This window comes from Tasmannia lanceolata, unplaced genomic scaffold (assembly GCF_043159265.1).
Source record: "Tasmannia lanceolata isolate RefF3 unplaced genomic scaffold, GAP_Taslan_0.1 ptg000008l, whole genome shotgun sequence".
NCBI classification, from domain to species: Eukaryota; Viridiplantae; Streptophyta; class Magnoliopsida; order Canellales; family Winteraceae; genus Tasmannia; species Tasmannia lanceolata.
Genome location: NW_027518685.1, coordinates 11,046,804 through 11,190,982, shown reverse-complemented (window position 1 = coordinate 11,190,982; position 144,179 = coordinate 11,046,804). Strand labels below are relative to the sequence as shown.

Here is a 144,179-nt window from a genome sequence, read left to right as displayed (position 1 = left end):
TGCTATAGTGGAGGCGCCACACTGTATTACAATGGAGTAGCATCCAACTTTAGAATTTACTCAACACTTGAAACAGCCTTCAAAGTAAGGTTTAGGCAGGGTTTTCTTTCCTATTTGTTGCTTCGATTTGAATCGGATTCACCCAATCTGCACCGCACATGTGGCTTTTCTTGATTGGCTGTACATGCTTTTGTTTTCATCTGAAAAAACCACAGGTTCGTACTGGTGATTAGCCACATTGTATTACAATAAGGTCAGGCATCTGATCAAAAGCAAGGGCTTAAAATTATGTTAATTTTGAGTCAAATAATCAGTTTTGGAGTCACAATTGGTTCTCAAAATCCAAAACAAAGGGGGCCTTAAAGTCGTGATTTAGAGTGTTTGGGGGGCTGTATGTTACTTACACGTTTACGGCCCATTTGAGAGGAATGTTCAAAAGGAGAGTTAGATCTTCTTTGATTTTGATTACTTCCATTTTTGTGGTATAGAGGAATGATAGATGCAAGGGCTCTCTTTATGCAAGGGCCACATCATTTTAAAAGTCTGTTGAGAAATTGAATTCAGTTGCACTGAATGATGTGGATCTATTCAAGGGCCCTTCTTTAGCCCTTGCATAGAGAGGGTCCTTGTATCTATCATTATTATTATATTTCTTTGGCACGGATTCATCAACATCTTAGAAGATCAAAAAATATATATCTTTGACAACATATTCACAAAATCTAAAAAAGAAAAAAGCAAAAATCTTTGCTCATCCTCGTATTTATGCAATTCGTTGATCTAGTAAATGGTCACTAATTCAACTGAGGCGGCTGTTCTTTCCTGAAGAAGTAAGCCGGGAAATGGCTTTCTACAAAATTACCTAGCAAATCCCTATTTTTCAGGTGAATCAAAAATAATCTTGGATGATCCCCATATCGTCCTTTACAAAGTTGTTTGTGTGAAGGGGAAATGGATGTGGTCAATGAGGATGACAAATTTGAGATTTATTTCATTGAATATTTCTATGGGTTGGTTTGGTAGAACACCTCCCAAACTACTTTAGGAATTCTATTGTGCATGCAATGAAGTAGGTAGATCTTCCTCTTACTCATTTGATTTCATCATCTTCCATCATCTCATGAACTTCAAGTAACCTTTATTTATTACCCTATGTCCAATTTTAATTATATTCATCTTACAAGCAGAGAGAGAGTAGGCAAGATTTATTCTCATAATACTACAAGAAATATAAGAAATAATATATAGAGGAATATGTTGGTGCGATTAAGTGGTTATAACGCCTCCCCCCAAACATTTAAACGAATGGGAGGCGTTATAACCACTTAAGCACACCAAAAAAATGGTGTGCTTAACCAACACTTTTCTCATATATATATATATATATATATATATATATATATATATATATATATATATATAGGTATTAGTGAGAGACTAAATCTATTGCCATAAAGCTAAAATCTGTCACTATAATTAATTAGCGACACAAAAACTTATGTCTAAAAAAAAGGTGTCGTTAAAGATTTTTGCAAAGGAAATTCAAAGAAATAGCGACAGAAAAATTCGGTCACTAAAATGTATTTAATTATAAAATAAATTTTTTTGAAAAAAAGAAATCAATTTAGTTTTAAGCGAAGGAAAAAAGAAATAGTAATTTTTTTCAGAGAAAGATTAAATTTTAGTTATTTTAATGTGGTTGCTTCATTGGAGAATGTTTCTATTGGAGATTTTATACGAGAAAAGACCATCCTCAATTGAGATTTTAACATAAAAAAGATTAATAGTGTGTTATTTATACAAAAATGATTAATAGTTTTTGCAGTTTACTTGTGCATTTATTATTATTATTTTATTTTATTGGCGACCAAATAATATGGAAGCTTATAGCAAAATTGTTTATTTAACAAAATACTTAATTACACATAAACGAGTTCTTGGGAAAGCAGACTACAGTTTATTTTATCCTTTTATAGACTTGATATCCTTTGTTCACGTTGTCCTTAATTCTTGGATAAATTATTACTACAGCGGAATTGGTGAAATCCGCTTCCGAATTCTTATCCCGATATCAAACCTTATGAAAGGAGCTGACCCACTCACATTTAGACCCAACCCCATTATTAGAAGCTACATTTTGGGTCCCACATTTGCCAAGTGAACTGATCCATTTATCTGACTAGGGACCACAAGTCCAGCAAGTTGCCATTGAGATCGCCTTAATCGGATGATCCTAGCCCCTTGATACAGCAATCCTTATTTAGGGTTCCACCAACAAAAGCTAAACCATTGATTTTCGAGATCGTAAAATGCATGTTTTTGCTTATAAAATCCAGAATTTTATAATCCTGGATTATAAAATCCATGTATTCAAACGTCCCCTGAGGCGTTAAGTTAATAATTAATTTGGAGGCAGGGGTGCCCAAATCCTAATCCAAATGATTAGGGGCATGGAGTTAAGAGAGTAGCTTAACTAATAGATAGGATGAGATGATCTTCATGCATTGATTTTATTAGTTATAATATATCAAGGGAAGACGTTGATATGTGCTCCTCTAAATTTATTTAAGATGGTATGGTTGAACAACTTGATCTGCATAGGTCATCAACCATCAATTGATTCTTCTCCTGGATTGACTTTATAATGAGGCTACTGATGTCGGCACTACCGTATTTTAATAATTTCACAAAGACAGCTTGTCTTTTCTATGTCAAAGGTTATTAATTGAAGTTCCCAAAAAGCTTTTTTTTATTTTTATGGGCAAGATGGGGTTAGGCGGACCTGACCAGATATATAGATAGAGAAAAACCAGATTACAGAGGGGGCCTAAAGCGGCGCCAAGAAAGAAAAGATACATCAAATAATATAATCCTTAGCTCTGTCTCTAGTGCTGAATGCGATTCTGGCTCCCCAGGACATAGTGCAAGGAACTCTAGGAGTCCAGAAATTCGAACCCCGTGCTCTGTTTGGTTGCGGGGTTTTTTTTGTTCCTGGGAGTTATGTGGGAGAGTAAGTTAAATTTTGGTCCCATCCCATGTTTGGTTGCCTTTTAGCACTAGGTTTTTTTTAATCCCACTCTCGTAATGATTACTTGTGGGGTGAATTTTTTAATCCCACTTTTGTAATTATTGCCTTTTCATCCCATCCCAAGATAACCCCAGGAACAAAAATAAACTCAGGAACCAAAAATAAGCCTGAGAAGAATTTTTTTCTACCCAACAGTTCAAGCAACCAAACAAAGGTTTTTTTTTTCCCACCATATCTCCCAGGGTATTTTTTTCTACCACATAACCAAACATGGGATTTTTATTTTACCAGGATACTTCTAGGACCTTTTTTTTCCCACCTATCTCCCAGGGTATTTTTTTCTCCCACATGACTCCCAGGAACAAAAAAAACCCGGCAACCATACAGAGCATGATATATCTTTTTTCAATCCAGAAGTCAGAAGCCAATTAAAACAGAAAAGACAAATTGAGTTTGTGCAATTATTAAAACATGGAAGCGCCAACATCAGTAGCATATAATTAAGATTATATAATGAAACTCAACAAAATAGAAAAAAAGGTTAAGTGAACTAGGTTTTCAAAATAAAACGTAGAAAGGCCCCATTCTGATAGCTTATAGCTTGCACGAGCATAAACAAAGCTACCCATGCATATTCTTCGTCCCTCATAACTACTTTGATACATAATTTAAAACTCGTGGATGGAGATGTTGGAAGCATAAACAAAGCTTCGTATCTGTATTGTTGATCCCTCGTATGTCATAACTACCTTCATACAAAATTTTAAACTCGTGTACGGAGATGTTGGAAGCATAAACAAAGCTTCGTATCTGTATTGTTGTCCCTTGTTTTCAAACACTAATTCTTTTTTTTTTTCCAACCATACACTCAATCAATCTAACATATCCTAAGGTATAACGTATGTGTTTCTAGCTATAATATATACTAACTATGTTTCTTTCCGTAGTCATTCACTTTCTTCTAAGAAAAAGCTTTATTGGAAAAGGTTTTCTCTAGAAATTCAGTTTTTCACCTCATGCATATCATGGATTCATGAGGCCAATCATTTCAAACCCCATGTTTTGATATGTTTTGCTGGGGTGAGGAACACCATTTCATACCCAAGAATAGCATGGGTGGGGGGGCTACCATTTTACATTTGATCTGATGGGCCCACCATCTCCACCCAAACCCATGGATACAGTGGAGCTCTCTATTTTCTACCTCATGCTATGGTGGGCTGGGGCCCAACATTTTATAAGGATGCCTAGCATGGGTGGGGCTCACCATTTTACACCTCATGTTTTGATGTAGTTGCCCCACCATCTCCTCCCAAACCCCTGCATAGGGTAGAGCCCACCATTTTACATCTCATATTTTTATGGGGTGGGGTGCCACAATGATGCATGGAAGTTTTGAAACTATGGTTTAAAAACTCGAAAACAGGCCAAGTTGAGTCAACCCGAACCTATGACAGCTGCCTCGATGAACTTGGATAAATCTTGCCATTAATGTACAGATATTTAATTGACATATTTATATATTATTTACATTTTAAAGCACAGAATGCCACAAAGGGTGCATGTTATAGACTTACAGTGGTAGTGTTACTGAGGTTATGAATTTTGAAACTAATGTTTTTTTTTCCTCAGTTTTCACGCACAACAAGTTGTGGGTTTCTGATAAAACATCACCAAAATGTAAGTAAATGGGGGAAACAGTTGGATAGAATGTCGGGAAAAAAAAAATAGCGACTTTGAAAAACCTTCTTTAATTATATATAACATGACGGAAACACTACCCGTCGCGATAAATATTTAAAAAAATCATTAAATGGTTTTTTTTTCGATATCTATAGCGATGATCAATCTTTAACCATCGCCCTAAAGACAAACTTAGCGACGGTCCAAGCTGACACCGTTTTACCTTGGCTGCATTATTTTCAAAGTCCGTGTTTTACCCTACAAAATCAATCAAAACTCCCCTGACTCTTGCGAGTTATGAGTGAGTACTCAGCCGCGACAACTGAGTCCCCAATCGTATTGTCCCCAATTGTATTGTTCTGGGTCAACTAGGATTTGCCTTGGCCACGTCTCGACCTGCATTTGCATTTTGAATCACTATTTTAAACTATGGAGTGAAGAGTCTCTATAACTTCAACCACCGATTGACCTCACGCCCCACCTACTAAGTGCATAACTTTCAAGTTGTTTAGAATTCGTACCTTTATGGTTCAAAAGAGGGAAGAGCAACCACATAATAACCCAATGTCTCATGTCACCTCACATAGGGGCTAAGATAGGCACCACATTTTATACACAATTTGACCTTTGAACAAAAGCTCTAAAAAGGAACAAAAGCCAACTACTAAATGGAGAAAAAGGGTCGAGTGAAGTTCTTTATTTTCCATATATTTGAGAGAGAAAGGATTCCTAGTCAAACAAATCACGTTCACTTCATTGAATAGAATGCATCCCCCCTTCCACTCCTTCCCCTTTACGTTATGAATTAAAAGCCTCCCTATTTTTATAAGCACGAGCCTTAAATATGGAGTTCTATCCTTGCCTCAACACTCAAAATCACTCTTTTAATTTTTTATTGAAAATCTTTGACAAAATGGTAACGCTTCTTGATGTGGCCCACTTGACATGGTTCAAAAATCAACCTTCTTGACAGGTCTCAAGTCTAAACCAGTCAAAAATGACATTTTTTTTTCTCTGATAGGTCACGTGCCGGTTGGCGGGAGAGAGCGAGCGAGAGAGACTTTTTTTGATGGGTTAGAGAGAGACTTATTAGACAGTAAAATATCTCAGTAAAATATCGCTGACGTTTTAAGAGAGATAGGGGGAGGCTTGGGATTTGAGGGCACAAGAGGTATTTAAAACTTAGAGGCGTGGGGATTTGAGGGCATATGAGGCATTTCTCTCTTTTAGTTGAGGTGTAAATTCCACGGATTTTTCAGAAAATTCAGAAAAGCCTGGGCTTTTCCTCCCGGCTTATAGTAGTAGATGAGAAAGATGAAACGGTCAAAATGACCTTGAACTGGCCTATAAGCCTCGAAGGTTGCATATTTTCATTCCAACCTGGCCAGATAAGCATGATCCAATGAAAGAAGGGTTATTACTTGAGTTAGGGAAATGATATATTCTCCCCTCTTTTTTTTTTTACTTGGAACAACCCTCCTCTACTCTACTGAAAGAGTAGTCATGAATACACTAGAGGGGCTGTCCCAAGTAAAAAAAGGAGCGGATCTATCACTCCCCTTGAATTATAGTCCAAGACCCATGTTTGAGTATGTAGCAACCAAGTGCACATTCCAAGACAGGTTCGTTGTCTGGCTCTCTGAGATACGAATCTCGTTCTAGTGATGCTCTATCTCTACTAGGATGCATAATCTCAATACCTTTTGAATATAAAAGAGTTATTGTATAAATGTAATAAAATGGTATTCTCGATTGAATCCCATGAAGGCACATGTGATGAACTTTCCATTAATCAAAGGATATCATAGAACAAGAAAAAAACATCCCTCCATCAGGAGGATTCTAGACCGGGGTATGCATCAGTAAGAGAGAAAGGAGGACTAATTCTTTTAGTCGAACTTCCATTTTTACCGAAAACTACTTCTCTTGTCAAATTTTGTTGCCTTTGGTGCCCGGAGGTGATCTCTTTATATCTATGCTTTAGATCCTAAGGAGAAAAGCATCAATTTCTAACTTGACTAAATAGTTTAGGATTTAACTAAATGTTGAAACGAGCAACATACGTTAATTATAGCTAAACGATGTATTTTCAAAGACAAAATCAAAGTTTAAGAGTGAAAGGAGAATCTTAAGCTGATAAACATCTGCTCTAATCGTGATTATTTTATTCCTATGATGAAGAAAAGCCTTGGAAAAAGCAAATCGGATGAAAACTGGTTTTAAAATAAATACAAATGTAAGTTTTAGGAAGCAGATCGAAGTACCTACTCGTAAGAGTGACGAGGCCCTCATCATATTTTGTACTTTTCTCTCTCAATGTCTTGCACCCCAAAAGGATCGACCGAAGGAATATTAAGGCCTTGTTCGTTTAGGCCATGCCTAGCAACCATGAATTTTTTTTCATGATAAATTAGTTTCTCAAGCTGTGAGAGAGGGTTGGGAAGGTGATAGGTACCTGCAAGATAAAGTAAGGAAGAAGAAAATATGGTTCGTTTGGGAAACCAGTCCCTCGTACAAAGCATGAAAATTAGGCCAAAATACTTATCATATTTCATAAAAGATTAAGGCTAAATACTCTACTACAAGTCCTAAACAGCTAGGACTCTCCCATCCAACCAATAACAAGAGATAACACAATCAATAACAGCCAGCAACAAATCTAGCTTATTCACTATCCATAATCTAAGTAGCTGTAGCAATAAAAATGGTTATAGAAATCTCTAAAATTCAGGGATTCAACATTCCCTTCCCCTTGAAAATTGCCTTGTCCTCAAGGCGGTTGATTTTCTTCGTCTTCTTCTTCCTTATCCCTGTCAAGAACTTGAATTAACTGGAATTGAGGAAACTTGCATTTGTGACCAGGAACAAATCGCTCGTCATAGTTGTAGCACAACCCTTTAGAACGTCTCTCCTTCATCTCGCCTAATGTAAGCCTTTGAGGAACCTTCGGATATGATGTTGGGTACTCATGCTCAATCATTGTACCCTTTTGAAATATCTGGCTATGTTGGATTTTCTCTTCCATCATCCGCATCATTCAATGTCTTTGGACGGAAGACTTGAACTTCTCCCGCCAACTTATCTTTGAGACCTCCCACAAAAGTCCCAATTAGGGCCTTCTCAGTCCATCCTTCCACCATATTTGACAAATTTTCAAACTCCTTCTGATATTCTCTAACCGTACTTGTCTGTCGCAGCTTACTAAGGACTGAGTCGAAATCATCAAACTCAGTAAGCCCAAATCGAACACATAAAGCTATCTTCAAGTCATTCCACTCCATATTTTTGTGAACTTTTTCGTACCATTGGAACCATTGTAGCGCTTCACTCTTTAAATAAAACGATGAAAGTGGTACCTTCATATCTTCTGCAGTTTGATGGAAGCGAAAGAACTGTTCTGCGTGATATACCCATCCGGTAGGATCTTCTAAACCATCAAAGCGAGGAAACTCGAGTCTTGTGAACCTCGTTTGGACAGATCCTCCCATTGTTGCAGACTTTGAAGCGTCATTTCCTCCTAATTCCATGTTGGAAGAGGTAGCCTTACCACAGGAAACCTCATCTTCAATAGATTTCTGGTTTTGACTTTCCATAAACTTGGAAAACATCTCTGCCAGAATGTTAACGGTCTCTTCTAACTTCTCCACTCACTCTTCCATGGCTGATTTGTTCTTGAGTTGACTCATTTTTGTCATGCCAAGATCAACCAGCTTTGATACTAGTTGATAGGTGCCTGCAAGATAAAGCAAGGAAGAAGAAAATATGGTTCGTTTGGGAAACCAGTCCCTCGTACAAAGCACGAAAATTAGGCCAAAATACTTATCATATTTCATAAAAGATTAAGGCTAAATATTATACTACAAGTCCTAAACAGCTAGGACTCTCCCATCCAACCAATAACAAGAGATAAACACAATCAATAACAGCCAGCAACAAATCTAGCTTATTCACTATCCCGAATCTACGTAGCTGCAACAATAAAAATGGTTATAGAAATCCCTAAAATCCAGATTCAACAGAAGGGTGGGAGAAAGAGAGACGAGATGGCACAAATGAGCAGACGGTGAGAAGTGACTAAAAAACAAGGTAAAAATCAATCATATTTTGGGTACAGTTTCTTGTTTCCTTTTTGGGTCTTTTTGGATGCCACATGCAAGAGATCCTCAAGCAATCTTCAAGTAAAAAATGCATTTTTTTGGATAACTCCTGTGTTTGTTTGCCAAAGTAACACCCAAACCCTTAAAATTACTAGCCAAGAAAAGGTGTAATAATTGCTTGTCTAGTGCATGGTGTCACTTCTTTTTCCATATGAAATATCTCAGAAAAGATAAGAATTCATAGTTAATCCCCTCTCTCTCTCTCTCTCTCTCTCTCTCTCTCTCTCCTTGTTAACTTTATCCAAACACAATAAAGCTCATGGTTTTCCCAAGGTTTACATGACATCTTATTAGAATATGTGGGATCCAACGGTTGGATTGGGTTAAGATCTCACCTTTGGATCATCTTGGAGGTAGACTGGATAAGTTGGCTAAACGAGGAGACTAGATAAACTAGGAAAGTGGATTAGAAGAGGCAAGCAAGAAAGATTAGGAAAGTAGATTTAATTCTTCCATAATTATCTTGATTTCCGTTCTATGCTTATCAGTTATCATGTTAGTGCTTCATATAAGCACCCTTTGATTACTGTAATTGCATTCGAGATTAGTGAAATTCTCTAAATTTGACACATCCAAAATCCTGCCCCCTTCCATTGACTTTACTTCTCTAAGGAATGCTAAAGCATTCAAACACACAGCCTTTTCTTACCCTCTCCTCACTCAGACCCTCTCTTGTCTATCCCTCACCCTCCCTTCTCACGATTGGGTAGGCTAACATTCCAGTAAGTAAAAAAAGATCATGCTAGCCAAACATGCCCTTGATTTGAGTTCCATATATCATTATTGGACTCAAAATTGGTTTTCAAAAGGGGAGTGATAAATCGACCACCCATGTGTCTATCTCTCTCCTCTTTCTCTCTGTAACCCAGAGGAGAGAGAAAGACACATGGGGTCGATTTAAGATATTTGGGAGTCGATTTATGACTGCCCTTTCAAAATCCACAACAAGAGGTAAAGTTGCTCTGCAAAATTCGGCTAAATTAAGACCAATGGGGAAGCCCCTTCTCTTTCTCCTCTCTAATATTTAATTTGAGTTCAATAATCATTTTTGGACTCAAAATCGGCTATCAAAATGCAAGAGGTAAAAGTTGCCCCGGCCAAATTTAGACTAATGGGGAAAGCCCCTTCTCTTTCGACTCTAATATTTCACCCCAAACTCAAATCCCAACTCATAATCAAAGTTATCAGATACCTATCACAGCCCAAACTCACCCTTCATTTGTTCCGTTGGCCTCCTTGAACCTTTAAGCCCCAAAAAATAAAAGAAGCCAAAAAGGGGCAACTATTTGAAAGACCCAACGGCCAATGCTTTGCAGAAAACAACTATCAATATACATGAAATCAGAGGTTAACAACCCCAAAATGGTGCTTCGCCCCACCTGGGTTTCCCCTTTACTTAAATCTAAACCTTAGCCTTCTACTAACACAGAACTCTATATACTACCAAGATTTCCTTCGTTACTATCTGCATCCTTTACAACAGATAGCCTCGCAAACACCTCCTCCCTTCGGGGGCGGTTTGCATATAGTATCCACAAAACCAGGCAGAGCATGACCCCCACAGAGATTAGCGCTAATCCTGCGTTAAGCATCCCGAGGTAGTGCTCTAGATGAGGACAGTACACGGTGGTGATGGTGGTGAACGTTTCTCTGACAAAATGACAGTCCTGTAGATTGAGTAACAGTGGGGCGTAATGATCAAGAGTGTAACTCACATTTACAGCGGCCACCAACTGCATGTATAGCTCGGGGGTTACCCTCCCAGGGCTAACACAGAGGCCGGATTCTGAAACTTCGCATGTGTAGTTTTGCCACACCTGAAATCAAAATAAGGAAATATTTAATTGAAGTTAATGGATATAAATGGTCATGTTTAGCAGCCGTGAAAGTTTTTTTTTTTTCATGGAATATCGGCTTATCAAGTAGTGGGAGATGGGCAAAGAGGGTTGGGGAGGGAGGAGAAAGTTGAGAGGGCATGAGTGAGTGAGGGTGAGAAGGGACTGAGAACAGAGAAAAGAAAAACTCTGCTAAAAATAGAGTTTTTCTTTTCCGTACTTTTTGAGCCACTCTGCATCTTCTCACTCATGCCCTCTCAGTTCTCTTCCTCTCCTCTCCGTACCTCTCTCTCAACACTTGGTAAGCCAGTATTCCATGAAAAAAAGAAGGAAAATCTATGGTTGCCAAACATGGCCAAAATGTAGGCAATTTAGAGAGCTCCACATTGTAGATGTCAAGCCTCTTTATGTCTATTTCTTTCCCAAAGAAGAATATGAAAGTTTCCTACAATTTTTTGCAAGAATTTTGAACTTACCATGGATGCATTGGCAAAAGACACCTCTTCAGGTCTGCATTGCCGATTTTGCAGCTGGGAATCGAGTGGGGAACAGAGAGGTGGGATCAGAGGACCGGATTGGTTGTAGTAATATGGAGTCCCCTCTGGAGGGTTTGGGTTTGCGATGGTGTATATTGCTGTGTTGACGACATTTACAAGCTGGTGGATGACTTCTTTACTCTGATACAGGGTTTGATTTGTGGTCCATTCGTCCACGCATGGGAGGATGTTGCTGAGAGCTGTCTCTGCTTGAGGATTTTCTACATATTCTTCCATGGCCATACAAGTATCCGAAATAGCACTGAGAGAAACAGGACTCAGTATTTATTACAAAGTAATCTCTATTTGTTCTATACGAAAGACGCAATAACTAATACGAAGAAAATAACCTCCTAAAGGCCTCGTCAAAAGAAGATGAAAATGAAAATGAAAATGAAAATGATCAAGCTGTTAAATATTGCAAAATATTCTCTCCCATTACATTAAGGGATTGCATGTTCCTAAGGGCAGACTGAAAACCAAGCATCCTCAAGGCGTAAGCCTCCCAAATTTTCTGATTCTCAAATTTAGCAATCTCAGAAAGTAGCAAGATTTCGAGGGAAATAGAAGAAACGATTAAAATTTAAAAGCTAGAATTGTATTAGCCTAATTGTAAGAACAGTGGGGCTTCCACTCCACATTGCAATCTGTGCTCATGCACTACAAACTTCATATATACACAGTAGATCTTGATGACATAATCACCCAAATGTGTCAGATTTCGATTCTTAAGATTGATTGTAGAGTGACCGTGAAAATACAAGTTCTCCAAAACCTAGCCCTCAAAACCCCAAATCCTCTAAATCTAAATGAATGATTTAGTTTTTAAAATACGTTTATAGCTGTCATCTACCGTAGTAGTCAAAGTAATATTCTCATTAAATGGTTCCATCTCATATCAAAATGAAGGTTTGAAGTTAAAATCTTTAGAATTCCTAGATCTATTAGAGAGATCAAATAGTCGAGAAAGGCAATGAAGAATGACTGGTCCTTCACTTAACTAGATTCTAGAGTTTGAAAATTTTAGATATCTACAATCCTGCAGACATATCCTTAAAAAAAAAAACAATCTCGCAGGCATATTAGGTTAAACGAATTTAATCCTTTTCTAGTGAATGATTTGACCGAAACTTGTATTAATTCCATATCTATGCAGTTGTACTTATTTTTTATTTTTAATTGTTTTCTTTAGAACTATATTTGCATAGACACAAGAGAAATACTTCTTTCTATTGTCTTTACATAGTAGTCTAATCTTAGTCTAAAATAACTTGTAGAATATGTCATTAACGGATACTGTAGGCATTTTTAGTTTTGAAAATTATTTTCAATAATAATGAAATATATATTTCCATTTTATATGATCGACATGGTCTTAACATAAGAGCTAGAAGATTCTGAAGTTGATGATGGATTTTTTTTTTTGGTCGGTAAGTTGGGATCGAACCTGTGACCTCAAGGTTGAGAAACAAAGCCTCGACCAATGAGCTACAGGCCCAAACCCATTGATGCTGAATTTTGATAATAAAGATTTAGTGATCTTAGAATTTTTTTCCCATAATTCTCTAAGAGCTATTTCTAGTCTCGTCAATGGTAAAGTAGCTCAAACAAAAGTCTTATAATGCTCACTGGCTAAACAGGTGAAGCGAGCATCCACGACGAGGAGGCCTCGGACCTAGAAATTATTTCTTATGAATTATTTGTAAAATTCTATTTACTTAAAGCTTTTCGGTCAATGGTAAGGCACAATACCTTTTGACGCCGATTAACAGCACCACGGCAAGAACCTTCTCAAATAAAGGTTTTGACTCTAATTCAATGGTTAAAATCGAAAAAATAGATGAACTAGGATCCGGTACCAATCCACATCTTCATGGTACCATATTCGACAACCAAAACCACTATCCCCACTTGGTTAGGTGAGAATGCAAGCCAATGCCAAGAGCTTTTCTATCACAAGAGCGTGTGGCAAAAGTCAAATATATCTATATGTATATGCACCCATACAAGCAGGTGCATGTACAGAAACATACATGCATATGTTTGTTACTCTTTATTCTCAAAACGGAGTTCTATGGATTAACGTCCAATAGTTCAAATTGAAAGGTGTAATTCTTTGCATTTTCACCCACTCATATAAAATCATTTCATGAATTATGCCAGCATGACTAGAAAGAAATGCGCCCAGAGACCTAAGACTCCTTTTGTTTCTTACATGAAGCTAACACTCTCTTTGTTGTCATGAAAAGAAGAACCAGGTTCATAGAGTATGCAGTATCCAATACGCTCCTAAAAGAAGTATATGATATAAAATAACAGATAGAGTACATTCAACCAATTTGGAAGGTCAGTGCATTTATTGATGCAGATCAAAAGGTACATAAATACACTAAGTATAATTAGGAGTGAATGGACATTCCCAAATATATAACTGTAGTCTAATTCCTCAAATAATCAATCAGGTCATTCTATAATTACAAAGACAGGTGTTCAAACCAACATTTAAATTACTGATCGGTATCATTTTCAGGAATGCATAGGGACAACTTAGTAACAAAATGGTAATAAGTTGGGTGAAAGACTTTTTTTTTTTTTGAATGGTTGGGTGAAAGACTCTCTTCTCATAAATTCATGTTTATTGTGAAACAAGGGATTATGATACTGCAATGTTTAAACCAGGTACTTACTTGTTAACGATTACAAAAACTCCACAAAGAATGAATGTAATTGCCACAAGTAGCCATCCGCTGAAGATAAATCTGAGATGATATAATAGCAGCATTAAGAAGAAGGAAAAACACAATAGCATGCTGCACTTAATCAATCAGTATATGTTCTAATTAGGAAATTTACACCCTTAAATAAAAAACTTAACTTACATGTAAATAGCATGTTGGTGCGCAAGGATAGAAAATACTGCAGAAAAATAAGCCAATAAATTTAGGCAAAGATGCAAAAGGGCAAATGTTGAAGTTGATGAAAAAACCATACATGTGTATGGACAGAGATGGAGTAGTGCCAAAATTAAGAATAACTAGAATATAAATACATGAAGTTTATGATTTTCAAAGCAAAGTGGATAATACATACAAAGACCAAGTAGGGCTAGCACAAGCATCACTGCTGCTACCACAATCAATGCACATTGCCTGCAACAAAAAATACAAAAGAGTGATCTATAGAATTGGAAATAGCGACTTAAATGTAAATAGATAATATAACCAAGGATATGAAATCATACACAGCATTTAGAGCTTTTCTTATTTTGAGAGAATTTTCACTTGTTTTCTCTGTTAATGTGTTTGCTGCACTAATTAAATCAACATTCAACTTGTCAATCTCACTCTTGATGTCTGATGGAAGGAGAACCTGGTCTACATTAATAGTCTTGGCGACTGACAGAAATTCTGTAACATTTCTAAGGATCTCAACAGTGAAATCTGATTGGTTTACAACAAAACTCAAAGTATGTAACAACTCGTCATGAAATTCATCCTGCCCTACAGAAAGAAGAATACAGCCAATCCTGTGGGAAAAAATATAATTGTGTGAGCAAAAACTATGCCAAAAAAAAAAACACTCAAAGTACCATTAACTAACTATTATCTCATCATAAAACTGCTAGGAAACATTGCTGAAATAGGACATCGATGGAAGTTTGCTAATGTTCCACTTAAATTATCAATAAGATTTCAACATCCGAATAAAATACAATTATAATTCAAATTTGTATCAAAAACTGTAAATTACAATGGATAACATAATGATTGAATTACCGTCTAAGGCGTAAAAGAGAAATGATAACCTGACTTAACAGTTTTTAAAAGCTACCAAGAGCTCAATTACTTATCTTTAGTTTGGTTGATGCTATATAGACCTCGCCGCAAAATTGACTATTTCAAAATTGTTTGTTCCAATAACAGTTGTTTTATTTCAGTTGTCAGCAAAGTCACAGATATCTCTGATATTTTTGAAAAAATCATGATATTTTGTGATCCTTTGATAAAATGACAAAAATCCAAAAATCATCACGAGAATTTGAAAAATATCAAAATATTTTCATATTTTATTTTGGGAAATGATACCAGGACAACCATGTTTTAATAATTGCACTAACCCATCTTGTCTTTTATTATTTAAAGAGCTGTCAAAGATTATAACAGTTTATAACAGTTTGCAAAAAGCTCTCTTTTTTTTTGAAAGGTAGTTCACAAAAAGCTCTTACAAACCAATTAGAAAAGAAAACACTAGTTGAGTTCGTGCAATTATTAAAACATGGTCATGCTGATATCATTTCCCCTTATTTGTTTTTTATTCTGAAAATATCTCAAAAATAATACGATAAATTCACAATTTTATTTGTTGTCCTAATTTTATTTTTTTCCAGTTTTTCCCGATACAAACCCAAAAACTGCAAAAAGAAAAATCAAATATCCTGAGATGCACCCTCTCCAAGAAATTCTCAAGACAAATATTTCTGACTGGTTGTTAGTTCTAATACAAACTAGCTTCTGCAACTCAAGGAACTATACTAATGTTCAAAAGTTGTGACCAAATTGGAACTCATCCAATGGTCAACCTTTTCTTTTTCTTTTTTTTTGAGAAACTGAAGGGAAGGTTTGTATGCCAATGCTCAACTTGAGCCCAACAGGGTCAATGCTTCAAAATAGACTACGAAGAGCTTTACCAAAAACTGAAAGCTTGGTAATTCCTTGAACTAAGACACCTTGGGCTCAAATTGGACATGATAGTACAGATGCTTGAAAGCAGATTCGGAAGAGATTCTCTTGAGCATTCCATCACAGACCGGAAGTATAATAAGCCATCACAAAGGACTTTACTCTCAGAAATCATCGAATCACTACCACTCAGTAGAGCACCAGCTGATAGCAACATTACTCCTTTGTAATAACAAAAGACAGCAGCAAAGCTAGCAAGCTACGACGACTACATATGCTACTCACATAAAACTAGGCATCATCAGACCAGCCAAGAATCCCCACAGAATTGTGTCCAGCTTGTTGTAGGAGGGACGGGATCATTCCATCTTGAGAGGGAGATTAGAAAAGTGCTAAAGTGAAGACCATAAGAAATATGAGACAAACTAGGGTCCTCTCAAGCCAGAATAGCATAGCAACAAAAAAGATAACCCAAGGTGACCTAGATGCCTCATTGCCACCAGGCAATCTCGATTATTATTCACAAAAGCTTTAAGCTGCAGAAAAAAACTGAGTAAGCATTCAATCAACCCGAGTGAGATGAGCACTCAATCAAATGAGACAGTTTTCTCAACCAATCCACAATGGGTGGAAGTCACGATGAGGAAATCCTCCTCTCAATAGATGGTTGGCAATGGACATTTATTCCTTGGCATTGAACATGCAAAAGCCAGAAGCCTAAGAGAGAAGTAACAAGTTGGTGATGGTGGGCTGGAAAATGGCTTGAGAGACAGTAATGTTGAAAGACAGAACAGAGAAAATCCTACACTCACCTTTTACCTCAGTGCATATCTTTGAAGGGAACACTTCTATCCCCAAGAATGAACATTAAATGACGGTTAAGATTTTGCCCTCCATTGTATGTTTAATGAAGATGAGTATAAAAATTCTACTAACTCCAAGCATGCATTATTCATAATGATGACTTTTTTGTTGAAAAGCAAAGATTACACAGCAAAAAGAAATGAAGTGTCACAGCCTTGTTGAAAATGTTAAGATTCTGCCCTCCATTATTCATAATGATGACATTTGTGTTTGCAGTGTTGAAAATGCCCAGCCTTTCATGTTGATGTCACATAAACATGACCAATGCACTGAATGTAATTAATTAGATTTATGCTGTTATATTTATGAACACATATGTGTATGAAAGCCATATAATTAATTCAATATAATATGTTATAATCCACATCAACTCACATTGAATTCACATGTTCCATAAATTTGGCATAGATGTACAACAATGACCGTTAACAAATACATTAAAATCCAAAGGGCAGTAGAAAGGGAATGTATCTTAAAACAACAAACTCTTAATAAAAATTATAAGAACTGTGGAAAACCCTTCAAAGATAAAATCAACTGGTCTAAAAGGTAAGAGAAATACGCTGCAGCACATGTGAAGACAAGTAGCAGCGAAAGACAAATTCGAAGTGAACGGCGTGTGCTTTTCTTTTGTAAGCTTATCCCCCATCTGCAGCAACGATGCACTGCTAACACAAATCCGAAAGACACGAACCATAGGGATGCAAGAATGAATCCAACTGCACCTGTAAATCCAACAGACTGTAGAGACAATAGTCAAACCACTGAAATAATACCAGGCATATGTATATATATGAACACATACACACACAAAGGAAGAAAGGAAGAATATCCACATTTGTTTTAATATGGCACTCTTCTCATTGTTTTACACCTTGCTAATTGATTGTTACAGGCTGTTGCAATCCTCTAAAAGCCTAAACAGCAGCACGAAAAAACTGTAAAATAAAGTCAAGAGTGCCATTATCAAATAAAACACAGATATATATATATAGGGAAATGATATCTGCGCCAAGTGTTTCGATAAACATGCGCTCCACTTGTTTGTCATGTAGTATTTAAAGGGTTTAAAGAGCTTTTTGAGAACCGTAATATCCTCTGAAATCCCTTTAAATACTACACGACAAACAAGTGGAGCGCTTGTTTATTGAAACACCTTGGCGCAGATATCATTTCCCTATATATATATATATATATATATATATATATATATATATAGTCCTATACTTTGTCGCACCGTTGCACCCTTCCCCATATTAAGCTATGCACATCAAACAATTCAATTACATACATTTGAAAACAAAAAGAAAAGACGAGCATATCACCGATGAGTAGTCTACACTATTTATCATGAAAAAATTAGTATTTCCACGGGCATTTCTTTCTTATGTCTTGTAATTTATCAAACTTCGGGCAATTGTATACTAAAACATGAGGATTGAGTCCTTCAGCAACACATCCTTGTTTTCATGCTAAAAGAACAACAGTTAAATCCTGGGCCTCAAAATGTCTAAATCTTCATGTAAACAACCACCAAAGGTTCCAACTGCATTACACTTTTCTTTTTCATTCCTTCTCTTTTTTCCATGATCTCATTCCTTAGGTCACATGCTCCATTTTCTCAGGTTCCTACATTACCCTATTCTACCATTAAAAAAAAAATGCTTCATTTTCTCAAGTTTAACTGCATACACCTATTCATTTTCTTACATGTTGCTAGAGATATTCGCTTTCTTTTCATGTATTGAATGCTAATTTTTTTTCTTTTTTTGAAATGGATGAATGCTAATTATTTCTCTCTTATCTGTCATTGAGCAGAACTTGGAAAATATGCAGCCATGTCATTATGCAACTGTATGCCATTAGGAAGAATTATGACAAATAGTTTTCAGGTCATATGCGAATTGGCCATTGCATGGAATTTTTCATATCATCAGTTTCAAGCCAGTTTCCATCATCCTGTCTAGGTAACGGTTCCATTTCTATCGCTTCATAGCTGTCATCTCTACCATCGTAGATTTCTTGAAGAACTAACTATCTGGAGATGCAGACAAAAGTTTCTTTTTATTATTCGTTTTTTATCCTGGACAGAATAAAAGCCTGAAAATAAATTTCAAATAGCTATTTTTTGTTTTTGAAAGATTTTTAAAAAAAATTTCAAATAGCTATTAAAATTTACAAATCTTAAAGATATCAGATAATGATTGATTTTTCTTCTAGGGAATACTAACAGAGGCTGGCAGTCTTGAAATATTGGGGGATGCATTTAGCAGATAGATAGCAAAGCCAAAAGAGCCTCCAAACTTCCTGAAGCTGACTTCTAAGTAATACATATAACCTAATTAGCTATGAATAAAAGGCCTGCTTCGATTGGGTGTTATGCTCTTTTGGTGTATTTTTCTTCAACTAAGCTAATCTTGCCAAATGAAACAACAAAATGGATAAACAGCAGAGAAAAAAAAACCCATTTGTGATATCTCCAAAAAAAATTAAAAACTAAGAAGGCCAACAACAAATAATATTGTATAAGAGTTGCTAATCACAAATCTAAACATAAAAACAAAACCTTATCGGCATTAAGATCCAAAGAACAGAACCATCTCCATCACATTTCAACAGATAATCAAAAGAACGGCTGAAATGTAGAAAGACTTACAGCCCAGTAATGCCTATTAGTAATGTCCCAACCATCTCGATAACGCCTGAATTTGCAAAGTATATCTGGCCTGTTTGTCCGCTTTGCCGCCAAAACGAGCGGAAATTTTGCATCAGGAGCTGCAGCATTCGCTGGCCCTGATGCTGGCGCAAAGCGCAAAAGACCAGTCGCCCATGGCGCCAAATTCTCCTCTCCTAAAGCAAAAAGAAAAGGAGAAAAAAGAAAACAATTCAACTACTATAGAACGAAGGATTCGTTCAAGCACTAAAATTCAGATGCTAAATCCAACTACTCTGATCAATCAACAACAGCATAATAAACACAAGAATGCAGGATCTTCATAACACAGACCATATAAAGCTCCTTAAAAAAACGAGATTCCGATGCATTTAAAGGTGGATCTACTGACATAAAACAGGAAAAATCTAAGAAAAATCAAAGAAAAATTGGAACAGAGAATACAATTTTACTACTAGAGAACGAAAGATTCGTCCAGGCATTAAAATTCAGATGCTGAATCCAACTACTCTGATCAATCAACAACATTAGAATAAACAAAAGAATGCAGGATCTGCATAGCATGAACCACATAAAGTTCCATAAAAAACAAGATTTTGATGCATTTAAAGGTAGATCTAGTAACAAAAAACAGACAAGAAATAAGAAAAATAAAAGAAAAATTATAAGCTTTCTCTGTTCCCTTTTTTCCTGAATGTAACAAATGAAAACCTGATTTCCACTAGTTTAATCGATCTTAAGTATCAAAAACTACAGAAAGGAAAGATTATCGAGCACGCAACCGAGAAATCACATAAGAAAATCTCACAAGAACATTAAATCATCTCGATTATAAGGAAAATTCACGTACCGAGTATAAATTTCTGAGAAACTCTGCTCCGGATCGGAAAATCAGCCGAAATCTGACGAAGAAAAGCAAGAGCGAAGAATAAAAAGATGAGAAGCTTCATTTGCGGCTCTGAAAATCTCAGAGCTGAGACCGCAAATGAAGAGAATGCATTGAAGAATTCTCTGAGATTTTTTCAGAGAAGAAAGAGATTTAGGGTTTTGGTGTTATCTTACATTTCATTGTCTGATTGGAGTTCCTAGGGTTTTATTTTATAGGCAATATGGAGGGGGGAAAAGGACGGGAAATAAGAGCTGCGCTTTTGGCAGGTGGTCACATGGAGAAGAGATGAGAAAAAAAGTCCGGGAATGAACAGATGTTTTGTCGGTTTCTGTTTTTATTTTTTAATTGTTTAAGACGACTCCTGGATTTTGATAAATTTACGGAGTATATCAGAATTCAGAAAGGCCAAAGATAGTTTAACTAAATAAGATGGGAATGGGTTGTTAAGGAGGATATCTCTTTAAGGGTGTTTTAGTCAATTTATTCAATTAATAATGGTCGTTAGAGAGTGGGTGTTGGCGATAATTAGGGTTCGAATCCAGGTAGTTAAGGAAAGTATAAAGGGAAATAGACTCTTTATTTTCCTTTTTATAAGTCATCTGACTCATCTCTCTTTCAATATAAACACGCATTAGAATGAGGGGTGGCAACGGTTCGGGTTCGGTTCGGTTTCGGTTTGACCCCTAAACCGAACTAAACCGAAATTTGAATCGGTTTGGTTGTACCGAACCAAAGAATTTTTGGTTCGGTTCGGCCAATTTCGCCTCCCCTTTCTCATCATTATCATTGGAAATCAGGGCAACGGTTCGGTTTTGGTTCGGTTCGAAATTTGAATTGGTTTGGTTTTACCAAACTGAAACCGAATTTTCGGTTCGGTTTCGGTTGGATTGCCACCCCTAATTAGAATCGAAGAAGTGAGCAGTCCACTACACTACACATCTCTCTCTCTCTCTCTCTCTCTCTCCCCCCCGTCAAGGCGTGAAGAGATAAATTTTGGAAAGGTTTCTATACCAACATTTTCCGAATTATCTGAGCTGTCCATTTTAGTCCAACCATATCCGAGGGTCAAGATCATCCTATGGAGAAAATTCTCGAGCAATGGCTATCTATGGCAGGGACCTACAAACGAATGTTTTAGATCATCCAAATAGATGGCCTACTGTGTTCAATGCCTAGAATGGTTAGGATTGTTTGATTAAATAGAGTTTGCTATGTGTAATCCAAGATGGGTCCACAAGGTGAACAATCTATATTAATTATCAATCAATCTAAATATTCTAAAAATTGTACGGTAGGTCCACCTATTTGAATGATCTTAACCATTCATTTCGTAGCCTCCGCTGTAGATAGGCCATTCCCTAAAAATATTCTCCATCAGATGATCCTAACCATCGATTTGTGAATGTTTCTCCATCCTCAGTTTTTAAACTTCCGGAGCCGTCCATTTTATATCAAATGTATCGGAGGGTTAAGATCATCCAACGGATAAGATTTTTGGGACATGACCTATCTACGGTGTGGGCAAACGGATGGACGGTTTAGATCATTCAAATAGGTGTGGCCCATTCTAACCATAAAACTTCTCTAATTTTTAAAAGCGTGTATATTTCTGTCAATTACATCAAACATATATAATTTTAGAGGATAGTTACTTATGAAAGTGATATAATATGATATTACACACCCCACTTGTCACTCCAAAAGATAATGTGATTTGGACTTTCTAAATGGGGATTCACTTCAATACAAAGTCCCACCGTTTTCATCAAGTTCTTTTTATCTCTTAATTTGTACATGTTTATAGAAGGAACAAACTACAAGTCAAGCGGGTAGAGAGCGAAACTGCAACGCAACGTTAGGTATCAGAATCTTTAGCTTTCAGAAAAGGATGACCGAAATGGTGGTACGTGAGGGACAAGTGCGCCTCTCTTTTTAACCTTTTTCTTATGTCAATTCATGCATGGATTTGTTAGGACACAAGAGCCCATTGATAAGGGGAGGCATGTGGTATGAACGTGATCGGACAGAAAGAAGAGGATATACAAAGCTTGGAAGGGGAAAAAGAATAGTACTCTACCCGAGTAGTGGATTAGGTAATCCACCAACTCCTTGATGATCGGTTAGAGATTGATTAATTAGCAAGGCTGAATGGCCATGGGTCAGTGCACACATGGCACATTTGCTTGGTGATTGGGACTATCAATCTGATTGGCCATCCACAAGCATGGTTTTAAATTTTGTTGAAACCGAAACCAAAATTTCACGGAATCCGAAATTTCGGAAATTTTGGTCTAAATTTCAGGTTTACCATATTTCCGTAATTTGGGCAGACATTTCGGATATAATAAAATATTACTCTTTTTTTTTTTTCTTTTTTTTTTCTATTAGTGGATTTTGGCCAAAATTTCGGTTTCGGGCAACTTGGGAACGAAACCGGAATTTAAACCATGTCCACAAGGCAGCCCAGTCAGCCCAACGCTAAACAGAAATCTCATTCACAAGATTGAATGTTACAATAATCAATGACTTGAAGACATTCTTTTTTTGGAACGGGTGAGATTTTATTACTAAGAAACAGGCCATGACCAACGCAGTCATGGGACCAATGAAACAAACATCACAAACAGAGAACAAATAACAGCGATACACTTACAAGATTGCACAAACAAGATGACCCTCACTGGGGAAGGGAATCAAAAAACTCTAACTCCGCTCTTGCCACTCCTGCTCGAGCAAGATGATCTGTTGCTTCATTCGTCGACCTTCTAATATGATAATAGGTGAGCCTACAACCTCCTACCCCTCCAAAATCTCGTTACAAGCCTTTGCAAATCTCCTAGGATATGGAGATTGGCCTTTCAACTAGGGCTGCAACAGGGTTGGGTTGGGCCGGGTTTTTCAAAACCCTGGCCAAACCCTGGATCCCATTATTTGGGCCCTGACCCTAAGTCAGGGCCAAAAAACCTCAACCCAATGCCCACCCTGCAGGGCTCAGCGCGGCCCTGGCCCGCCCTATTGGCCCTGATTGGGCCGGGCAGGGCCTAATTGACCCTAGTGCAAATACCTGTTAAGAGTGCAAAAATAAAGCAACCACATATCATATAGAACAAAATGATCAATAAACAAAGAAATGGAACAAAATAAGACAATATGAATTCAACAACATGGCGGCCAGTAGAAACAATTAATAATAATAATCTAAAGGAACATCAATCCAAGGTAGGGCTGCAACTCGAGCCGGGTTTTACCCGACCCGCATCGACCCGACCCGAAAATAGCCTGGGTTGGGTTCAGGTTTCATGGGTTTCGGGTCGAGCCGGGTTGAGCATTCAAAAGCCCGCATGAATCTCGGGTCGAGCCGGGTTTGAAGGGGCCCGACCCGAGTTACATAAGTTATAGTATGTACATTTTTTTCTATTGTTAGTTAAAAGTTAAAAGTAAAAACCCATGCACCCACTGTTATTGTATGTGAGTGTAATTTCTGCTTCTATGAGTTGAGTTGATTCAAGTGTTTGATTCAGCATTGTTTGATTGTAATTACAACATTGTTTGATTCAGGTGTAATGTGAGTGTAACTTCTCCTTCTATGAGTTGAGTTGCCTTGCCAAAACAAGAATTTTCCTTAAAAAATTGCGTCAACCTGAAAAAACCCGACCCGACTCGACCCGAGATTTATCATGGGTAGGGCCGGGTTTGGGAATCGTGGGTTTTCCAAAAAAAAACCCGACCCGAGATATTTCTCGAATAGGGTTGGGTTCTCCAAAACCCGACCCGCCCGACCCGAGTTGCAGCCCTAATCCAAGGTAATAGAAAACATTAACAAAAGAAATATGCACAGATGGTCCAATTCTATAATATAAAACAGGGTCGGGCCGGGCCGGGCTAACCCGAGGTATCAACCCTAAACCCGACCCGACCCTGAGTCAGGGCCTAAAAAATGAACCCTGATCCGCCCTCAGGGTTGGAAAATCCAACCCAGACCCTGTTCGGGCTCAGGGCTCACAAGGCCAAACTTGCACCCCTACTTTCAACCATCTGACATTCAAGGAACAGAGCCTTAACAAAAATGATGCTCATTTTAAAAGTTTTTTCGAAATGATTAACTTGACTGTAGAGCTAGTTAACCTCAACTTCTAGCAATTACACATTGAAAATTATATAACACAAAGTTATGATAATAGTGTTTAATTTTAATGTAATTTTGTATCTAATTAGATTGTGGGTTCAACTCGAAAGCGATCATATTGAAAATGGAGTGAACCATACTTGATCTCCAAATTAGGTACTACAACATCTTCATTGTACATATAGGAGACCCTTTGTGATGATTCAAATAATCTATCTTGGGAATGGTTAACTATTGAAATTTTTTTAGGACACCGGGCATATTGGTTACATTAAAAAAAGTTCCTGAAAATTTTTCAGCGAAAATCAAATTTTCCGAGATTTGATAACCCATTTCTTATGTAGATAGTCATGCACCTAAAATATTTTCACTCAAAAACCTTAGTAAAAACAACCCATAATATAGCTATGCTTTATTTTCTTTAAGCCCTGCTTGGATTTCAGGAATTTTCTGTAAGAGTTTGGAAAGGACAAAAATTTCTAAACTTACTTTTTTACACACCAATAAAGATAACTTGAAGAACCCCTGTTCAATTTTTATCTAAAGGGACCTTCAATTTATGTTAATATCCATCTAAATTAATTGTAATCATACTATTTTGTTCTTACTTTTGAAAAGAAATATTTGTTTTTGCCAGAAATGATTTTTCCATAAGGCTTTGTTTCATCCGATGTAAAATGGGCGTAAATCAAAATTTACACCCATTTTAAATGAAAAAATAGGAGTAACGAAAGACAAGGAGCATAGACTAATTTTCATGCACAGTGTGATTAGGCCAGTTTTAGACATTTCCAAGCTAGGGGTGCGACTTGGGTCGGGCTCAAACCGAACCCGAAGAGTTTAACCCAATTTTGGCTCAGGTTGGGCTGGCACTTCCTTGGGTTGGGTTGGAAAAAGCCAACCCGATTTTAATTTGAGGTTGGGTTAGGGTTGAAGCCTTGTCAACATGACGCGACCCGAACCCGACCTCCGTCCTCTAATTTTATCTTGATTATTTTTGTGTTATTGTATTTTTTTGTTTGGCCCAAGGTGAACCTGAACCAAGCCGACCCAATTTCGGGTTAGACGGGTTGGGTTAGGGTGAGAGATTTAGAGGCAGGTTCGGTTAGGGTTGACAATCCTCAACTCAACCCGATCTAGCCCGACCCGAGTTGCACCCCGAGTCCAAGCTAGTTTAGAAAGATTAGATTTCTAATCATCGAGTATAATTGGTTCATATAAGGAGGCCTAGGACCTAGACAAATTAGTAGTGTACTGTTGGGCCCATTTTCGCCCCTACCAAAAAAATAATATAAGTGGATCACGAGCCAAACTGTAACAAACATTATATGGTCGAATCTTGTAGGCCGCATTTGACGACCATTTTCTGAGAGTGAATTCTGCGCATTTATCCGTGAAAAGTGCTACAGAGTCGCGTTTAGTATACGTGGCTATGAGTATAATGTAAATGGTAGTTCATGTCCATGTCCGAAGGTAAAAAATGAGCAGTAAGTGAGCTATGAGTCTATGACCGCATCTGTAGCTGGGCCCACCGAATGGATTGTCCAGCTCATTGTGTGGACCCACTAGATGAATGGTGGAGATGGTGGATTAGACTAATTTGGCATCTGAGTAGAGTACCCCCATTCTGCTGCACATGGCATCTTTTTAGTGCTTGTCTGCTTGGAATAGGCCCATCATGAATGATAGGTTTGGCATTTTCCCTGAAAACAGTGGCATTTTTCAAATTTGGGAAAAACAATTCCATGAAAAATGAGTTTATCAAATGCTGGAAATTTTATTTTCCATGGAAAAAAGTTACGAATAAAAATTTTCCATTTCCAAACAGCCTTAATTGTCCAATCAACTAACATTTTCCTATTGAATATGAATTTTGGGGCAATTACTGTTTCAATCTTCCATTTACATCCACTTGATTGGTTGCATGAAAAAACTTTGTTAGTCATAAGTTTGCTAAACCTGGACTTTTCCACCGGAATTGGTATTGGCACTCCCAATTTTTCTACTACCTTTGTCATTATCTGAGAAAGTTGCCATCAAAAGTATAAAGAATGAGGAGTTTCACCATCAAAAGCATAAAATAAGAAAAAGGTAAGGGAATAGAAACAACAGAGATGTCATCACATCCCTCTTTTTCTTTTTCTATCACCCATGTCCATGTGCTTTCATCTCACGGAGAAAAAAAGTGAGGAAAATCCATACATGGGAGATATGCATGCCTACCCCAAAAGGGACAAAATGGTGATATTATTATTTTTAATTGGGAATGTGCTCTCCTTCTACACAATAGAAGAGAGGATATGTGGATTTCTTTGGAGTCTTCAATGAGATTCAAACAGAGGATAGAGAGCACTTTTCTTCTTCTTTTTCTGTGTTGCTACGGTGCTATCATCATTGTTAAAACATGTTAATAAAGCATGGGTATTTGATTGCCTTTTTCCCATGAAAAGGAGAGCACCTTGATTACCGCTATTATAGGGTCTTTCTCCATTACTTGAGAGTGAGTGGTTTGAATAGTTTCTCTATGGGCACATGAAATTCAAGTGGAGGTAGGTTGGGGTCCACAGTCCTGACATAATCCTCCTTAGGGGCCCATTGTACATAGTGGGGATGATCGGGTCTGATTGGTTAGGAGTCGCATCAATGATTGAGTGATCTAACCCTTTGATTAATACGTGATCTGTAAAGTTATAAAGATGTTTATGTAAATTTTTATTGAGTAAACAAAATAGTTTGAAAAAGAGGAACAGTGAGTCCGAAAATCTAATCTTTTTTTTCCCTCTCTTCCAGTTTAAGAAGAAGCTAACCACGTTCTATGCACAAAAGTTATTAATTAGTAATAAGAAGTTGCAAATGTGAACAAATTTCTAAAGTGAGAGAAACATGTTATTATTTAACGAGACTGACTAGCTAGACAAATCTGGTCTTGATGAACGCACACGGCACACCATGGCTCACTGCACGTACACATGGGCTCTGTCATCTAGATCTCTATCGATGGGCTTTGACAAGGTGACCCAATCGGGTCGAATGCCGAACATAGATTGTATTCACAAGATTTATGTTTGCAAAAGTAAATGTTAGGCCTAAAATCGGTAACAGATACGGCAGTGACGTAAAAGCTGAGTTGGAGGACCCGAGGAGCCGAAGTGAACGAGCTGAGTCCTGCGGAACCGAAGTGAATGAGCTGAGTCCTGCACAAGAGCAAACGAGGTCAGAAGACCAACCCAGAGTTGTTACTCCGGACAGACCCTTCGACACTCAAGTCAGTACGAGCAGGAGTGCAGAGCGAGTTTTTAAGAGTGTTTGTTGAGAAGAAGTTATTATATCCTTCGGTCTGAGCCCTGAAAGGCCATTTATAGAGGGAAATCTGGGGTGGTTGGATTACCTACCCCAGGACAGGTGTCGGCCTCTTACGGGTTTAAGTTTACCTACTCTTATGTAATTACCAGACTACCCTTGAGCCGACGCTGGATTTGTGGTTGGCCATCCTGGGGTCACGTGTCGACAGCTAATTGGCTGCTGTTTTTCATACCCCATCAGTTGCCCCCCAGTTCTCCAAGTCATTGTAGTGATTTGAGGAAATGTGATGAGTTATGTTCCTGAGTGGGGGGAGTCTGTCCGGAAAATCTGTCTGTCCGGCCTGGAAATCAGTCCGGAAATTTTGTCTGTCCGGCCAGGAAATCAGTCCGGAAATTTTGTCTGCCTGGCCAGGAAATCAGTCCGGAAATTTTGTCTGTCCGGCCATGAAATCAGTTCGGAAATTTTGTCTGTCCGGCCAAGAAATCAGTCCCGAAATTTTGTCCGGCTTGGGTCGGACAGATTTTTGTCACGTAGCGGATGCGCCATATTCTGTCCGGCTTGGGCCGGACAGATTTTTGTCGTTTAGCGATTGCGCCATATTCTGTCTGGCTTGGGGCCGGACAGATTTTTGTCGCGTAGCGATTGCGCCATATTTTGTCCGGCTTGGGCCGGACAGACTTTTGTTGGGTAGCGATTGCGCCATATTCTGTCCGGCTTGGGCCGGACAGATTTTTGTCGCATAGCGGTTACGCCATATTTTATCCGGCTTGGGCCGGACAGATTTTTGTCGCGTAGTGGTGCGCCATATTCTGTCCGGCTTGGGCCGGACAGTTTTTTGTCGCGTAGCGATTGCACCATATTATGTCTGGCTTGGGCCGGACAGATTTTTGTGACGGGCTTAATCGCTTTAAGAGTTGTTCCGTACACGAGCACCTTATGGATGCGCCTTAGCCCCTTGGAGATACACGCGTATTTACTCACGCCCTTGCCTCGAAGTGTGTGTCTGTCATTAATGAAAGACACGTGGCACCATACAAGGGCCTTCTAAGTGCGTGCCTTTCATAAATGTGAACCGCCTTAAGCCAAGGCCTATAAAAGGGGGTTTTCACCCTTCATTTCTCACTTTTTACTTTTTACTTTCTCCTTTCTGCTTTTTTGCTCTGCCTGTTCGGCTCGGGTAGCTCGTGGTTGTGATCGTCTGCGGATTGGGAGCTTTCTTTTGGGACCGGTAATCTTCTTGAGTGCGTCTTTTATTCGTTTCTTTTCCTGCACTCATGTCCTATAGTAACTCTAGCTCTGAGTCCGGTTCGGAGTCCGGTTCAGGGAAGTCCTCTTCCAGTAGCTCATGGTCTAGTTTGTCGGGGAGGACCCAAAATAATCCGACCAGGACTCCTGGGCCAAATATGGCAAGTCCCGGTGTTAGTGTAGAAGTCGTAGATAGTGAGGGCGAGGTGATTTTGGATCTGAACGTCACCTCGTCCCCCACGGATAGTTATCTCCGAGCAGAGGCGAGTGTTGGTAGTGACGCCGCCGAGGCGTCCACAACATTTCTCCCGGGCCGGGCCGTTGAGGTGGTAGCTAGGGCCCGGATGGACGCCAATCCTCAATACAACGTCCAGGCTCTTTATGAGGAGAACATCCTTGATGAGTCCAGGCTGGGGGACATTAGGGATAGGTACTGTATTCCCCAAAGGTTTGGGCTGAGGGCCGCGATAGAGGGAGATAGGGCTTGCAACGACAACTCCGATGTCTGTATTCACAAGATTTATGTTTGCAAAAGTAAACAACTTAATGAAATCTTAATGGATTATCTCTTTCATCTTGCTAGATCAAGGGTCTAGAATCATCCAATGAGGGTGAAACCACCAGAAAAAATGCATGATTTGCCCTGCAAATACTTGTGGAACTTGAAAAGTTCTAAAATTTGGGAATTGCACATATTTAAAGAATGAAGTCAAGAATTTAGATCTCCTCATTAAAATGCTTGAATGCTTGGCTGAGAAGCCTTAAGATTTTAGAGAAATTTATTTAATTTTTCCATTACTTATAGTACAGTTAAATTAATATACATACAGATATTTAACTGGAAAATTGGGGTTTCATTTGCAACACCAAAATCTCTAATATCAATGAAAATCAAATAAATGGGAAACTTTGGGTTGCCATGTGCAAGCCCTAAGATTATTTAAAACCTTATAAGTCTCTCGCTATATATACTTATTAAATACTTTATATAACGAAATGTGGCCATTTAGTGCCTTGTAAATGCAAATTTCTCTTTAGATACATTATATGAGAAACAAATAAAATAAAATTTGATAGATTATCAACTATACAATAATGTGATTTTTGGATAATTTGATTATATTTTTTAAACTAACGACTAATTGGGAAAATTCTACTGATAATTGCACTATCATGTTTTGATAATGAGACAAACTCACCTTGTTTTTCCTATTTAACCAATTGTCGAAAGCTATTACAATTCTCAAAAAAGATTTTAGAACTCCTCATTGAAGAAAGGCCCAAGCCTTTGTCTCCACATTATTTCTTGCAAGAGGTTAAAGTCTCTTCAACTTTTCAATGTGGGACTAAAAAACAACCACCGGAGACATCACATTTGTTTCTAGGTTCAAGTCTTAAGGCACCATAAAGACAACATATTTTAAAAACAAAAAGGAAGATTCTTTATTTTGAATCTTCCTACTAAAATTTTGAGATCAAATTGAATAATTTGGGTTCGAAATTCTAACACAAAGTACATGATACCTCTAAAGATTTATGGTCGAAACCATATATAAAATCACAAACCTAATAGCAATACTCCAGTTTCACTCAAACAAGGAGATTAAGCAATTCTCATTACGTAAGTACCCTATGTAAATACCCTACGACCCCGGCTTGTTGCGACACAAATATAACATTATTATGTCATCAGATGGCTAGATAGGAGATCTCCCCATTCTAGAGATTTTCAGAGGTTATAGATGAGATTTTCAATCGGGTGGAGGGTCATTCACTTCAATTCCATCTAGGATTTATACATAAGGGTTGCAGGTTATACATAAGGGGGCACTATACATAAGGGGGACAGGTAATAGATAAGGCTGGGTCCAATTGAGTTTGGCCTATTAAGGAGTTTGACCCAACTCAACAGGGGCAGCTGCCCCCTTATGCTACATGTAGCTCCGCCCCTAATTCCATCATGTCAGGAGATGGGTGAATAGAGAAGTGAACCGGCTAGCTCGGGATGGAATGGCTAGAGTGGCGCTAGAAATATTCAACTTTCTACTGTCATGATCTCTTTTGCTCTTGTATAGTTGCCTTTTGTCTTGTAAGCTGATCAGAACCTCCCTGATTCTATTAAGCTTAGAACCTCCTCGGGAGTGATTTCGCAAAGAATTGTGTATGATTGGAAGCCCATAGGTTGTAGTCATTGCAAAGATTTCAGTCATAAATCTGTTGATTGTTCCGAACAGCAGATTTCTTATCCAAGACAGATTTGGAGACCAATCATCATGCCGGATCAGCAATCATCTCAAGTTATCTCAAGTGACGATTCTCCTAGACCCTTGGCTACATCGTCCTCCCAAATCAACAGGGCTGTTCCTACTTCACTCCATCCACAAGCTCATCAAATCAGAGGTAACAGTGGAGTTAATACCACTAGCCCCACACAGGTGCAAAGAAATGGAAACAAATTCTCAGTTCTATGTGAGGATTCTGCACTTTCTCCCTTGACCATTTCCAATGACAAAGGATCATCTCCGCCAATCCTCCTTCGCCCTTCTTCAACATGCGCTCTCCCATCTATTGCTGCCTCGCAACCTCATGAAAATGAAGGGTGGGAAGAGGTGAATAGAAAGAACCATCAGAATTTACGAAAGAGCCAGAGAGATAGAAAATCGAGTCAACGGATGATAGATGCCCTTGCCTATTAGTGATTCCTAAGATTGTGCTTCTATTTTTCCTTAATATCCTTTCTAAGGACAAGTCTTGTTTTTTGCTCTCCTGGTATGTATATTCTTGTGATAGGGTTATCTTTCATATTCTAATAAACCAGTAGGGGTCCCCGCCAAACCCCAGCTTATCCATGAAAAAAAAAAGTTGCCTTTTGTCTTGCTCTTTAACCTAGGCCATGACAGTCTCGGTTGTGGATTAATTTGCTTCTCTAATAAAATATCATCATTTCAAAAAAAAAAAAATAAAAAAAAAATACAAATATAACATTATATGTTTGCCTGGGAGACGATATTCAAACAACAGCGTACGGCAGTGGTCAAAGGTGATAAACTTCAGAAATTTCACTAATTCTTAGATGCAATTACAGTAATCAAAGGGTGCTTATATAAAGCACTTACATGATAAGCATAGAAGGGAAATCAAGATAATTATGGAAGGGAAGGAATCCTTATCAAATCTACCTAATTAAATATACTTTCCTAATCTTTCTTGCTTGCCTCTTCTTATCCACTCACCTAATTTATCTAGTCTCCTCATTTAGCCAACTTACCAAATCTACCTCCAAGATGATCCAACGGTGAGATCTTAACCCAATCCAACCGTTGGATCCCACATATTCTAACATGCCTCCTCAAACGTATATGGGTTGAAAATCGATATACGTTTGATTACAATAAAATTGCCAAATATAAAAAATAGAATTCCCAAATTACAAATTTAACCAAAATCCACCAATTTGATGCACACTTCCAAAAGTTGATGGTGAAGACTGATGTTGCTGCCAATGATCACAACGATGGTTGCCGAAGAAGACGCCGCTTGTTGATGTGTCGCAAAGAGGGTTTGAAAAAAAAACAATGGATCAATAGATCACAACCTCAATGGGCTAGACAAGACTCAAGCCTTGATGGGCGAGTAAGATTGGGTCACTATGGACCGATGCCAGAATGGGCAAGAATGGGCCTCGATGGGCATGGCAACATGGGGTGGTTTTAGAATACCAATCTTCATGGGAATTTCAAATTGCTCTCTCAGGCACGAACTTCGAGGAGAGAGGCCCCTCAACTGAGTAGAGCTCCTATTTTAGGCACGCACATCGAAGAGGTACCTCAACTGAAATGGATCAAGGAATTAAAGAGAGAAAAAAAATGGAAGTATAGAGATGGGCGATGAATAATAGCGGAAAAGCTAACGGCACATAAAAAAAAGGCAATGACTTTACGAATTTAAATGGTGCATGAATAGGAGGGTGCAAATATCAAAATTTAGGAGATAGATTGAAGAGATGGGGTGCATTGAAAACAAAGAAAAAGCTAGCTGTGTCTACACCATAGGCTTCTGTGTTCCGTGGGCATCCCTCATCTTCTCTTCATGATGTTGGAATTCAAGGTTTGATATTTGGACAAAACATTGAGGACTTCATTATCTTTCCATGAGGCCGATCAAATGAACCTAAGGGGAGATGGTTGCGAGTGCAGTGAAGGCATGGATGAAAAACCCATGGATGGAACATGGGAAAGTACAGATGAAAATGAGGCAAACACAAAGGAAGCGAATTCTAAGAGTTGGGATTTAGAGTTACAGGCTGTTTTTGGCGGGACGATTTGACCCGTCCTTGACCACAGTTTTCGCAGTTCCATTTTCCGACGGACGGCTAACTCGGCCGTCCGCCGGGCCGACATAGCTCTGATACCATGATAAACTTCAGAAATTTCACTAATTCTTAGATGCAATTACAATAATCAAAGGGTGCTTATGTAAAGCACTTACATGATAAGCATAGAAGGGAAATCAAGATAATTATGGAAGGGAAGGAATCCTAATCAAATCTATCTAATTAAATCTACTTTCCTAATCTTTCTTGCTTGCCTCTTCTTATCTACTCGCCTAATTTATCTAGTCTCCTCATTTAGCCAACTTACCCAATCTACCTCCAAGATGATCCAACGGTGGGATCTTAACCCAATCCAACCGTTGGATCCCACATATTCTAACAAAAGGAACACCGACTTACACATAAAAGAACTTGTAAATCAAGAAGATGATGATACCCTAAATTGGCCTCTATGGTCTTTGAGATACTGAACAAAACCATCAATATATAGACCATGGATCTCGCTTTGAGCAGCAAATATCTCTCTTATTGCCCTTGCTTCGGCTCTAAACTGCTCACCCTCAGCTTCCACCATTACCAACTTTAATGTCTTGGCAATGCCATTTCGTGTGAAAGACCAATCGCTTTCGTTCCTCGGTACCTCTACACCAATCTTCTTCTCTTCTATCACTCGAGCATTCAAGGGTTGGTCCGCTATCATGGGAAAGAGAATAAGAGGCTTCCCAGACCCAAGACCCTCAATGATTGAGCCCCAACCCCCATGAGAGAAAAAACCTCCAATTGACGGGTGAGCCAATAGCCTAACTTGGGGGGTCCAGTCCTTGCAAACAATTCCACGGCCCTTGGTTCGATCCTCAAACCCCATCGGTAGCATCTCCTCGCCCGGTGGAGTCCGGAGCGCCTAAATGAAAGGCAATCCGGACAACTCTAACCCAAAGGCTATTTCGTGCACTTGTTCTATATTAAATATTAGCTGACTTCCAAATGCAACATAAACTACGGAACCTGGCACTTGCTTGTCTAGCCACTCGCCCTCTACCCACTTGTCATGCCCACTTATATCTTCTTCTATTGAAGGAGGGAGTAGACCCAATGGAAGAACCGGTTTTTTGAATAACTCGCAAACGAGACCCAACCAATCCGGTTCGAATTCTGTGCAGCTACGTATAGCCACAAGGTCACACCCTTCGTGCGTGGAAAAGAGCCTATAAATGGGAGACACACCCGAAACATCTTCTCCTTTGAGGGCCCCATCAATGAGTGCTCTAACCTCTTGGGGCCGAAATACAACTTTAGAAGGGAATGGGACCCATGGAGGTAACATAGTTAGTTGCTCTGGTGAACTACGGTCCGTTTTGAATGGCATCATCGTAGGTGGTGGGCCGAAGAATCCAACCGGTGCAGCACTACCCGTGCAAAAGTAGGCACATGGCAGCTTGAACTTAGCGGCTACTCGCGAGACCCAATAAGAGAAGAAATCATAAACAATACAATCTGGAGTTGGGGATACATGTTCAAGGAACACTGACAAAGGTCCCTCTAGTCCATCCAGTGCCTTTAACAGGTACTCTTCCTTGGCTATCGGAATGTCCCTAGTGGCCTCGGCATTTTCCGGCAGGCCGTCGACCTGAGGTAAGGGAAGCTCCACTAGATTTATGTTGGGGGATAAATCTGGAGGTATTTTTGGAAGCCTAGCTATGTTTTTAGGGGTAGAAATGAAGGAGATAAGGTGACCCCTTTTGGCTAAGCACTTGGAGAGCTCTAGAAAGGGTATTATGTGACCAAATGCTAACCATGGGAACATAACAAGGTGAAGCTTTTCCTCTTGATCTTTCATTTCGAAGAAGATGGACTGTCTTACGAATGGATGCGAAGTGCAACATGAGGCAACCCAAGTGGTCTAAACCGATCCTTAATGGATCAAGCGCCTAGGATCATTTGATCAAGGTGTTTTCAATGGCATTTTAGTAGACTTATGTTTTCTGTTTAGATCAAAAGATTTGAGCTCTGGGCAAATCGAATCATCAGGCAACTAGTTACAAAGACCCAGGAGGACCAAGGAAAGTCCAGTTTTTTTAAACATAATCAAAATGGCTTCTTCTGCGAGGCTGCCTTTAAGCCTTGGTTTTAAATTTTGGTTTCAGCTAAAATTTTGGACTGATCCGAAACCGAAATTTCAGCCGAAAACACGAAATTTGGTACTAGCACACAAAATGCGTTTCTTTAGGACGAAATTTCAGTGGTCGACAAAATTTCGAACGGAATTTCTGAAATTTCGACCGACATTTGGTAAATTTCGGGAATTTCGGTTTCGGAACGTTTCGGTTTTGGTTCGAAATTTCGGATTTCGGTCAAAATTTCAAACCATGCTTTAAGCAACCAAAAGAGACCTTCAACTAGCAAGAAAGCTAGCCGCCCCGGATTATCATTAGTTGCAAAAACATCCAGCGTGGCAAACTTTTCGGATTTCAAGGGACTGTTTCGCAGAGAAAGAACTTATGGGTTTTGTCAGCAAACCTATACCAAAAGAGGCCATTTAACCTACGTGGCATGGCAGGACAATATCCTTCATTGCCCACCTCATAGCCGCCGGATATACTAAGTGGTTGAGATTTGTTAGGGTGAAACCCCACGCAAAAAGGTAAATCGGTATCATCATTTGCCCTTTTCCCGTTTTTTAGGACAAAAATAGTGAAATTGGATATCCAATCGCCCAAAAATCAGGTTTCCTATTTTGCCTCACCCTCCCTCGTCTTCTTCTTCCGAATTTCTTCGGTTGAAACTAAAAAACTTATGCTCTGTTTGGTTGCCCAAAGGTGGCTGGGAGATTACTGGAATAAGAGGTCAAAAGGGAGTAGACAAACAGGGAAGATGTATACAAGAGTAGAGGAAGAGCCGTAAGTAGTGTTTGGCTGCACGGCAATCATCTAGAAGATTAATGAAAGATGTAGGCCATCGTGTAATATAGAATTTTGTAAAGAGAGTGGGTGGGGGGGAGAGAGAGAGAGAGAGAAAAGAGAATAAGACAACACCTTTTCCACTCTTCTTCCACCCAAAAACTACCTTTTGGTGAAATTTGGTTGGAAGATTATAGGAGGGAACATTAAGGCACCAAGTAGGATAAAAGGCAATCATGATGTCCCAAAATGTGTGGGAGTCAAAGGGAGTTTCAACGCCCCTGAAAGTAAGGTCCCCTTTGTAATGCGAGCGGAAGAATAAACAATTCACAATCTAAAAAATAAATATAAATTTCCCACTTTGATCTATGATTTTTGTAAAACCGTAGCCCAAAAGAGAAGAAAAAGGCTCGTGGCCTATTTTCACAAAACGTGAAATTTCAACTCGTCAAATCAAAAAAAAGAAAAACTCCCTTCACCAAGTTACATTCGTTCTTTAATAACAAAGAAAATGGTCCTAAAATCCTTCTAAATCTACGCACTAAATAATAGGAAAAGATCTCTCTATTCCTCATAATACCAGAGTTACTAAAATCTATGACAACTCTTGCTAACTTAAGATAGGATAAATTTTTTGGAAACTAAATCCTTGCCAATCGATAAGGATGCACTTGCATCAAACTCCCATGCAGACACCCCATTTTGACCGGACCCTAAACCATCACTTGTTTGAATAAAATCCCAAAATAAGTGAATTAGAGTCTCAAAATTGACCAAAGTATAGTTTAGGATCCCAAGAAGGACCCTACAATATTTGAGGTCCATATTGTATGAGAAGAGGAGAAGAGAAGACATGAGGAGGTGAGACTTGAGTTAATGGGAGTGGAAAAAAGTTTTGAAAAATTGGTTTTTCGTACGTTTTTCTGATTTTGTAGGAGCTTTTCATACTTCTCCTCACTCCCAATGTCGAAGTTTCTCCCAAGATTCAATGGAATATGTTTTTTTAAGGTCGAGAAACATGGCATAAGCATCTAATTAAAATAAGCTGTAAAGAAAAATAGACGACAATCTAGATTATGTAAAGATCATAACCAATTTGCAAGTTTTTATTTAGAGGTTTTATACTTTATTTCATAGCTTATTTAGAGTTGGATTCTATCGCGCATAGACATTAGAAAGAATTTTAATTTATCTAGGCCTTATTTTAGTAAGAGTTTGATTTTTGCCTAAAATAACTACAAGTCTACAACTATGTGGTGTAAATATAAAGGACAGTTGACGTGTGAATATGTGATAGAGATTGCTGCCACGGTTTTGAATTGTTCTTTTATTTCTCACGTTTTTTGTATAGCTATTCCTTTCTCTCTCTTCTTAACCTCAAGTTTCTCTTTCTTCTAAAACACCAAAGAAAGTTAGATCATTTGATCATCATATGGGCCATTCCTCCTAAATTTCTGTCTTATTCGCTTCCAAAGTTCTACCACTTATTAATTGAAAACATACAATCCCACTTCCAACATTTACTCCCAAATTGCACCGTTAGGGGTGGAGGGAGTATAACGTATAGATGCCATGACCACTTTGCTAAAGGCTTGGAGAGCTATGGGAATGTATAGATGCGATGACCCCTTTTGCGAAAGGCTTGAAAGGCTTGGACATTTTGCCTAGCTTGCACATGTGTTAGCAACACATGTTTGCTCCATATTTTCCCACTTCTTTCAAATTTCAAATTCAAACACTACTTGAAACTTTAACCCACCACCCCACTCTCCTAAGCATTTAAATCTCAACTTTTTCATATCCACTACCACTTATCTAAGCCATTTTTCATTGACTAGACCTAATCTCATTTACTCACTTTTGTAGAGATTCTCCGCTAGCAAGACCTCCAATGAAGGACTCTTGTGTAGACCTCCATTAAAGCTCCCTTATGTGCAAGCTTGTGTTTGAAGGGAAGTGCCAATTTGCCCCACATTCTCTCCTTGTTTTTAAGCTTTCTTCTCTCTATTTTTCTTATCTTGTATGGTGTTCCTCTATCATATATTGGATGCATCATGCTGGTGTTTGTCCTCCTTCTACTTTGGTTGTTGATCTTGGGCTAGTGTTCGGTTTCACTATTTGAGAAGCGGGTATTCCGGTGTTGCGAACTCCGTCTTTCTCTTTATTATTTTCAATGCTTCTTATTGGGAAGTGCAAAAGCAATAAACAAGCCTACTAATGATATTTTCTTGGGGGCTAGGTTGGGTCGGGTTGCGGCCAACCCCACCCCAACCCGAAGGAGCACGAACTCAACCCTAACCAGGCTCGAACTGTAACCTGAGGTGAGTCAGCCTGAACCCTAACCCGAACCCAACCCTAACTCGACTCCAACCCCAAGAGAGAAAGAAACTTCAATAATTTTTGGGTGTTTGATCAAAGATAACCCACTCGGATCAAAGAGGAAAGGGGAAGATATCCCACTTGCAATTGAGGAGAGGTGGTTGGAGTTTTGAAATTTGCCATTGAAGGGCAACATTGCAGCTCGAGAGTTATGAACTCCGGAAAAACCCATATGGGAATTAAGGAAATCAGATGGAAAAGATACCATTCTTTCCCTAAAAAATCAGGAGGATCAAGAAGAAAAATAGAAAAAATATATGAAAAATCGTAACTGATAGGTTGCCAATAGTTTCTTTTCTCCTCCTCCTGATGCCAGTGGTTGCTGACGCTTCTCGTGCAGTTCTCGACTTTATAGGTTAGAGCATATTAAATGAGAACTTAAAAAATCTAAAATTTTGGGTTTCGATGTCATGTCAGGTTGCCAACGCCTCAGCCTGAACCCAACCCGATTTCAGTTCAGCTTGCCATTTTTCAACCCTAAACCGATCCAAGTTGCTCCCCTAATAATTTCACGCCTTTTTCTAGCATTTTCAATTTTTCACCTCTTTTCAAGCAGTTCACTCTGTTTTGTATGTTAGCTAAAAATGACCGCATTCCACCCATATTTGCATGTCTTTGCATGAAATATAGAGAATGAGAGCTGCAATGAAATGGGAACCAGTTTTTGCTTCAAGGACAAGTCTGATTCTTGACATAAAATAAAAAATATACTAAAAATATTATCATAATATCGTGATATTTTCATGGTAAATGATAAAAATGAAAATATCGCTATATTTTTTAAATCTCGGGATTATTTAGGGATTTTATTGTTGTAGGGAATTTAACCGAGTAGAACTCACCACTAAGAATAATCTTAAGGGAAACCGGGTCCCAACAAATGGTATTAGAGCCAGGCCGTGGTAACCCCGATGTGTGCCTCGGAGGGTAGAAAAGATCTCGGTAACCCCGGTATGCATCCGAGGATAGAAAAATCCCTTAGGGAAGATCTCGTAGTTCCCACATTGCACACACATGGATGGGCGAGATTGTCAACGTTGCTTCCATGTGGAGGGGGAGATTGTTGGGGGTTTCACATGAAAGCAAATATCCCACATTGGATAAGGATTCGGGCACCCTCCCCTTAATGACTAGATTTTAGGGGTGAGTTCTAACCTGTTAAATTCCCAACAATTGTTATATGAAAAATTCGCGATAAAATCACGATATTTTTAAAATATAAGAGATATGTGTGACACAGGCACACGCACATCAGTTTATATTGGTCATCATAAATTGTACCATATTTACGGTGGCGACGAGCCAATCTAGTATTTTCCAAGTTAAATTCGTCCCAGATCTTCCACCATTTGGGAATGCAAAGCAAGAGCAATGTTTTTCAAAACAAGAATTTAAATTCATCCCAGATCATCCATCATTTGGGAATGCAAAGCAAGAGCAATGTTCCTAGAAACAGGAAAACGCAGTCGTTGATGATATGAAAAGCATCGACCTAGAGTTTGATATAAACAGGGAAAAAATAAATAAACACAAGCTTCCACTTTAGGCAAAGATTATAAAGTACACGATAACTATAAAGGTCTATGGTCAAGAATCAAGGCCTTATATAAAATCACAAACCTAATCTCAGTACACCTGTTTCAGTCAAACAAAGAGATTCTCATGATGGAAATACCCTAGGACCCCTGCTTATTGAGACATAATAACACTACTTGTCTGGCTGGGGAGATGAGTAGTGGTCAAAGCTACGACTAATACATAAAGAGCAAGTAAATCACGACAATGATGATAACCCATATTGGAATCTATGGTCTTTGAGATATTGAACAAAATCATCAATGTGTCGACTATGGTTCTCATTTTCCGCAGAGAATATCTTTCGCACTGATCTTGCTTTGGCTCTAACCTCCTCACCCTCAGCTTCCACCATTACCAACTTCAATGTCTTGGCAATGTCATTCCTTGTGAAGGACCCATCACTTTCGCTCCGTGGCACCTTTACACCAATCTTCTTCTCTTCCATCACTCGAGCATTCAAAGGTTGGTTCGCTATCATGGGTAAGAGAATAAGAGGCTTCCCGAACCCAAGACCCTCAATGACCGAGCCCCAACCCCCACATTCGAAGAAACCTCCAATTGACGGGTGTGCCAATAACTTAAGCTGAGGGACCCAACCCTTGTAAACAAGTCCACGGCCCTTGGTTTGATCCACGAACCCCATTGGTAGCATCTCCTCGCCCACATCGGGTGGAAACCGGAGTGCCCAAAGAAAGGGCAATCCTGCTAGCTCTAACCCAAAGGCTATTTCGTGCACTTGTTCTATACTAAATATTAGCTGACTTCCAAATCCAACATAAACTACGGACCCTGGCTTTTGTTGGTCTAGCCATTCTCCCTCTACCCACTTCCCATGCCCACATGTATCTTCTTCTTGTATTGAAGGAGGGAGTACACCCACAGGAAGAACCGGTTTCTAGGATAACTCGCCATGGAGACTTAACCACTCCGGTTCAAACTTGGTGCAACTTCGTAGAGCGATAAGGTCACATCCTTGGACAGTCGAATATTCTCTAGTTAACGCCTGAAAACTTCTTCTAGCCTCGTAGGGCCGGTACGCTACGTTAGAAGGGTATGGGACCCACAGAGGAACCACAGTAAGCTGTTCTGGTGATGTAGGATTTCTTTGAAGGGCATCATCTTGGGTGGTGTTGGGCCCCTGAAAGCACCCATGGCAGTATTAAACGTGCCATAGAAGGCACATGGAAGCTTCAACTTAGCAGCTACACATAGGGGTGCAACTCGGGTTGGGTTCAACCCGAATTTGGGTTGGGTCAGGTTAAGCTTTATCGCAAATCGGGTTGGGTTGGGTTGGGAAAAATCAACCCGAATTGGAAATCGGGTTGGGGTGTCGGGCAACCCGAAACCCGAATTTGGGTTACATATGAAGAGGTACTGTATGACCAACAGGAAAACCCACACGGGTTGTCTGAAAAAAAAAAAGCAGGCTTTTAAGCTCTTAAAAATTCCCACTAACTCCACTACATTTCCCCATGAGTTTCTTAGTCAAAGAAGCACTAAAATCCAAAAAAGAAACCTATTTTTTAAGGGTTTTGCTAACGAGTGCCCTAAGGAGCATTAAAAGCTCTCTTTTTTCCTCATTTTTAGAAAGCAACGCCTCTTTCCTCACGTTTATTAAATGCCCACAACTTCTGTCGAAAGCCTCAAAAGCCTATTATTAGCATAGCTAAATAGTAAGAATAGTTGTTTTGATATCAACACTCCTCAAAAGCCTCTCTTTTGATATCTCATCTCTCTATTTTAACCTATAAACATAAACTGCAAATCAGAGATTGGAACTCGGGTTGGGTCGGGTTGAATCCAGTAGGGTTGGAAATCGGGTTGGGTCAGGTTGGGTTGGAAAAATGGGTTCCTCGGGTTGGCCTCAACCCGACCCGAGTTGCACCCCTAGCTACACGCGAGACCCAATAAGAGAAGACATCATAAACAATCCAATTTGGAGTTGGGGATGCATGTTCAAGGAACATTGACAAAGGTTCCTCTAGTCCGTTCAGTGCCTTGAAGAGGCACTCACACTTAGCTAGGGGATCGTCTCTGGTGGACCTGGCATCTTTCGGTAGGCCCTCGACGTGAGGCAAGGGAACCTCCACTAGATTTATGTTGGGGGATAAATCTGAAGGGATGTATGGAAGCCTAGCAATGTTTTTAGGGGTAGAAATGAAGGAGATATAGTGAGCCCTTTTGGCTAAGCATTTGGACAGCTCTAGAAAGGCTATTATGTGACCAAAGCCTAACCATGGGAACATGGCAATATGAAGCTGTACTTCTTCATGACAATGACAAGGGTGGGAGGCAGTGGAGGACAAATAGACGCGATGACCCCTTTTGGCTAGAGAGAGAGAGAGGCATTTCTAAAAGGAAAAATTACTAAACAAAAAGGCGGCACTAGGCATGCACAAATGCGTAGGTAATCAATTGAGCATGGGATAGCTACGCAAATCAATTGAATAATAGGATCAGTTAAGTATTACTATTTACGACGCTTCTTATTGAGAATCGCAGCAATACAATAATCTTAGCCCATTGATGCAGTCCAAGAATCTGGACGCTCTTCGTGGCGCAGCAGTGGATGCAATATTGATAAAATAAATGAAAAAAAGGGCAATTCAAACACCGTCGTAGGGAATATAATACTTTGATCATTGTCGAAGGGGATGTGATTTACTTCGATCCCGTCGAAGTCGAGTTTCTCAGAGCGAAACTAGAAAATACTCTTGCAGGTGCTAATCCAAGCAACTAAAAGTTCTCAAAAGAACTCAAAAGCCTAAAGGCAAATTTCATTCAATAATCAAAGTCCATTACATTACTTTCATAACATCTATTTATAATAAAAGAAACCCTAAACTCTAACTTAAGGATTAAGCAACTAATCGTAGCCGTCTATCTAAAATAACATGAATAAAACCTAAAACTTGACTAAAACTTACCTAAAATAGTAATCCAGTAATGGACACTTACTATATCTTAAAATTGCCTATAACTTAGCCAAATCAAGTCCAAATCGCTTAATCTTGTGCTCTTTAGATAGATAATAGAAAAACCTTTTGCAAAAACACCAAAATCATGCCAAAAGAACAGGATTTGATGCCCTAAAAACTTGCTACAAATAAAATGACGAAAATACAAATTAAAAGATAAGAAAATTGTTCCATGCCGACGAACCAAACTATTCTTGGTGATTTTCGTCCGCATCACCCATGTACTTCATGAATGTGAAATCAAAAGGTCAACATATTCATTTTTATGTGCATGTTGCTTCCCTCCCCCCTTTAGAAGAGAAAAATATTCTAGTAAATAAAAATTTGAAAATGATGATGGTAAAAGGCAAATTTTCAGTTTCTACGAGGGGCATGAATGTGAAATCAAGACCATTGATCTTGAATAGCATCATGGCTCATGAGGCAACCCACATGGTCTTGGTTCCATCCGGAACGGACATGTTTTTGTAAGATAAAATACTACAAAAATCAATGGCTTGGGTTATTTTAGTATAACGTTACTGAAGGCATACCATAAAAAAAAAAACCCTCAACTGAAAGCTTAGGGTATCATTTCAATAAGGTGTTGTTAATGGCATTTGCGGGCTTTGCCTACGCATTCCAGGCAGGAGAGAGAGAAAGAGAGAGAGAGAGAGAGATTATAGTTCTAAACAGCAACACGAGGCAAATGCGCAATCCGTGCAGATCTTGGCATCACACCACTCAAATTAATGAAAGTAATTCTTTGATTACGTGTCAAGCTGGATGGTCGGCCATATGTTGAAGACCGTTTGCAAATAAAGAAGTTCATGTTAGAATACACAGATCTAGGTATGATAGTTGGATTATTTGCATGGTATCATTGATTAAAATTATAAAATAAATTTTATGATGTGTGATCCCGCCCTTCAGTTTATTCCTCATATTATAGATAGGGGTGGTTATTCGGTTATAACCGAACCGAAATAACCGAAATTTGATAACCGAAATAATTTCGGTTATCAAATTTCAGTAACCGAAACCGAAACCGAACCGATTAAAAATTCGGTTATTAGGTTATACCGAATAAACTGAATAACCGAATAGTGGGAAAAAAAGAGGGAAAAATGCAAAATCTTGATTTCGATCGGAGGGCTTGGATCATCCAATTGAAATGATTTTTGGAGCACAACCTAATTAAGTTGTGATCAATCAAATGGACGGTTTTGATCATCCTTTGGAGTGCCCGTATCACACTTTTTTTTGAAAAAATAATGATTTTTATCATTATTTCGGCTAACCGAATTGTTTTTTGAGATAACCGAAACCGAAACCGAAAACCGAAATTTGGCATCCATGAAAACCGAAACTGAACCGATTGATCTTCCAACCGAACCGAAATAACCGAACGAATTCGGTTCGGTTGGTTAAACCCGAATAATGAACAACCCTAATTATAGATAGATGATTCATTGTTTAATGTTATAAAATAAATTTTTATGAGGTGATATATTTTTGGGAATGTGCTTCATGTATATATTAAGAAATTTTCTATGGGCACATTTGGCTGCAAGGAATTGTTTTTCATGATAAATTGGGCGTCTCCAAGTGGAGATGAGGGTGAAATCGGCTAATCATCCTATGCCTATGGTAGTATGGTGTGCCCATCAAATGGACGGTTTGGATCTTCCTATGGTGTGGCACGTACAATACTTTTTGGCAAGTGGGATTGGGAATTAGGGATCTGCTAGGGACTATTGATCAATTAAATGAATCTGAGAGCAACCACCTTTGTCCCCAGGTTAATAAAATGCATAAGACAAAATCTTAGCCTATGTGGGTTGTGTGGCTACTCTCACATGCAACAGCCAAGCCGCAACATGCCTGAAGTGATTGTCCCTAGTAAATCTTTAGTTTTAAACCTAACATTTAACAAAGTAAAGTGATTGTCCCTGAAGGATGCAGGGCGGGGAAGTGGAGGGGATGGGGATTAGATATTCCCCGTGGGGAGGGGAGGGGGATTCCCCACCATCCCCGCAGTGGGGAGGGGAAGGGGAAGGGGAGGGGGAAAATTCCCTATAATTAACGTAGTGGTATAATTAACGCCACAACAAAACTGGGTTTTCCATACCGACATTAATTATCGAAGTTTTCTCCAACTCCTCTCAAAACTGGCACAACAAATATTCCATGTAATATTTTTTAAGTTTTCCAAACATCGACCTATTGTTTGATAGAAAGACAGAAGAACAAACAAAATTAAACACAAACTTCCACTTCAGGCAAAGATTACAAAGTACAAGATACCTCTAACGGTCTATGGTCAAGACCATCTATAAAATCACAAACCTAATACTTATTGACGCACAAATATAGCACGACTTATCAGTCCGGGGAGTCTGACTTTCACAAAACATCCGACCGTAGTGGTCAAAGGAACACCGACTTGCACAAAAAGAACAAGTAAATCATGAAGATGACGACAACCCTTGTGGGCTTCTATGGTCTTTGAGATATTGAACAAAACCATCGATATTTTGACTATGGTTCTCATTTTCAGCAGAGAATATCTTTCGTACTGCCCTCGCTTTGGCTCTAAACTCCTCACCCTCAGCTTCCACCATTACCAACTTCAATGTTTTGGCAATGTCATTCCTCGTGAAGGACCCATCACTTTCGTTCCTTGGCACCTCTACACCAATCTTCTTCTCTTCCATCACGCGAGCATTCAACGGCTGGTCTGCTATCATGGGTAAGAGAATAAGAGGCTTCCCAAACCCAAGAGCCTCAATGACTGAGCCCCAACCCCCGTGGCAGAAGAAACCTCCTATTGACGGGTGCGCTAAGAACTTAAGCTGAGGGACCCAACCCTTGCAAACAAGTCCCCGGCCCTTGGTCCGATCCTCGAACCCCATAGGTAGCATCTCCTCGCCCACACCAGGTGGAATTCGGAGTGCCCAAACAAAGGGCAATCCTGATAGTTCTAACCCAAAGGCTATTTCGTGAACTTGCTCTGTAGTATGTAATAACTCACTTCCAAATCCAACATAAACTACGGACCCTGGCATCTGTTGGTCTAGCCATTCGCCCTCTACCCACTTCTCATGCCCACTACTAGTATCTTCTTGTATTGAAGGAGGGAGCAGACCGATAGGAAGAACTGGTTTCTCCAATAACTCACCATAGAGACCTAACCAATCCGGTTCAAACTCAGTGCAACTTCGTAGAGCGATAAGGTCACACCCTTGAAGTGTCGAATAGATCCTGTAATTGACAGACACTCCGGAAACATCTTCTCTTGATAACGCCATAAAACTTCCTCTAGCCTCGTAGGGCCGGTACACCACGTTAGAAGGAAATGGGACCCATGGAGGAACCACAGTATACTGTTCTGGGCATCATCTTGGGGGGTGGTGGGCCACTGAATGCACCCATGGCAGCACTAAACGCCCCAAAGAAGGCACATGGGAGCTTGAACTTAGCAGCTATTCGTGAGACCCAGTGAGGGAAGATATCATAGATAATCCAATCTGGAGTTGGGGATACATTTTCAAGGAAAACTGAGAAAGGTTCCTCTAGTCCATCCAATGCCTTTAACAGGTACTGACCCTTGGCTAGAGGAATGTCTCTTGTGGCCTCGGCATCTTTCGGGAGGGCGTTGATGTGAGGGAAGGGAAGCTCCACTAGATTTATGTTGGGGGACAAATATGGAGGGATGTTTGGAAGCCTAGCTATATTTCTAGGGGTAGAAATGAAGGAGATACGGTGACCCCTTTTGGCTAAGCACTTGGAGAGCTCTAGAAAGGGTATTATGTGGCCAAAGGCTAACCATGGGAACATAACAAGGTGAAGCTCTACTTCTTCTGTAATTTCCATTTGTGAGGGAGTTGGAATGATGGCAGTGAGTAACGAATAGATGCGATTTACTCTTTTGGCTAACGCTTGGACAGCTCTGAGAATGGAATACAGGGCTATTTTGGAAACTGAGAGAGAGACCTACGCTTTTTTTGGTAGATAAGGAGGGAGAGACCTCCGATGACAGACCTACCCTTTTTTTGAGTAGACAAGCCAACAATAATTATAGGGTGATGGTCAGCCACACATTATAAGTGTAGTGAGCCACACGCATTATTGTAGGGGGCCCAAACAAATAAGTAGCTTTTATATCAGAGCAGTGGTAGCAGCTTTTCTACTCCAGCCATGGTCCCTAGCAAGAGAAATTATATGGTGTAAGGCCTTACAACAAGGCTGCAAGAGAAATTATATGGTGTAAGGCCTTACAACAAGGCTGCAAGAGAAATTATATGGCGTGAGGCCTTACAAGGCTCTGTTGGGTCAAATATCAAGCAAGAGAAATTATACGGTGTAAGGCCTTACAAGTTACAACAGCCTTGGTACGGTGGAGGTACGATCATGTAATTCATCTGAGGTGGCTGCTCTCTCATGCATCAGCTGGCATCCAACAGCTGGCCCGAGAAATGAGTCCAGCGATGGTCCCTAGCAAGAGAAATTATATGGTGTAAGGCCTTACAACAAGGCTCTGTTGGGTCAAATATCAAGCAAGAGAAATTATATGGTGTGAGGCCTTACAACAAGGCTCTGTTGGGTCAAATATCACGCAGGAGAAATTATATGGTGTAAGGCCTTACAAGTTACAACAGCCTTGGTACGGTGGAGGTACAATCAAATTGTTAGAAAGTCTACTTCAAACGGTTAATGCTCTCTTTGGTTGCTGGTAGATGTGCGGAGGATTTGGAGAAGAAGAAGTCACAGGGAGATCAAAAGGAAATCAAATCAGTGCAGTCAAATGGTCCTAATACTTTCATTTGGTAGGTTCGATTGGATTGTTAGCTACATCTTGAACAGAGTTCAGCTACGTACACACATTGACAGTTAGGTGAGGGTCAATATGCGCCTCTTGAAGCCAACATCTCATCTATTCTTTCCATCATTGCCGAGCAATTGTTCTTGCATCCAACACAGCCACTCATTTAGACTTTTTCTTCTTTTTTTTCTCTTAATTCAAATCACATAGCATATCGATGTGGGTGCATCCCAGCCATTCCGAAGGTCAAATGATCAAGATGCACCATCACATCAATTGAATTGCACATATCAAAGGATAAGATCATCACAGTCAAGATCAGATCATCTCGAATCTTCAGATCAAGCAACAGACAATCCGAATCGACCGAAGTATTCGGTGGTCTTGTCCAGAGGCACCAATTTGGTCAGTTCACATTCCCTCACTGTGGAAACATAGGTCAAATGATTAAAATTACATTATCAGTTGCAAGATTTGAGCTCCCTCCGTTTGTCTTTTAGTGGACATGGCCCAATAATTGATGCCCGTTTTATCCCCACATGGATGCCCTCTTTTTCCCAAAACGGAATCCCGTTTTCTTAGCAGTGCTCCTCTTAATATAGTAGAGCTGTGTCCCTCCTACTCATTATTTACAAAGAAAGAGAGTAACAAATTAAGTTGTAGGGTGTGAAGAGAGGAGAAATAATGAGTGGGAAGGACAGCATAGTGATGTATTCATCTCCGGGCATTGGGCACCTAGTGCGGATGGTGGAGCTTGGGAAGCGCTTCCTTCTCCACCATCCATTCTCCATTATCATCCTCATCGCCGCCGACCCTCCTTTCAACACTGGCTCCACCCAACCCTACATTCGAGCCGTCTCCAAATCTCACCCTTCCATCACCTTCCACCACCTTCCTCCACTTGACAATCATCAACATCATTCCCCATCCCACCATTTTATAGACCTCGTCTTTGAATTCCTTCGCCAAAACGACCCTCTCGTCCTCCAAGCCCTCCAAACCATTTCCTCCACCACCTCAGTCCGCGCCCTCTTCCTTGACTACTTCTGCGCAACCACCTTCCAACTAGTCTCCACCACCCCCCACCTCAATATCCCTTCCTACTTCTTCGCTGCCACCGCTGCTGCCCTCTCCGTCCTACTTCACTTTCCCACCTTCCACCGCCAAACCACCGAAAGCATCAAAGACCTTTCCCATCCCCTTCAATTCCCTGGGGTACCGCCGATACCCCCATCCGACATGCCCCAAACAATGATCGACCGTCACGTTCAAAGCTACCACCACTTTCTCTACATCGCCACTTCTCTACCCAAAGCCGACGGTATCATCATAAACACATTCCATTCGCTGGAGCCGCGAACATTAAAGACTATATCGGATGGGGCTTGCATTCCCGACGGACCCACGCCGCCCATCTACCCGATCGGTCCCTTGATTGCATCCAAGGATGACCAAGTGAAGAACTGCTTGTTGTCGTGGCTGGATGCACAGCCACCTCGGAGCGTGGTTTTCTTGTGCTTTGGGAGCATGGGGCGGTTCTCGGAGGAACAGTTGAAGAATATCGCGGTGGGATTGGAGAAGAGTGGGCAGAGGTTTGCGTGGGTGGTGCGCAGTCCTAAAGTCGACAACGCGGATTTCGATTTGGATACGGTGTTGCCCGAGGGGTTCTTGGATCGGACGAGAGAGAGGGGTGTGGTGGTGAAATCGTGGGCTCCGCAAGTGGCTGTGCTGAGTCGAGAATCGGTGGGTGGTTTCGTGACTCACTGCGGGACTAACTCCTTCAATGAAGCGGTGTGTGCGGGGGTTCCCCTCTTGGCATGGCCTCTCTATGCAGAACAACGAATGAATAGGGTGATTTTGGTGGAGGAGTGGAAGCTGGGCATGACAATTGTGGAGGATAAGGAGGGTGTGGTAAATGCGGAGGAGGTGGAGAAAGGAGTGAGAGGATTGATGGAGTCGGAACAAGGGAAGGTTTTGAGGGAGCGGATGGTAGCAATGAGAGAGAGTGCGATGGGCGCATTGAGGGAGGGAGGATCGTCTCATGCCACCTTAGCCGAGTTGACCACCCGTTTATTGAAGCACCACATTTCAAACGAATTGGACCCCCTGCCACCCTCCCAAGGGTAGATTGTTGCATTATTGGGTGGGGTCTGGCTTAAGATGGCTACCCACCAATGTCTCTCTCTCTCTCTCTCAGCGAATGTGTGACTTTCTTGTATCTCTGTCTGTAGTTTTTCTCTATGTATGGATGAAGCGAATGTGCGGCTTTCTTGTATCTCTGTCTCTGTAGTTTTTCTCTATGTATGGATGAAGCCAATGTGCAGCTTGCTTGCATGATCAGTGGAGGTGAGGATAGATTTTTCACACCCCAAACCGAGACCGTCCCAAGCATGGGACAGCACCATACGTCCGTGAACACAAGTTCACAAACATGCTAGGCTCTTACTTAACATGCAATATACATAGCATAACTAGGGGTGGCAATGGTTCGGTTTCGGTTCGGTTCGACCACGAAACCGAATTTTGGGTTCGGTTCCGCCAATTTTGCCACCCCTTACTCATAATCATTGGAAACATTCGGGTTCGGTTCGGTTTGATCCCCAAACCGAACTGAACCAAAATTTGAATCCGTTTGGTTAAACCAAACGGAAACCGAATTTTTGGTTCAATTTCGGCTCGGCTCCGGTTCGGTTCGGCCAATTTTGCCACCCCTAAGCATAACTAAACTAAATAATCTCATAAATAAATAAACTGGGAAAGCTAAAATAAATGTCCAATCTGGACTACATTGAATGATTAAATAAATAAAGTAGTTGAAAGTTTACAACTACTGTTCAACATCTGTAATGTAAATAATAAAGAGTGAGATAACACCCAATGAGATAGACAAGTACTATAAATGGAAGTTAATTATGGGGAAAAAATGCTTAAAATTAGTTTCTTTTTTTTTCTTTTTTTTTTTCTGATTTTGTAGGAGCTTTTCATGCTCTCCTCACTCTTGATGTCGAAGTTTCTCCCTCTTGTTTTGACAAACATCGACCTAGATAGAAACATAGAAAGACTAACAAAATTAAACACAAGCTTCCACTTAAGGCAAAGATTACAATGTACAAGATACCTCTAAAGGTCTGTAGTCAAGACCAACTGTAAAATCACAAACCTAGCACCAATACAACAGTTTCACTCAAAGAAGAGATTAAGCGGGCAATTTTCTCGTGATGGAAATAACAACACGTGCTATATTGACACACAAATATAGCACGACTTGTTAGTCTGGGGAGACTACTTTCACACAACATCTGACGGTAGTGGTCGAAGGAACGAACACCGACTTGTACAAAAAGAAAAAGTAAATCGCGAAGATGATGACAACCCATGTGGGCTTCTATGGTCTTTGTAGGGGTGGCAACGGGGCGGGTCGGGGCCGGATGTTGGGGTCCCCTTCCCCTTCCCCTCTGCGGGGAATTTTCCCCCTCCCCTTCCCCTTCCCCTCTGCGGGGATGGTGGGGAACCCCCCTCCCCTCCCCGCGGGGAATATCTAATCCCCTTCCCCTTCCCCTCCCCGCATCCTTCGGGGACAAAATCCCCGCCCCGCCCCCTCTTTGGAACCCAACCAAACCAGCAAACAGAGCTTCTTTCTTCTACGTCCATTACAGACAATATTGTGATGAATGCTATGATTCTATTCATGTGATCAACAAACAGATTTACAAAATCAGAAATGCATGGATGAGACAACAAACATAAATAACAACAGGACCTCATCTTTCAGCAATTTTCTGCATAAATTATGGAATGATAAATAGGAAATGAGCACCAGGATTACCTTCATTAACAGGCAGCCAATGTGCAAAAAGTAACTATTTCAGTAGTCACAATGAACTTTAAAAGTCCATAAGTGGGCGCTCACACACGCAAAATAATGTTCATTAGTTCATTCTGTATAGCATGTTAACCCCCATATGAGCATGAGAAATGAGAATGGAGAAGAAAACAAAATCAACAAATGACTTATTTCTTTAACTGCAATTCAGTCTAGTGCTGACATGAAACAAATTTCTAGTAGCTAAATTTTTCTTGTTGAAAATTAAAACCTGCAATCCAACCTTAAAATTCTATTGGCACTATGATTTTTTGATAATTGCATACACTCAGCGTCTCAGGCTCTCAGCTTGTCTTTATTATTTCAACATCTGTGAAAAGGTTATTATAGCTCCCAAAATGCTCTCAGAAGCTAATTAAAAGGAAAAGACAAGCTAAGTTTATGTTTGGGGGAATCTTGTAGCCGATCCACAGAGTTTCTAGTATTTTTCCTTAAAAAAAACACTTAAAAATTTACAAAAAAATGGCATTGATTAGCGGGGCGGGGCGGGCGCGGGGACAACTCCATCCCCTTCCCCTTCCCCTCCCCGCACCGGGGAATTTTTATATTCCCCTTCCCCTTTCAAATCGGGGAATCCCCTCCCCAAACGGGGCGAGGCGGGGCGGATCCCCGCTTTTTCGGGTGAAATTGCCAGCCCTAGGTCTTTGAGATGTTGAACAAAACCATCGATATTTCGACTATGGTTCTCATTTTCAGCAGAGAATATCTTTCGTACTGCCCTCGCTTTGGCTCTAAACTCCTCACCCTCAGCTTCCACCATTACCAACTTCAATGTTTTGGCAATGTCATTCCTCGTGAAGGACCCATCACTTTCGTTCCTTGGCACCTCTACACCAATCTTCTTCTCTTCCATCACTCGAGCATTCAACGGTTGGTCTGCTATCATGGGTAGGAGAATAAGAGGCTTCCCAAACCCAAGAGCCTCAATGACTGAGCCCCAACCCCCGTGGCAGAAGAAACCTCCAATTGACTGGTGCGCTAAGAGCTTAAGCTGAGGGACCCAACCCTTGCAAACAAGTCCCCAGCCCTTGGTTCGATCCTCAAACCCCATAGGTAGTATCTCCTCGCCCACGTCCGGTGGAATCTGGAGCGCCCAAACAAAGGGCAATCGTGATAGTTCTAACCCAAAGGCAATTTCATGAACTTGCTCTGTAGTATATAGTAACTCAATTCCAAATCCAACATAAACTACAGACCCTGGTGTTTGTTGGTCTAGCCATTCACCCTCTACCCACTTGTCATGCCCACTAGTATCTTCTTGTATTGAAGGAGGGAGCAGACCTATAGGAAGAACTGGTTTCTGGAATAACTCGCCAAGGCGACCTAACCAATCCGGTTCGAATTCGGTGCAGCTTCGTAGAGCCACAAGGTCACACCCATGGAGAGTTGAAAAGATCCTAAAATTGAGAGACACCCCGGAAGCATCTTCTCTCGTTGTTGCATGAAAAAATTGTCTAGCCTGGTAGGGTCGGTACACCACGTTAGAAGGGAATGGGACCCATGGAGGTACCACAGTTAATTGTTCGGGCGATGAACGGGGGTCTCTAAAGGGCATCATCGTGGGTGGTGGTAGGCCAATGAATCCACGCATGGCAGCACTAAACGCTCCAAAGTAGGCACATGGAAGCTTGAACTTAGTAGCTACCCGTGAGACCCAGTAAGAGAAGATATCATAAATAATCCAATCTGGAGGGGGGGATGCATGTTCAAGGAACAATGACAAAGGTTCCTCTAGTCCGTCCAGTGTTTTAAACAGGTACTGACCCTTGGCTAGTGGAATGTCTCTGGTGGCCTCGGCATCTTTCGGTAGGCCCTTGACATGAGGGAAGGGAAACTCACTAGATTTATCTTGGGGGAGGTATCTGGAGGAATGTCTGAGAGCCTAGCAATGTTTTTGGGAGTAGAAATGAAGGATATATGGTGACCTCTTTTGGCTAAGCACTTAGAGAGCTCTAGAAAAGGTATTATGTGACCAAAGGCTAACCACGGAAACATAACAAGGTGAAGCTTTACTTCTTCTGTAATTTCCATTTGTGAGGGACTTGTAATGACGGCAGTGAGTAACGAATAGATGCGATTAACTCTTTTGGCTAACGCTTGGAGAGTTCTTAGAATGGAATACAGGGCTATGTTGGAAACTGTGAGAGAGAGAGAGAGAGGGGTAAACACAACAGTTGTTAGGGGTGATGTCAGCCACGTCTTGGGCAATTACGCGTTATTGTATGGGACCAAAAGGTTAGCTCGCTTTTATAATATGCTGCTGAACGCACTCCACACGTTATTAAAAAAGTACGGTACACACAGCAGTAGTTGTAGGGTAAGCCTCACATTATTAGGGAGGGCGATGTCAGCCACGTCTTGAAAAAGGTAAATATACGCAATTACGCGTTATTGTATTGGGACAAAAGGTTAGCTAATATGATGCTGTCACCAGTACTGTATTTTGATGAACACACAGCTCACCTTATTAAAAAGTACGGTATGGCCTGCACCATAGGATGATCCAAACCGTTCATTAGATAGGCCACTGCTTAAATATGTTGTGCCCAAAAGCCATTTTCATAGGTTGATCCTAACTCCTATGGTGCGGGCAATACCGTACTTTTAAATAAAGCTTGGAGTGTGTTCATCAAAATATAGTAGCGGTGATATCATTTCCCAATAATAAACAACTGCATCCTAATTGTACGAGAGGAACAGAGAGGGTTGGTGGGAGCGGGGAAAAAATATTTAAAATTGGTAAGAAAAACAATGACTCTTGTTTTTGTTCTTTTCACGATCTTGAATCGCCTACTTTTGTTTAGATGCACAAAAGCTCGGCAGCCATCGGAATTTGGTTTGGATTTGGCATACTATTCCACGTTTGGTTGCCAAAATGCATTGGACTCCCATTGATTCCCTTGGCTTTCTCTCATGTAAGGATTGCTTGTCTTTTTCTTGTCCCCTTATTTCAAAAGCAAAGAATTATGGTTGAACTTTCTAGGGAATGATGCTCTCTCTCTCTTTATCTCTCGCTTCCCTCTCTCTCCTCTCTCCATATATTGGTAATGACACCCCCTACTTTTTCTTCTACTCTCCCATTATTTGCCGTGCAACCAAACACTATTATACAATTTTCCAAGGTAATTCCAGGCAAATCAAAATTCTTGTCTCTTTCCTTCGACTTCCTATTCCACTACTCTCCGAGCCATTCCAAGCAACCAAACGTAGCAATAATGAAACGAAATTTTTTCATTTCCAGACTGGAGCGGAAATGAGTCAAATGAGAAATCACTTTGTCAAGAGACCTTGGCCCCTCTCGTTCCAAATAAAACCTATCCTCTCTCTATGTTTGTATTCTCCAACGAACTGCCGTTGAATCCCCATCTGAACGCGGATCCCAGGTTAGCCACCATCTCCCTCCCCTCTCTCTCAGTCTCTACTACGGATCGTCTCTTCTTACTCCTCTTTCTTCGTTGTCTTCTTGCCAAAAGAGGCCTGGTTATGTTAGCTCGGCTTGTGTTACGAACCCGAATCGGTTCGCAACAGATTTGATCTTCTTAGAGGGAAGATTAGCCTCTTGATCCACATCGAGGGAAGGATCAGTCCACCTTTGTGCACAAAACACAAGTTCTGAAACAATTTTCTTCATTCATCTAAGAAAGGAAATGTACATATTATTTATAGAAAACCCTTAATCTAGACAACCCTTATCTCTAAGGGGCTGTTTGGATACGCGGAATTTAGAATCCAGGTTATAGTTTGAAAACAATGTAAAGAGGGTTCATGATCAAGCTGCTCTCTACTGTCGTGACAGTGTTTCTCGGATTTTAAGAAAGAAATCCAGGTTTTAGAAATCTCTCCGGTATCCAGAGATTTCTAAAACCTAGAAACACGGGATGATATGTTACGCTCTTGCTGATGGAAAGAAGGGCGAGAAATCAGAAAACGACGGCTGGTCCGCTTCTTCTCTTGTCTCTCATCTACAATTTTGAAGAAATCCCAGATTCTAAAATCTGTATATCCAAACGGCCCCTAAGAGTCCTACCCAAACCAAATAACTAAGAAGGCAATCTCTAAAACTACAAAATCAAAACTAATTTATTCTATTCCAAGTGGGACCCATAAGCATGTAACAGTTTGAGCCTCATTGCAGGTCAATGGTTTCTGTACAGGAATTAAGCTGCCTGAGCATTGCTTAGGATTTCAGTTGATGGGGATTAGGGTTTTAGCAATGGGGGGTTGTCAATCGGTAATGAATGTTTTTTTCAATGCGTGTTTGGCCGTTGTTATTATTGATTTTTACATTGTAATGCTACTGTGACTGGGGGTTTTGAAATTGCAAGGTTTCTCTGCTTCTACTCCTACTCCCTCTTGGTTTGCAGCTGTTCTTGGGTATATAGATGGCTAAATTTTTACATTTGTAAGAGTTGTTGATGTTTTCTCTATGAAGATTATTGGGAAAATGGAGGCTTTAAATGAGGGAGATGAAGCTTTGGTAGGTTTCTCATTGGGGCTGGCGAACAGAGGCATTTTAAGGAACTGAATTTAGGGTTCTTTTATGAGGCAATTTTGTGATTGAGGCTTTGGCTGGAAGCTTTGAAGATTTGGGTTCAACACAGATTTTGATGATTGGTTCTGCTGAAGGAAGTTTTTGTTTTTGGCTTGGTAATTGAGGTATTGTTGTAGAAAGTTTGGAGATTTTGGGTTTGAAGGCAAAATCGGATGAAGATGGCACCTTCCTCGCCTCCCACACAATCACAATCCAAATCGATCTCTGATCCACCCACTTCTTCAAATTCTCCCCAATCCTCGCTTCCACCTCCTTTTCCATCCCCTTCCACTCGTTTCAATTACGAATTAGTTTGTAACACAACTTTTTTACAGTAATTTGGGTTAAAAATATTTTATGGAATCTGAAGGAAACACAATGACAAGGTTGTCAATAGGTTTTGGTGTTACAAGCACATTTGCTGAATGATTTTTTTGTTCCTGAGATACTTTTCCCAAAAGCTTTATCTTCCCGAGTTTTCATCACCAAACATGGTTCTGATTCTTTAGAATCCAAATCAAAGATCCATTGTTCATTCGGTCTCGGATCAATGCCCTGTCATTTTGGACCCGATAATGGAATCTTGGGGTCCCCCTCCTTTCCGATTTGAGATTGCATGGTTATTCGTCCCTAGCATGGTAGAAAAGCTAGGTAGCTGGTGGGCATCCTATGAATCTGAGGGTCCATCTATTGTTAGAATCAGTAGGAAGCTAAGATTTGTGAAGGAGAAATTAAGGGAGTGGATGAAGGGGCAAAGAAGTATTGATCTAACCCGGAAAGTGTGGCTGGAAAGTAGAATCGGGGAAATTAAGGACCTCGAGGAAAATGGGCTAGGGTCTTTTTATTTGAGGGAGGAGCTTGGTAGGATAAAAGAAGAGCTCAAAGGGATGTTGTTACATGAGGAAATTTCATGGAGACAAAAATCCAGAGATAGGTGGATAAAGGAGGGGGATAAAAATACGGCATACTTTCATGCCATGGCCAGTGGAAGGAGGAGGAGAAATAGGATCGAATCTTTAGTAGATATGGGAGTGGCAGTATCGGGTAAAGATGAGATTTCCAAAGTTGTTTTACAGTTTTACAATTCCTTATATACGTCGGATCGGGGTCCCAGACCAACTCCGGAACATCTTGACTTTAGCAGTTTGGATCTATCTTTGTGTGCGGAGTTGGAAAAACCTTTTGAAGAGGAGGAGATTGAGAGAGGGGTTTTTGCTCTGAGCAAAGATACAGCTCCGGGGCCGGACGGTTTTTGTCTTGCCTTTTTCCAATCATGTTGGGAATATGTGAGAAAGGACATATTAGATGTTTTCATGGAGTTTTTTAATGGTATGGAGCTGGACAAGGGCGCGGGGGCTACCTTCATCACTCTTATACCTAAAGTAGCGGGGGCAACAAAAATTACCGATTTCCGTCCTATTAGTCTGGTGGGTAGTTTATATAAAATTTTGGCTAAGGTTCTAGCGGAGCGCTTGAAGAAAGTACTATCGGTGGTTATCTCGGATTACCAAAGTGCTTTTGTAGCGAAGAAACAAATATTGGATTGCTCCCTTATTGCCAATGAGGCCATTGATTATTATCGTAGGCTCAAGTTGAGAGGAATTCTTTACAAACTGGATATGGAAAAGGTTACAATAGAGTTGAGTGGGACTGTTTAGATTTCCTGTTTGCTAAAATGGGTTTTGGGAGTAGATGACGCAAATGGATTATGTCATGAGTGTCCTCGGCGTGGTTTTCAGTGTTGTTAAATGGGTCTCCTGAAGGCTTTTTTAAGTCTTCCTGTGGGCTTCGGCATGGGGACCCTTTATCTCCCTTCTTGTTTGTCTTCGTGGCGGAAACTCCGAGTAGATTGTTAGCTAAAGGATGCGACATAGGGTTGTTCAAAGGCTTCAATATTGGGAGAGATTGTGTGGAGGTCTCTCACCTCCATTTCGCCGACGATACGCTCTTGTTCTATGTTCCGGAGAGATCCCAAGTGTTAAATTTGAAGTCCGCTTACTTTGAGATGTTATGAAATGATAATGGGACAAAGATCTAATTTCCATAAATCTAGAATGTTTGCGCTGAATGTCCCCTTGGATGAGGCTTTGGAGTTAGTGAGGTTATTGGGTTGCGAGATGGATAATCTCCCGGCTGCGTACCCCGATCCGGGAGAGAGGTGGAGGACGAGCCCCCAGCGGCCTCTTGGATCATCCACACGTGAAGGAGAGCTCTACCAAGGAACTCTTGAAACAAAACAAAACTCAGAGTCGCCATCCATGGTATACGGCCATGGATCCTAAAAAAATAAGCTCTGTATACCATGGATAACCAGAAATGAATGGGTTCGTGCTTGATTACGAATGGAGAAGGTCCGAAGAGCGCCTCCAATTCGTTCGAGTGCAAGCACTTGGTCTCTTATGCCATTTATTATTAGATCCAAAGAATTTTGGGTAAAATCATATGAAATGGGAACAATCCTCAGGAGTCGTCTACCTAAGCATGCATTTCCTGAGAATATAAATAATAAGCATACAAAAGATAAATGAAAGAAGTGTGCCACCTAAACATAGCTAGGTTGTGAGTGATATGCCTAACTGGTGTCTAAGTTCTAGTGGACATACACATGCAAGCTACAGCTAAAGGTATAGGATCAGTACAAGAAAGTAAGAAAATACAGCAAAACACACAACACAAATCAACTCTATACATGACTGGACAAGACAAAACCTAAAACTCTAATGCAGGACTTGACTCGGACCAAGATGGCCGTCCATCCCAGCTGCTCTACGTATCCCGGCCTCGGGAAGAATCGGAGTCAACGTAGTTCGATAACCTATTCTAACTACGATGCCTAACCATCTAGAACCGCTATCCTAGACTCGATCCACTAAACTCGACTGATTTTTAAAGCTTTTTGCACGATTGCTTAAGTTCAGGTGAATTGTAATTTTCAGGACTCTCTATATGCCTTAACTAATGCAAGTTGGTTAGCCTTAAGCTAATGCAGGTGGGCCCTATATCCTATGTGTATCCAGGCTGTGCAACCTAATAAAAACCATGGGCTGACTATATGCTTCCTAGTCTAGCCATCGGTTCAACTAAATATCTAACCGATCGACTCGAGGCCTCCTAACTCTAGGGACACTCACATGACAGGACACACCATATCAATACAAATCAGGACAGCCTCCTAACTCTAAAACACCCCAAACAGCTAGGACATACTCCTAACTCTAGGGGAAGATCTTTTCAAAAAGGTTTTGAAGAATTTTATATTTTTTTGAAGGTTTAAAATATTTATTTTTTAAAAGGTTTGGCTGGACCTGAGATGTGGATCTCAAGCTGCACTACGTACCCTATGGAAAGGGATCAAGCCAACGTAGTTCGGAAAATATTCCGAGATAAAGAAACTAAACAAGCAAACAAGTGTGATTCACAAACAAGTAAACAAGCATGCTCACAAACAGGTACACCAGCGTGGTCACAAACAAGTAAACTAATGTGATCACAAACAACTGAAACATCAATCAGATGAAACATGCCTAAAGGAGGAGACATCCCTAAAACAAAGGAGACAAAACCTTTTTTCCAAAAGAAGAAGGCAAGCAAAATAATGAGACTGAGATAGCCCTATACTATGATAGAGAATTTTCTAAAAGATTTAGAGAATCTTGTAAAAGAAAAGAAAATAGAGGGGAACGCTATATGGACTAAGCTAGTCCCCTAATGATGGGCTGCTATAATCATTTTTATGTTCCAACAACAAAAGAGAGGCTACTGGAGGGTTCAAAAGGCTGGATAATCTAATGACCTTCAAATAAAAAACAAGTTACTCATCACTCTGAGCATTCCAGGCTATTTTCTTTGGGGACATTCAACAGACATTACACATGTAGTTATCAATTCCTAATGTATATAATATTTCACCGCACAGAGACATGGGTATATGAAAATATATAGTTCAGACAACAACTAAAAGAGTCATTTTGAACACATTCTAAAGAGGGTCCAAGCGATTCACATTGTTGTAAAGAGAGCAAGATGAAAAGAGGAAATGCTAAGATCATTTATACCCGAGTAGAAGGTACACTATCTCCTCTTGGAATGTTTCACTAACACAAAGTAACCTCAAAACACAAAGACCTAATAAAACTCTTAAAAAAATAATATAAATAAATAAATGAATAATAATAACTTGCCTCCTTTGCCTTATAAAAGTAGTTGTGGGAATAGCTTACGCCCTTGAGAGGAAAGGGTATTAATATCAACTCAACACCCATATGAGAATAGCAAATGAAACAGACTCCAACACTCACTCGTTCCCACCCAAATCACTTTTGGGTGCTCATATCAATCCAATGCTTGATGATAATAACTAAAGAAAACCACCCATATCTCATTTGGGTGCCCATAACAGTTTAACACTCACGTAAGAATAACCAAAATGGGTTTATTGCATAGACAAAACTCCCTTGCTCGCCCCTACCTCATATCACTTTTGACTACCCATATCAATCTTGAACTCTGATGAAATTGACCCAAAAGACCCTTTGTATAAATGGCATTTCCATGTTTCAACAATAAAAATGAGGGCTGTTAATATGAAATGGGATGAGGGCTGCTAATATGAAATAGGATGAGGACTGCTATTATCAAAAAGGTTATGGGGGCTGCCAATAACAAGGTGATGGTGGCTGCCATTAACAAGGTGATGGTGGCTGCCATTATAAAAGTAAAGTAGTGGCTGCCAAAATATTACAGTGAAATAGTGACTGCCAAAATCAAAAGGAAGTGGTGGCTGCCAATATCAAAGTGGAGTAGTAGCTGCCATTATCATAAGAATGTGAGGGCAGCCAATATCAACTCTCTTGGGATTGAAGTTAGTACCAACATGTCTTAAAAAAAACCTTTACTCTTATCTTTTGTCAAAATGATATAAACTATGTTTCAAATATACAAATGCTATTAAATCATTCAAGAAGATGGAGTCTATGAAAAATAAATAAATAAATAAAATCAAAATCAAAAGCATTCGGATGGTGATGGACTGCGATAATGGACATGTACATTATGCTTACATATAATCCTACCTTGGACTTCTTTCTCTTTTCTTTGTCTTACACACACTTACATATAGACACACACTCATACAAGCACACGTTCAGCCACATGCACATACGCCTACTCCCATATTCATTCACACTCACACAGCTATATGCACATATGTACACATATAAGCTCACAAACTCACATATACTCAGTTCTTATCTGCATACATTCAAATTTCAGGTTATGCTAACTATTTTTAAGTCATAAACTAACTATTTTCAGTTTATATGTCAACTGATTTCAGGTTTTACACTAACTGGTTCAGATTTTCGTGTCCACTGATTCAGTTTTTGTGCTGACTGGTTCAATCAGGTTCAAGGCTAGCTAATTTCAGGTTATGATTATTTTGACTACCATCACAAACTTAATGAAATAATACATATCCAAGACCACATTATATCTGCTACTTACACAGGGAGGTTAATTCATGTTTTGATGAAACTAAGGAAGATAAGCACAGTTCAGTAATGCTTAGCCTGAAGGAAATATTTACAACTAATCTAAACTGCTAGACAAGAACAACTAGAAGAATGTTTGGATATTGAATCCGACCAAGATAAGCAACCACTAGGTGCAAAATTAGAGGTCTCAGATGAACAATTATCTAATGACATGTGTCATTTATCAAACTGATAGTATAATCCTTAATTTTACAAAAACAGAGATAAAAAAAATCAACACTTTTATTCACTTCTCATGAATAGGCTAATTAAACAGATGAACTTTGTACCATGATCACAATGAAACACACAATTACTTTGGTTAATCACACAAAACAACAAATTTTTCATCAAAACTGCACTCGCTTGTAAGTAAGGTTATAATTTTAGCTTTTGCAACAAAAGAATCAAACTGGAAACCAAAACGAATTCAAAACAAGGTCCTTAAGCACTTATTGATTAAGATATAAAAAACATCAGTAAATTCATAAGAAAATAAAATTCGAGCCATTACTCAAAATGAATAAACGAATGACCTGATTTGCTGATCCAACAGATTTCACTAAACCTTTACTTAGCTTCAAATTTTGATCCTCTTTACAACTGCCTGAAGCTTGGATCTACAAAATCTCGAACCAGAAATTGAAGATTCTCTCTCATTATGACCTTATTGAGTAGCAGATTTATAGACTCTAATGGAAACGCACAGATCTCTGTCAAGAAAGGCTGGATCTAACGTTTTTTTTTTCAAGCCGAATTTAAAGGTTCCATGTAATGAGGGATGAAATTAGGGTTTCTACTTGCAAAAAGATGAAGCAAAACGATGACACAGAGAAAGAATAAAGTCAGTGAAGCTTAGATAGAAGAGTAATACGGTGATCAACTGCTGACCGGAGAAAAGACGGATAGCTAGGGTTTCGAGTTTGGAGATTTTCTCCTAAATTGCTCTCTGCTAGGTTTTGAAGAAAACCTCCTTAGCTTACAAATGAAGCCAAGATCCCTATTTATAGATATTTGGATAAATTTTTACACCCCTCTAGTTTATTTAGACAACCCACTATTATATATTTTACCCCTTTTTGGATGAGCAAAGGGTGGTCCACAGAAAAATTTTAAGGAAAAAAATGATGGAATAAATTCGTGCCCCTTTAATTGCCCAGGGACACCCTCCCGCAACAAATTACCCTTTTTTTATTCCCAACAGGTCACCTGCTGGTCAGGATAATTCACACCCCTTTTGCGGCACTAAATTTACACAATACTACCTACCCCTCTCGTTTGCTATGCAAACCGCGACAGATTTTTCTGAAATTTGAGAGGGACCTAAATGGGTCTCTAACCTACCCTAGGGACGAATTTGGGTCACCAGATCATAGATTTACTTGGGTTTTAATCAAATCAACTGCAAAAGAGGTTCGGTCAAAATGAGGTGTCTACAGATGCCCCTCTTTGGCCGAGCATGTTTATCGCGCGAATGCCAAAGCTGAACAGACAACACATTTTGGCCGGCCCGAAAATAATGTGAAATAGATTTTTGGGTTTTGAATTTAAAATGATTTTCATAAAAACAACACAACAAAATGACTCTTGTAACAAAACTCAAAATTCGCAAACATTGAGAGATGGTATCTCACTGACTCTAATTATGACAACCATGACATATAAAACTGAGATATCCTCTCTCTAATACTCGAACTCAACAGACTATATCGATCAACAAAGACCTTTTTGAAAACAAACAAGCACAAAACACTTTTTTTTATACTGGAAACCAAAACTTTAACAAAACATGAAACTAAACACTTAAAGAATAAAATCGTACTTCAAACACACAATTGTATCGATAAATAAGGGTTTTTGCGGACAATCAGACCAAATATCGCTCAGTCAATTGCCAAAAATGGTATCATTAAAAGGCATGGGCAAGTCTTAACTATCAGACCAAATATTACCTGATCAATCGTCAAAACTACCTCAAAACAAAAAGGCGATAACTACACAGACCATTGCTGAAAATTCGTCTGTTTAGCCATCCAGATAATCCTGACTCCTCTCTTTCAAGGTAGCGGGTCATCCAAGATTGATATGGTCCTGTGAAAAGGGTTCCATATAAATCCACGCAGATATACCTGACTCCCAATCTCAATAGGTAGCGGTACATTGCGAAGTGACAATTAGACAGGCCAAAATTTGGCATTTCACTGTAAATTGTCATGGGCGAAGAAGAAACCAAAACTCGGAGCTTCTTCACTGGTAGTTTCTTACTTCAAAAAACTCTTCATGATTAAAGAAAAGTCCAAACTCCAAACATGCGGAGCTACTTCACTGGAAATTCCTTTAAGAAGAAATCATTTTCAAATAATTTGAGAAAAGACCGGACTCCAAACTTGCAAAGCTGCCTCACCGGAAATTCCTTTCTTCATTAAAACCTTCAAATGAGTAAAGAAAAGACCAGACTCCAAACACACGGAGCTACTGCCAATTTCTTCTTAAAACCTTTCAAATGATGGGAAAAACTGCTAAACTCCAAATCACAGAGCCATTGGCGAAAACTTTTTTAAAATCTTTCAAAGGGTGAAAGAAAAGACCAAACTCCAAATCACGGAGCCATTGGCGAACACATTTTTTCAAATCTTTCAAATGGTGAATGAAAAGACCAAACTCCAAATCACGGAGCCATTGGCGAACACATTTTCTAAATCTTTCAAAGGGTGAAAGAAAAGACCAAACTCCAAATCACGGAGCCATTGGCGAACACATTTTTTCAAATCTTTCAAATGGTGAATGAAAAGACCAAACTCCAAATCACGGAGCCATTGGCGAACACATTTTCTAAATCTTTCAAACGATGAAAGAAAAAGACCAAACTCCACATCACTGAGCCATTGGTGAAAATATTTTTTTTTAAAATCTTTCAAATGGGGAAAGAAAAGACCAATCTCCAAATCACGGAGCCATTGACGGAAACATTTTTTAAATCTTTCAAATGATAAAAGACAAGACCAAACTCCAAATCACAGAGCCATTGGCGAAAATATTTTTTAAACCTTTCAAATGGTGAAAGAAAATACCAATCTCCAAATCACGGAGCCATTGGCGAACACATTTTCTAAATCTTTCAAATGATGAAAGAAAAGACCAAACTCCAAATCACGGAGCCATTGGTGAAAATATTTTTTAAACCTTTCAAATGGTGAAAGAAAAAGACCAAACTCCAAATCACGGAGCCATTGGCAATTTTTTTTAAACCTTCTCAAATGGTGAGAGAAAATGACCAAACTCCAAATCACGGAGCCATTGGCGAAAATATATACAACATGATGAAAGAAAATACCAAACTCCAAAACACGGAGCCATTGGTAGAAATTTACAAAATGATAAAAGAAAAAGCCAAACTCCAAATCACAGAGCCTGTGGCAAAAATATGTACAAAATAATGAAAGAAAATGCCAAACTCCAAATCACTGAGCCAATGGCAAAAATTTACAAAATGATAAAAGAAAAGGCCAAACTCCGAATCACGGAAAAATGCATGAAGAAATGATTGAAGAAATGACCAACTTTACTCAATTTCACAAGGTGAATAAATCATCCTTTGCCGAGAATGATTTAAAATGCATGATCTTTGCTGAAGATAAAACTTGAAGGAAATTTCAAGTATTGACCCTTTTAAAACGAGTGAAAAGCATTTTGCTAGGGGTTTGAAGATTACAAGAGCAAATTCTAGACTCCGCTAGGGATAAGATTTTCTGAAAACTTGACTCCAAAAGAAAACAATTTGGTTGAAGAGACCGGCCCAAAGATTGTGCTCAAGCTTTTTTGGTTTCCATTTGCTGAGAATAGTTATCCCAGTTATCATTATGTTTGATATCTTTTATGACGTAAGTATGATGTACTTCCATGACAAAAGTCTTAAGGAAGCAAAACCAGGAAAAGTAGGAAAATTTTGGATTTGTATGGGTTCTTTCTTTGATATAATGGGTAAAAGAATTTCCACAATGGCTGAATCTGAGAATTTTCTCATTTACTGCTCATAACTTGAGGCTTGATGTCCTTGGCAGGTCTCTTGCCTTTCTTCGATTCCTAAGTCAAGATCTACTCTAGATTTTCTCCACATTTCAAAAGGTATACACTCATTCTTTCAGTGCCAGACACTTTGAACCTTGAAAGGATACAGATAAGAATGAGGAACAAACTTACAAGGACTCGATCAAAGAGGATTCAGATTATTCAAGGGACTTGACTCAATTTTGATTCATCCTTAGATTTAATGTGTAATTCTAAATGGTAAGGCTAACCGCTCTCAGAATAATCTCAAAACTATGTCAAGAGGCATTACTTTCCTCCATCAGGATTTCCGTCATGGTTATTACCCCTTTCGGATTGCTCAGTCTTAATGCCCCTAGTTTAGAAAGATGTCAAAGTAAGTCTCACTGACACTACTCGGATTCCAGGATCTTGCCTTGTTCAGAAACCACTTTTTCTGTCTCATTGACTTCTCTCTTTGCAGGAAGGCATAACTAATGTCTTCCAAGTTTTCTGTCTTGCAGACCACTCGTCTCAACTCTTGCTTGCACTACTCGCACTCGAATTTTGGAATTCTTCATGACTGAGGAACTCTTCATTTATCTCATCAGCTCACTATTTATGAAAAATCCTTGCCTCTGACTAGATTGCCTTCTTGAGTTTTCAATCTATCAGACCGCTACCCTCACTTTGCATAAGCCAACTCCTTTGGTTGTAGACTTAGCAAGAAAATGGTTTTCACTTTTCTCTAGGCTGCCCTTTCGGATTTTCAACCTAGCGGGTCTTCAGACTCTCGTTCTTTTATTTTCTTTCTGTTTTTTTATTCGCCTTGAACCTTTGCTTGTTTCACCAGAAGGACTTTCTAGGTGGGCTTGGGTTCAAAAGGGTTAGATATCTAAACTTCTAAGGATTTGGACCGAATCTGGTCCAGCCAGATTACCTACGTACCCCAAAAATGGAGGATCAGGTCTGCGTAGTTCGCTTTGGGGTTTATCAAAGAATGGTTTAGCTTTTAGCTTCAAATTTTGTAAGGGAATAATTGACATTTATTCCAAAGGTTGACCGAACCTGAATAAATCAAACTACCTACTACCTACGTACCCCTAAAGAGATGGGGATCAGGTCATAAAGTAGTTCAAACTCATAAAAAAAATGCCCCTGGTTTATAATGTGGTTAGAAAAAAAATGGTTTGATTTGAATTTTTGGCCCAAAGGGTTTACAAACGAATTTTTAAACGTTAGGATTTTGGCTATAAAGGCTCAAACGTCCAAGGATGACCTCTTGGTGTTTTGGGGCATAAGCTCTTTTGCTTAAGGTTCAAAGACTTTGAATATTTTTATCGAGGAGTCTGGCGGTTTTCTGGCAAGACTTTAACCACGGTGCTCCATTCTCTTCTCGAGATCTTGAATTCATGCTCAAGATTCTTCGACTTTCATTTGTCTCCAAATAGTAAAGACGATTCTCATATGCGATCTATCTCATTGACTCCATCATCTGGGTCTTTGATATTCCAAAAAAATTGTCATATGGACACATTCCCTTCTCTTTGTCTTTCTCTCATATCCTAAACATTAAAAAGGTCCTTTTTTCTTGAAATATTCTACCTCAGAATCATAATGAAAATACACAGCCCAATTGTTCTTTTAGGGCTCAAATCTATGACTTCATTTTGAGAAAGTCTTCTCTCACTTCTTCATCAGCTCCATAGGATGTCTGATGTCCATCTCTCTTGAATTTTGCTCTTTGACCCGATGTCTCAAACAAATGGAGTCTTGCTTTGCACCATACCCTGGCATTCACCCGGTTCATCCTTATAGGATCAAGCAAGACTACTATGAACCCCTCTAAATAGGTTTATCAATTCTTTGCGCTCCTCAGGAGATAAAGTTTTGCCAATCCATCTTTCCTGAGTTTCGGATTTCAATACCACTATCAATAGCTTCGATTTCCTCTTTAAGTGGCTATGCTAGACGCTCTTTCTCTAGTTTGATCATTTTTCAGATCTCAAGAGAAATTTCGTCTGCATTCTCATCCGAGAAGGGTGTCTTTGTTTATTTAAACATTAGATCTAAGAGTGAATTATAACAATACAGATAACGCTGTAATCAAGTATTTATTGAATTGGAAACTTCAAATACATTGATGACTTTAGACGTGCCTCAACGGGCTCTACATTAGACTCAACAGAAGACTGGACATTGACTCGATAAGAAGACTGACACACATTATATATTCTGAATTATTGATGACATAACTAGACTTACCAACTTTGACACAAGAATTGGGATAAACTCAACAAAAGACAAACTTTGAAAACTGGACGCTTCTTCATGAGCAAGAGAGTGGCACTGAAAGTTCCTGGGCGATACACCATCCTCCATGATAAAGGTATCTACTGAGTTCGATCCCGAAGTAGGAATCTCAGAAAGGGTAACCCTACAAGGCCAGGGTTTAAGTGGGACAATAAAAGGCTATGTTGGCAATATAGGGGAAGCAATAAACTGCCTTGATCAAATGTGTTTGAAAGTGGTTAGTCTTTTGGAAAGGTAATCATTTGCTGAACGTAGACTTTCGAATTGGAAGTACACACACTAGATCAATAGTCATGGGATAAAAAAATTCTGAACAAACTGAGATAAAAGCCATCTTGAGTATATCCATTGATATTTTGAGTTGGAATGTCAAAAGGAGACTGTCTATGAAGGTCATAAAAAAATAGACAGTGATAATATGACCTACACCCACAGGGTCTCAAAGAATCCTCAATCCACTCATTTGGGTCTTCTTTAGATATGGCTGCTCGTTTCTTTTTTTTTTTGTATGAAAGATTATGAATGATAAACACCCATAATCGAAATAGGCTTTGATCTTAGCAATGACCATGCACTCGCAGTATTGATAAGCAAGATATAACCAATCCATTAATGGACATGAAATAAAATCGATAAATCCATAATAAAAAATACAGATAAATTCTACGTACAATAGATCAAGGAATAGATTATGGCTAAAAACCGATAATCTAATAATAATCCACAAAATGGATAGATAGGAATAAACAAAGGATCAAGATAAGACCAACTCATGGTTTGTCGCTGACTTTGAAAGATCATGTTCATACTTAAAATATTTTAGGAAAAATTCAGCAGCTTAACGACGTAGAATAGTGGCATGGTAAACTCATGGTTTATCAAGAACACTAACGGATGGCGATCACGCTCAAAATGTTTGGATAAAATCCGGCAGTATGACGGCGTAACAAAAGGAATCCAAAAACTCAAAATAAGGGTATATGAATAGAAACTTAGTAATAAAGTACTCTCAGCAAGGATATTAATACTCGAATAGTGGTGGCGAAATAAGCAGACATTCGACAAATGGAATATGGTCATTAGAGAAAGGTAATCAAATAAAAGACTGACCATAGATGATAACACAGGGTGATGGGTTGGACTTGCGATCAAAGGTCGAGGGATAGATCATGGCTATGAAGGTGGCAAATAAAAGTCACTGACTAGATCCAAATCTGAAAGATGAACTGACATCAAGGATAAACTTAGACAATGAAGCCTCACAAGATGAGTAGGTTCGAGTCTAACCAAATATAAGGATCGAATTTACCATCAATGGATCAAAAGATAGACCATAGCCATAAGAGCGGCAAGTAAAGAGCCACATGGTAGGTTTAAATCTGAAAAAAAAATCGATTGATATAATTGATTGGATTAAATAAGGAACTCCACTAAATAAGTAGGCCCTAATCTAATAATCAATAAATATAGGTATATATACATATATACCCTAACCAGGGGCACCAGCCTCAAATATAATCCAGCAGAGTCAAGATACTTGACTCAAGACAGACATGTGAGTACACTAGGACTGCGTTGTAGCCACATAAGGTAGCTACAATAATCTATGGATATGACATGGTTCCTAAATCTAGGCTTCAACATGTATAAGCAACACATGTTCGTCTTTATATGAATACAATATATACATATAAGCACATGCAGATCCTAATTGGGTTTTACTAAATCAACAAATATATCCACGTACATAATATATGTAAAACGAAAGTAGAGCTCCGAACTCAATATATCGGGCACTATGCATATGATCCATACTTTAAGTGTATAACACAAGTACACCGAGTGTTATATACAGTATGCTTCATTGCTCACCGGCTGCTGTAAACACAAGTACACCGAGTATTTACGACTGCAGCACTGGCGCATAGCTTGGAAATAGATACAACTGCACCATCAGGGTAATGACATCCCATGTGGCACGCATTGTATCCATCCCTTGGAGCCAATAATGATAAAAATCAATAAAAGAAAATAAAAACATGATGATGTATGCTGTGTAGTGTGTGAATCCCTTCTTTTAAACACCTATTTGATGCCCCTGGATTCTAAGCGAAAGAATTCTCATTTATAATGATTTTCACCCAAATTTCTCCAAAATAATAAAAATGGCATTTTTATTAGAGTTAGGCAATGTTCTAAGAACTCCCCAGCAGAGTCGCCAACCTGTGTACCCCGATCCGGGAGAGAGGTGGGGGACGAGCCCCCAGCGGCCTCTTGGATCATCCACACGTGAAGGAGAGCTCTACCAAGGAACTCTCGAAATAAAACAAAACTCAGAGTCGCCATCCATGGTATACGGCCATGGATCCTAAAAAAATAAGCTCTGTATACCATGGATAACCAGAAATGAATGGGTTCGTACTTGATTACGAATGGAGAAGGTCCGAAGAACGCCTCCAATTCGTTCGAGTGCAAGCACTTGGTCTCTTATGCCATTTATTATTAGATCCAAAGAATTTTGGGTAAAATCATATGAAATGGGAACAATCCTCAGGAGTCGTCTACCTAAGCATGCATTTCCTGAGAATATAAATAATAAGCATACAAAAGATAAATGAAAGAAGTGTGCCACCTAAACATAGCTAGGTTGTGAGTGATATGCCTAACTGGTGTCTAAGTTCTAGTGGACATACACATGCAAGCTACAGCTAAAGGTATAGGATCAGTACAAGAAAGTAAGAAAATACAGCAAAACACACAACACAAATCAACTCTATACATGACTGGACAAGACAAAACCTAAAACTCTAATGCAGGACTTGACTCGGACCAAGATGGCCGTCCATCCCAGCTGCTCTACGTATCCCGGCCTCGGGAAGAATCGGAGTCAACGTAGTTCGATAACCTATTCTAACTACGATGCCTAACCATCTAGAACCGCTATCCTAGACTCGATCCACTAAACTCGACTGATTTTTAAAGCTTTTTGCACGATTGCTTAAGTTCAGGTGAATTGTAATTTTCAGGACTCTCTATATGCCCTAACTAATGCAAGTTGGTTAGCCTTAAGCTAATGCAGGTGGGCCCTATATCCTATGTGTATCCAGGCTGTGCAACCTAATAAAAACCATGGGCTGACTATATGCTTCCTAGTCTAGCCATCGGTTCAACTAAATATCTAACCGATCGACTCGAGGCCTCCTAACTCTAGGGACACTCACACGACAGGACACACCATATCAATACAAATCAGGACAGCCTCCTAACTCTAAAACACCCTAAACAGCTAGAACATACTCCTAACTCTAGGGGAAGATCTTTTCGAAAAGGTTTTGAAGAATTTTATATTTTTTTGAAGGTTTAAAATATTTATTTTTTAAAAGGTTTGGCTGGACCTGAGATGTGGATCTCAAGCTGCACTACGTACCCTATGGAAAGGGATCAAGCCAACGTAGTTCGGAAAATATTCCGAGATAAAGAAACTAAACAAGCAAACAAGTGTGATTCACAAACAAGTAAACAAGCGTGCTCACAAACAGGTACACCAGCGTGGTCACAAACAAGTAAACTAATGTGATCACAAACAACTGAAACATCAATCAGATGAAACATGCCTAAAGGAGGAGACATCCCTAAAACAAAGGAGACAAAACCTTTTTTCCAAAAGAAGAAGGCAAGCAAAATAATGAGACTGAGATAGCCCTATACTATGATAGAGAATTTTCTAAAAGATTTAGAGAATCTTGTAAAAGAAAAGAAAATAGAGGGGAACGCTATATGGACTAAGCTAGTCCCCTAATGATGGGCTGCTATAATCATTTTTATGTTCCAACAACAAAAGAGAGGCTACTGGAGGGTTCAAAAGGCTGGATAATCTAATGACCTTCAAATAAAAAACAAGTTACTCATCACTCTGAGCATTCCAGGCTATTTTCTTTGGGGACATTCAACAGACATTACACATGTAGTTATCAATTCCTAATGTATATAATATTTCACCGCACAGAGACATGGGTATATGAAAATATATAGTTCAGACAACAACTAAAAGAGTCATTTTGAACACATTCTAAAGAGGGTCCAGGCGATTCACATTGTTGTAAAGAGAGCAAGATGAAAAGAGGAAATGCTAAGATCATTTATACCCGAGTAGAAGGTACACTATCTCCTCTTGGAATGTTTCACTAACACAAAGTAACCTCAAAACACAAAGACCTAATAAAACTCTTAAAAAAATAATATAAATAAATAAATGAATAATAATAACTTGCCTCCTTTGCCTTATAAAAGTAGTTGTGGGAATAGCTTACGCCCTTGAGAGGAAAGGGTATTAATATCAACTCAACACCCATATGAGAATAGCAAATGAAACAGACTCCAACACTCACTCGTTCCCACCCAAATCACTTTTGGGTGCTCATATCAATCCAATGCTTGATGATAATAACTAAAGAAAACCACCCATATCTCATTTGGGTGCCCATAACAGTTTAACACTCACGTAAGAATAACCAAAATGGGTTTATTGCATAGACAAAACTCCCTTGCTCGCCCCTACCTCATATCACTTTTGACTACCCATATCAATCTTGAACTCTGATGAAATTGACCCAAAAGACCATTTGTATAAACGGCATTTCCATGTTTCAACAATAAAAATGAGGGCTGTTAATATGAAATGGGATGAGGGCTGCTAATATGAAATAGGATGAGGGCTGCTATTATCAAAAAGGTTATGGGGGCTGCCAATAACAAGGTGATGGTGGCTGCCATTAACAAGGTGATTGTGGCTGCCATTATAAAAGTAAAGTAGTGGCTGCCAAAATATTACAGTGAAATAGTGACTGCCAAAATCAAAAGGAAGTGGTGGCTGCCAATATCAAAGTGGAGCAGTAGCTGCCATTATCATAAGAATGTGAGGGCAGCCAATATCAACTCTCTTGGGATTGAAGTTAGTACCAACATGTCTTAAAAAAAACCTTTACTCTTATCTTTTGTCAAAATGATATAAACTATGTTTCAAATATACAAATACTATTAAATCATTCAAGGAGATGGAGTCTATGAAAAATAAATAAATAAATAAAATCAAAATCAAAAGCATTCGGATGGTGATGGACTGCGATAATGGACATGTACATTATGCTTACATATAATCCTACCTTGGACTTCTTTCTCTATTCTTTGTCATACACACACTTACATATAGACACACACTCATACAAGCACACGTTCAGCCACATGGACATACGCCTACTCCCATATTCATTCACACTCACACAGCTATATGCACATATGTACACATATAAGCTCACAAACTCACATATACTCAGTTCTTATCTGCATACATTCAAATTTTAGGTTATGCTAACTATTTTTAAGTCATAAACTAACTATTTTCAGTTTATATGTCAACTGATTTCAGGTTTTACACTAACTGGTTCAGATTTTCGTGTCCACTGATTCAGTTTTTGTGCTCACTGGTTCAGTCAGGTTCAAGGCTAGCTAATTTCAGGTTATGATTATTTTGACTACCATCACAAACTTAATGAAATAATACATATCCAAGACCACATTATATCTGCTACTTACACAGGGAGGTTAATTCATGTTTTGATGAAACTAAGGAAGATAAGCACAGTTCAGTAATGCTTAGCCTGAAGGAAATATTTACAACTAATCTAAACTGTTAGACAAGAACAACTAGAAGAATGTTTGGATATTGAATCCGACCAAGATAAGCAACCACTAGGTGCAAAATTAGAGGTCTTAGATGAGCAATTATCTAATGACATGTGTCATTTATCAAACTGATAGTATAATCCTTAATTTTACAAAAACAGACATAAAAAAAATCAACACTTTTATTCACTTCTCATGAATAGGCTAATTAAACAGATGAACTTTGTACCATGATCACAATGAAACAGACAATTACTTTGGTTAATCACACAAAACAACAAATTTTTCATCAAAACTGCACTCGCTTGTAAGTAAGGTTATAATTTTAGCTTTTGCAACAAAAGAATCAAACTGGAAACCAAAACGAATTCAAAACAAGGTCCTTAAGCACGTATTGATTAAGATATAAAAAACATCAGTAAATTCATAAGAAAATAAAATTCGAGCCATTACTCAAAATGAATAAACGAATGACCTGATTTGCTGATCCAACAGATTTCACTAAACCTTTACTTAGCTTCAAATTTTGATCCTCTTTACAACTGCCTGAAGCTTGGATCTACAAAATCTCGAACCAGAAATTGAAGATTCTCTCTCATTATGACCTTATTGAGTAGCAGATTTATAGACTCTAATGGAAACGCACAGATCTCTGTCAAGAAAGGCTGGATCTAACGTTTTTTTTTTCAAGCCGAATTTAAAGGTTCCATGTAATGAGGGATGAAATTAGGGTTTCTACTTGCAAAAAGATGAAGAAAAACGATGACACAGAGAAAGAATAAAGTCAGTGAAGCTTAGATAGAAGAGTAATACGGTGATCAACTGATGACCGGAGAAAAGACGGATAGCTAGGGTTTCGAGTTTGGGGATTTTCTCCTAAATTGCTCTCTGCTAGGTTTTGAAGAAAACCTCCTTAGCTTGCAAATGAAGCCAAGATCCCTATTTATAGATATTTGGATAATTTTTTACACCCCTCTAGTTTATTTAGACAACCCACTATTATATATTTTACCCCTTTTTGGATGAGCAAAGGGTGGTCCACAGAAAAATTTTAAGGAAAAAAATGATGGAATAAATTCGTGCCCCTTTAATTGCCCAGGGACACCCTCCCGCAACAAATTACCCTTGTTTTATTCCCAACAGGTCACCTGCTGGTCAGGATAATTCACACCCCTTCTGCGGCACTAAATTTACACAATACTACCTACCCCTCTCGTTTGCTATGCAAACCGCGACAGATTTTTCTGAAATTTGAGAGGGACCTAAATGGGTCTCTAACCTACCCTAGGGGCGAATTTGGGTCACCAGATCATAGATTTACTTGGGTTTTAATCAAATCAACTGCAAAAGGGGTTCGGTCAAAATGGGGTGTCTACACCGGCCTCGTATTTGGGTCTGCTCTTGGGGGTTGGAAGACCAAATAAGGTATTTTGGGAGCCGATTTTAGAAAGGATTGGGCGTAGGTTGGATACTTGGAAGAGAAATTGAGAAATTTAGTATCTAGAGGTGGAAGATTGGTTTTAATCAAGGCAGTCTTAGCAAATATTCCTGTATATTTTATGTCTCTTTTTAAGTGTCCTGTCAGTGTCTCGTTGATGATTGAAATGATCCAACGTAGATTTTTGTGGGGAGGTAATGAAGACAAAAAATGAATCTCTCTGGTGAGTTGGAAGGAAGTTTGTGTGCCCATCATGGTGGGTGGTTTGGGTATTAGAAGATTTCGGGAGTTTAACCACGCTTTGCTAGGAAAGTGGTTATGGAGATTTGGCGAAGAAAGATCTCATTTGTGGGTAAGGGTTATTTGTAGTAAGTATGGTTGTCAACCCGGAGGGTGGGAGTCTTTCGATAATTTTAAGAAAAAGGGTCTAACGGTGTGGAGAGATATTTTTAAAATGTCCTCCATGTTCAACCTGAAGATTAGATTTAGGGTTTATGGAGGGGATAGAGTTAAGTTTTGGAGTGATTTATGGTGTGGTGATAGCCCGCTGAGGTTGTTGTTCCCGGAAATTTTCCGGGTTGTGGTGAAGAAAGAAGCTATGGTGAGTGAGTGTTTGGTTAGTAGGGATGGTGTTTGGGAATGGTGCCCGGCTTATAGAAGAAGGTTCTTTGCTTGGGAGTTAGATTCTGCGGCTAGACTTAGAAGGTTGTTGGATAATGGCTACATTAAAAGAAATGGGTTGGATAAGAGAATATGGACTGCGGATTCTTCTGGGTTTTTTTCTGTCAGATCTTTCTATACGAGCCTAAAGCCTTGCCCGATTCCCTCTTTTTTGGCAAAGGTGTGGAAATTTCATTGTCTGCTGCGTGTAAGTATCTTTTGTTGGGCCGCATGTCGCGACAGGATACAAACCATGAACTTCCTGAGAAACCGTGGTATGTGGCTTGTTGATCATTGCCCCCTATATCTTGCTGATGGGGAATCTACGGATCATCTATTTATGCATTGTTCGTTCACCCGGTCTATATGGAGTCGCATATTTCTGAGATTTGGGATTAGCTGGATTTTTCCTAGATCTATTGAGTTGTTGTTGCAATAATGGAGCTTCGTGCCTTCGAAGAAGAAAGGGAAAATTTTGTGGGAAGTATGCTTGCTTGCCACTTGGTGGGTGTAGGGCTGGCAATTTCACCCGGAAAAGCGGGGATCCGCCCCGGTTGGGGAGGGGATTCCCCGATTTGAGTGGGGAAGGGGAAGGGGATTTAAAAAATTCCCCGGTACGAGGAAGGGGAGGAGAAGGGGATGGAGTTGGCCCCGCCCCGCCCCGCCTCGCATTAATGCCATTTTTTTCTTGTATTTTTTTAAGTGTTTTTTTTTTGGGAAAAGTACTAGAAACCCCTTGGATCAAAACATATCTACAAGATTCCCTCAAATTTTTTTTTAATTTCCATTAGTACAGTTTTGTTCGTGAAATAGCTTTTTATGTTTTCTTTTACCCATAATCCATTGGGCATTGTCCCTCATTATATTAGTATATTACCCTTAGAAATCCCTAAAATCTCTCCCTCGAACCATCATTGTAAGGCAACATTAAATTCTTTGAAAATCTCCCCCCCTCAAATAAAGGCAACATCTCTCTGATGAGTGATGAGATTTTATATGGTGTGCGCTCGTAGTGGTCAAAGGAACACCGACTTGCACAAAAAGAACAAGTAAATCATGAAGATGACGACAACCCTTGTGGGCTTCTATGGTCTTTGAGATATTGAACAAAACCATCGATATTTTGACTATGGTTCTCATTTTCAGCAGAGAATATCTTTCGTACTGCCCTCGCTTTGGCTCTAAACTCCTCACCCTCAGCTTCCGCCATTACCAACTTCAATGTTTTGGCAATGTCATTCCTCGTGAAGGACCCATCACTTTCGTTCCTTGGCACCTCTACACCAATCTTCTTCTCTTCCATCACGCGAGCATTCAACGGCTGGTCTGCTATCATGGGTAAGAGAATAAGAGGCTTCCCAAACCCAAGAGCCTCAATGACTGAGCCCCAACCCCCGTGGCAGAAGAAACCTCCTATTGACGGGTGCGCTAAGAACTTAAGCTGAGGGACCCAACCCTTGCAAACAAGTCCCCAGCCCTTGGTTCGATCCTCGAACCCCATAGGTAGCATCTCCTCGCCCACACCAGGTGGAATTCGGAGTGCCCAAACAAAGGGCAATCCTGATAGTTCTAACCCAAAGGCTATTTCGTGAACTTGCTCTGTAGTATGTAATAACTCACTTCCAAATCCAACATAAACTACGGACCCTGGCATCTGTTGGTCTAGCCATTCGCCCTCTACCCACTTCTCATGCCCACTACTAGTATCTTCTTGTATTGAAGGAGGGAGCAGACCGATAGGAAGAACTGGTTTCTCCAATAACTCACCATAGAGACCTAACCAATCCGGTTCAAACTCAGTGCAACTTCGTAGAGCGATAAGGTCACACCCTTGAAGTGTCGAATAGATCCTGTAATTGACAGACACTCCGGAAACATCTTCTCTTGATAACGCCATAAAACTTCCTCTAGCCTCGTAGGGCCGGTACACCACGTTAGAAGGAAATGGGACCCATGGAGGAACCACAGTATACTGTTCTGGGGATGTACGGATGTCTTTGAAGGGCATCATCTTGGGGGGTGGTGGGCCACTGAATGCACCCATGGCAGCACTAAACGCCCCAAAGAAGGCACATGGGAGCTTGAACTTAGCAGCTATTCGTGAGACCCAGTGAGGGAAGATATCATAGATAATCCAATCTGGAGTTGGGGATACATTTTCAAGGAAAACTGAGAAAGGTTCCTCTAGTCCATCCAATGCCTTTAACAGGTACTGACCCTTGGCTAGAGGAATGTCTCTTGTGGCCTCGGCATCTTTCGGGAGGGCGTTGATGTGAGGGAAGGGAAGCTCCACTAGATTTATGTTGGGGGACAAATATGGAGGGATGTTTGGAAGCCTAGCTATATTTCTAGGGGTAGAAATGAAGGAGATACGGTGACCCCTTTTGGCTAAGCACTTGGAGAGCTCTAGAAAGGGTATTATGTGGCCAAAGGCTAACCATGGGAACATAACAAGGTGAAGCTCTACTTCTTCTGTAATTTCCATTTGTGAGGGAGTTGGAATGATGGCAGTGAGTAACGAATAGATGCGATTTACTCTTTTGGCTAACGCTTGGACAGCTCTGAGAATGGAATACAGGGCTATTTTGGAAACTGAGAGAGAGACCTACGCTTTTTTTGGTAGATAAGGAGGGAGAGACCTCCGATGACAGACCTACCCTTTTTTTGAGTAGACAAGCCAACAATAATTATAGGGTGATGGTCAGCCACACATTATAAGTGTAGTGAGCCACACGCATTATTGTAGGGGGCCCAAACAAATAAGTAGCTTTTATATCAGAGCAGTGGTAGCAGCTTTTCTGACTCCAGCCATGGTCCCTAGCAAGAGAAATTATATGGTGTAAGGCCTTACAACAAGGCTGCAAGAGAAATTATATGGCGTGAGGCCTTACAAGGCTCTGTTGGGTCAAATATCAAGCAAGAGAAATTATACGGTGTAAGGCCTTACAAGTTACAACAGCCTTGGTACGGTGGAGGTACGATCATGTAATTCATCTGAGGTGGCTGCTCTCTCATGCATCAGCTGGCATCCAACAGCTGGCCCGAGAAATGACTCCAGCGATGGTCCCTAGCAAGAGAAATTATATGGTGTAAGGCCTTACAACAAGGCTCTGTGGGGTCAAATATCAAGCAAGAGAAATTATATGGTGTGAGGCCTTACAACAAGGCTCTGTTGGGTCAAATATCACGCAGGAGAAATTATATGGTGTAAGGCCTTACAAGTTACAACAGCCTTGGTACGGTGGAGGTACAATCAAATTGTTAGAAAGTCTACTTCAAACGGTTAATGCTCTCTTTGGTTGCTAGTAGATGTGCGGAGGATTTGGAGAAGAAGAAGTCACAGGGAGATCAAAAGGAAATCAAATCAGTGCAGTCAAATGGTCCTAATACTTTCATTTGGTAGGTGCGATTGGATTGTTAGCTACATCTTGAACAGAGTTCAGCTACGTACACACATTGACAGTTGGGTGAGGGTCAATATGCGCCTCTCGAAGCCAACATCTCATCTATTCTTTCCATCATTGCCGAGCAATTGTTCTTGCATCCAACACAGCCACTCATTTAGACTTTTCTTCTTTTTTTTCTCTGAATTCAAATCACATAGCATATCGATGTGGCTGCATCCCAGCCATTCCGAAGGTCAAATGATCAAGATGCACCATCACATCAATTGAATTGCACATATCAAAGGATAAGATCATCACAGTCAAGATCAGATCATCTCGAATCTTCAGATCAAGCAACAGACAGTCCGAATCGACCGAAGTATTCGGTGGTCTTGTCCAGAGGCACCAATTTGGTCAGTTCACATTCCTGACACATCGCTCACTGTGGAAACATAGGTCAAATGATTAAAATTACATTATCAGTTGCAAGATTTGAGCTCCCTCCGTTTGTCTTTTAGTGGACATGGCTCAATAATTGATGCCCGTTTTATCCCCACATGGATGCCCTCTTTTTCCCAAAACGGAATCCCGTTTTCTTAGCAGTGCTCCTCTTAATATAGTAGAGCTGTGTCCCTCCTACTCATTATTTACAGAAGAAAAAGAAAGAGAGTAACAAATTAAGTTGTAGGGTGTGAAGAGAGGAGAAATAATGAGTGGGAAGGACAGCATAGTGATGTATTCATCTCCGGGCATTGGGCACCTAGTGCAGATGGTGGAGCTTGGGAAGCGCTTCCTTCTCCACCATCCATTCTCCATTATCATCCTCATCGCCGCCGACCCTCCTTTCAACACTGGCTCCACCCAACCCTACATTCGAGCCGTCTCCAAATCTCACCCTTCCATCACCTTCCACCACCTTCCTCCACTTGACAATCATCAACATCATTCCCCATCCCACGATTTTATAGACCTCGTCTTCGAATTCCTTCGCCAAAACGACCCTCTCGTCCTCCAAGCCCTCCAAACCATTTCCTCCACCACCTCAGTCCGCGCCCTCTTCCTTGACTACTTCTGCGCAACCACCTTCCAACTAGTCTCCACCACCCCCCACCTCAATATCCCTTCCTACTTCTTCGCTGCCACCGCTGCTGCCCTCTCCGTCCTACTTCACTTTCCCACCTTCCACCGCCAAACCACCGAAAGCATCAAAGACCTTTCCCATCCCCTTCAATTCCCTGGGGTACCGCCGATACCCCCATCCGACATGCCCCAAACAATGATCGACCGTCACGTTCAAAGCTACCACCACTTTCTCTACATCGCCACTTCTCTACCCAAAGCCGACGGTATCATCATAAACACATTCCATTCGCTGGAGCCGCGAACATTAAAGACTATATCGGATGGGGCTTGCATTCCCGACGGACCCACGCCGCCCATCTACCCGATCGGTCCCTTGATTGCATCCAAGGATGACCAAGTGAAGAACTGCTTGTTGTCGTGGCTGGATGCACAGCCTCCTCGGAGCGTGGTTTTCTTGTGCTTTGGGAGCATGGGGCGGTTCTCGGAGGAACAGTTGAAGAATATCGCGGTGGGATTGGAGAAGAGTGGGCAGAGGTTTGCGTGGGTGGTGCGCAGTCCTAAAGTCGACAACGCGGATTTCGATTTGGATACGGTGTTGCCCGAGGGGTTCTTGGATCGGACGAGAGAGAGGGGTGTGGTGGTGAAATCGTGGGCTCCGCAAGTGGCTGTGCTGAGTCGAGAATCGGTGGGTGGTTTCGTGACTCACTGCGGGACTAACTCCTTCAATGAAGCGGTGTGTGCGGGGGTTCCCCTCTTGGCATGGCCTCTCTATGCAGAACAACGAATGAATAGGGTGATTTTGGTGGAGGAGTGGAAGCTGGGCATGACAATTGTGGAGGATAAGGAGGGTGTGGTAAATGCGGAGGAGGTGGAGAAAGGAGTGAGAGGATTGATGGAGTCGGAACAAGGGAAGGTTTTGAGGGAGCGGATGGTAGCAATGAGAGAGAGTGCGATGGGCGCATTGAGGGAGGGAGGATCGTCTCATGCCACCTTAGCCGAGTTGACCACCCGTTTATTGAAGCACCACATTTCAAACGAATTGGACCCCCTGCCACCCTCCCAAGGGTAGATTGTTGCATTATTGGGTGGGGTCTGGCTTAAGATGGCTACCACCAATGTCTCTCTCTCTCTCTCTCAGCGAATGTGTGACTTTCTTGTATCTCTGTCTGTAGTTTTTCTCTATGTATGGATGAAGCGAATGTGCGGCTTTCTTGTATCTCTGTCTCTGTAGTTTTTCTCTATGCGTGGATGAAGCGAATGTGCAGCTTGCTTGCATGATCAGTGGAGGTGAGGATAGATTTTTCACACCCCAAACCGAGACCGTCCCAAGCATGGGACAGCACCATACGTCCGTGAACACAAGTTCACAAACATGCTAGGCTCTTACTTAACATGCAATATACATAGCATAACTAGGGGTGGCAATGTATCGGTTTCGGTTCGGTTCGACCCCGAAACCGAATTTTGGGTTCGGTTTCGGTTCGGTTCCGCCAATTTTGCCACCCCTTACTCATAATCATTGGAAACATTCGGGTTCGGTTCGGTTTGATCCCCAAACCGAACTAAACCAAAATTTGAATCCGTTTGGTTTTTTTGGTTCAGTTTCGGCTCGGCTCCGGTTCGGTTCGGCATATTTTGCCACCCCTAAGCATAACTAAACTAAATAATCTCATAAATAAATAAACTGGGAAAGCTAAAATAAATGTCCAATCGGGACTACATTGAATGATTAAATAAATAAAGTAGTTGAAAGTTTACAACTACTGTTCAACATCTGTAATGTAAATAATAAAGAGTGAGATAACACCCAATGAGATAGACAAGTACTATAAAAGGAAGTTAATTATGGGAAAAAAATGCTTAAAATTAGTTTCTTTTTTTTTTCTTTTTTTTTTCTGATTTTGTAGGAGCTTTTCATGCTCTCCTCACTCTTGATGTCGAAGTTTCTCCCTCTTGTTTTGACAAACATCGACCTAGATAGAAACATAGAAAGGCTAACAAAATTAAACACAAGCTTCCACTCAATGCAAAGATTACAATGTACAAGATACCTCTAAAGGTCTGTAGTCAAGACCACCTGTAAAATCACAAACCTAGCACCAATACAACAGTTTCACTCAAAGAAGAGATTAAGCGCGCAATTTTCTGGTGATGGAAATAACAACACGTGCTATATTGACACACAAATATAGCACGACTTGTTAGTCTGGGGAGACTACTTTCACACAACATCTGACCGTAGTGGTCGAAGGAACGAACACCGACTTGTACAAAAAGAAAAAGTAAATCACGAAGATGATGACAACCCATGTGGGCTTCTATGGTCTTTGAGATGTTGAACAAAACCATCGATATTTCGACTATGGTTCTCATTTTCAGCAGAGAATATCCCTCGTGCTGCTCTTGCATTGTCTCTAAACTCCTCACCCTCAGCTTCCACCATTGCTAACTTTAATGTCTTGGCAATGTCATTCCTAGTGAAGGACCCATCACTTTCGTTCCTTGGCACCTCTACACCAATCTTCTTCTCTTCCATCACTCGAGCATTCAACGGTTGGTCTGCTATCATGGGTAGGAGAATAAGAAGCTTCCCAAACCCAAGAGCCTCAATGACTGAGCCCCAACCCCCGTGGCAGAAGAAAACTCCAATTGACTGGTGCGCTAAGAACTTAAGCTGAGGGACCCAACCCTTGCAAACAAGTCCCCAGCCCTTGGTTCGATCCTCGAACCCCATAGGTAGTATCTCCTCGCCCACGTCCGGTGGAATCTGGAGCGCCCAAACAAAGGGCAATCGTGATAGTTCTAACCCAAAGGCAATTTCATGAACTTGCTCTGTAGTATATAGTAACTCAATTCCAAATCCAACATAAACTACAGACCCTGGTGTTTGTTGGTCTAGCCATTCACCCTCTACCCACTTGTCATGCCCACTAGTATCTTCTTGTATTGAAGGAGGGAGCAGACCTGTAGGAAGAACTGGTTTCTGGAATAACTCGCCAAGGCGACCTAACCAATCCGGTTCGAATTCGGTGCAGCTTCGTAGAGCCACAAGGTCACACCCATGGAGTGTTGAAAAGATCCTATAATTGAGAGACACCCCGGAAGCATCTTCTCTCGTTGTTACATGAAAAAATTGTCTAGCCTCGTAGGGTCGGTACACCACGTTAGAAGGGAATGGGACCCATGGAGGTACCACAGTTAATTGTTCGGGCGATGAACGGGGTCTCTAAAGGGCATCATCGTGGGTGGTGGTAGGCCAATGAATCCACGCATGGCAGCACTAAACGCTCCAAAGTAGGCACATGGAAGCTTGAACTTAGTAGCTACCCGTGAGACCCATTAAGAGAAGATATCATAAATAATCCAATCTGGAGGGGGGGATGCATGTTCAAGGACCACTGACAAAGGTTCCTCTAGTCCGTCCAGTGTTTTAAACAGGTACTGACCCTTGGCTAGTGGAATGTCTCTGGTGGCCTCGGCATCTTTCGCTAGGCCCTCGACATGAGGGAAGGGAAACTCACTAGATTTATCTTGGGGGAGATATCTGGAGGGATGTCTGGGAGCCTAGCGATGTTTTTGGGAGTAGAAATGAAGGATAGATGGTGACCTCTTTTGGGAGTAGAAAAGGTATTATGTGACCAAAGGCTAACCACGGAAACATAATAAGGTGAAGCTTTACTTCTTCTGTAATTTCCATTTGTGAGGGAGTTGGAATGACGGTAGTGAGTAACGAATAGATGCGATTAACTCTTTTGGCTAACGCTTGGAGAGTTCTTAGAATTGAATACAGGGCTGTGTTGGAAACTGTGTGTGTGTGAGAGAGAGAGAGAGAGAGAGAGGGGTAAACACAACAGTTGTTAGGGGTGATGTCAGCCCCGTCTTGCGCAATTACGCGTTATTGTATGGGACCAAAAGGTTAGCTCGCTTTTATAATATGCTGCTGAATGCACTCCACACTTTATTAAAAAAGTACGGTACACACAGCAGTAGTTGTAGGGTCAGCCTCACATTATTAGGGAGGGCGATGTCAGCCACGTCTTGAAAAAGGTAAATATACGCAATTACGCGTTATTGTATGGGGACAAAATGTTAGCTAATATGCTGATGTCACCAGTACAGTATTTTGATGAACACACAGCTCCCCTTATTAAAAAGTACGGTATGGCCTGCACCATAGGATGATCCAAACCGTTCATTAGATGGGCCACTGCTTAAATATATTGTGCCCAAAGACCATTTCCATAGGTTGATCCTAACTCCTATGGTGCGGGTCATACCGTACTTTTAAATAAAGCTTGGAGTGTGTTCATCAAAATATAGTAGCGGTGATATCATTTCTGTAACACCCAGCCCCAATGCTTGAACTTGTTTTAACTTCTTGAAATGAGTGTCATTACCAAAAATCAAGCTCAGGATTAATTGCTTAGAAATGAGTGTCGTTACCAAAATGAAGCTTGTGAATTTTCTTTGAAATGGCTGTTAATACCAAATGAACTTAAGATTAATTTTATTGAAAATGGTAAAGGGTGCTATTATCATCAATGGAGTAAAGTCCATTTAAACACCTTTTAAAAGGCTGCTAATTTTGGGAAGCAATTAGATTGACCGAATATAACACCTTCACTAAAGTTAAATTTGGCTTTGAATAGAATCTTCCACTAGGATGTATTAGGAAGCTCTATCATTTCAAGATTCAATCTTGGTAGGTTTCCTCCTATGGATTTTCAGCTAGTAGAGAATAAGGTAGCATCTACATTTCAAAAAGGAACAAGGGAAGGTTTGTTTCAAAATATTGCTTGCAACGAAAAGGGCATGTGAGCCACATCGTTTTGGACAGTTCCTATGGGGGAAAATATTGGGTTATCATATCTTTAGAAAGGAGCTGCTTCATAGGCTAATTGAAGGTCTTTAATTCTCTATTTAATTAGGATTCTATTCTTAATAAAGTAAGACACTGAATGTAATGGTAACTGCCTAATTGATTTGAATTACTTTCTAGGAAAGAGGGTGCCTCTATACATGAACGAAAATCACTAAAATCTTGAGGGAAATCATATAGAAGGTGAGAATGGTCGTGAGTTTCAAAATGCACAGAAGCCTTATGATATCTACTTCTACCCCAGACTTGCAATGGATTTCTTTTGCCACTTGAAGCTTGCTGCCAAGGTTTAGAAACTGATGAGCCTTACCTTGCAACTCTTGTCTCAAGAAGATTTTTATATTTTTAGCCATTGGAAGCCCCGCCCCGCCCCGCCCCGCATTAATGCCATTTTTTTCTTGTATTTTTTTAAGTGTTTTTTTTTTTGGGGAAAAGTACTAGAAACCCCTTGGATCAAAACATATCTACAAAATTCCCTCAAAATTTTTATAATTTCCATTAGTACAGTTTTGTTCGTGAAATAGCTTTTTATGTTTTCTTTTACCCAAAATCCATTGGGCATTGTCCCTCATTATATTAGTATATTACCCTTAGAAATCCCTAAAATCTCTCCCTCGAACCATCACTGTAAGGCAACATTAAATTCTTTGGTAATCTCCCTCCCCCAAATAAAGGCAACATCTCTCTGATGAGTGATGAGATTTTATATGGTGTGCGCTCGTATAGTCCATTATTTTTCAAAAAGTAATGTATGGGCTACGCCATAGGATGATCCAAACCGTTCATTTGATAGGCTACAATTTAAAACTACTTTACAGGCCACACCATAGATCATCCAAACTGTCCATTTGATGGGCCACAACGTAAATAGATTGCGGCCCAAAAATCATTTCCATACGATGATTGCAACCCTCCGATCTATAGAAGGTACCATAATATGCAATTCCTCTATAGATCAGAGGGTTGGGATTATCCTATGAAAATGATTTTTGGGCCACAACCTATTTACGTTGTGGCCCATCAAATGGACAGTTTGGATCATCCTACAATGTGCCCATCAAGTGGAAGGTTTGGATCATCCTATGCCTATGGTAGTATGGTGTGCCCATCAAATGGACGGTTTGGATCTTCCTATGGTGTGGCACGTACAATACTTTTTTGGCAAGTGGGATTGGGAATTAGGGATCTGCTAGGGACTATTGATCAATTAAATGAATCTGAGAGCAACCACCTTTGTCCCCAGGTTAATAAAATGCATAAGACAAAATCTTAGCATATGTGGGTTGTGTGGCTACTCTCACATGCAACAGCCAAGCCGCAACATGCCTGAAGTGATTGTCCCTAGTAAATCTTTAGTTTCAAACCTAACATTTAACAAAGTAGAGAAAGTAAAGTGATTGTCCCTGAAGGATGCAGGGCGGGGAAGGGGAGGGGATGGGGATTAGATATTCCCCGTGGGGAGGGGAGGGGGATTCCCCACCATCCCCGCAGTGGGGAGGGGAAGGGGAAGGGGAGGGGGAAAATTCCCTATAATTAACGTAGTGGTATAATTAACGCCACAACAAAACTGGGTTTTCCATACCGACATTAATTATCGAAGTTTTCTCCAACTCCTCTCAAAACTGGCACAACAAATATTCCATGTAATATTTTTTAAGTTTTCCAGACATCGACCTATTGTTTGATAGAAAGACAGAAGAACAAACAAAATTAAACACAAACTTCCACTTCAGGCAAAGATTACAAAGTACAAGATACCTCTAACGGTCTATGGTCAAGACCATCTATAAAATCACAAACCTAATACTTATTGACGCACAAATATAGCACGACTTATCAGTCCGGGGAGTCTGACTTTCACAAAACATCCGACCGTAGTGGTCAAAGGAACACCGACTTGCACAAAAAGAACAAGTAAATCATGAAGATGACGACAACCCTTGTGGGCTTCTATGGTCTTTGAGATATTGAACAAAACCATCGATATTTTGACTATGGTTCTCATTTTCAGCAGAGAATATCTTTCGTACTGCCCTCGCTTTGGCTCTAAACTCCTCACCCTCAGCTTCCGCCATTACCAACTTCAATGTTTTGGCAATGTCATTCCTCGTGAAGGACCCATCACTTTCGTTCCTTGGCACCTCTACACCAATCTTCTTCTCTTCCATCACGCGAGCATTCAACGGCTGGTCTGCTATCATGGGTAAGAGAATAAGAGGCTTCCCAAACCCAAGAGCCTCAATGACTGAGCCCCAACCCCCGTGGCAGAAGAAACCTCCTATTGACGGGTGCGCTAAGAACTTAAGCTGAGGGACCCAACCCTTGCAAACAAGTCCCCGGCCCTTGGTTCGATCCTCGAACCCCATAGGTAGCATCTCCTCGCCCACACCAGGTGGAATTCGGAGTGCCCAAACAAAGGGCAATCCTGATAGTTCTAACCCAAAGGCTATTTCGTGAACTTGCTCTGTAGTATGTAATAACTCACTTCCAAATCCAACATAAACTACGGACCCTGGCATCTGTTGGTCTAGCCATTCGCCCTCTACCCACTTCTCATGCCCACTACTAGTATCTTCTTGTATTGAAGGAGGGAGCAGACCGATAGGAAGAACTGGTTTCTCCAATAACTCACCATAGAGACCTAACCAATCCGGTTCAAACTCAGTGCAACTTCGTAGAGCGATAAGGTCACACCCTTGAAGTGTCGAATAGATCCTGTAATTGACAGACACTCCGGAAACATCTTCTCTTGATAACGCCATAAAACTTCCTCTAGCCTCGTAGGGCCGGTACACCACGTTAGAAGGAAATGGGACCCATGGAGGAACCACAGTATACTGTTCTGGGGATGTACGGATGTCTTTGAAGGGCATCATCTTGGGGGGTGGTGGGCCACTGAATGCACCCATGGCAGCACTAAACGCCCCAAAGAAGGCACATGGGAGCTTGAACTTAGCAGCTATTCGTGAGACCCAGTGAGGGAAGATATCATAGATAATCCAATCTGGAGTTGGGGATACATTTTCAAGGAAAACTGAGAAAGGTTCCTCTAGTCCATCCAATGCCTTTAACAGGTACTGACCCTTGGCTAGAGGAATGTCTCTTGTGGCCTCGGCATCTTTCGGGAGGGCGTTGATGTGAGGGAAGGGAAGCTCCACTAGATTTATGTTGGGGGACAAATATGGAGGGATGTTTGGAAGCCTAGCTATATTTCTAGGGGTAGAAATGAAGGAGATACGGTGACCCCTTTTGGCTAAGCACTTGGAGAGCTCTAGAAAGGGTATTATGTGGCCAAAGGCTAACCATGGGAACATAACAAGGTGAAGCTCTACTTCTTCTGTAATTTCCATTTGTGAGGGAGTTGGAATGATGGCAGTGAGTAACGAATAGATGCGATTTACTCTTTTGGCTAACGCTTGGAGAGCTCTGAGAATGGAATACAGGGCTATTTTGGAAACTGAGAGAGAGAGACCTACGCTTTTTTTGGTAGATAAGCAGGGAGAGACCTCCGATGACAGACCTACCCTTTTTTTGAGTAGACAAGCCAACAATAATTGTAGGGTGATGGTCAGCCACACATTATAAGTGTAGTGAGCCACACGCATTATTGTAGGGGGCCCAAACAAATAAGTAGCTTTTATATCAGAGCAGTGGTAGCAGCTTTTCTGACTACAGCCATGGTCCCTAGCAAGAGAAATTATTTGGTGTAAGGCCTTACAACAAGGCTCCGTCGGGTCAAGCAAGAGAAATTATACGGTGTAAGGCCTTACAAGTTACAACAGCCTTGGTACGGTGGAGGTACGATCAAATATCAAGCATGGCATGGTGGAGGTCTGTTAGATCAAATATCAATGGCGGTCCGTATAGTTTTGAGGCCTTACACACCATATAAAAACTCCGCAAGCAAATCCCTAATGTGAGGGAGTTTAAAAAACCGTAATCCTCATTGGGAACGGGAGTCACATGCGCAGGTGTAGATCTTGGTAAAATGTTGCTTAAATGACCCCAATCCTTTAATTGTATGGACCCAAATGGATTACTTTTGTAAGCCGTGTGCTAATTATGAACTTTGAATAATAGGTGCAAATAATATTGTTTGTCCATAACGAGATGAGAGGAGTTATGGAATGAAAGTTTTGTTATTCTCTAAATACGGTAGAGCTGTATCCCTCCTCCTCATCATATATATGAGGAAAGTGTTTCTAGTCGGCCGACTAGAAATCATTCTCTAGTCCGCCGACCAAAAACACATGGGTCCCACATTTTTTGTGGTGATCTAAAGCATTCATTTGATAGGCCTCATCATAGATAGGGTGCCCACAAAAAATCAGCTTCATAGGACCTGTAAGTAAAGCGGAATCCTGTGAGCTGTGGTGGTGCCACGTGGCACCCCCTCCTCTATCCCACAATTTTAAAAAGAAGACCATTAGGCATTCAATTTTTATGGTCACATTTAATGCATTCAATTTTTATGGTCATATTTAATTTAGCATGGCATTTGCATATTCTCTCTATATCAATCTAGAATTCCAAACGTCTCATTCTATATCTACGAATTTCAAAAGCTTTTTTACGTAAAAAACAACAAGTCTTCTCTTACTAAATTCGTTTAGTATTCCTTGATTTTCACCTATTTGTTTTTCAAGCTAATCTATCTTCTATAGGGCTGCAACTCGAGCCGGGTTTTACCCGACCCGCATCGACTTGACCCGAAAATAGCATGGGTTGGGTTCAGGTTTCATGGGTTTCGGGTCGAGCCGGGTTGAGCATTCAAAAGCCCGCATGAATCTCGAGTCGAGCCGGGTTTGAAGGGGCCCGACCCGACCCGAGTTACATAAGTTATAGTATGTACATTTTTTTCTATTGTTAGTTAAAAGTTAAAAGTGAAAACCCACGCACCCACTGTTATTGTATGTGAGTGTAATTTCTGCTTGTATGAGTTGAGTTGATTCAAGTGTTTGATTCAGCATCGTTTGATTGTAATTACAACATTGTTTGCTTACAGCATTGTTTGATTCAAGTATAATGTGAGTGTAATTACATCATTGTTTGATTCAAGTGTAATGTGAGTGTAATTTCTGCTTCTATGAGTTGAGTTGCCTTGCCAACAAGAATTTTCCTTAAAAAATTGCGTCAACGTGAAAAAACCCGACCCAACCCGAGATTTATCATGGGTAGGGCCGGGTTTGGGAATCGTGGGTTTCCGGAAAAAAACCTGACCCGACCCGAGATATTTCTCGGGTAGGGTTGGGTTCTCCAAAACCCGACCCGCTCGACCCGAGTTGCAGCCCTTATCTTCTATATTGAACCCAATTAAATCTATAATACATATGGTATATTTATGAGAGAAATAAGGCGATGAATATTTATTCCTTAAAACCTTTCTAATTCCACCGATACAATGTTTTCTTTTATGGCAAATAAACGGTATGAATACTTATTCCATAAAACCTTTCTAAATCATCTTCAACTATCCTTCGATGCCTATTCAACTGCTTCTACCAACCGTTCTCCCCCTCCTCTTCTCCTGAATCCAATAATCCACTCAAGCTACAACAACGGCAAAGTTCAAAATCAAGGTCTATTATTTCTTCCTTTTTTCCAACCAATTTGGGCGTATGCCTTTTACTATTTTTTTAATCCAGGGACGGCAAAGGGGATCGTGCTTGCCTAACGGAATCCTCACCGGTAAGGGTTTTGCATTCCCTCCGTATCTCCTTGCATTCCAAAATGTGCAAACGCATAAAATATAAATTTTTCATGATTGTTTCCTATTTTATTTCTCTTCCTATTTTCTCTAAAATATTTATTCCTTATAAATCTGGATTTACTCCTTATAAATGGATTTTATACCTTTCTACAGTTCTATGTGGCATGTTTGATCTCTAGAGAATATCTATTCCTGAAATTTCTCCCTAAACACTTCCACAAAAGAATTTATTTGATACTTTAAAGAGGAATGTTTCCTTAGGGTGGCTGAGATTGTGACTCAAGGTGGCATTCCCACTATGGCATAGTGGGTCCCATTGATGATTGATCTGAACCGTCCATTTTATTTTCATACTCTAAATATTATGTATTTTTTAACTTCATATCTTACACCTCGAATCTCCATTGATTGAATGACTAGAATAATCCGATCAATGTAATGAACGACCTATTTACTGAGGTGAAAAGAAGTGTTTGAGATGGGATACTTGCAAGAGGGATGCTTCCTTGGGGTGTGACAGCACCCAAATACAATGACGCCCACCCACTATCAGATGGTTAGTCCCAAGTTATTGATCTGAACCATCCATTTGATACGACTTGCTTTGGATCTCTTGCAGTCCAAAAATTGCACCAATCATCCCATCTTGACCTCCAATAATGTATATTTTTATTCATTATATTATGTAGAGGGGCTTTTAATTTATAAAAAAAATCCCGTTAAATTACCATAATTATATTATTTCATGATTGTTTCCTATTTTATTTCTCTTCATATTTTCTCTAAAAAAATTTCTCCTTATAAAGCTGTAAGAGATGAATATCATTTACCTTTTTGTTCGTTGCCCAGTGCATCATTGCTCTCACAGTGATGAAGCTTATGATTTTAGTAGCAAAAATGGGTATGATTTGAACAAGAATAGGAAGGTGGTCCTTTCTTATGGATGTTCATGAGAGAGATTTTATCAATTTGTAATATTATCAATTATTTAATTTAACTATTTTCAATAGTTTGGATCCTCTTTTTAATTTATCAATTTGCAATGTTACGTTCAATTTTTTTATATATGCCGGATTGATTCTTAGGATGTCGTTTTGGCTTGGGTTGTGCTTTGTTTCACATTGTTTCGTGCAGGAGAAGAACAACCCATTCGTCGTCTTCGTTTTTATCTCTTTGTTTTCAATAGATGTTTCACAAGCACGTGAATTGCTCGATGAAATTAACGAGAAATGAAAGTTATAGGAAGAACTCTTTTGATTCTCATGTGAACGAAAACATTATAGATTCTGTATTGTATTTCGATTATTTGGTCGGGGTCAACATATTGTTTAATTTTAGTAGGCGTTGGAAACTATATAACCTTCATTTTTTCTTTCAGCTATCGCATGAAGTTTTCCCCCCTGCACATCTTGGTGGTGCCGTTGTTGGTTTTGGTTTGGTATTTTGGGAATATTTGACTTTGCTTTATGTTATTTTTTATGTATTTGGAATTTGGCTCTAGCCTAAGTTGCAGTTTTGGCTTATTCACATTAAAAGATTAATGATTGGCTTCTTCTTCCTCTCTCTTTCTCCTTAACATTCTCTGTTACAAGCGTTTAACATCTACAGTTGGCATATCCAATCTATAAATTACTTTTACGAGGGCTTAATGGATGATGATAAAACCATGCGTGCAAATATTTGTATCCTAATTCCCTTTCCCTTTTGACCTTTTTTTTTCCTTATATTTGTGTTTATTTTATTATTTGTTGATGAAATAAAACCATGCTGCACAAATGTGAGTTCCTTCTCTTTTATTGGGACCATGTTAGCTCCTTCTCCTTCTATGTTTTTAATTGTTATTATAGAATTAGGGCAGGTTGGTTTTTGTTTTGGTTTGAACTCTTATTAAACTTTTTTTTTTTTTTTTGAAGTGGGTTTCTTTCATTTTTATTCATAGGATTGGTTTTAGGAGAAAACTATTTGCTTTATCTGTTTGGTTTCAAAGCATATTTTCTTTTTAAAAACAGCTTTAAAGCATTCTTTCATCGCCCCGTGCATCGCACGGGTCTGCAACTAGTTATTTATAGAAGAGAAAGGGGTGTGCAGGGAGGAGAGGAGAAATAATGAGTGGGAAGAAGGAGAGCATAGTGATGTATTCATCTCCAGGCATTGGGTACATAGTAGAAATGGTGGAGTTTGGGAAGCGCTTCCTTCTCCACCATCCATTCTCCATCATCATCCTCATCGCCGCCGACCCTCCTTTCAACACTGGCTCCACCCAACCTACATTCGTGCCGTCTCCAAATCTCACCCTTCCATCACCTTCCACCGCCTCCCCCCACTTGACAATCATCAACATCATTAGACCTGGCAAATGGGTGGGTCGGGTCGGGTCATGCGGGTGCGGGTGCGGGTCACACGGGTTGCAGGTCAAAATGACCCGCATTCCTACGGGTCAGCAACCTATGACCCGTACCCAGTGCGGGTGGGTCGGGTCGACCCGCAATTTTTTCCAAAAAAGTTTTTTGATTGGGCGGTGATAAATTCACCCCCTTCCATGTACAAATTCGCCCCCTAATTTTCAAAATTGACTGTACAACCTACACCATAGGATGATCCAAAGCGTCCATTTGGTGGACCACACCATAGGATGATCCAAACCGTCCATTTGATGGGCCACAACGTAAATAGATCGTGCCCCAAAAATCATTTACTTCGATGAGTAAAGAACTTTTTTTCAGGTGAGTAAAGCAAATCCAAAAAAAAATCAAGATCTTGAGAAATTACAAGCATCAAGAGTCTCAAAAGCTTATCAAAAGCAATCATAAAAACCAACTTATTACTGCAATCTTGATATGGAAATTGGCCAAGGAAAGAAAAGAAAAGAAAACAGATGAGAGAAGTTGCGGAGGTCGTCAACGAGTAGAGGAGCCCACCGGAATTAGGCAAAGATTGCCAAAGGATATATGACTGTCGGAATTGGTGGGTGGAGTTGTCGGATTCCAGCGAGGGATGCCGGAAAATGGAGATATCCCGAAAATGCACAAAACTCTCTTCTCACTCTCTGTTACCCTCTCTCTCTCTCTCTCTCTCTCTCTCTATATATATATATATATATATATATATATATATATATATATATATATATATATATATATATATATATTTCTCAAAAGAAGATGAAGGAGGTTGGTCGGAGGTAGATATAATAACCGGCGGCTCGGATGGTAGCCGGATCGAAGAGAAAACCCTAACTTCCTTTGTTACAGTTCTTCTTCTTCACTTCTCCTGTCACAGAAATAAAAACCCTAACTCTAAAAGGATTAAAAGAGAAAACCCTAACTCCCTGTTTTTTTGGCTTTTGATCTTTTAATCTTGACCTTTGGTTTTTCATCCTTTTAAATGAAAATGGAAAAGTTAAAAAAATTCAAAAGCCACAAAACCCGAGGGTATCCGCGGGTCAACCCGACCCGACCCGACCCATGTTTTGGCGGGTTGGGTGACCCGCGGGTCAACTTTCACGGGTTAAGAAAATTCCACCCATGCCCGCAAATTTGCGGGTGGGCCGGGTCGACCTGCAGGCACTGGTCGGGTTTGCCAGGTCTAAACATCATTACCCATCCCACAATTTTATAGACCTCGTCTTCGAATTCCTTCGCCAAAACGATCCTCTCGTCCTCCAAGCCCTCCAAACCATTTCCTCCAACTAGTCTCCACCACCCCCCCAACTCAATATCCCTTCCTACTTCTTCACTGCCACCGCTGCTGGCCTCTCCGTCCTACTTCACTTTCCCACCTTCCACCGCCAAACCACCGAAAGCATCAAAGACCTTTCCCATCACCTTCAATTCCCTGGGGTACCACCGATACCCCCATCCGACATGCCCCAAACAATGATCGACCGTCACATTCACAGCTACCACCACTTTCTCTACATCGCCACTTCTCTCCCCAAAGCCGACGGTATCATCATAAACACATTCCATTCGCTGGAGCCGCGAACATTAAAGACTATATCGGATGGGGCTTGCATTCCCGACGGACCCACGCCGCCCATCTACCCGATCGGTCCCTTGATTGCATCTAAGGACGACCAAGTGAAGGACTGCTTGTTGTCGTGGCTGGATGCACAGCCTGCTCAGAGCGTGGTTTTCTTGTGCTTTGGGAGTATGGGGCAGTTCTCGGAGGAACAGTTGAAGAATGTCGTGGTGGGATTAGAGAAGAGTGGGCAGAGGTTCGTGTGGGTAGTGCGCAGTCCCAAAGTCGAAGACGCCGATTTCGATTTGAATACGGTGTTGCCCGAGGGGTTGTTGGAACAGAAGAGAGAGAGAGAGAGAGAGAGAGAGAGAGAGAGAGAGGTGTAGTGGTGAAATCGTGGGCTCCACAAGTGGTTGTGCTGAGTCGAGAATTGATGGGTGGTTTCGTGACTCACTGCGGGAGTAACTCCATCTATGAAGCGGTGTGTGCTGGGGTTCCCATGTTGGCATGGCCTCTCTATGCGGAGCAGAGGATGAAGAGGGTGAATTTGGTGGAGGAGTGGAAGCTGGGCATGGCAATTGTGGAGGATAAGGAAGTTGTGGTAAATGCGGTCGAGGTGGAGAAAGGAGTGAGAGGGTTGATGGAATCGGAACAAGGGAAGGTTTTGAGAGAGCGGATGGTAGCAATGAGAGAAAGTGCGATGGGCGCATTGAGGGAGGGACGATCGTCTCATGCCACCTTAGCCGAGTTGACCACCCGTATATTGAAGCACCACATTTCAAAGGAATTGGACCCCCTGCCACCCTCCCTCGGGTAGATTGTTGCATTATGAGGTGTGGTCTTCCTTACCATGGAATACCCTCTCTCTCTCTCTCTCTCTGAAGCGAATCTGCGGCTTGCTTGTATCTCTCTCTGTATTTTTTCTCTATGTATGGATGAAGCGAATGTGCGGTTGCTTGAATGATTACTGGAGGTGAGGATAGATTTGTCACACCCCAAACCGAGACTGTCTCAAGCATGGGACAGCGCCATACATCCGTGAACACAAGTTCACAAACATGCTAGGCTCTTAACATGCAATATACATAGCATAACTAAACTAAATAATCTCATAAATAAATAAACTGGGAATGGTAAAATAAATGTCGAATCTGGAGTACAATGAATGATTAAATAAATCAAGTAGTTGAAAGTTTACAACTACTGTTCAAAATCTGTAATGTAAATAAGAAAGAGTGAGCTAACGCCCAATGAGATAGACAAGTCCCTTAAAAGGAAGTTAATTATGGGAAAAAAATGCTTAAAATTACTTTTTTTGTTTTTTTCTGATTTTGTAGGAGCTTTTCATGCTCTCCTTACTCTTTTTTTTGAAATGGCAAATATTATAAAAGAATCAGAAAGGACACCCGAAATGGAATTCCCGAAGTTACAGAACAAAAAATAAAAAACTAATTACACAATGGAAAGGACATCAAATAGGAAATTAATCAAACCAATTCATCGAGTTGCATACCACCCCTCTTCTGGCCAAAGCGTCCGCCTTCTCGTTAGCAAACTTTCTAACATGGATCAACTCAATATCTGATTCCACCAATATATCTTCCATTTCGTCAAAAGATCCAAAAACCTCCAAGGCGGAACCACCCCAACCCTCAGCCACCGGATAACATTAAACGAGTCCCCTTCAACAATTACACTCTGCAGACGGTCCCTACTCACATTTTTTATGCCATTGAAAGCCGCTTGGACTTCCGCCTCCGTAGCGTCAGTTACACCTAAAGGGCCCCAAAGAGTCCAAAGAACCTTGCCGGCATCATCACGACATAAACCTCCCACCCTGGCTGGACCAGGATTATCAAAGCAAGCACCATCAAAGTTTATTTTTAACACTTCTGGAGGCGGTGGTTCCCATCTCTGCACAACCTTATTAGCCCACTCACTACTCAAACACACCACACCCCATCCTTCCCAAAGATCAAAAGCTGAGACAAACTGGAAAGATGAATGGCATCTTGTCCAATTTATAACCAATGCAAGTATCTGCATATAAAGATAATGAAGAGCCTTAGACATTCCCTCAAACACCCGCGCATTTCTCTCCTTCCAAACCACCCACCAAGTGGCAAGCAAGCATACTTCCCACAAAATTTTTCCTTTCTTCTTCCAAGGCACGAAGCTCCATTGTTGCAACAACAACAACTCAATAGATCGAGGGAAAATCCAACTAATCCCAAATCTCAGAAATATGCGACCCCATATAGACTGGATGAACGAAGAATGCATAAATAAATGATCTGCAGATTCTCCATCCTCAAGACATAGGGGGCAATGATCAACAAGCCACATACCACGGTTTCTCAGAAAGTTAATGGTTTGTATCTTGTCGCGACATGCGGCCCAACCAAAGATAATTAAACTCGGCGGACAATGAAATTTCCACACCTTTGTCGAAAAAGAGGGAGTCGGGCAGGGCATCAGGCTTGTATAGAAAGATCTGACAGAAAAAAACCTAGAAGAATCCGCAGTCCATATTCTCTTATCCATCCCATTTCTTTTAATGTAGCCATTATCCAAAAGCCTTCTAAGTCTAGCTGCGGAATCTAACTTCCAAGCAAAGAACCTTCTTCTATAAGCCTTTTGGGTGTATGGCCGATCCGCCCTTGGAGATAGTAGGCTAAGGTTCTAGCGGAGCGCTTGAAGAAAGTACTAAATTTCGGTTTATGGGTCATATCTTTCAAGTAGATAGACGCTCTACCGAGCCTCTTGGGGCATCGATTTATGGGTCATATCTTTCAAGTAGATAGATGCTCTACCGAGCCTCTTGGGGCATCGGTTTATGGGTCATATCTTTCAAGTAGATAGACGCTCTACCGAGCCTCTTGGGGCATCGGTTTATGGGTCATATCTTTCAAGTAGATAGATACTCTACCGAGCCTTTTGGGTGTATGGCCGATCCGCCCTTGGAGATAGTAGGAGAAATATTGAAGATGGGGTTGGAGACCTTTTACCCCTTGGGTGTATAGTCGATTCGCCCTTGTAGATAGCCAGAGAAATATTGAAGATGGGGTCAGTGACCTTTTACCCCTTGGGTGTATGGTCGATCCGCCCTTGTAGATAGTAGGAGAAATATTGGAGATGGGGTCGGTGACCTTTTACCCCTTAGGTGTATGGTCGATCCGCCCTTACTCAGGTCGTCCAAGGTACGGAGATGGTCGGTGATTGTGAGGGTCGGTGACCATCTACCTCAAGGCGTCCCTTGGGTTTATGGTCGATCCACCCTTGGAGATACCCGGAGAAATATTGGCGGATCTTCTTTATTAGGCTCAGCGAAGCCTTTTATCATATCCTAATAGGTGGAGATATCATTTTTCAGATCTGCAACCGCAGTCCTGAATAATTTTGCTGATTTTGATGGGTGAAGCTTCATCCTAGGAAGGGATTTTCTTTAACTCGGTCGGATCATATCGGCGCAGCTCGGTTTTATGGGAGAATATTTGCTATGTCGGACCTTGTAAGGGACGCTCGTAATTGAAGGAGATCCTTGGCGAGGGTCGGTCTAGAGTACGTCAGCGAAGTTCGATTCCCGAAGAGAACATTGGTCGGATCTTGTTGGAAAAGCTCGGCTTTGAAGGAGATCCTTGGCGAGGTTCTGTCAAGAGCTTTTCAACTTATCCTTGGCGGAGCTTTGAAGCTTGGTCTTGAAGGAGACCCTCAGTGAGGGTCGGTCTAGAGCTTCTCAACTTATCCTTAGCGGAGCTTTGAAGCTCGGTCTTGAAGGAGACTCTTGGTGAGGGTCGGTCTAGAGCTTCTCAACTTATACTTAGCGGAGCTTTGAAGCTCGGTCTTGAAGGAGACCCTTGGTGTGGGTAAGGTGAGGGTCGGTCTAGAGCTTCTCAACTTATCCTTAGCGGAGCTTTGAAGCTCGACCTTGAAGGTGGTCCTCGGCGAGGGTCGGTCTAGAGCTTCTCAACCTGTCTTTGGCGAAGCTTTGAAGTTCGGCCTTGAAGGAGATCCTCGGCGAGGGTCGGTTTAGAGCTTGTCAATTTGTTTTTGGCGAAGCTTTGAAGTTCGGCCTTGAAGGAGATCCCGGCGAGGGTCAGTCTAGAGCTTGTCAATTTGCCTTTGGCGAAGCTTTGAAGTTCGGCCCATAGCCTGACAAAACTTTTAAGTTCGGCCTAGACAACATTTCAACACATATGATCATCGTGCAAACAGTATTCCAATATCAAAACAAGATAAAACTGTGACTAATATAGTTTGAGGAGAGCTCATCTTTATATATGGTTTAGAAGCATCAATAGTGAGCATTGACTCGGCGACTTGAAATACCCGAAGTGCGGCGTCAAAGGAAGAAGTTGTGGAGATGCCGGTGATGCTCCAGTTGAAGTGGATGGTATGCTCGACCGTGTTATTCTTTTTAGATCGTCCTTGGTGGAATATGTCGGTGAGGATTGGTGCAACCATAACATATCCATGGACAGCAGGAGAATTGTACTTCATCACCCCGGCATGGAGAACTGCTCGAAGAGGGTTTTCATAGTGATGCTCTTCTCGAGTGCTTGGATCTCCGATGTTTGGAGATCCTTTGGTGGGCCATCTACAGGCTCGGCTTGTTTGCGGGCCACATCGGATGGTCGAACACCAACTCAACCTCATCCTTATGAGATCTGCACATATTGGTCTTTACAGAGAACCAACAATTGTTTCTCATGCCTTGGATGTGTTAGATGCCTCAAGCGAGCCACACAAGCCATAAGCAAATTATTCCAAAATTTTGTAACTGACTAAAATGACTTTATCCCAAGGGCTTGGATTATTCAATCTGGGTGTGATCAATGGTGATAGATTACAGTCCTGTTCCCTCTGTTTCAATAATGACGGGTAGGATCTTTATACTGAAACCTCATCTCTGAGAAGCGGTGAGCAAATGGGTTTCAGTTTCCTGCTTTGACTTGGAAGAGGGCAAAATATGGGAGTGGGTGATACCAAAGCTTGGGTAGCCGGGTCCGAGATTTCCAATCTTAAACGGCCTCGTATTTCGATGGGATGGGGCAGCCACCATCTCATCTCAAACATTGCACTATGTGGGCCCGCCATCTTTGGCCACGTGCTTAGGAATGCCGAGTCTCGACTTTAATTCGATGGAACTCTCTTGCAGTTAGCTTCAAAGAAACCTCATTTCTTTTTTGAAAAAGTTATGGGAATCTCTCTAGTCTTCTTTCCAATATAGTATATTATATTTAATGTCTTTATACCCCTGTCGAGATCTGGGGTCTTTGGAGAAGACGGTGCGAAGGTATCTCTTTGGAGAAGATGGGTGAAAAGAAGGTAAGTAGAGGGGGAGAAACGTGCGCCAGAGAACACGACCCCGACTCCCTTGATTCCATTTCTATTTCCAGCAAGAAACGTGAAAAGTTGCTCCATTAAATCAGCCCAAAAAATCAGGGAGTATCCTTTTCGATATGGTATTAGAGTCGTTAACAAACGACATTCTCAGAAAAAATATTTCCCACGGAGCGAAAAACGGGAAGAATAGTTCCGGAAAGATTATTGCACCCGGCGCTCGAACCAGAGATTGGAGAAGAGGAAGAGAGATGGGTGCCGTTACAAAAAGGGAGGGGCAAAATTTTCCATACGAGACTTTCCAAAAATTCTAGAAAGTTGACAAAAATTATCAAAAGAATTTAAGTTTTTTTTTGTTTGTCTCGAGGTTGGATTTGGAGCACGAACTTCGCCTTTTGCCCCCCTCCTCCCCCCCAGCACTTTTCTGGATGGAGATTCGAGAGAGAGATTTGATCGCCCCCCCCCCCCCCCAGTGTCGTGTTTAGGTTTATTTATTTATTTATTTCGGGTCCCACGGATGGCGCCATTCTGATGACGCCAAAATTCGTACCTGAGAATCGGATGAGCGTTGTAGATAGATTCTGCTGTTCGGGTTGGTAGAGCTCCGATCAGTGGGTGCCTGCGCTCACAGAAAACAACATTAGAAGGGCCCCCGAAGGGGGACTCCGGGGGCACCCTCTGACACTCAAGTCAAAATTGGTGTCAACAGACATCTAAGCAAAATACTGATTCATAGAGAAAGAGAGTGTTTTGGGGGTAGAGGAAGATGTCTACCTTTGAGCTTGGGGGTCCCTTTTTATAGATTTAGAGTCCTTGGTAGCTTAGGAAGCTTACCTTTCTTGGAGTTTTTCCTTATTGGAAGACTTTCCTATGGAATGGGTTTCCATCCTTATCTTGGAAATCTTGAAGATCTTTATGGTCTCCTTATAGAACGTGATTTCCAAGTTTAGCCGTGCTTTTAGGAAGGTTGCCGTATATGAGTCTTTCTTATTTGGAGACGTTACTATGTTGGAGGCTTAATTTTAGGAATGACCGAGCGGGAATGGAGGAATGGCTGGAACTTTTGAATTTGAATAAGGCGCCCTATGCGTAACAGTTGCCCGGATCGATCGGTTAATGGCGAGATTCCAGCGATCTTATCTAGCTTCTCTCGAGGGTCGGTGTCGATTCATTGGGCGCCTTGTCGTGAGTAGTTGCCGATGGTTCCTTGTATGAATTTATGTTGACTCGGTTGTGTGTTGAGGTTCGGTCTGAAGGTCGGTACCGGGTATACCGATTTTACCCCCAAGACTTACAAATGTAAAAATTAAGCCATCTATGTACCCAAGAACAGCTGCAAACCAAGAGGGAGTAGGAATAGAAGCAGATAAACCTTGTAATTTCAAAACCCCTAGTCACAGTAGCATTACAATGTAAAAATCAATAATAACGACAGCCAAACACACATTGAAAAAAACATTCATTACCGATTGACAACCCCCCATTGCTAAAACCCTAATCTCCATCAACTAAAATCCTAGGCAATGCTTGCTGAAATGGTAGATCTTTGATTGCATTTATTATGATTTCGAATACAGAATTATGACACAATAATTGGTCTCAAGGAATGACTTCTTTAATTTTTTACTGTGTCGTTGTCAAAATGAGAGTATTTACATAACAGTGAGCTTATCAGTAGTATATGTCTTTCTTTCCTTGCTATATGGGCAATATATATATATATATATATATATATATATATATATATATATATAAAGCTTTCAATTGTTGATGCCCGATGTGTATTCCTCTCTTGTTAAGCCTCCTTTGGATCATTAAAAAGAAGATAGAGTTTTGGTGATTAAATGAGTAGTATGGTTAATTATTTGGATAGTACAAGTTGATTCCTATGTTGATTGTGCTGTTTGAATGGAAGATAAGAAGAATCACTGTAGTCATAGCTATATAATTGTGGGGATATTATCACTGATTGATGATATTTTCTTGTTAGATCAGTAATGTTCCAATGCATATGTACACAAAAATTCTGAACATGCTCATTGTTACCTTATAGATTTGATTGGGATTATACCAGTTGAGAATACTAAGGAAATGGTAGAATTGTATGTTCCTGAATCAGCCCTGGTTGAGCACATATTTCACCTATGAATCAGCCCCTGGTTGAGCACATATTTCACCTATGAAATCATCCTTTGTTTAGCACAGATTTCATCCATGATTCAGCCTCATTTTAGCCCTCTGGCACAGATTCAGCCCCATTTCTACCCCTGTTTTGACACAGTTCAGCCCCTGTTTGGTACATTTCAGCTCACGTTTTGACATTGCTCAGCCCTGTTTTTCTATAGATCAGTCCCAATCTTTTGCACAAAATTAGTTCACATTTTGGCCTAGCTATTACCACAAGATTCTGCCCCTGATTCTGTCCCTGTTTTGCACAGGTTCAGGCCATAAATCATGCCACTGTCTTACATAGTTTATACACTGGTTCAGTCATTTACTGGTTCAGTTTTTCATTGATTTACTGGTTTATACACTAGTTCAATCCTTCACTGGTACTGCAATGGCGACAATCATTTATTTTACAGCCGTTCCTTTTGGATGAATGTAGCAATCGAGTCTATAGAGGTTTACCTGATGTCATAGTTATAGAATTTGATATGTTAAAAGATTCATGTTAACAACTAGGGGGCATTTATCTGGGAATTCATATAGTACATGTTCTTCAAATTGATTCCCTTATGATTTTTATAGTGCTACTAATCAAGTGTCTGGTCTATTGAAGGATTTTTAGTGTTAGTTCATTTAGATGCTTTTATTGTATTTGCGCAACGAAAGATTTTCAACTGATATCATTAGATGTCTGGGTGAATGTAAATGATTCTCATTTGGCTTTTCATTTCTTTAGCTATATACGTTTCTGTGCAGCCCTCATTTGGTTTTCACATGTACAACCCTCATTTTGCCTTCATAATGGCAGCCCCTCATATTTTCGATAATGGCAGCCCCGCACTATTTTGATAATGGCAGCCCCATATATTTTGATGATGGCAGCCTTGGAGCTTTAAGATAATATCTGGTAATTGCATTAACTGAATCAGCTTTGCTTCATTGGGATTTCTTATGGGAAACCTTAGTGGTTGTAGAAGTGAGGTGGATTTTTGTTTAACTGTCTAACAAGGTAGTGTTCACATTAACACTCCTTATGTCAGCATAACCATGTTAAAAGCTCCTCTGTTGAAACGAGTTTTTAGTTGATCTCTTCACATTTCTTTATTTTAGAGAAGAGAATGTTTTGAGTTATAGTCTGATCGTTCACCAAGAATGCATTGAAAATCTGTTTCTTGTGGAGTTGGATGATTGATATGAAAAATCCCGAAGTAGTCGTCTGAGTGAAGTTTCTTTTCAGCACTAATTACCAGTGTATGGTAGGGATACTGTTAATGATTCAAAACCATATTTTTGTTAGGTGTGAAGCCTTGTCTTGATAATTTTTCAACCCCAATTTTCTTTCTCATATGTTGAGAGGTGTAGCATTTTTTTATTTGCAACTTGAATTTTGACTAGCGATTCTTTCGACGTGAAATCAATATTTTTCATGGCTACAATGTTCAATTGGAACCATGATCTCCTAACTATCTTCATGTGCTGGTTCTATTTCATTTTATTGTACACCTTAATTATTTTTATTCCCTTATTAGTATGGCATTTGAGAGTATGGGTTGGTATACTGTACTTAAAGCTAAAGTGTTAAAATTGTTTAAATTTTTTTTTTCTCATAACTTTGTTTTATATGGAGAAAAGGATTTGAAAAAGAAGTTTGGACTCAATTGAGAAAGCTAATATATATTTGTATAGATTATGAAGGAGTTCAAGTTCAGTATTACGAATATGAAATTTATGTCCTTACTGACACAGGGATAATCTTGACCTTCTATATCTGTTCTATTTTTTGGCGTGACCCTTGGACGCCTAGTTGGTGTAATACTAGAATAAGCTTTGAGATGATATATATAAATATTTTTATGCTGTTACCTTTGCCTCCACAAGCCTAGATGGTGACATTTATTAATGTGCATATATGTGATTTCAAGCAGTCATTGTTTAGTTATTTGTTAAATCATATTTTCATGTGTGGTTTATGGTGAAGTTATCATCACTTCTTTTATTACCTCTTGGGCTGAAGAGTATTTTCTTTAAGAACATCATGTTTAATAGAATATGGTCATTGCTAATCGAGATACAAATTGATTGTTATTTTACTTTCATGCTTTATGATAGCTCCGTCTACATTTAAGAGGTTTTAGGCGATGAAGGCGTTAGCCCAAGCCATCCTTAGGGGACTTACTCAGTCCAAGTAGTGCTCCCCTATTTATTTAGTAGACTAACACAGTCTTTTAGACACATCTTAGATAGTAGAGCCCTCATTAGGAGACATACTATGTCTCATTAGGTAGTTCTCATTTGGAGGTAATTCTCGTTTAAAAATTTACCCTTAGGGAGTGTACTTTGGTTTAATAGAGAGATACCCATAGGAGGCATATAATGTCTCATTTATATAACCTCCCCTACTTGTACCTCAATTTGTAACCCCTCTTTAGTATTGATTGGTTTAGGGGTTTATCCTTAGAGACTAGCTTAGTCTTGTTCGGGTTTGACTTGTTAGGAACCTTATCCTTTCTCTTTTACTTTAGATTTCAGTTACTTGTTTATGGTTTAGTTCAAGTGTCTTTGACATTAGTTTGCTTGTTCGGGGTTTTCCCGTAGCTTTAGGGTTTTGCCCTAGTTTGTCGCTTTGTGTGTTCTCTTTAGGTCTTTAACCAAAAGAGTGAAAATGTTTTAAAAATCTAAAAAACACTTGAATACTTTAAAATTCAAAAAAAAAAACATTTGAAATATTTTAAAATTCAAAAACATTTGAAAATATCTTAAAATTCAAAAACATATGAAAACTTTAAAAAATATCAAAAGCTTTAAATCATTTGGAATGTTAAGCTTTTTTAGTGGTAATTAGGAGAGTTCGTTTCGAACTACGTTGGCTTGATCCTCTTTTACGAGGTACGTAGTGCAGCTTGGGATCCACATCCCAAGTCCAGCCAAACTTTTAAAAATAAATTTGTCAAACCTTCAAAAAAAATACAAAACTTCTTCAAAACCTTATTCAAAAAGATCTTCCCATAGAGTTAGGAGTCTGTCCTAGTTATTTGGGGTGTTTTAGAGTTAGGAGTTTGTCCTATTTGTATTGATATGGTGTGTCCTGTCGTGTGAGTGTCCCTAGAGTTAGGAGGCCTCGAGTCGATCGGTTAGACATTTAGTCGAACCGATGGCTAGACTAGGAAGCATATAGTCAGCCCATGGTTTTCCTTAGGTTGCACAGCCTGGTTACACATAGGATATAGGACCCACCTGCATTAGCTTAAGGCTAATCAACTTGCATTAGTTAAGGCATATAGAGAGTCCTAAAAATTACAATTCACATGAATTTAAGCAATTATACAAAAAGCTTTTAAAAATAAGTCGAGTCTAGTGGATCGAGTCTAGGTTAGTGGTTCTAGATGGTTAGGCATCGTAGTTAGAATAGGTCATTGAACTACGTTGACTCCGATTCTTCCCGAGGCCGGGATACGTAGAGCAGCTAGGATGGACGGCCATCCTGGTCCGAGTCAAGTCCTGCATTAGAGTTTTAGGATTCATCTTGTCCAGTCATGTATAGAGTCGATTTGTGCTGTATGTTTTGCTGTGTTTTCTTACTTTCATGTACAGATCCTATACCTTTAGCTGTAGCTTGCATGTGTATGTCCACCAAAACTTAGACACCAATTAGGCATGTCACTCATAACTTAGCTGTGTTTAGGTGACGCATCTTTTATTTTATTTTGTATATGTTTATTATTTAATCCCCGAGTCATGCATGATTAGGTAGACGTCCACTCGGGGATATTTGTTCCCATTTTATATGATTTTCGTCCAAAACTCTTCAAGGTTAATAATAAATGGCATAAGAGACCAAGTGGTTGCACTCGAACGAATTGTGAGTGCTCTTCAGACCTTCTCCATTCGTAATCAGGCACGGACCCATATATATTTCTAGTTATCCATGGTATACAGAGCATATTTGTTTAAGGATCCATGGTCGTATACCATGGATGGCGACTCTGAGTTTGTTTAGGTACGTTTCGAATCCGGACTTGTTCCCGAATCGAAAGGAATCTCTTTTATATCGCCACTCGTGCTATACTATGAGGGTGGCATCCATTTCGAGAGTTCCTTGGTAGAGCTCTCCTTCACACGTGGATGATCCTAGAGGCCGCTGGTGGCTCGTCTCCCACCTCTCTCCAGGATCGGGGTCCATAGGCTGGCGACTCTGCTGGGGATGTTCTTGAAACGTTGCCTAACTCTATTAAAATGCCATTTGTTACTAACTTTGAGGAATTTTTGGCTAAAATCATTATAAATGGGAATTTAATCGCTTAGAATTCAGGGGCACGAAATAGGTGTTTAAAACAAGGGATTCACACACTGCACAGCATACATCATTTTGTTCCTTATTTCCTTTTATTGATTTTATTATTATTGGCTCCATGGGATAGATACAGTACATGCCAGATGGAATGTCATTACCCTGATGGGATTGTTGTATCTATTTTCAAGCTATGCGCCGGTGCTGCAGCCGTAAACACTAGGCGTGCTTGTATTTACAGCAGCCGATGAGCAATGAAGCATACTATGTATGACACTAGACGTACTTGTGTTATACATTTTAAGTATGAATCATAAGCATAATACCCGATATATTGAATCCGGAGCCCTACTTTCATTTTACATATATTATGTACATGAATATATTTGCTGACTTAGTGAAACCCAATTAGGATCTGCATGTGCTTATATATATATTGTATTCATATAAGGGCGAACATGCGTTACTTACACATGTTGGAGCCTAGATTTAGGAGCCATGTCCTATCCATAGATTATTGTAGCTCACCCTATGTGACTACAGTGCGGTCCTAGTACACTCACATGTCTGTCTTGAGTCAAGTATCTTGACTCTATGGGATCATATGTTAGGGCTGGTGTTCCTGGTTAGGATATATATATGTATATATCTTATATATTGATTATCAGATTGGGGCCTACTCTTTAGTGAGGTTTTCTTGTCTAATCTGATCGGTTATATCAGTCTGTTTTTCAGATCTAGACCCGACCAGTGGCTTTTACTAGCCCCTCTCATGGTTGTGGCCTATCTTTTGCTCTATTCAATGAGATTTTTTGTCTATATGTCTCTTGATTATAAGATCAGGACCTACTTTCTAGTAGAGATTTCTGGCTTGAATCAATCCGTCTTGTTTATTCATCTCTCAGATCTAAACCTAGCTAGTGGCTTATACTTGTCACACTCATAGCTACGGTTTATTTTTTGACCCAGTGATGATAAATTTCACCCGTTTTTTTATCCTTCAGATTCAAACCTCATTTATCCATTCTTTTGTTGTATCATTCATATTGCGTATGTATTAATCAAAATTTTGTTTGTTTTGTCTTTAGATATGGTCGACAGTTTGTCTGCTGTCTCTATGATCATAGTCTATCATTGTTGATCTCTTTGATCATACAGTTTTGATATCCATCTTCTAGATTTAGATCCAGTCTATGATCTACTTTTGTCATTTTGTGATCGCGGTCTCGTTTCTGAGTTTCTGATAATCTTTGATCATCATTGGAACATTCGATGTCACCAATTGTATCCTTCATATGTTTGATCGTTAAGTTTATCTCTATTCTTTGATTATTCCAAGTTATCTTCATTCCCTCATTATCCCTTCCTATCTTTATGTCAGGTCTGATTATGGCAAACATTTTGTTGGATAACTGGATGGCCGATGCAATTAAAGCTCTTCCGCGTGAATAGTCATAGAGAAATATGGCTGATCATTTCATCAATTCGTTCACTCATTTGAACAGTCGGGATATAAATTGGAACTCTCTCCAAGCAGCTGCTGGACTTTGGGATCATGTTCTTCATGTCTTCCGATTTGGCCATTTTGAACTCTGTCCCATATTTGAGGACTGGTGTACCCTGCTAGAGCTTCCATCTGAGGGACTCTGGATTAAACCTTCAAGAAAGAATCCCCTCATAATTTGTTTTGCAAACTATTCAAAAATGAAACTGTAGATGCTCTGCCGTGTCTAACGGATAAGTGCGTAAAAATCCAAGACCTGATTAAGCTTTTTTCCAAAAACGTCGATCCTAACAATTCTCGTTTTCAGGATTGTCGACGTAGCGCTTTAATCTTTATGGTCTTCGCACGTCACGTTCTTCGCGGAAACTCCCATGTTGCATCTTTGACCCTATTAAGAGTGGTAGATCAGATTAATGAGGGGAGGAATCCTATACCCACCATGTTAGCAGAGGCCTTCTTGGGATTAGACCTTATTGCTTCCCAAGAAGTCAAAGATAATTTCTATGGATGTGTTAAATTGCTATATGTTTGGCTTGGTGAGAAACTCCAAATTCTTCAGCGACAAAACCAAAATCTGTATACCCTGAAGAATTTCCATACATGGAAACCAATAGCCAATCAACCTCAGTCCATTGATGAATGGTGCAGTTGGTTGCAATATGTAGAGTGGAACCAGTTTCGTTGGGTGAGTCATTCGTGCTTCCAAGTTTTCACTAGCACTTACCCTTATCCATTTGTTTACCTCATGGGTCTTGAGAAATCATCTTTTTATGCACCCATGCGATTCCTCCATCAGGTTACGGGAATTTTATGTCCTCCCGGAGCCGTAGTCCCTCCTCTTTGTGAAGATCTCACTCCTGATCTTATCAGATCCATTGTGGCTGCTTGGGGAAACAAAAATATGGAAAGGAGGTTCAGTTTATCATCCCAAGCCCGACGTGGAGAAATATCGGAAGAGCCTGCAAGCAGGAGAGCTCGGATCGAAGAGCCTTGAGATTCCATATCTGTTTTGTTATCTTAATTTCTGTATTTCCTTTTTAATTGTCAATCTACTTATCCAATTTGTGATCAGAGATTAGTATTGTCATCTGTTGTAATCACAGTTCAAAACTTTATCAATGAAAGTGTGTTTGTTTTTCTCTTGTCTTTATTTGCTCAGAATGTCTTATTTTACCCATCATTCATTTAATCTAATATGTTCATTTCCATTCAGGATTCTGAAAGAGAGCAACCATCGCTCCATCAAAAGATAACCAGTCCAAACCTACCTGGTCTAGACCTTCTTCTGTTTCTAGACTTATCCGTTATTTTGACTCACATATATCATCCAGAGAATCTTTATACCCTACACTTGAGTTACCTAACTCATCTGAGTCTGACCAAATGGCTGATTTGACTGATCCCATGGTGATCATTCAAGAAATGTTGAGAAACATGTCTCGAGATATCTCGGGATTGAAAGAGGAAATGGCCGTGCTAAAATCCCAGAATACCGACAAGACCTCTACTTCTAGAGCGCCTGTCATCCAGCCTACTCCAGCTGCATTTCCTAACCCCAATAGACCTCATATTCCTGCTGTGGAGATTGACCTCGACGAGGACCAATATGCCGAAGAATATTGCGCTCCGCGGGCGAATAGGGAGAAGGAATTATTCGATATGTGTCAGAAGATGGCCAAGGACATTGAAAACATGAAGTTCCAAGGGCCAAAGAGATTCGACATTTCTGAGTACTTTGAGACTCCTAGTGTTACTTTGCCGCCAAAGTTCAAAGCATCGGATTATGATAGGTATGATAGCTAAAAAGTGGTTTCTGAGGTTGAAGCCTGAAGAAACCAGAACTTTAGACGATATATCGAATCTGTTTGTCGAACAGTTTTCGATGGAGGGGATAGAGATAACAAAGAGAGACCTGAAGCAGCTAAAGCAAGGTCCTCAAGAAACTTTCACGTTGTTTATCAGGCGCTGGAGGCGTAAATCTGCACAGTTTTGATCACTTGAAAAAAACTGGCACCCAGACAGAGGACGCTATAGCCAAGGGCCTCAGAGCAAAGACACTGTCTAATGTGCGGGAAGGCAAGAGACCTGTGGCCCCACCTAAAGAGGTTCACACAATGAATTATTTTAAGCCGGCTTTTAGACCAGAGGTCAAGGCTGTTGCTGAGGTGGCTAGGCCAGTGAGGAAGAATGTTTTTAGGCAATTCGATCCACTCCCTTACCCTTTACCCATGATATTGAAAAAGTTGGTAAGAGACAAAAAGATAAAACTTCCGGATCTGAAACCTGTGCCAAATCCATTACCACCATACTGGAGGCTAGATCAGCATTATGAATATCACAGGAATTCAGGTCATTTGACTGAAAATTGCCTCGCCTTGAAGCATGCCATTCAAAACCTGATTGATAAGGATGAGCTCTCAGTTAAAGGGCCGAATATTACTCAGAATCCTCTCCCGAATCATCGTGCTGCTCCTCCTGCAACTAATGCCATCTTTTGTGATGAGCCCATCCTTGATCCCTCTGCCCTTATATGTGCTATCATGACAGATAACACCTATGTTTTAGAGTTTGATGAGGAAGAACTTCAGGATGTGAAAGGGAAGCAGCCCTATATATTGTCATTCAGTGATGTAGAGATTGCTGAGTCCTCTTCGTCTCAGTCGTATACCTCTCATTATGGTGATATGGGGAAAGAAGGGAAGACTCCATATGTTTTGGAAATGGATGACTTTCAACAAGAAGATATCAGAATTCCCTACGTTTTGAGTATGGATGATGATGAATTATTGTTGCTGGATGATCAATGTGACGAGATGCGTCACATGACCAGAGGAGGACGAGTCTTTAAACCTCTTGAGTTGAGCACTGACAATCCGGCTGAGATTGCAAGGGCTGCGGATGGCCAGAGGCAAAATAAACTCGTGGTAAGTGAAGAAGATGATAACCTTCTAAAGCAGTTGAAGAAAACCCAAGCAAACATCTCTGTTTGGGGTCTCTTGATGTCATCTTCAAAACACCGGAAAGTGGTGTTGAAAGAGCTAAACTCCGCTCAGGTATCTGTTGAGATAACTCCTGACGAGTTGGTCAGCGTAGTTTCTGTGGCTAGAGCAGAGAAAACTCTTTCATTTACAGACAGTGATTTGCCCCCAGAGGGGAAAGACCATACAAAGCCGCTCTGAATTACTGTCGTTTGTAATAAGAAGAAGGTGCATGAGGTCCTTATTGATAATGGGTCTGAACTGAATGTATGCCCGCTCAGTACAGAAACTACTCTTGGTTTCGGACCTGAGAGCTTTGTCCCTTCTTACCAGGGTATTCTGGCTTATGATGGGACCAGAAGGGATGTGATCGGGACTCTAGTTACCGAGGGACAGATAGGAGGTGGAGAATTTGATATCGAATTCCAAGTGTTAGATATTAAAGCCTCCTTTTTGTTGCTCTTGGGGCGTCCTTGGTTACATAAAGTTGGAGCCGTCCCGTCCACCTTACATCAGAAATTGAAATTCATTCTGAACCATAAGGTGATCACTGTTAAGGGAGACCCAGATTTTGAAGTGGGTCAGATTTCGCAGGAATTGATCCTGGGAAAGGAGGGAGATATTAGTTTGACTGGTTTCTCCTTGGAAGTGGCGACTATAACTATTAAAGAAGCAATGAATGAAGAGATCTTCTTCTTGAGCAGTACAAATTCCAAAGTCGTCAGAATGATCCGTCTGCAAGGTTATATCCCGGGTGCAGGACTGGGCAGATACCATCAGGGTATGACTGAGTGGCCAGTGTTCAAGACCTTTAATGGTTTATTTGCACTTGGGTATGAACCGACCAGGGCAGAGGTCAAAGAGATGAAGCGCTACATGATGAAATGGGCAGAGTGTCGCCGTAGAGGTTTGGACTTGCCGATGGGACCATTTGATTTAAGAATGAATGGGCGTTTCCGTAAGGAAGGAGCAAATTTTCCTTTCTGTGGCTTTACAGAAACCTGGATAGACGAGTCTACTGGGCAGAGACTTCCTGGGTTGGAAATCTTCTTTGATTGTAAATTAGATGATGAGCTGATAAGTTTACAAACCGCTGAAATAGATTGGGTAGATGCAATAGGGCCGGATGCACTGAGCTCCCTTTTCCATGAGAGGTCACAGACTGTAGCCGTGATCAGCAAGAGCCCTCTCATACTGAATCCCACTCATCTTATCACCCCGGCTGAGGGACCTTTGACTAACTGGACCTCTCAAGTCCTACCTTAGGTTACTTTTCAGTCCTGTCATTCTCCCTCAAAAGAGTCAGTTGTTTATAGGTATGTGTCATTCTCTGAGTCTAATTCAGGTTCTTCTATTTCTAATGATTCTTTTAATGCAGGTACTGTAGAGGTCAAGTCTATTTCTTAGGTCGGTGATGAGTCCATTTCTCCTAGTGAAGTCAAGTTGGAGGTTGTTTCTGCTGATGGGCCTGGCGTTTCTTCTTTACATTTGTTTGAATTGGTTGATACTGATGTCAACCTATCATTTGAGTCTGTAAATACATTTCATGAGTCTATTGTAAAGCCTGATGTGGGCTATTCGTCATTGGATGTATTCAATTTTACTTTAAATGAAATAAAGGAGTTTTCTTCTGTGTATATTCCTATTTCTGTTACATCTACTGAATCTGCTTTAACATCTGATAATAATAATGATAATCAAGACTCCCCCTCTGATGAGGATGCCGACGAAACTTCCCCTGAAATCAAACACATGATTCAACAGGAGGAGAGTCGCCGAGCAAAACCACTCGAAGAGAAAATTGAAATCGTGAATATTGGTGATGAAACCTTAATTCGGGAAATAAGGATTGGCAAAACTTTATCTCCTGAGGAGCGCAAAGAATTAATCTCTTTACTTAAAGAGTTCAAGGAGGTTTTTGCTTGGTCCTATGATGACATGCCGGGATTGAGTGAGGAGATTGTTCAGCACAAATTACCCTTAATCCCTGGCATTAATCCAAAGAAGCAAAAACTCCGAAAACTCAAAACTGAATGGGAGTTGAAAGTTTATGAAGAAGTCAAGAAGCTTCTAGAGGTGAAATTCATCCAAGTGGTTGAATACCCTGAATGGCTCGCTAATGTAGTACCGGTGCCTAAGAAGGATGGGAAGGTTCTAATGTGTGTCGATTTTCGGGATCTGAACAAAGCAAGCCCAAAAGACAATTTTTCATTACCGAACATTGATCTTCTGGTAGATAATACGGCTGGACATGCACTGTTATCCTTTATGGATGGATTCTTGGGATATAACCAGATCAAGATGGCGCCCGAGGACATGATGAAAACAGCGTTCATTACTCAGTAGGGTACTTACTGCTACAGAGTGATGCCGTTTGGTTTAAAAAATGTTAGTGCTACTTATCAGAGGGCTGCAACTACTCTTCTTCATGATATGATTCACAAAGAAGTCGAAGTTTATGTAAATGACATGATCGTTAAAGCAAAGACTAGACCAGAGCATACAGTTGCCTTGAGAAAATTCTTTGAGAGAATCAAGAAATATCAGCTTCGCCTGAATCCTAACAAATGTGTATTTTGAGTTACATCAGGGAAACTCCTTAGATTTATGGTCAGTGAAAGAGGAATTGAGGTGGATCCTCAAAAGATCAAGGCAATCCAAGAAATGGAACCGCCAAAAACTGAAAGGCAAATCAGAGGTTTCCTTGGGAAAGTTCAATACTTGAGAGGTTTATATCTCATTTAACTATGACGTGTGAACCAATTTTCAAGCTTTTAAAGAAGAACTCCTCGAAGAAGTGGAATGGTGAATGCCAGGAAGCGTTTGAAAAAGTTAAGCAATGTTTATCTTTGCCTCCTGTCTTATCACCCGTCATTCATGGCCAACCATTGTTGATGTATTTGTCGATTACGAACACTGCAATGGGTTGTATGCTTGCTCAGAATGATGCAGGGTCAAAAAGGGAGAAGCCAATCTATTACATCAGTAAGAAGATGCTAGAATATGAGTTAAAGTATACTGTTTTGGAAAAGACTTGTCTAGCATTAGTTTGGGCTACCCAAAGGCTTAGGCATTATCTGTTATCAAAACAAGGTATTTTTACTTTCACGGATGGATCCGTTAAAGTACTTCTTTGAAAAACCTACCCTTACAGGAAGAACTGCAAGGTGGTTATTGTTATTGTCTGAGTTCGACATCACTTATGTCACTCAGAAGTCCATCAAAGGACGGGTTATAGCAGAGCAATTGGCTGATGCTCCTGTTGAGGAGAGTGCTTTTCTGAAGGCTGAGTTTCCTGATGTAGAGATCATGAATATTGAAGAAACTAAACAAGCAAACAAGTGTGATTCACAAACAAGTAAACAAGCGTGCTCACAAACAGGTACACCAGCGTGGTCACAAACAAGTAAACTAATGTGATCACAAACAACTGAAACATCAATCAGATGAAACATGCCTAAAGGAGGAGACATCCCTAAAACAAAGGAGACAACCTTTTTTCCAAAAGAAGAAGGCAAGCAAAATAATGAGACTGAGATAGCCCTATACTATGATAGAGAATTTTCTAAAAGATTTAGAGAATCTTGTAAAAGAAAAGAAAATAGAGGGGAACGCTATATGTACTAAGCTAGTCCCCTAATGATGGGCTGCTATAATCATTTTTATGTTCCAACAACAAAAGAGAGGCTACTGGAGGGTTCAAAAGGCTGGATAATCTAATGACCTTCAAATAAAAAACAAGTTACTCATCACTCTGAGCATTCCAGGCTATTTTCTTTGGGGACATTCAACAGACATTACACATGTAGTTATCAATTCCTAATGTATATAATATTTCACCGCACAGAGACATGGGTATATGAAAATATATAGTTCAGACAACAACTAAAAGAGTCATTTTGAACACATTCTAAAGAGGGTCCAAGCGATTCACATTGTTGTAAAGAGAGCAAGATGAAAAGAGGAAATGCTAAGATCATTTATACCCGAGTACGTAGAAGGTACACTATCTCCTCTTGGAATGTTTCACTAACACAAAGTAACCTCAAAACACAAAGACCTAATAAAACTCTTAAAAAAATAATATAAATAAATAAATGAATAATAATAACTTGCCTCCTTTGCCTTATAAAAGTAGTTGTGGTAATAGCTTACACCCTTGAGAGGAAAGGGTATTAATATCAACTCAACACCCATATGAGAATAGCAAATGAAACAGACTCCAACACTCACTCGTTCCCACCCAAATCACTTTTGGGTGCTCATATCAATCCAATGCTTGATGATAATAACTAAAGAAAACCACCCATATCTCATTTGGGTGCCCATAACAGTTTAACACTCATGTAAGAATAACCAAAATGGGTTTATTGCATAGACAAAACTCCCTTGCTCGCCCCTACCTCATATCACTTTTGACTACCCATATCAATATTGAACTCTGATGAAATTGACCCAAAAGACCATTTGTATAAATGGCATTTCCATGTTTCAACAATAAAAATGAGGGCTGTTAATATGAAATGGGATGAGGGCTGCTAATATGAAATAGGATGAGGGCTGCTATTATCAAAAAGGTTATGGGGGCTGCCAATAACAAGGTGATGGTGGCTGCCATTAACAAGGTGATGGTGGCTGCCATTATAAAAGTAAAGTAGTGGCTGCCAAAATATTACAGTGAAATAGTGACTGCCAAAATCAAAAGGAAGTGGTGGCTGCCAATATCAAAGTGGAGCAGTAGCTGCCATTATCATAAGAATGTGAGGGCAGCCAATATCAACTCTCTTGGGATTGAAGTTAGTACCAACATGTCTTAAAAAAAACCTTTACTCTTATCTTTTGTCAAAATGATATAAACTATGTTTCAAATATACAAATGCTATTAAATCATTCAAGGAGATGGAGTCTATGAAAAATAAATAAATAAATAAAATCAAAATCAAAAGCATTCGGATGGTGATGGACTGCGATAATGGACATGTACATTATGCTTACATATAATCCTACCTTGGACTTCTTTCTCTATTCTTTGTCATACACACACTTACATATAGACACACACTCATACAAGCACACATTCAGCCACATGCACATATGCCTACTCCCATATTCATTCACACTCACACAGCTATATGCACATATGTACACATATAAGCTCACAAACTCACATATACTCAGTTCTTATCTGCATACATTCAAATTTCAGGTTATGCTAACTATTTTTAAGTCATAAACTAACTATTTTCAGTTTATATGTCAACTGATTTCAGGTTTTACACTAACTGGTTCAGATTTTCGTGTCCACTGATTCAGTTTTTGTGCTCACTGGTTCAGTCAGGTTCAAGGCTAGCTAATTTCAGGTTATGATTATTTTGACTACCATCACAAACTTAATGAAATAATACATATCCAAGACCACATTATATCTGCTACTTACACAGGGAGGTTAATTCATGTTTTGATGAAACTAAGGAAGATAAGCACAGTTCAATAATGCTTAGCCTGAAGGAAATATTTACAACTAATCTAAACTGTTAGACAAGAACAACTAGAAGAATGTTTGGATATTGAATCCGACCAAGATAAGCAACCACTAGGTGCAAAATTAGAGGTCTTAGATGAGCAATTATCTAATGACATGTGTCATTTATCAAACTGATAGTATAATCCTTAATTTTACAAAAACAGACATAAAAAAAATCAACACTTTTATTCACTTCTCATGAATAGGCTAATTAAACAGATGAACTTTGTACCATGATCACAATGAAACACACAATTACTTTGGTTAATCACACAAAACAACAAATTTTTCATCAAAACTGCACTCGCTTGTAAGTAAGGTTATAATTTTAGCTTTTGCAACAAAAGAATCAAACTGGAAACCAAAACGAATTCAAAACAAGGTCCTTAAGCACGTATTGATTAAGATATAAAAAACATCAGTAAATTCATAAGAAAATAAAATTCGAGCCATTACTCAAAATGAATAAACGAATGACCTGATTTGCTGATCCAACAGATTTCACTAAACCTTTACTTAGCTTCAAATTTTGATCCTCTTTACAACTGCCTGAAGCTTGGATCTACAAAATCTCGAACCAGAAATTGAAGATTCTCTCTCATTATGACCTTATTGAGTAGCAGATTTATAGACTCTAATGGAAACGCACAGATCTCTGTCAAGAAAGGCTGGATCTAACGTTTTTTTTCAAGCCGAATTTAAAGGTTCCATGTAATGAGGGATGAAATTAGGGTTTCTACTTGCAAAAAGATGAAGAAAAACGATGACACAGAGAAAGAATAAAGTCAGTGAAGCTTAGATAGAAGAGTAATACGGTGATCAACTGCTGACCGGAGAAAAGACGGATAGCTAGGGTTTCGAGTTTGGGGATTTTCTCCTAAATTGCTCTCTGCTAGGTTTTGAAGAAAACCTCCTTAGCTTGCAAATGAAGCCAAGATCCCTATTTATAGATATTTGGATAAATTTTTACACCCCTCTAGTTTATTTAGACAACCCACTATTATATATTTTACCCCTTTTTGGATGAGCAAAGGGTGGTCCACAGAAAAATTTTAAGGAAAAAAATGATGGAATAAATTCGTGCCCCTTTAATTGCCCAGGGACACCCTCCCGCAACAAATTACCCTTATTTTATTCCCAACAGGTCACCTGCTGGTCAGGATAATTCACACCCCTTCTGCGGCACTAAATTTACACAATAGTACCTACCCCTCTCGTTTGCTATGCAAACCGCGACAGATTTTTCTGAAATTTGAGAGGGACCTAAATGGGTCTCTAACATACCCTAGGGGCGAATTTGGGTCACCAGATCATAGATTTACTTGGGTTTTAATCAAATCAACTGCAAAAGGGGTTCGGTCAAAATGGGGTGTCTACACCGGCCTCGTATTTGGGTCTGCTCTTGGGGGTTGGAAGACCAAATAAGGTATTTTGGGAGCCGATTTTAGAAAGGATTGGGCGTAGGTTGGATACTTGGAAGAGAAATTGAGAAATTTAGTATCTAGAGGTGGAAGATTGGTTTTAATCAAGGCAGTCTTAGCAAATATTCCTGTATATTTTATGTCTCTTTTTAAGTGTCCTGTCAGTGTCTCGTTGATGATTGAAATGATCCAACGTAGATTTTTGTGGGGAGGTAATGACGACAAAAAATGAATCTCTCTGGTGAGTTGGAAGGAAGTTTGTGTGCCCATCATGGTGGGTGGTTTGGGTATTAGAAGATTTCGGGAGTTTAACCACGCTTTGCTAGGAAAGTGGTTATGGAGATTTGGCGAAGAAAGATCTCATTTGTGGGTAAGGGTTATTTGTAGTAAGTATGGTTGTCAACCCGGAGGGTGGGAGTCTTTCGATAATTTTAAGAAAAAGGGTCTAACGGTGTGGAGAGATATTTTTAAAATGTCCTCCATGTTCAACCTGAAGATTAGATTTAGGGTTTATGGAGGGGATAGAGTTAAGTTTTGGAGTGATTTATGATGTGGTGATAGCCCGCTGAGGTTGTTGTTCCCGGAAATATTCCGGGTTGTGGTGAAGAAAGAAGCTATGGTGAGTGAGTGTTTGGTTAGTAGGGATGGTGTTTGGGAATGGTGCCCGGCTTATAGAAGAAGGTTCTTTGCTTGGGAGTTAGATTCTGCGGCTAGACTTAGAAGGTTGTTGGATAATGGCTACATTAAAAGAAATGGGTTGGATAAGAGAATATGGACTGCGGATTCTTCTGGGTTTTTTTCTGTCAGATCTTTCTATACGAGCCTAAAGCCTTGCCCGATTCCCTCTTTTTTGGCAAAGGTGTGGAAATTTCATTGTCTGTTGCGTGTAAGTATCTTTGGTTGGGCCGCATGTCGCGACAGGATACAAATCATGAACTTCCTGAGAAACCGTGGTATGTGGCTTGTTGATCATTGCCCCCTATATCTTGCTGATGGGGAATCTACGGATCATCTATTTATGCATTGTTCGTTCACCCGGTCTATATGGAGTTGCATATTTCTGAGATTTGGGATTAGCTGGATTTTTCCTAGATTTATTGAGTTGTTGTTGCAATAATGGAGCTTCGTGCCTTCGAAGAAGAAAGGGAAAATTTTGTGGGAAGTATGCTTGCTTGCCACTTGGTGGGTGTAGGGCTGGCAATTTCACCCGGAAAAGCGGGGATCCGCCCCGGTTGGGGAGGGGATTCCCCGATTTGAGTGGGGAAGGGGAAGGGGATTTAAAAAATTCCCCGGTGCGAGGAAGGGGAGGAGAAGGGGATGGAGTTGGCCCCGCCCCGCCCCGCCCCGCATTAATGCCATTTTTTTCTTGTATTTTTTTAAGTGTTTTTTTTTTTGGGAAAAGTACTAGAAACCCCTTGGATCAAAACATATCTACAAGATTCCCTCAAAATTTTTTTAATTTCCATTAGTACAGTTTTGTTCGTGAAATAGCTTTTTATGTTTTCTTTTACCCATAATCCATTGGGCATTGTCCCTCATTATATTAGTATATTACCCTTAGAAATCCCTAAAATCTCTCCCTCGAACCATCACTGTAAGGCAACATTAAATTCTTTGAAAATCTCCCTCCCCCAAATAAAGGCAACATCTCTCTGATGAGTGATGAGATTTTATATGGTGTGCGCTCGTATAGTCCATTATTTTTCAAAAAGTAATGTATGGGCTACGCCATAGGATGATCCAAACCGTCCATTTGATAGGCTACAATTTAAAAGTACTTTACAGGCCACACCATAGATCATCCAAACTGTCCAATTGATGGGCCACAACGTCAATAGATTGCGGCCCAAAAATCATTTCCATACGATGATTGCAACCCTCCGATCTATAGAAGGTACCATAATATGCAATTCCTCTATAGATCAGAGGGTTGGGATTATCCTATGAAAATGATTTTTGGGCCACAACCTATTTTCATTGTGGCCCATCAAATGGACAGTTTGGATCATCCTACAATGTGCCCATCAAGTGGAAGGTTTGGATCATCCTATGCCTATGGTAGTATGGTGTGCCCATCAAATGGACGGTTTGGATCTTCCTATGGTGTGGCACGTACAATACTTTTTGGCAAGTGGGATTGGGAATTAGGGATCTGCTAGGGACTATTGATCAATTAAATGAATCTGAGAGCAACCACCTTTGTCCCCAGGTTAATAAAATGCATAAGACAAAATCTTAGCCTATGTGGGTTGTGTGGCTACTCTCACATGCAACAGCCAAGCCGCAACATGCTTGAAGTGATTGTCCCTAGTATATCTTTAGTTTTAAACCTAACATTTAATAAAGTAAAGTGAGAAAGTAAAGTGATTGTCCCTGAAGGATGCAGGCGGGGAAGTGGAGGGGATGGGGATTAGATATTCCCCGTGGGGAGGGGAGGGGGATTCCCCACCATCCCCGCAGTGGGGAGGGGAAGGGGAATGGGAGGGGGAAAATTCCCTATAATTAACGTAGTGGTATAATTAACGCCACAACAAAACTGGGTTTTCCATACCGACATTAATTATCGAAGTTTTCTCCAACTCCTCTCAAAACTGGCACAACAAATATTCCATGTAATATTTTTTAAGTTTTCCAAACATCGACCTATTGTTTGATAGAAAGACAGAAGAACAAACAAAATTAAACACAAACTTCCACTTCAGGCAAAGATTACAAAGTACAAGATACCTCTAACGGTCTATGGTCAAGACCATCTATAAAATCACAAACCTAATACTTATTGACGCACAAATATAGCACGACTTATCAGTCCGGGGAGTCTGACTTTCACAAAACATCCGACCGTAGTGGTCAAAGTAACACCGACTTGCACAAAAAGAACAAGTAAATCACGAAGATGACGACAACCCTTGTGGGCTTCTATGGTCTTTGAGATATTGAACAAAACCATCGATATTTTGACTATGGTTCTCATTTTCAGCGGAGAATATCTTTCGTACTGCCCTCGCTTTGGCTCTAAACTCCTCACCCTCAGCTTCCACCATTACCAACTTCAATGTTTTGGCAATGTCATTCCTCGTGAAGGACCCATCACTTTCGTTCCTTGGCACCTCTACACCAATCTTCTTCTCTTCCATCACGCGAGCATTCAACGGCTGGTCTGCTATCATGGGTAAGAGAATAAGAGGCTTCCCAAACCCAAGAGCCTCAATGACTGAGCCCCAACCCCCGTGGCAGAAGAAACCTCCTATTGACGGGTGCGCTAAGAACTTAAGCTGAGGGACCCAACCCTTGCAAACAAGTCCCCGGCCCTTGGTTCGATCCTCGAACCCCATAGGTAGCATCTCCTCGCCCACACCAGGTGGAATTCGGAGTGCCCAAACAAAGGGCAATCCTGATAGTTCTAACCCAAAGGCTATTTCGTGAACTTGCTCTGTAGTATGTAATAACTCACTTCCAAATCCAACATAAACTACGGACCCTGGCATCTGTTGGTCTAGCCATTCGCCCTCTACCCACTTCTCATGCCCACTACTAGTATCTTCTTGTATTGAAGGAGGGAGCAGACCGATAGGAAGAACTGGTTTCTCTAATAACTCACCATAGAGACCTAACCAATCCGGTTCAAACTCAGTGCAACTTCGTAGAGCGATAAGGTCACACCCTTGAAGTGTCGAATAGATCCTGTAATTGACAGACACTCCGGAAACATCTTCTCTTGATAACGCCATAAAACTTCCTCTAGCCTCGTAGGGCCGGTACACCACGTTAGAAGGAAATGGGACCCATGGAGGAACCACAGTATACTGTTCTGGGGATGTACGGATGTCTTTGAAGGGCATCATCTTGGGGGGTGGTGGGCCACTGAATGCACCCATGGCAGCACTAAACGCCCCAAAGAAGGCACATGGGAGCTTGAACTTAGCAGCTATTCGTGAGACCCAGTGAGGGAAGATATCATAGATAATCCAATCTGGAGTTGGGGATACATTTTCAAGGAAAACTGAGAAAGGTTCCTCTAGTCCATCCAATGCCTTTAACAGGTACTGACCCTTGGCTAGAGGAATGTCTCTTGTGGCCTCGGCATCTTTCGGGAGGGCGTTGATGTGAGGGAAGGGAAGCTCCACTAGATTTATGTTGGGGGACAAATATGGAGGGATGTTTGGAAGCCTAGCTATATTTCTAGGGGTAGAAATGAAGGAGATACGGTGACCCCTTTTGGCTAAGCACTTGGAGAGCTCTAGAAAGGGTATTATGTGGCCAAAGGCTAACCATGGGAACATAACAAGGTGAAGCTCTACTTCTTCTGTAATTTCCATTTGTGAGGGAGTTGGAATGATGGCAGTGAGTAACGAATAGATGCGATTTACTCTTTTGGCTAACGCTTGGACAGCTCTGAGAATGGAATACAGGGCTATTTTGGAAACTGAGAGAGAGACCTACGCTTTTTTTGGTAGATAAGGAGGGAGAGACCTCCGATGACAGACCTACCCTTTTTTTGAGTAGACAAGCCAACAATAATTATAGGGTGATGGTCAGCCACACATTATAAGTGTAGTGAGCCACACGCATTATTGTAGGGGGCCCAAACAAATAAGTAGCTTTTATATCAGAGCAGTGGTAGCAGCTTTTCTGACTCCAGCCATGGTCCCTAGCAAGAGAAATTATATGGTGTAAGGCCTTACAACAAGGCTGCAAGAGAAATTATATGGTGTAAGGCCTTACAACAAGGCTGCAAGAGAAATTATATGGCGTGAGGCCTTACAAGGCTCGGTTGGGTCAAATATCAAGCAAGAGAAATTATACGGTGTAAGGCCTTACAAGTTACAACAGCCTTGGTACGGTGGAGGTACGATCATGTAATTCATCTGAGGTGGCTGCTCTCTCATGCATCAGCTGGCATCCAACAGCTGGCCCGAGAAATGACTCCAGCGATGGTCCCTAGCAAGAGAAATTATATGGTGTAAGGCCTTACAACAAGGCTCTGTTGTGTCAAATATCAAGCAAGAGAAATTATATGGTGTGAGGCCTTACAACAAGGCTCTGTTGGGTCAAATATCACGCAGGAGAAATTATATGGTGTAAGGCCTTACAAGTTACAACAGCCTTGGTACGGTGGAGGTACAATCAAATTGTTAGAAAGTCTACTTCAAATGGTTAATGCTCTCTTTGGTTGCTGGTAGATGTGCGGACGATTTGGAGAAGAAGAAGTCACAGGGAGATCAAAAGGAAATCAAATCAGTGCAGTCAAATGGTCCTAATACTTTCATTTGGTAGGTTCGATTGGATTGTTAGCTACATCTTGAACAGAGTTCAGCTACGTACACACATTGACAGTTAGGTGAGGGTCAATATGCGCCTCTTGAAGCCAACATCTCATCTATTCTTTCCATCATTGCCGAGCAATTGTTCTTGCATCCAACACAGCCACTCATTTAGACTTTTTCTTCTTTTTTTTCTCTTAATTCAAATCACATAGCATATCGATGTGGGTGCATCCCAGCCATTCCGAAGGTCAAATGATCAAGATGCACCATCACATCAATTGAATTGCACATATCAAAGGATAAGATCATCACAGTCAAGATCAGATCATCTCGAATCTTCAGATCAAGCAACAGACAATCCGAATCAACCGAAGTATTCGGTGGTCTTGTCCAGAGGCACCAATTTGGTCAGTTCACATTCCCTCACTGTGGAAACATAGGTCAAATGATTAAAATTACATTATCAGTTGCAAGATTTGAGCTCCCTCCGTTTGTCTTTTAGTGGACATGGCCCAATAATTGATGCCCGTTTTATCCCCACATGGATGCCCTCTTTTTCCCAAAACGGAATCCCGTTTTCTTAGCAGTGCTCCTCTTAATATAGTAGAGCTGTGTCCCTCCTACTCATTATTTACAGAAGAAAAAGAAAGAGAGTAACAAATTAAGTTGTAGGGTGTGAAGAGAGGAGAAATAATGAGTGGGAAGGACAGCATAGTGATGTATTCATCTCCGGGCATTGGGCACCTAGTGCAGATGGTGGAGCTTGGGAAGCGCTTCCTTCTCCACCATCCATTCTCCATTATCATCCTCATCGCCGCCGACCCTCCTTTCAACACTGGCTCCACCCAACCCTACATTCGAGCCGTCTCCAAATCTCACCCTTCCATCACCTTCCACCACCTTCCTCCACTTGACAATCATCAACATCATTCCCCATCCCACGATTTTATAGACCTCGTCTTCGAATTCCTTCGCCAAAACGACCCTCTCGTCCTCCAAGCCCTCCAAACCATTTCCTCCACCACCTCAGTCCGCGCCCTCTTCCTTGACTACTTCTGCGCAACCACCTTCCAACTAGTCTCCACCACCCCCACCTCAATATCCCTTCCTACTTCTTCGCTGCCACCGCTGCTGCCCTCTCCGTCCTACTTCACTTTCCCACCTTCCACCGCCAAACCACCGAAAGCATCAAAGACCTTTCCCATCCCCTTCAATTCCCTGGGGTACCGCCGATACCCCCATCCGACATGCCCCAAACAATGATCGACCGTCACGTTCAAAGCTACCACCACTTTCTCTACATCGCCACTTCTCTACCCAAAGCCGACGGTATCATCATAAACACATTCCATTCGCTGGAGCCGCGAACATTAAAGACTATATCGGATGGGGCTTGCATTCCCGACGGACCCACGCCGCCCATCTACCCGATCGGTCCCTTGATTGCATCCAAGGATGACCAAGTGAAGAACTGCTTGTTGTCGTGGCTGGATGCACAGCCTCCTCGGAGCGTGGTTTTCTTGTGCTTTGGGAGCATGGGGCGGTTCTCGGAGGAACAGTTGAAGAATATCGCGGTGGGATTGGAGAAGAGTGGGCAGAGGTTTGCGTGGGTGGTGCGCAGTCCTAAAGTCGACAACGCGGATTTCGATTTGGATACGGTGTTGCCCGAGGGGTTCTTGGATCGGACGAGAGAGAGGGGTGTGGTGGTGAAATCGTGGGCTCCGCAAGTGGCTGTGCTGAGTCGAGAATCGGTGGGTGGTTTCGTGACTCACTGCGGGACTAACTCCTTCAATGAAGCGGTGTGTGCGGGGGTTCCCCTCTTGGCATGGCCTCTCTATGCAGAACAACGAATGAATAGGGTGATTTTGGTGGAGGAGTGGAAGCTGGGCATGACAATTGTGGAGGATAAGGAGGGTGTGGTAAATGCGGAGGAGGTGGAGAAAGGAGTGAGAGGATTGATGGAGTCGGAACAAGGGAAGGTTTTGAGGGAGCGGATGGTAGCAATGAGAGAGAGTGCGATGGGCGCATTGAGGGAGGGAGGATCGTCTCATGCCACCTTAGCCGAGTTGACCACCCGTTTATTGAAGCACCACATTTCAAACGAATTGGACCCCCTGCCACCCTCCCAAGGGTAGATTGTTGCATTATTGGGTGGGGTCTGGCTTAAGATGGCTACCCACCAATGTCTCTCTCTCTCTCTCTCTCTCTCTCTCTCTCTCTCTCTCTCTCTTTCTCTCTCTCTCAGCGAATGTGTGACTTTCTTGTATCTCTGTCTGTAGTTTTTCTCTATGTATGGATGAAGCGAATGTGCGGCTTTCTTGTATCTCTGTCTCTGTAGTTTTTCTCTATGCATGGATGAAGCGAATGTGCAGCTTGCTTGCATGATCAGTGGAGGTGAGGATAGATTTTTCACACCCCAAACCGAGACCGTCCCAAGCATGGGACAGCACCATACGTCCGTGAACACAAGTTCACAAACATGCTAGGCTCTTACTTAACATGCAATATACATAGCATAACTAGGGGTGGCAATGTATCGGTTTCGGTTCGGTTCGACCCCGAAACCGAATTTTGGGTTCGGTTTCGGTTCGGTTCCGCCAATTTTGCCACCCCTTACTCATAATCATTGGAAACATTCGGGTTCGGTTCGGTTTGATCCCCAAACCGAACTAAACCAAAATTTGAATCCGTTTGGTTAAACCAAACGGAAGCCGAATTTTTGGTTCAGTTTCGGCTCGGCTCCGGTTCGGTTCGGCATATTTTGCCACCCCTAAGCATAACTAAACTAAATAATCTCATAAATAAATAAACTGGGAAAGCTAAAATAAATGTCCAATCGAGACTACATTGAATGATTAAATAAATAAAGTAGTTGAAAGTTTACAACTACTGTTCAACATCTGTAATGTAAATAATAAAGAGTGAGATAACACCCAATGAGATAGACAAGTACTATAAAAGGAAGTTAATTATGGGAAAAAAATGCTTAAAATTAGTTTCTTTTTTTTTTTCTTTCTTTTTTTTCTGATTTTGTAGGAGCTTTTCATGCTCTCCTCACTCTTGATGTCGAAGTTTCTCCCTCTTGTTTTGACAAACATCGACCTAGATAGAAACATAGAAAGGCTAACAAAATTAAACACAAGCTTCCACTTAAGGCAAAGATTACAATGTACAAGATACCTCTAAAGGTCTGTAGTCAAGACCACCTGTAAAATCACAAACCTAGCACCAATACAACAGTTTCACTCAAAGAAGAGATTAAGCGTGCAATTTTCTGGTGATGGAAATAACAACACGTGCTATATTGACACACAAATATAGCACGACTTGTTAGTCTGGGGACACTACTTTCACACAACATCTGACCGTAGTGGTCGAAGGAACGAACACCGACTTGTACAAAAAGAAAAAGTAAATCACGAAGATGATGACAACCCATGTGGGCTTCTATGGTCTTTGAGATGTTGAACAAAACCATCGATATTTCGACTATGGTTCTCATTTTCAGCAGAGAATATCCCTTGTGCTGCTCTTGCATTGTCTCTAAACTCCTCACCCTCAGCTTCCACCATTGCTAACTTTAATGTCTTGGCAATGTCATTCCTAGTGAAGGACCCATCACTTTCGTTCCATGGCACCTCTACACCAATCTTCTTCTCTTCCATCACTCGAGCATTCAACAGTTGGTCTGCTATCATGGGTAGGAGAATAAGAAGCTTCCCAAACCCAAGAGCCTCAATGACTGAGCCCCAACCCCCGTGGCAGAAGAAAACTCCAATTGACTGGTGCGCTAAGAACTTAAGCTGAGGGACCCAACCCTTGCAAACAAGTCCCCAGCCCTTGGTTCGATCCTCGAACCCCATAGGTAGTATCTCCTCGCCCACGTCCGGTGGAATCTGGAGCGCCCAAACAAAGGGCAATCGTGATAGTTCTAACCCAAAGGCAATTTCATGAACTTGCTCTGTAGTATATAGTAACTCAATTCCAAATCCAACATAAACTACAGACCCTGGTGTTTGTTGGTCTAGCCATTCACCCTCTACCCACTTGTCATGCCCACTAGTATCTTCTTGTATTGAAGGAGGGAGCAGACCTGTACGAAGAACTGGTTTCTGGAATAACTCGCCAAGGCGACCTAACCAATCCGGTTCGAATTCGGTGCAGCTTCGTAGAGCCACAAGGTCACACCCATGGAGTGTTGAAAAGATCCTATAATTGAGAGACACCCCGGAAGCATCTTCTCTCGTTGTTACATGAAAAAATTGTCTAGCCTCGTAGGGTCGGTACACCACGTTAGAAGGGAATGGGACCCATGGAGGTACCACAGTTAATTGTTCGGGCGATGAACGGGGGTCTCTAAAGGGCATCATCGTGGGTGGTGGTAGGCCAATGAATCCACGCATGGCAGCACTAAACGCTCCAAAGTAGGCACATGGAAGCTTGAACTTAGTAGCTACCCGTGAGACCCAGTAAGAGAAGATATCATAAATAATCCAATCTGGAGGGGGGGATGCATGTTCAAGGAACACTGACAAAGGTTCCTCTAGTCCGTCCAGTGTTTTAAACAGGTACTGACCCTTGGCTAGTGGAATGTCTCTGGTGGCCTCGGCATCTTTCGCTAGGCCCTCGACATGAGGGAAGGGAAACTCACTAGATTTATCTTGGGGGAGATATCTGGAGGGATGTCTGGGAGCCTAGCGATGTTTTTTGGAGTAGAAATGAAGGATATATGGTGACCTCTTTTGGCTAAGCACTTAGAGAGCTCTAGAAAAGGTATTATGTGACCAAAGGCTAACCACGGAAACATAATAAGGTGAAGCTTTACTTCTTCTGTAATTTCCATTTGTGAGGGAGTTGGAATGACGGCAGTGAGTAACGAATAGATGCGATTAACTCTTTTGGCTAACGCTTGGAGAGTTCTTAGAATTGAATACAGGGCTGTGTTGGAAACTGTGAGAGAGAGAGAGAGAGGGTAAACACAACAGTTGTTAGGGGTGATGTCAGCCCCGTCTTGCGCAATTACGCGTTATTGTATGGGACCAAAAGGTTAGCTCGCTTTTATAATATGCTGCTGAACGCACTCCACACTTTATTAAAAAAGTACGGTACACACAGCAGTAGTTGTAGGGTCAGCCTCACATTATTAGGGAGGGCGATGTCAGCTACGTCTTGAAAAAGGTAAATATACGCAATTACGCGTTATTGTATGGGGACAAAAGGTTAGCTAATATGCTGATGTCACCAGTACTGTATTTTGATGAACACACAGCTCACCTTATTAAAAAGTACGGTATGGCCTGCACCATAGGATGATCCAAACCGTTCATTAGATGGGCCACTGCTTAAATATGTTGTGCCCAAAAACCATTTCCATAGGTTGATCCTAACTCCTATGGTGCGGGTCATACCGTACTTTTAAATAAAGCTTGGAGTGTGTTCATCAAAATATAGTAGCGGTGATATCATTTCTGTAACACCCAGCCCCAATGTTTGAACTTGTTTTAACTTCTTGAAATGAGTGTCATTACCAAAAATCAAGCTCAGGATTAAATTGCTTAGAAATGAGTGTCGTTACCAAAATGAAGCTTGTGAATTTTCTTTGAAATGGCTGTTAATACCAAATGAACTTAAGATTAATTTTATTGAAAATGGTAAAGGGTGCTATTATCATCAATGGAGTAAAGTCCATTTAAACACCTTTTAAAAGGCTGCTCATTTTGGGAAGCAATTAGATTGACCGAATATAACACCTTCACTAAAGTTAAATTTGGCTTTGAATAGAATCTTCCACTAGTGGGTAGGATGTATTAGGAAGCTCTATCATTTCAAGATTCAATCTTGGTAGGTTTCCTCCTATGGATTTTCAGCTAGTAGAGAATACGGTAGCATCTACATTTCAAAAAGGAAAAAGGGAAGGTTTGTTTCAAAATATTGCTTGCAACGAAAAGGGCATGTGAGCCACATCGTTTTGGACAGTTCCTATGGGGGGAAATATTGGGTTATCATATCTTTAGAAAGGAGCTGCTTCATAGGCTAATTGAAGGTCTTTAATTCTCTATTTAATTAGGATTCTATTCTTAATAAAGTAAGACACTGAATGTAATGGTAACTGCCTAATTGATTTGAATTACTTTCTAGGAAAGAGGGTGCCTCTATACATGAACGAAAATCACTAAAATCTTGAGGGAAATCATATAGAATGTGAGAATGGTCGTGAGTTTCAAAATGCACAGAAGCCTTATGATATCTACTTCTACCCCAGACTTGAAATGGATTTCTTTTGCCACTTGAAGCTTGCTGCCAAGGTTTAGAAACTGATGAGCCTTACCTTGCAACTCTTGTCTCAAGAAGATTTTTATATTTTTAGCCATTGGAAGCCCCTGCTGCCCTCATCGTGCGGATTCAAGAAATCTGCAAACAACTTATAAAAGTTGCATTTCTTGATAGTTTTATAATAGCATTGGATCTCGCCCATAAACTCCATCCGTTGGTGAATCTCTGCTGATTTAGCAGCCGCAAGTTTCAAACTGGGTGCTTCGCTAAAGGAAATTCTTGGAGTAGCGCTTAAGGTAGGTGATCCTACCCTATGTTAGTGTATTACGTATATTTGCATATATTTAGATTTGTTGCAAGCTTTTATTACAGTTCATTTTATGGAACTTATTTTGAAAAGGTTTCTCACTGATATCTTTTAGCATGTCATACTAAATGGTTGAATTGTCATTATCCATGAAATGTTTTTAGTCTTAACATGCTTCCTTATTTATACAAAAAGGAGTTTTGTGACTAACATGTTTTTGGAAACTCAAATTCATGAAACACTATTGAAAAGCATTTTATATATGATATGGTTTCAATGGTTTGGAACAGGGGAGCCCCCAATGGTTTGAAACGTCTTCAAAATTTATGGTACGGTATTGAAAACATTAAATTGCTTTTCTCTATATTTGTATACAGTCTTGGTATGGAATGGATTCCGCCAGTAAGGTTGATCTCTGGTGGGGATCTAGTGCCCAACCTGCCAGTGGGTGAGTACACTGGACGTGATCACGTAGACCGGTCAAATTTTATCTACCCGTAAGGTTGATCTCGGGCGGCCAGTAGGGAGTCCTCTGGCTATTGATAATTTTACATTGCGCGCTTTTGGACCTGTGAGTCCTGCGAACGAGTGTTCGCCTTGGGTTACGCTACTTGCCAATAAGGTTGGAAATTGGCCACAGAGAAGACTGTTAAGTATTTAATTTCTAAGTGGAAAAATTGCAAAACCAAGTGTTTGGAAATATATATTCATTGTCATTGATTTCCAAGTGGATAAAATGCAAAATCAAGTATTTGAAAATATATATTCTTTGTCATTGATTTCAAAGTGGAAAACTGCATAACCGAGTGGTTGGAACTGTTTTTGTAAAAACATGTATTTTTCTTATATAACTTATGTAGAAATGATTTTCTTGATTCTTATCAATTTCTGCATTGGCTAAATTTTATGGCATGTTACTTCTTTTCCGCACCAGCTTTGTTTTCGTTTTCCTATTAGCTGGCTTGGATTTGGAAAACCGGCTGGGCTGTTAGCTCATTATGTGGTTTAACAATTTTCAGATACCGAGGAGCGGCAGTAGACTTGCTAAGTTCAGGCACTTGGATTGGAACCTAAGACACTTCTTGCTTTCTTTCATTATTTCCAGTTTAGAAGCGTTTGTTATTTTATTGTGGATTTAGACTTTTGGACCTATATATGTATTTCGTTTGAGCTTTAATTGAGACTAAAATTTCCGCTTTTATTAGTCGCTCTAAATATTGAGAATAGTTGGTTGTGAAGAAGCCTTGCATGCTTGTGGGGGTGACCCTATGGGTGTGTGGCGGCTGTCACGTGCGCCTTACCTCGAATTCTGGGTTCGGGGCGTGACAATTTCCCAATAATAAAACAACTGCGTCCTAATTGTACGAGAGGAACAGAGAGGGTTGGTGAGAGCGGGGAAAAAATATTTAAAATTGGTAAGAAAAACAATGACTCTTGTTTTTGTTCTTTTCACGATCTTGAATCGCCTACTTTCGTTTAGATGCACAAAAGCTCGGCAGCCATCGGAATTTGGTTTGGATTTGGCATACTATTCCACGTTTGGTTGCCAAAATGCAATGGACTCCCATTGATTCCCTTGGCTTTCTCTCATATAATGATTGCTTGTCTCTTTCTTGTCCCCTTATTCCAAAAGCAAAGAATTATGGTTGAACTTTCTAGGGAATGATGCTCTCTCTCTATCTCTCGTTTCCCTCTCTCTCCTCTCTCCATATATTGGTAATGACACCCCCTACTTTTTCTTCTACTCTCCCATTATTTGCCGTGCAACCAAACACTATTATACAATTTTCCAAGGTAATTCCAGGCAAATCAAAATTCTTGTCTCTTTCCTTCGACTTCCTATTCCACTACTCTCCGAGCCATTCCAAGCAACCAAACGTAGCAATAATGAAACGAAATTTTTTCATTTCCAGACTGGAGCGGAAATGAGTCAAATGAGAAATCACTTTGTCAAGAGACCTTGGCCCCTCTCGTTCCAAATAAAACCTATCCTCTCTCTATGTTTGTATTCTCCAAAGAACTGCCGTTGAATCCCCATCTGAACGCGGATCCTAGGTTAGCCACCATCTCCCTCCCCTCTCTCTCAGTCTCTACTACGGATCGTCTCTTCTTACTCCTCTTTCTTCGTTGTCTTCTTGCCAAAAGAGGCCTGGTTATGTTAGCTCGGCTTGTGTTACGAACTCGAATCGGTTTGCAACAGATTTGATCTTCTTAGAGGGAAGATTAGCCTCTTGATCCACATCGAGGGAAGGATCAGTCCACCTTTGTGCACAAAACACAAGTTCTGAAACAATTTTCTTCATTCCTCTAAGAAAGGAAATGTACATATTATTTATAGAAAACCCCTAATCTAGACAACCCTTAGCTCTAAGGGGCTGTTTGGATACGCGGAATTTAGAATCCAGGTTATAGTTTGAAAACAATGTAAAGAGGGTTCATGATCAAGCTGCTCTCTACTGTCCTGACAGCGTTTCTCGGATTTTAAGAAAGAAATCCAGGTTTTATAAATCTCTCCGGTATCCAGAGATTTCTAAAACCTGGAAACACGGGATGATATGTTACGCTCTTGCTGATGGAAAGAAGGGCGAGAAATAAGAAAACGACGGCTGGTCCGCTTCTTCTCTTGTCTCTCATCTACAATTTTGAAGAAATCCCGGATTCTAAAATCTGTATATCCAAACGGCCCCTAAGAGTCCTACCCAAACCAAATAACTAAGAAGGCAATCTCTAAAACTACAAAATCAAAACTAATTTATTCTATTCCAAGTGGGACCCATAAGCATGTAACAGTTTGAGCCTCATTGCAGGTCAATGGTTTCTGTACAGGAATTAAGCTGCTCGAGCATTGCCTAGGATTTCAGTTGATGGGGATTAGGGTTTTAGCAATGGGGGGTTGTCAATCGGTAATGAATGTTTTTTTCAATGCGTGTTTGGCCGTTGTTATTATTGATTTTTACATTGTAATGCTACTGTGACTGGGGGTTTTGAAATTGCAAGGTTTCTCTGCTTCTACTCCTACTCCCTCTTGATTTGCAGTTGTTCTTGGGTATATAGATGGCTAAATTTTTACATTTGTAAGAGTTGTTGATGTTTTCTCTATGAAGATTATTGGGAAAATGGAGGCTTTAAATGAGGGAGATGAAGCTTTGGTAGGTTTCTCATTGGGGCTGGCGATCAGAGGCATTTTAAGGAACTGAATTTAGGGTTCTTTTATGAGGCAATTTTGTGATTGAGGCTTTGGCTGGAAGCTTTGAAGATTTGGGTTCAACACAGATTTTGATGATTGGTTCTGCTGAAGGAAGTTTTTGTTTTTGGCTTGGTAATTGAGGTATTGTTGTAGAAAGTTTGGAGATTTTGGGTTTGAAGGCAAAATCGGATGAAGATGGCACCTTCCTCGCCTCCCACACAATCACAACCCAAATCGATCTCTGATCCACCCACTTCTTCAAATTCTCCCCAATCCTCGCTTCCACCTCCTTTTCCATCCCCTTCCACTCGTTACAATTACGAATTAGTCTGTAACACAACTTTTTTACAGTAATTTGGGTTAAAAATATTTTATGGAATCTGAAGGAAACACAATGACAAGGTTGTCAATAGGTTTTGGTGTTACAAGCACATTTGCCGAATGATTTTTTTGTTCCTGAGATACTTTTCCCAAAAGCTTTATCTTCCCGAGTTTTCATCACCAAACATGGTTCTGATTCTTTAGAATCCAAATCAAAGATCCATTGTTCATTCGGTCTTGGATCAATGCCCTGTCATTTTGGACCCGAGAATGGAATCTTGGGGTCCCCCTCCTTTCCGATTTGAGATTGCATGGTTATTGGTCCCTAGCATGGTAGAAAAGCTAGGTAGCTGGTGGGCATCCTATGAATCTGAGGGTCCATCTAATGTTAGAATCAGTAGGAAGCTAAGATTTGTGAAGGAGAAATTAAGGGAGTGGGTGAAGGGGCAAAGAAGTATTGATCTAACCCGGAAAGTGTGGCTGGAAAGTAGAATCGGGGAAATTAAGGACCTCGAGGAAAATGGGCTAGGGTCTTTTTATTTGAGGGAGGAGCTTGGTAGGATAAAAGAAGAGCTCAAAGGGATGTTGTTACATGAGGAAATTTCATGGAGACAAAAATCCAGAGATAGGTGGATAAAGGAGGGGATAAAAATACGGCATACTTTCATGCCATGGCCAGTGGAAGGAGGAGGAGAAATAGGATCGAATCTTTAGTAGATATGGGAGTGGCAGTATCGGGTAAAGATGAGATTTCCAAAGTTGTTTTACAGTTTTACAATTCCTTATATACGTCGGACCGGGGTCCCATACCAACTCCGGAGCATCTTGACTTTAGCAGTTTGGATCTATCTTTGTGTGCGGAGTTGGAAAAACCTTTTGAAGAGGAGGAGATTGAGAGAGGGGTTTTTGCTCTGAGCAAAGATACATCTCCGGGGCCGGACGGTTTTTGTCTTGCCTTTTTCCAATCATGTTGGGAATATGTGAGAAAGGACATAATAGATGTTTTCATGGAGTTTTTTAATGGTATGGAGCTGGACAAGGTCACGGGGGATACCTTCATCACTCTTATACCTAAAGTAGCGGGGGCAACAAAAATTACCGATTTCCGTCCTATTAGTCTGATGGGTAGTTTATATAAAATTTTGGCTAAGGTTCTAGCGGAGCGCTTGAAGAAAATACTACCGGTGGTTATCTTTGATTACCAAAGTGCTTTTGTAGCGAAGAAACAAATATTGGATTGCTCCCTTATTGCCAATGAGGCCATTGATTATTATCGTAGGCTCAAGTTGAGAGGAATTCTTTGCAAACTGGATATGGAAAAGGCTTACAATAGAGTTGAGTGGGACTGTTTAGATTTCCTGTTTGCTAAAATGGGTTTTGGGAGTAGATGACACAAATGGATTATGTCATGAGTGTCCTCGGCGTGGTTTTCAGTGTTGTTAAATGGGTCTCCTGAAGGCTTTTTTAAGTCTTCCCGTGGGCTTCGGCAGGGGGACCCTTTATCTCCCTTCTTGTTTGTCTTCGTGGCGGAAACTCTGAGTAGATTGTTAGCTAAAGGATGCGACATAGGGTTGTTCAAAGGCTTCAATATTGGGAGAGATTGTGTGGAGGTCTCTCACCTCCATTTCGCGGACGATACGCTCTTGTTCTGTGTTCCGGAGAGATCCCAAGTGTTAAATTTGAAGTCCGCTTACTTTGAGATGTTATGAAATGATAACGGGACAAAGATTTAATTTCCATAAATCTAGACTGTTTGCGCTGAATGTCCCCTTGGATGAGGCTTTGGAGTTAGCGAGGTTATTGGGTTGCGAGATGGATAATCTCCCGGCCTCGTATTTGGGTCTGCTCTTGAGGGTTGGAAGACCAAATAAGGTATTTTGGGAGCCGATTTTAGAAAGGATTGGGCGTAGGTTGGATACTTGGAAGAGAAATTTAGTATCTAGAGGTGGAAGATTGGTTTTAATCAAGGCAGTCTTAGCAAATATTCTTGTATATTTTATGTCTCTTTTTAAGTGTCCTGTCAGTGTCTCGTTGATGATTGAAATGATCCAACGTAGATTTTTGTGGGGAGGTAATGACGACAAAAAATGAATCTCTCTGGTGAGTTGGAAGGAAGTTTGTGTGCCCGTGGGTGGTTTGGGTATTAGAAGATTTCGGGAGTTTAACCACACTTTGCTAGGAAAGTGGTTATGGAGATTTGGCGAAGAAAGATCTCATTTGTGGGTAACAGTTATTTGTAGTAAGTATGGTTGTCAACCCGGAGGGTGGGAGTCTTTTGATAATTTTAAGAAAAAGGGTCTAACGGTGTGGAGAGATATTTTTAAAATGTCCTCCATGTTCAACCTGAAGATTAGATTTAGGGTTTATGGAGGGGATAGAGTTAAGTTTTGGAGTGATTTATGGTGTGGTGATAGCTCGCTCAGGTTGTTGTTCCCAGAAATTTTCCGGGTTGCGGTGAAGAAAGAAGCTATGGTGAGTGAGTGTTTGGTTAGTAGGGATGGTGTTTGGGAATGGTGCCCGGCTTATAGAAGAAGGTTCTTTGCTTGGGAGTTAGATTCTGCGGCTAGACTTAGAAGGTTGTTGGATAATGGCTACATTAAAAGAAATGGGTTGGATAAGAGAATATGGACGGCGGATTCTTCTAGGTTTTTTTCTGTCAGATCTTTCTATACGAGCCTGATGCCTTGCCCGATTCCCTCTTTTTGGCAAAGGTGTGGAAATTTCATTGTCTACGGCGTGTAAGTATCTTTGGTTGGGCCGCATGTCGCGACAGGATACAAACCATTAACTTCCTGAGAAACCGTGGTATGTGGCTTGTTGATCATTGCCCCCTATGTCTTGCTGATGGGGAATCTACGGATCATCTATTTATGCATTGTTCGTTCACCCGGTCTATATGGAGTCGCATATTTCTGAGAGTTGGGATTAGCTGGATTTTTCCTAGGTCTATTGAGTTGTTTTTGCAATAATGGAGCTTCGTGCCTTGGAAGAAGAAAGGGAAAATTTTGTGGGAAGTATGCTTGCTTGCCACTTGGTGGGTGTAGAGCTGGCAATTTCACCCGGAAAAGCGGGGATCCGCCCCGCTTGGGGAGGGGATTCCCCGATTTGAGTGGGGAAGGGGAAGGAGATTTAAAAATTCCACGGTGCGTGGAAGGGGATGGAGTTAACCCGGCCCCGCCCCGCCCCGCATTAATGCCATTTTTTTCTTGTATTTTTTTAAGTGTTTTTTTTTTTTGGGAAAAGTACTAGAAATCCCTTGGATCAAAACATATCTACAAAATTCCCTCAAAATTTTTATAATTTCCATTAGTACAGTTTTGTTCGTGAAATAGCTTTTTATGTTTTCTTTTACCCAAAATCCATTGGGCATTGTCCCTCATTATATTAGTATATTACCCTTAGAAATCCCTAAAATCTCTCCCTCGAACCATCACTGTAAGGCAACATTAAATTCTTTGAAAATCTCCCTCCCCCAAATAAAGGCAACATCTCTCTGATGAGTGATGAGATTTTATATGGTGTGCGCTCGTATAGTCCATTATTTTTCAAAAAGTAATGTATGGGCTACGCCATAGGATGATCCAAACCGTCCATTTGATAGGCTACAATTTAAAAGTACTTTACAGGCCACACCATAGATCATCCAAACTGTCCATTTGATGGGCCACAACGTAAATAGATTGCGGCCCAAAAATCATTTCCATACGATGATTGCAACCCTCCGATCTATAGAAGGTACCATAATATGCAATTCCTCTATAGATCAGAGGGTTGGGATTATCCTATGAAAATGATTTTTGGGCCACAACCTATTTACGTTGTGGCCCATCAAATGGACAGTTTGGATCATCCTACAATGTGCCCATCAAGTGGAAGGTTTGGATCATCCTATGCCTATGGTAGTATGGTGTGCCCATCAAATGGACGGTTTGGATCTTCCTATGGTGTGGCACATACAATACTTTTTGGCAAGTGGGATTAGGAATTAGGGATCTGCTAGGGACTATTGATCAATTAAATGAATCTGAGAGCAACCACCTTTGTCCCCAGGTTAATAAAATGCATAAGACAAAATCTTAGCCTATGTGGGTTGTGTGGCTACTCTCACATGCAACAACCAAGCCGCAACATGCCTGAAGGGATTGTCCCTAGTAAATCTTTAGTTTTAAACCTAACATTTAACAAAGTAAAGTGAGAAAGTAAAGTGATTGTCCCTGAAGGATGCAGGGCGGGGAAGTGGAGGGGATGGGGATTAGATATTCCCCGTGGGGAGGGGAGGGGGATTCCCCACCATCCCCGCAGTGGGGAGGGGAAGGGGAAGGGGAGGGGGAAAATTCCCTATAATTAACGTAGTGGTATAATTAACGCCACAACAAAACTGGGTTTTCCATACCGACATTAATTATCGAAGTTTTCTCCAACTCCTCTCAAAACTGGCACAACAAATATTCCATGTAATATTTTTTAAGTTTTCCAAACATCGACCTATTGTTTAATAGAAAGACAGAAGAACAAACAAAATTAAACACAAACTTCCACTTCAGGCAAAGATTACAAAGTACAAGATACCTCTAACGGTCTATGGTCAAGACCATCTATAAAATCACAAACCTAATACTTATTGACGCACAAATATAGCACGACTTATCAGTCCGGGGAGTCTGACTTTCACAAAACATCCGACCGTAGTGGTCAAAGGAACACCGACTTGCACAAAAAGAACAAGTAAATCATGAAGATGACGACAACCCTTGTGGGCTTCTATGGTCTTTGAGATATTGAACAAAACCATCGATATTTTGACTATGGTTCTCATTTTCAGCAGAGAATATCTTTCGTACTGCCCTCGCTTTGGCTCTAAACTCCTCACCCTCAGCTTCCACCATTACCAACTTCAATGTTTTGGCAATGTCATTCCTCGTGAAGGACCCATCACTTTCGTTCCTTGGCACCTCTACACCAATCTTCTTCTCTTCCATCACGCGAGCATTCAACGGCTGGTCTGCTATCATGGGTAAGAGAATAAGAGGCTTCCCAAACCCAAGAGCCTCAATGACTGAGCCCCAACCCCCGTGGCAGAAGAAACCTCCTATTGACGGGTGCGCTAAGAACTTAAGCTGAGGGACCCAACCCTTGCAAACAAGTCCCCGGCCCTTGGTTCGATCCTCGAACCCCATAGGTAGCATCTCCTCGCCCACACCAGGTGGAATTCGGAGTGCCCAAACAAAGGGCAATCCTGATAGTTCTAACCCAAAGGCTATTTCGTGAACTTGCTCTGTAGTATGTAATAACTCACTTCCAAATCCAACATAAACTACGGACCCTGGCATCTGTTGGTCTAGCCATTCGCCCTCTACCCACTTCTCATGCCCACTACTAGTATCTTCTTGTATTGAAGGAGGGAGCAGACCGATAGGAAGAACTGGTTTCTCCAATAACTCACCATAGAGACCTAACCAATCCGGTTCAAACTCAGTGCAACTTCGTAGAGCGATAAGGTCACACCCTTGAAGTGTCGAATAGATCCTGTAATTGACAGACACTCCGGAAACATCTTCTCTTGATAACGCCATAAAACTTCCTCTAGCCTCGTAGGGCCGGTACACCACGTTAGAAGGAAATGGGACCCATGGAGGAACCACAGTATACTGTTCTGGGGATGTACGGATGTCTTTGAAGGGCATCATCTTGGGGGGTGGTGGGCCACTGAATGCACCCATGGCAGCACTAAACGCCCCAAAGAAGGCACATGGGAGCTTGAACTTAGCAGCTATTCGTGAGACCCAGTGAGGGAAGATATCATAGATAATCCAATCTGGAGTTGGGGATACATTTTCAAGGAAAACTGAGAAAGGTTCCTCTAGTCCATCCAATGCCTTTAACAGGTACTGACCCTTGGCTAGAGGAATGTCTCTTGTGGCCTCGGCATCTTTCGGGAGGGCGTTGATGTGAGGGAAGGGAAGCTCCACTAGATTTATGTTGGGGGACAAATATGGAGGGATGTTTGGAAGCCTAGCTATATTTCTAGGGGTAGAAATGAAGGAGATACGGTGACCCCTTTTGGCTAAGCACTTGGAGAGCTCTAGAAAGGGTATTATGTGGCCAAAGGCTAACCATGGGAACATAACAAGGTGAAGCTCTACTTCTTCTGTAATTTCCATTTGTGAGGGAGTTGGAATGATGGCAGTGAGTAACGAATAGATGCGATTTACTCTTTTGGCTAACGCTTGGACAGCTCTGAGAATGGAATACAGGGCTATTTTGGAAACTGAGAGAGAGACCTACGCTTTTTTTGGTAGATAAGGAGGGAGAGACCTCCGATGACAGACCTACCCTTTTTTTGAGTAGACAAGCCAACAATAATTATAGGGTGATGGTCAGCCACACATTATAAGTGTAGTGAGCCACACGCATTATTGTAGGGGGCCCAAACAAATAAGTAGCTTTTATATCAGAGCAGTGGTAGCAGCTTTTCTGACTCCCGCCATGGTCCCTAGCAAGAGAAATTATATGGTGTAAGGCCTTACAACAAGGCTCCGTCGGGTCAAGCGAGAGAAATTATTCGGTGTAAGGCCTTACAAGTTACAACAGCCTTGGTACGGTGGAGGTACGATCAAATATCAAGCATGGCATGGTGGAGGTCTGTTAGATCAAATATCAATGGCGGTCCGTATAGTTTTGAGGCCTTACACACCATATAAAAACTCCGCAAGCAAATCCCTAATGTGAGGGAGTTTAAAAAACCGTAATCCTCATTGGGAACGGGAGTCACATGCGCAGGTGTAGATCTTGGTAAAATGTTGCTTAAATGACCCCAATCCTTTAATTGTATGGACCCAAATGGATTACTTTTGTAAGCCGTGTGATAATTATGAACTTTGAATAATAGGTGCATATAATATTGTTTGTCCATAACGAGATGAGAGGAGTTATGGAATGAAAGTTTTGTTATTCTCTAAATACGGTAGAGCTGTATCCCTCCTCCTCATCATATATATGAGGAAAGTGTTTCTAGTCGGCCGACTAGAAATCATTCTCTAGTCCGCCGACCAAAAACACATGGGTCCCACATTTTTTGTGGTGATCTAAAGCATTCATTTGATAGGTCTCATCATAGATAGGGTGCCCACAAAAAATCAGCTTCATAGGATCCTGTAAGTAAAGCGGAATCATGTGAGCTGTGGTGGTGCCACGTGGCACCCCCTCCTCTATCCCACAATTTTAAAAAGAAGACCATTAGGCATTCAATTTTTATGGTCACATTTAATGCATTCAATTTTTATGGTCATATTTAATTTAGCAATCAATAAAATTTCAGTTTCCTTTTAACTTCTCTAGCCAGGTTTTTTTTTCTTATGGTCATTAAAAAGGGGAAAGTGTGGCATTTACATATTCTCTCTATATCAATCTAGAATTCCAAACGTCTCATTCTATATCTACGAATTTCAAAAGCTTTTTTACGTAAAAAACAACAAGTCTTCTCTTACTAAATTCGTTTAGTATTCCTTGATTTTCACCTATTTGTTTTTCAAGCTAATCTATCTTCTATAGGGCTGCAACTCGAGCCGGGTTTTACCCGACCCGCATCGACCCGACCCGAAAATAGCTTAGGTTGGGTTCAGGTTTCATGGATTTCGGGTCGAGCCGGGTTGAGCATTCAAAAGCCCGCATGAATCTCGGGTCGAGCCGGGTTTGAAGGGGCCCGACCCGACCCGACCCGAGTTACATAAGTTATAGTATGTACATTTTTTTCTATTGTTAGTTAAAAGTTAAAAGTGAAAACCCACGCACCCACTGTTATTGTATGTGAGTGTAATTTCTGCTTGTATGAGTTGAGTTGATTCAAGTGTTTGATTCAGCATCGTTTGATTGTAATTACAACATTGTTTGCTTACAGCATTGTTTGATTCAAGTATAATGTGAGTGTAATTACATCATTGTTTGATTCAAGTGTAATGTGAGTGTAATTTCTGCTTCTATGAGTTGAGTTGCCTTGCCAACAAGAATTTTCCTTAAAAAATTGCGTCAACGTGGAAAAACCCGACCCGACCCGAGATTTATGATGGGTAGGGCCGGGTTTGGGAATCATGGGTTTTCCGGAAAAAAACCCGACCCGACCCGAGATATTTCTCGGGTAGGGTTGGGTTCTCCAAAACCCGACCCGCCCGACCCGAGTTGCAGCCCTAATCTTCTATATTGAACCCAATTAAATCTATAATACATATGGTATATTTATGAGAGAAATAAGGCGATGAATATTTATTCCATAAAACCTTTCTAATTCCACCGATACAATGTTTTCTTTTATGGCAAATAAACGGTATGAATACTTATTCCATAAAACCTTTCTAAATCATCTTCAACTATCCTTCCATGCCTATTCAACTGCTTCTACCAACCGTTCTCCGCCACCTCTTCTCCTGAATCCAATAATCCACTCGAGCTACAACAACGGCAAAGTTCAAAATCAAGGTCTATTATTTCTTCCTTTTTTTCCAACCAATTTGGGCGTATGCCTTTTACTATTTTTTTAATCCAGGGACGGCAAAGGGGATCGTGCTTGCCTAACGGAATCCTCACCGGTAAGGGTTTTGCATTCCCTCCGTATCTCCTTGCATTCCAAAATGTGCAAACGCATAAAATATAAATTTTTCATGATTGTTTCCTATTTTATTTCTCTTCCTATTTTCTCTAAAATATTTATTCCTTATAAATCTGGATTTACTCCTTATAAATGGATTTTATACCTTTCTACAGTTCTATGTGGCATGTTTGATCTCTAGAGAATATCTATTCCTGAAATTTCTCCCTAAACACTTCCACAAAAGAATTTATTTGATACTTTAAAGAGGAATGTTTCCTTAGGGTGGCTGAGATTGTGACTCAAGGTGGCATTCCCACTATGGCATAGTGGGTCCCATTCATGATTGATCTGAACCGTCCATTTTATTTTCATACTTTAAATATTATGTATTTTTTAACTTCATATCTTACACCTCGAATCTCCATTAATTGAATGACTAGAATAATCCGATCAATGTAATGAACGACCTATTTACTGAGGTGAAAAGAAGTGTTTGAGATGGGATACTTGCAAGAGGGATGCTTCCTTGGGGTGTGACAGCACCCAAATACAATGACGCCCACCCACTATCAGATGGTTAGTCCCAAGTTATTGATCTGAACCATCCATTTGATACGACTTGCTTTGGATCTCTTGCAGTCCAAAAATTGCACCAATCATCCCATCTTGACCTCCAATAATGTATATTTTTATTCATTATATTATGTAGAGGGGCTTTTAATTTATAAAAAAAATCCCTTTAAATTACCATAATTATATTATTTCATGATTGTTTCCTATTTTATTTCTCTTCATATTTTCTCTAAAAAAATTTCTCCTTATAAAGCTGTAAGAGATGAATATCATTTAACATTCTCTGTTACAAGGGTTTAACATCTACAGTTGGCATATCCAATCTATAAATTACTTTTACGAGGGCTTAATGGATGATGATAAAACCATGCGTGCAAATATTTGTATCCTAATTCGCTTTTCCTTTTTACCTTTTTTTTTCCTTATATTTGTGTTTATTTTATTATTTGTTGATGAAATAAAACCATGCTGCACAAATGTGAGTTCCTTCTCTTTTATTGGGACCATGTTAGCTCCTTCTCCTTCTATGTTTTTAATTGTTATTATAGAATTAGGGCAGGTTGGTTTTTGTTTTGGTTTGAACTCTTATTAAACTTTTTTTTTTTTTTTTCTGAAGTGGTTTTCTTTCATTTTTATTGATAGGATTGGTTTTAGGAGAAAACTATTTGCTTTATTTGTTTGGTTTCAAAGCATATTTTCTTTTTAAAAACAGCTTTAAAGCATTCTTTCATCGCCCCGTGCATCGCACGGGTCTGCAACTAGTTATTTATAGAAGAGAAAGGGGTGTGTAGGGAGGAGAGGAGAAATAATGAGTGGGAAGAAGGAGAGCATAGTGATGTATTCATCTCCAGGCATTGGGTACATAGTAGAAATGGTGGAGTTTGGGAAGCGCTTCCTTCTCCACCATCCATTCTCCATCATCATCCTCATCGCCGCCGACCCTCCTTTCAACACTGGCTCCACCCAACCTACATTCGTGCCGTCTCCAAATCTCACCCTTCCATCACCTTCCACCGCCTCCCCCCACTTGACAATCATCAACATCATTAGACCTGGCAAATGGGTGGGTCGGGTCGGGTCGACCCGCGGGTCACACGGGTTGCAGGTCAAAATGACCCTCATTCCTACGGGTCAGCAACCTGTGACCCGTACCCAGTGCGGGTGGGTCGGGTCGACCCGCAATTTTTTCCAAAAAAGTTTTTTGATTGGGCGGTGATAAATTCACCCCCTTCCATGTACAAATTCGCCCCCTAATTTTCAAAATTGACTATACAACCTACACCATAGGATGATCCAAACCGTCCATTTGGTGGACCACACCATAGGATGATCCAAACCGTCCATTTGATGAGCCACAACGTAAATAGATC

The 144,179-nt window shown here is 40.6% G+C and overlaps 1 protein-coding gene and 15 pseudogenes across 2 annotated transcripts; 5 read left to right on the top strand and 11 right to left on the bottom strand.

Annotated features, from left to right (window-relative positions):
- Nucleotides 1–10,133: 10,133 nt before the first annotated feature.
- LOC143884341 (uncharacterized) lies at nt 10,134–20,635 on the bottom strand. 2 transcript variants are annotated; one of them, XM_077387848.1, is made up of 9 exons: nt 20,307–20,635; nt 19,439–19,632; nt 17,345–17,523; nt 14,481–14,765; nt 14,330–14,388; nt 14,119–14,155; nt 13,927–13,998; nt 11,180–11,501; nt 10,134–10,685 (listed from the first exon to the last, which is right to left on the bottom strand). In XM_077387848.1, the coding sequence occupies exons 1-9, from the start codon at nt 20,404–20,406 to the stop codon at nt 10,302–10,304; spliced, it is 1,632 nt and encodes a 543-aa protein (XP_077243963.1). In that variant the 5' UTR covers nt 20,407–20,635; the 3' UTR covers nt 10,134–10,301. The 2 variants fall into 2 exon arrangements, with proteins under 2 accessions (XP_077243963.1, XP_077243964.1); XM_077387849.1 differs by lacking the exon at nt 14,481–14,765 and having other exon boundaries at nt 20,307–20,634.
- A 13,124-nt stretch (nt 20,636–33,759) lies between these two features.
- Nucleotides 33,760–35,189, bottom strand: LOC143882719 (UDP-glycosyltransferase 91C1 pseudogene; annotated as a pseudogene).
- Nucleotides 35,190–40,402: 5,213 nt separating this feature from the next.
- On the bottom strand, nt 40,403–42,452 carry LOC143882718 (putative UDP-rhamnose:rhamnosyltransferase 1 pseudogene; annotated as a pseudogene).
- Nucleotides 42,453–45,415: 2,963 nt separating this feature from the next.
- On the bottom strand, nt 45,416–47,299 carry LOC143884340 (putative UDP-rhamnose:rhamnosyltransferase 1 pseudogene; annotated as a pseudogene).
- A 1,305-nt stretch (nt 47,300–48,604) lies between these two features.
- LOC143884339 (UDP-glycosyltransferase 88B1 pseudogene) lies at nt 48,605–50,322 on the top strand (annotated as a pseudogene).
- Nucleotides 50,323–51,567: 1,245 nt separating this feature from the next.
- LOC143882850 (UDP-glycosyltransferase 91C1 pseudogene) lies at nt 51,568–55,973 on the bottom strand (annotated as a pseudogene).
- Nucleotides 55,974–76,805: 20,832 nt separating this feature from the next.
- LOC143884338 (UDP-glycosyltransferase 91C1 pseudogene) lies at nt 76,806–78,804 on the bottom strand (annotated as a pseudogene).
- Nucleotides 78,805–80,023: 1,219 nt separating this feature from the next.
- Nucleotides 80,024–81,737, top strand: LOC143884337 (UDP-glycosyltransferase 88B1 pseudogene; annotated as a pseudogene).
- A 1,071-nt stretch (nt 81,738–82,808) lies between these two features.
- On the bottom strand, nt 82,809–84,218 carry LOC143882716 (soyasaponin III rhamnosyltransferase pseudogene; annotated as a pseudogene).
- A 2,885-nt stretch (nt 84,219–87,103) lies between these two features.
- Nucleotides 87,104–88,910, bottom strand: LOC143884336 (UDP-glycosyltransferase 91C1 pseudogene; annotated as a pseudogene).
- A 4,305-nt stretch (nt 88,911–93,215) lies between these two features.
- Nucleotides 93,216–95,887, top strand: LOC143882715 (UDP-glycosyltransferase 88F3 pseudogene; annotated as a pseudogene).
- Nucleotides 95,888–120,969: 25,082 nt separating this feature from the next.
- LOC143884335 (UDP-glycosyltransferase 91C1 pseudogene) lies at nt 120,970–122,879 on the bottom strand (annotated as a pseudogene).
- Nucleotides 122,880–123,536: 657 nt separating this feature from the next.
- Nucleotides 123,537–125,887, top strand: LOC143884334 (UDP-glycosyltransferase 88B1 pseudogene; annotated as a pseudogene).
- Nucleotides 125,888–126,688: 801 nt separating this feature from the next.
- Nucleotides 126,689–128,510, bottom strand: LOC143882836 (UDP-glycosyltransferase 91C1 pseudogene; annotated as a pseudogene).
- A 9,656-nt stretch (nt 128,511–138,166) lies between these two features.
- On the bottom strand, nt 138,167–140,061 carry LOC143884333 (UDP-glycosyltransferase 91C1 pseudogene; annotated as a pseudogene).
- A 3,556-nt stretch (nt 140,062–143,617) lies between these two features.
- The window catches only part of LOC143882714 (UDP-glycosyltransferase 88F3-like), a 3,041-nt pseudogene continuing 2,479 nt past the window's right edge, over nt 143,618–144,179 (top strand).

Coding starts and splice junctions, on each gene's coding strand:
- LOC143884341 (XM_077387848.1), bottom strand. CDS start 20,406: ATGAAGCTTCTCATCTTTTTATTCTTCGCTCTTGCTTTTCTTCGTCAG. Junction 19,633..20,306: donor TTCTCAGAAATTTATACTCG/GTACGTGAATTT, acceptor TTTTTGCTTTAG/GAGAGGAGAATTTGGCGCCA. Junction 11,502..13,926: donor GTTTTTGTAATCGTTAACAA/GTAAGTACCTGG, acceptor TGTTTCTCTCAG/TGCTATTTCGGATACTTGTA.